At 45.6% G+C, this 122,214-nt stretch overlaps 4 protein-coding genes across 6 annotated transcripts; 3 read left to right on the top strand and 1 right to left on the bottom strand.

Annotated features, from left to right (window-relative positions):
- Positions 1-2,603: 2,603 nt before the first annotated feature.
- On the top strand, positions 2,604-12,132 carry TAF1C (TATA-box binding protein associated factor, RNA polymerase I subunit C). Of its 2 annotated transcripts, XM_081108264.1 has the most exons (15): positions 2,604-2,737; positions 5,183-5,377; positions 6,648-6,729; positions 6,948-7,045; positions 7,121-7,210; positions 7,308-7,381; positions 7,990-8,228; positions 8,371-8,487; positions 8,558-8,675; positions 8,759-8,830; positions 8,988-9,123; positions 9,295-9,438; positions 10,115-10,289; positions 10,376-10,513; positions 10,591-12,132. In XM_081108264.1, the coding sequence occupies exons 2-15, from the start codon at positions 5,240-5,242 to the stop codon at positions 11,577-11,579; spliced, it is 2,610 nt and encodes an 869-aa protein (XP_080964390.1). In that variant the 5' UTR covers positions 2,604-2,737; positions 5,183-5,239; the 3' UTR covers positions 11,580-12,132. The 2 variants fall into 2 exon arrangements, with proteins under 2 accessions (XP_080964390.1, XP_080964391.1); XM_081108265.1 differs by lacking the exon at positions 2,604-2,737 and having other exon boundaries at positions 7,308-7,392.
- A 471-nt stretch (positions 12,133-12,603) lies between these two features.
- Positions 12,604-36,621, bottom strand: DNAAF1 (dynein axonemal assembly factor 1). Of its 2 annotated transcripts, none has more exons than XM_081108263.1 (12): positions 36,374-36,621; positions 33,829-33,964; positions 32,951-33,042; positions 30,950-31,171; positions 30,630-30,796; positions 27,226-27,347; positions 23,584-23,750; positions 19,763-20,029; positions 16,930-17,039; positions 14,956-15,012; positions 13,653-14,013; positions 12,604-13,044 (listed from the first exon to the last, which is right to left on the bottom strand). In XM_081108263.1, the coding sequence occupies exons 1-12, from the start codon at positions 36,507-36,509 to the stop codon at positions 13,019-13,021; spliced, it is 1,863 nt and encodes a 620-aa protein (XP_080964389.1). In that variant the 5' UTR covers positions 36,510-36,621; the 3' UTR covers positions 12,604-13,018. The 2 variants fall into 2 exon arrangements, with proteins under 2 accessions (XP_080964389.1, XP_080964388.1); XM_081108262.1 differs by having other exon boundaries at positions 12,604-13,018; positions 36,374-36,615.
- Positions 36,622-36,760: 139 nt separating this feature from the next.
- On the top strand, positions 36,761-58,369 carry HSDL1 (hydroxysteroid dehydrogenase like 1). Its single transcript, XM_081107967.1, has 5 exons — positions 36,761-36,864; positions 47,642-47,867; positions 48,528-48,973; positions 49,189-49,416; positions 55,423-58,369. The coding sequence occupies exons 2-5, from the start codon at positions 47,648-47,650 to the stop codon at positions 55,519-55,521; spliced, it is 993 nt and encodes a 330-aa protein (XP_080964093.1). The 5' UTR covers positions 36,761-36,864; positions 47,642-47,647; the 3' UTR covers positions 55,522-58,369.
- Positions 58,370-59,903: 1,534 nt separating this feature from the next.
- Positions 59,904-115,801, top strand: MBTPS1 (membrane bound transcription factor peptidase, site 1). Its single transcript, XM_081108117.1, has 23 exons — positions 59,904-60,007; positions 73,184-73,668; positions 74,627-74,884; positions 77,852-78,055; positions 79,696-79,806; positions 80,289-80,398; positions 81,694-81,810; positions 82,283-82,350; positions 86,277-86,379; positions 88,073-88,224; positions 90,809-90,970; positions 94,027-94,171; positions 97,568-97,756; positions 98,270-98,442; positions 100,689-100,804; positions 101,332-101,488; positions 102,222-102,346; positions 103,036-103,113; positions 106,420-106,560; positions 108,466-108,597; positions 110,056-110,182; positions 113,456-113,586; positions 114,955-115,801. Exons 2-23 carry the CDS (start codon positions 73,500-73,502, stop codon positions 115,149-115,151), a joined length of 3,165 nt encoding a protein of 1,054 aa, XP_080964243.1. The 5' UTR covers positions 59,904-60,007; positions 73,184-73,499; the 3' UTR covers positions 115,152-115,801.
- The last annotated feature ends 6,413 nt before the right edge of the window (positions 115,802-122,214 follow it).

Here is a 122,214-nt window from a genome sequence, read left to right as displayed (position 1 = left end):
GAATGTCCTGAAACCAAAGCCATCACAGCAGCCCGTCCTGAGCCACTCAGCTGAGCCTGGAGGTCCTCGTCAGATAAATGAAGGTGTTCTCAACTGAAGCAGTCCTGGGGCATCTTTAGAATGTACATTTTTATTTTATGTTTATATATTTTTATTGATTTCAGAGAGGAAGGGAGAAGGAGAGAGACCAGCTGCCTCCCACAAGCCCCCCAATGGGGATCAAGCCCGGCCAACCGGGGCATGTGCCTTTGATGGCAATCAGACCCAGGACTCTTCAGTCCGAAGGCTGACGCTCTAGCCACTGAGCCAAACTGGCTAGAGCTAGGATCTACATTTTTAAACTGTGAACTGTACGCCTTCCTAAAGCCAACCGTACCCAAGTGTTCTCTGGCCAAAATTAAACATTTGGTACCTTACTCTTTTTTCCTGCAAAAGGGATTTTGAGTTGGCTCATAAAAATGCCATAGGCAGTAATCCTTTAAGATGAGGGATTAGGGGTGAAGGAGAAATAACAAAAATAAGGCGGAATTAGGCATGAAGACAATTTACATACGGCCTGCTATGTTGCAACACCATTGCTTGAAAGGAGCCAAAAATTTAACTGAGTCTTACAGGCCCCAGTGAATGGGAAAACAGTACCGATAACTGGGTTCACAGTCTGTAAGACGTGTCGCGTTGTTACTGTGGATTGCTACCTTTGGGACTGGCAGTGCTAACAGGATTGTGGACTGTGGCCGTGTGGCTACTGGGGTATATGAGAAACAGTTCCTGATGGAACCAGGAATGTATGACTTGGGGAGAGCAAGGGTGGGGGGCTGGGTAGATTCAACCTCCTAGTTCAGGGATTGGTACCAGGAAGAACAATTCTGGTTTTGGGATGGGTTTCAGAGTGAAGAATTAGGCCTAGGAGATAGGACACCAGCACAGCAGGTATTCAGAAATGGAATAATGGCTACCCAAAAAGATTTGAACAGTTTCCAAACCCAGAAACATCACCAATGGGAAATTGCATGAATGGCAATATATTCATACAATGGCAGTAATTAAAAAAAAAAAGAAGAAGAAACAAAATATCATTGTATGCCAGACTTGGGTAAATCCCATTGGCATGTTGAATGAAAATGAAAAAAAAAAGCCAGACTAAAAAAGAATAACTTCTGCATGATTGTATTTATATTAATTTCTTGAAACAAAATTAATCTATGGTGATAAAAGTCAGAGTCGAGGTCACTTCTTGAAGGGGCTGTTGACTGGGGCGTGGCCCCAGGGAATTTTCTGTAGTAGTGGAAATGCTCTCTATCTTGAGCTGGGTGGTGGTTACGTGGGTTTATTATGTATGTAAAAACTCAATGAGCTGTACACTTTTGCATGTTAAGTATATATAAGTAACAGAAGGAGAATAACAGCTTGTTTAGAGAAAGAAAAGAAGGAAGGGAAGAAATGGGTTGGGCCTCCCAGTGCAGAAGCTGGATGGGTATCTTATAAGAATGATAAGCAAAATACTGGTTCCTCAAAGATGTCCAGGGCCTGATCCCCACAACCTATAAACGTTATATTATATAGCAAGGGGGGATTAAGCTTGCAGATGGAATTAAGGTTTCTAATAGGCTGAGTTTAAGAGAAAGAAATTATTCAATTATCTGGGTAGGTCCAATGTAATCACCAGGGTCCTTAAATGGGGAGAAGGAGACATAAGAGTCCAAATCAGAGATGGCATCATGAAAAAGCCTCAGCTGGCCATTGCTGGCTTTGAAGATGCGGATGGGGGCTATGAACCAAGGAATGCAGGCAGCGGGCAGAAGCTGGAAAAGGCAAAAGAACAGATTCTACCCTGGAGCCTCCAGCAAGGAACACAGCCATGCTGACACCTTGATTTTAGCCCAGTGAGACCCATTTCAGGCTTCTGACCTCCAGAACTGTACAGTATTGTATTGTTTTAAGCCACTAAACTTGTGGTAATTTGTTACAGAAGCAGAAGGAAACTAATAAAAGTAGCCTTCAATATTTTTGTATACATACCTGCAAATTTTTGAAAAACTATATGTCAAAAAAATTTTTAGTCACAAGTTTAAATATCCTTCCACTACATTTTCACCAAAACCATGGAGATGCAGACTAAGCTTATTCCATTGACTCCAAATGACTTCCCTAAAGCCTGCTTCATAGGGTATAAGGACAATCATTAAGATTCCTACGGAGTAATCCAGTGCCTGGCTCATAGTAGGTGCTTAGTAAGTGTTTTTTGAGTGAACTAACTTAATACTCACAAGAGTCCTGAGGAATAGGAGGTCAGTTAAGCAGAGGTGGAATGGCCTTCACTATTGGGATTTAAGATTAGGTATTTCTACTGCCCAGGGCACTCCCGGCACGCCCATTCCCCCTCCGCCCGGGAGGTGGCGCTCTAGGGCGCTCGTGGGGCCAGGCTGGGAGGCGGGACTTTCTGCCTCGAAGGGAGCGCTTCCGGCCCGGCCCGGAAGACCATTCAGAGCTGCTGTGAGTCTCATCCAGAGAAGGTTGCCCGAGCAACGGTGCCGCTTTTGGGCTCCTTTGTGTCACGAGGCTCGGGCGAGCGTCACGTGGAAGCCCATTTCCCCGACGAGCACGGCGAGGTCTGGGCCACGTGAGTGCGCCGCCGCCGGGACGGCAGGGAGAGGGGGTCCGGAGACCTCAGTCCCCTCCGCCGGGTCCGCCGCCGGGAGCGGTGCGGCTTCGGGAAGAGTCAGCCGACTTCTGCAGGGTGGGTTATGAGCCTCCAGCTCTGCGCCCTACAGGTGGAAAGCGTGGCAGCAGCCGGTAGACAGCGCTGGCCTGGAGGAGGAGGAGGAGGAGGAGGAGGAGGAGGAGGAGGAGGAGAGGCGGGTGGGGAGGACCGGCCGAGTAGGGCTGTGAGAGGAGGGGCCGTCCGGATCCCCTCACCCATCCCCTGCGACGGGCTCCCTTTTTGCCGCCTCCCGCGGGGCAGCGATGCGGCCTTGGAGTCTGAAGGGACCTGCGAGCCGCGGTGCGGTGGGGAAGCGAGGCTGCCTCGTCCGGGGGCTTTTCTGAGTCGTGGGCTCCCCGACGCCCTCCGACCGCCTGGGCTTGTTGGAAGCGGTTGGGTCCCTTGCTCCTCTCGTTGGTTTATTCCTGGATTGATTCCCGCAGCTCACTTGTACTGATTGCTGCCAGGTAGCAGATGCCAAGGCGCTGGGGCTAAGTAGGTCCCTTTCCCATGGGGACTGTTGGAGCAGCTTTTAATCAAGCAGCCTCATCTTTAAGTGTGCAGTTGCCCATAGCCAGCGTGTTCCGGGGGGAGCATGCAGGGTTGCGGGAGGGGAGGGTTGGGGGAACCGGGAGAGGCTTCCTGACTTGAGACCTCAGGGTGAGTAGGGCTTTGTAGGTGGGTGGGAAGGGCCTGGCACTCATTCGGAGCAGAGAGAGAGTGTGCCCAGGCCCCGAGGTGAAAAGCCTGGTGAGGGAGAACCGAGAGGCGGGCGGTGTGACGAGCCCGGAACCAGAGACGAGCTAGAGGCTTGGTGTGTGTGCTGGATTGTCAGGGGTGCAGCCATCCCCCCGGAGGCTTGGTTGCTCCTTAACTTGCGGTTGGTACAGTCAGTCCTATGGAAGCCAGTGTTTTTTATTTTTACAAGGACTCACTGAGCACATCTTTGGTTCCTGCCACTTCACGCTCTGGGTTTGGAAAAGAGAATGACAGCAGCAGCCAGGCACCAGTAACTCAGGAATGAATCCGATACGGTTCTGGCCCTCAGAGAGCTTGCAGCCGAGTGGAAGAGATAAGAGGATACATATAAGCCACAATTAGAGTGAGGCTGACATGCCAGAGAGACATATTCATTCATTTGACAAGTATTTACTGTGACAGGTATTTTGCATGGTCATGAGGATACGTGGATACATGGTTGCACAGAGCTTACAGGATAAACTGATAAAATGCAGTGGCAGTTGCAAGGGGAAAGGTCTGTGCTTACTAAGACCCCATGGCTAGTGTTTGCTTTTGGATGCACCTGAGAGTAGTGGTGCAGAACCTGAACTTCGAATCGGTTGGGGGATCAAGCTGTTGGCCTCAGGCAAGTGGCTCTTTACTGAGCCTCAGTTTCCTGAACTCCAAAATAGGGCAAATAGAAGAATAAAATATGTAGTGCCATGTCTGGCAGATATTTGTAGTCAGTAAGGGAGCACTGCTATTATTTTTTACTAGAGGCCCGGTGCACGAAATTCGTGCATGGGGGAGGGGGGTCCCTCAGCCCGGCCTGCACCGTCTCCAATCTGGGACCCCTCGAGGGACATCCCTTTCACAATCCAGTACCGCTGGCCCCTAACTGCCCCCCTGCCGGCCTGGCCACCCCCTAACTGCCCCCCTGCCGGCCTGGTCGCCCCTAACCACCTCTGCCTCGGCCCCCACCACCATGGCTTTGTCCAGAAGGACGTCCAGAAGAAGACGTCTGGTCTAAGCATATTTCCCTTTTATTAATATAGATGTTAATTAAAAAAAGAGGGATGACGTGGCTACTTATACTTCTAGAGCATTTTGTATTTAAGCATAGCTCTTTGACTAAGTTTATTTTTATTCAACACATAGTACATTTTCTGGAAGGAACTGTGTTTGACAGAGAAATAAGTCTCAGTCCCTGGCTTTGGGGAACTTGAGTTAGTAGTAAGAGTATAGATTGAGTACGTATAGGGCATGAGTAGTCTACAAATATGTAATTATAAAACCTGACAGCAATGATAGAAGTTGACTCCTCACCGCCTGTCTGACTTCCTCCCCTACCACTCTTCTTGTTCATTCTATGGCCTCCTAGTTATTTCTCAAACACTTCCTGCCCCAGGACTTTTGCACTTGCTATTTATTCTGCCAGGAACCGTCTTCCTAGTTGAGGTTCTCTCCCTCATTTTGTGCAGGCTGTGCCAAATGCCACCCTCTCAACAAGGCTTTTCCTAGCTACCATGGCTAAAATCACACCCTTGGCCCATTGCCATCCCCTCCCTCATGGTTGGTTAGTTGGTTTTATTTTTTAAAGAATAGTTTATTGATTTTTAACGAGAGGAAGGGGGAGGGAGAGAAACATCGATAATGTGAGAGCTGCCTCCTGCATGCCCCCGACCAGGGATTAAACCCGCAACCCAGGCATGTGCCCTTGACCAGGAATCAAACTGGCAACCTTTTCACTCACTCTCCCAGGAACCCTGGAGGCCGTCGGTCAGATTCAGGCCTTTGAGAAGGCCAGTGTCTTCCAGGATGGACTTCCCCAGCTCCCTCCGCCCCACGTTGTTTATGACCGGCCCCCTTGGTCTGAGCGATGTGCCTGATACGTCCTTCATGTGCAGCTGGAGAGATGCCCTGACCCTGCCAGAGTCCCTGCCCCAGAACTCCAAGGTGAGGAGGCGGGAGAGCCCTGGTGGCTCCGGGGTGGGTACCTTCACTTGGCCTGTTTTCTAGCACTTACACCAGTTGGCAGGAGTATAGAGTGGTCAGCAAGACTCAGGCTGAGCCAGAGTCCCCTCCTCTGGGGTCCATGGGATGACCTGCCATCTGCAGAGGGTTTACTGAGCAGGAGCTGTCGGCTTGCTCTTTCCTACCTCTCTCCCCAGACTCTCCTTCCCCTCTTTGCTCAACAAATACTCATTGAACAGCCCCTACAATGTGCCAGATACCCCATTAGGCCCTGGGAATCCAACATGAATAAGTCGGATGTTCTCCCTGCCCCAGTGGAACTTAGGGTTGGATTGAGTGGGAAGAGACAAGTGAGCAGTCCACAGGACAAAGTCATTACAAAGTGTGATAATAGCTTTGAGCGAAACCAAAAATACACTGAGACAGCACAGTGGGGATGAGGCAGGGAGGGGAAGGGAGACCTTCTGGGACAGGAAGGACAGCAGCTCTTTCCCTGGAAGCCTAAACCACCTGGCTGCTACTTGGAGACAGGCTGGCCAAGGCTCACTCCAGGCAGAAGCAAGTGGGTATGAAAATTAAGGGATTGTGGGGGCCTAAGGCGGGTCCAGTGATACTTTCTCGATGAGGAAGGGCTTAAGTCAAATAATAGCACTTATTATCTGGTATCCTATTGCCAAATAATAAGTATTATATTAAAACCACTAGGCACCCTGACCAGTGTGGATCAGTTGGTTGGGCATCGTCCCGTGCACCTAAAGGTTGCTGGTTTGATTCCTGGTCAAGGCTTGTCAACTCTTCCATCCCCTGTGTATTTGAGCTGAGCCATCCCCAGCCCTGCGGTGGGGAATGGGGTGGCCTGCGGGTGTTCAAACTAAGTCCATGAGATGTCCTGAGTGGAAATGAGAACCAGATAGGATTCAGGTCAGCCAGTAATGGTGCAGGGAGCTCCTTTGAGAGCCAGTGCAGCCTGGAGGTCAAAGGCAGACTGTAGTCAGGCTTTCTGGGTTCACACCCAGCCCTTCTCTTTACTGGCTGTCAGGCTGTGCCAGATGCCACCCTCTCAGCAAGGCCTGGGACAAGCGACAGCCTCCCTGTGCCTCCATTTCTTCATCTGTAAAGCGATGATGACCATCGTACCAACTCAGCAGGCTCTTTATGAGGATTGGATGTGTTAATAAAAGACAAGTGCTGGCGACAGTGCCTGTCCTGGGAGTGCACTCACTGCTATGTTGTCATGGTCGCATTTCCGCAGAATGGGGTGCCACACTTGGCCAAGGGCCTGCTCTGGGAGCCGGACACCCCTGGACCCCTTCCTTTGCTGCCTCCTGGTCCAGGTAAGGATTTTGGTCCTTGGGGGCCCTCTCCCAGGCTGCTCCCCTGTTGCTTCTGTTCTCCATTCCTCCCTCCTCCCTGAGGCCTTCCCTCTCCCTGCTAATGCCCTCCACCTCCAGGGTCCTAGGGTATCTCCAGTCACCTGGGACATGTGGCCCCACTTCTGGGCTCTTCCCAGTCCCCAGGACTGACCCCTTCCCCAACCTTACTCTTCTCTCAGATCCCTGGGACCCTGGCCTGACTGCCCAGGACCTGCTTTTCCGGGGAGCTCCCAAGTTCCGGAGACAGCCCCAGGCTGTGCTGGACGTTACTGAACAGGTGAGTGGCCCCACAGTGGACAGTGCTGTGTGGCTGGAGCTGTGCTTAATGACCTGGTGTCCTCTCCTCCCTCAGTTCAGCCGGTTCCTGTGGGACCATGGTGACATAGCCTTTGCCTCCCTGGGGAAGCTGATGCTGGAGAATTTCAAACTGGAGGGAGCACGGGTGAGTAACCCTGGTCAGCCAGGAGAGGGGCTCCCATTTCACATCTCACATCAGGGGGAGCCCTAGGGTGCAAGCTTGACAAGGCCTTTCCATGCAGAGCTACTCTAAGAAGAAGACAGTGGTCAGTGTGAAGAGGATACTCGAGGACCTCGGTGGACACCAGCCCTGGGGGCAAGTGGCTAGTGGGAAAGGATGGGGTGGGTGGACCTGGCTGGTGGTGGGGATGTGGAAGGTACTAGACATGGATGGATCCACGTCTCCATCACAATTGCTCCCCAGCCTATGCAGTCATGAGCCATGATACTCATACAAAACTCCCAATTCCACCAGCCTTAGGGGATATGGGAATTTAAATTCATGGGCTGCAGGCATGGCTGCGTCCAAAGTTTTAAATAATGTTTGAAGCAGGGCTTTGTCTCTTTATTTTCTCATCCACTTGCCTCTGCCTGGCTTAATTCCTAGGCAGTTTCCAAGTGCAGCAAGATGGCTTATGATTCCAAGGAAAGAGCCAATGACTTCCTGAGGCACCATTAGATGTCCCAGGAAGGGTGTTGCTGGTTGGCTTGGCTGTCGTGCCCATCTGTGAGCCAATCACTATGGCCGGGGTGATGGAGTACTCGAGTGGCTGGGGCACGGTAATAGGGTGGGTTGGTTTCTACAGGAAGAAATTCTAGGTTAGATTAAAAATGTGTCTACTGTACCTGACTTCTCTGAGGATGGTACCCCGTCCTCCTCATCGCTGCTACAGCCTCATCCTCCTGCCATCCTCTTGTCCCCAGGTGTCCCTGGGCTTACTTCAGCCACCGACAGCGCCGGTTCTCCATCCTCGGGGACCCGATCCTGGGCAAGTCAGTGTCGAACCTCCTGGGAGAGCTGCTATATGAGGAGCTGGCGATGCGGTGGGAGCAGCTCCTCCTAGACGATGCTTTCACCGGAGGCGCATTGGCCTGGCTGCCCGGAAGGACGCCCCGGATCAGGCAGCTGGTCTACCCTGCAGGAGGTGCCTTGGACAAGCTGTGTATCCTTTCTTGCTGGGCAGGATCCCAGCCAGCTCCCTCTAGTGGAGGAGGCGCTCTTGACTTGGTCCAGGGGAAGGGCAAGGAGTTGGGGGGCCCTCAGTGACCCAAGCTCATAGCACTTATCCTTAGCGTGAGGTCCAGATTTCCAAGAGGTGCGTCTGACCCCAGGCAGTGACCCTCGGACCCTTGGGAACCCCGGCCACATTCAGCTCCGAGGACCTGTCCGGCAGGTGGTGACCTGCGCCGTGCAGGGAGAATGTAAGACCCTTAGCTACTTCCCTGCCCGCTGACCTGCTGCCTGACCCTGACCCTCTCCATCCCTCCTCAGCTCTGCTGGCTGTCCGTTCTGACTACCACTGTGCCCTGTGGAAGGTCAGCAGGCAGGGGCGGCCAGCCCCGCTCCAGGTGCTAAAGGTTGAGAAGGGGGCCACGGGGATCAACCTCAGGTAGGGGCTGAATTGGGCTGGTTGGCAAAGATAGACATGGGAGAAGGGGGTGGCATAGCACTAATCACACTTATGCCCTGTAGCCCTCACCTGCCCGGGGAGCTGGTTGTCTGCAGCCGTTCGGGAGCCGTCTGTCTGTGGACACCCCACGACGGGTAATGTCCCGTTCCCCAAAAACCTTCCACCCCACACACAGCTCCCCCTGAACTGCAGCCCATACTTCGCACACAATATGTCCTGTACCCAGGGCCAGGTTGCCCCGCATCTGCTCCCAACCCCATCTGCTCATCTCCCCACCCATGTCTCCCCAAGGCTTCAGCAAATCTACAAGGATCCTGAGACCCTTGTGTTTCGGGACCCGTCTCCTTGGCGTTGGGCAGACTTTACCGCCCACCCTCGGGTTCTGACTGTGGGTGACCGCACTGGAGTGAAAATTATCGACACTCAGGTGAGGGCTGGGGGATTGTCCCAGGCTCAGCAATGGGATAGGGCAGATCCATGGGGTGGGGGTTGGCATGGGGCCTCCCAGGGCATGAAAAGCAGCAGGGCCAGGGAATCCAATAGACTGGAGGTGCCCCAAACCTCGGACTGTGGGAGGGCTGACCTGGCTTTCTCCCAGGGCCCGCCAGGCTGTGGTTTGCTGCTTTTCCGTGTGGGTGCAGAAGCATCATGCCAGAAAGGGGAACGTGTCCTGCTAACCCAGTACCTGGGGGAGTGCGGCCCTAGTTCTCTGCAGCCCACACTCCATCTCATTTGTACCCAGGTGAGTGCCACTTTCCCCCTCCTGTCCCTTGTGCACTGTCTCAGCCAGCCCCTAGAGAGGGTCCTGGGACAGCTAACTGCAGGTGAAATAAGAATCACGAAACCCTAATGAGTCTCTGGCTGAAACATGCTAACTAGCGGGTGGGTACAACCTGCCGGGGTGACAACTGAGCAGGGCTTTGAGGTGCTGGTGGAGATGGGCCAGGTGAGGAGGAAAGGCATGGAGTGGAGAGCAGTCTTTGCAACGCTGGACACTTCCCCGTGTGCTCAGGAAAGGGAAGGAGGTCTGAGGGTCTGGCCCCCACCACACTACGTGCCCCCCCGCCCTCCTCCACACACACAGACACACAGGGCGTTAGTAGGTGTGTCAAGCATAGGTTCCAGGGTCTGGTGAGTCAGGAGAAGGCTGAGTGAAAGCTGGGTGGGTTTCTGTCCACACCTCTCCTGAGCTCCCTTCTCCCAGCTGTGCCATCAGGATGAAAGATGGTGCTGCCCACTTGGGAAATGCTCCTGTGTGGGTCTGGGCACATGAAGGTGGAGAGGTGGTCAGGGCCTGGCACAGTGCATGACCACTTGGGGGTTTGCACTCATCCTGAGAGCCACATGGGGCCACATCAGACCCTTTTCTCCATCTCAGTTCTATGTCCCTTCCGTCTCGTTTCTGCTCGGGCCTCCAGTTCTCACTCTACCTGATGGATGAACGCCTCCCGTTGGTGCCCGTGCTGAAGTGGGACCACAGCCTCCCCTCGGCTCCCCTGCTGGCCCAGCTGCTGCCTCCACCCCGCCCTGGCTGTGCGAGGCCGCTGCTCCTCGGAGGCCAGGGCGGGCAGCTGCAGCTGCTGCACATCACAGGTGAGGTCCAGTGAGGGCAGGAGGCACGTGGAAGATGGGCAGGGCTGGAGCCTGGACAGGACCTCAGCTGCCTGTCCTTCTTCCAGGGGAGGGGGCCTCCACACCCCGGCTGGCAGGGCACCCCCAGTCTCTCCCCTCCAGGAGCGACTCCCTCTCCGCATTCCCTCTGCTGGAGCCCAGGAGTCAGTGGCAGCTGCAGGAACGTCTACAAGCGCCAACCATAGGTGTGCTGGGCTGAGGGAGTGAGTTTGGGGGGCTGCACCCCTGCCAGCCTTGGACTCACTGTCATTTCTGTCTTCAGGTCTGGCCGCCACCATCCTATCTTCTTCCTCCACACCAGTCCTGTCGCTCTTCCAACTCTCAGCGGCTGGAGATGTTTTCCACCAGCGCCTCCACCTCCGGGAAGACCCCAGGCCTCCCACTGACCCCGGGCCCAACTGCCATGTCCCCACGGCTTCCTGGAGCCCCCAGGCCACTGCTTGCTGCCGCAGGTGGCTGAAGGCCCTACTGGAGGTGCCACCGGCTCCCCCTGTGTGGGCCGCACCCACCTTTTCCCACCGCCGTCTGCTGAGCTTCAAGGAGCAGAAGGTTGAAGGGAAAGTGCCAGAGAGTCTCCGGGCGGCCATGGCCCAAGGGCGGCTCCTGCAGCAGAGGGACCTGGGCTCGCTTCCCACAGCAGAGCCACCGCCGGGCCCCGAGCTGGGCCCCAAGGATGAACTCAGTGAGCGATTGGAGGCAGCCTGGGAAGGCCCGATGGCTGCCTGGTGGGAGCAGCAGCAGGACAGGACCTCGGGGCCCGGGAGGCAGCCGAAGCGGCACAAGCGGCGGATGCAGCTGTCCAATACCTTCTCCTCGCTCAGCGGCCACCTGGACCTCTCAGGTGCCACCAGCCCCCCTCACAGCCCAGACTGGACGTCCCCTGTGTCAAGGCCTCGGTCCCCAGTGACCTTGCCCTCCCAGGAGCTGACCCAGGATCTGTGGGCCCAGGGTATCCCCTCAGAGCGGCAGCAGACCCTTCGGGACTATATGGCCAAGCTACCTCTTCAAGGGAACACTCCAGAAAGTGCCTCCACGTCCCTCTCCCAGACCTCCAGTACCCGGGCCACCCCCTCCAGACAGCGGACCCTCCGGGACTGCACAGCTGAGCTGCCACCCCACAGGGACACCCCGGAAGGTGCCACTGCGTCCTCCTCCCAGACCTCCAGCATCTGGGCCACCCCCTCCAGGCAGCAGGTGCGCATCCTCTCTGGCTCTCAGCCACACCGGAAGAAGCCGCGCATGGGCTTCTGAGGGCCCGGGAAGCTGCTCCCCCACCTCTGGGGAGCCCCTGGTCCCGGACCAGCTGTGCCTTCTATGGCTGGAACTTAGGGAGTGGAGAAGGAACAGTCTCAGGGTACAGACCTGCTTCCTGAGGGCCACTGTGATGGGAGGCGTCCAAACGTGATTTGGAGCCAAGTAGGAGGAATAGGAACAACAAAACTAGTTTCTCCTTTTCCTGAAGATACTTCCAGAGGTGGGTTGGCAGCCCCAGCAGTCCTGTCCTGAGGGTCTGTCGTCAGGAGGCAGCACTGCGCTTGACGCGAGGACTCTAGTCAGGCCCTTGGCTCCACCTCATGCAGGCTGTGTCCTGTGTCCCCTAGTCAGCTCCTCGCCGTGGTCGGGACAGTGAAACGAGACACTGAGGAGCTGCTGGCACCTGGTGGTCGGTGGGTGTGGGCAGCTGCTGTGGGCTCGGTTGTGTGTGGTACAGTTTCTCCCAGGAGCTGATGTTTTAGAGGAGACACTTTGGACCCATCTTTAGGGATTGAATAAATTTGTTGCCTGAGCATGGTTTTGAATGATAGTTTCTAGGACTTGGAGGTATTCACTTACGTTGCTGTTTTAAAAATATATATATTTTATTGATTTTTTACAGAGAGGAAGGGAGAGGGATAGAGTTAGAAACATCAATCAGCTGCCTCCTGCACACCTCCTACTGGGGATGTGCCCACAACCAAGGTACAGGCCCTTGACCATGCCTCGAACCTGGGACCTTTCAATCCGCAGGCTGATGCTCTCTCCACTGAGCCAAACTGGTTAGGGCACTTATGTTGCTTTTGATGTCTAATGCATAAAGTTCATTTCCCCAAAGCTCTGTAGCTGGTGGGAGATGGTGCTGTCCGGTGAGGAAAACACCCACCTGAAACTGCACAGGACGCCGGATCTGCTCCAGATCAATCACACGTGGCGAGAGGAATGGCCTTATCTCAGGGTGTCTGATGAAATGGCTCACGTGACTCGCGCAGATATTAAATAATTTGACAACACATTACCTCACGGGAATACTCAAATGTTTATAACGTTCAAATGAGACATTGACGGTTATACAATTTATACCACAAGTAACGGGGGAGATGGGCTGTGCTTTGAGAATAAGGAACACGGTGCTGCCCGACACTGCAGGGGGAGAGCATGGGAGGGATGAGTCGTGCGACAGGACACGCCGCAGCCCAGGCCCCAGAGCACTTTCGGGAATTGGAGAAGGAAGGGAGCCCGGCCCAGGGGGTGACCTGCACCTCGCTGCTGGCTCCCTGTTAGTGCAAGGGCAGAGGGCCGCCTGGGGGTTCAGTCCAAGCCAAATTCAATGTCTTCCAGGTCTGCTCCCGCCTCGCGCACTGCGGGGTCCTCAGGCACTGTGGGCTCCTCAGGCTGCGTCTCAGACTGCACCTCCTCCTTTTCAATGCCGTTTCCTAAGAGGAAAGGCGGCTCAGTGTTTCTGGGAAAGGAATATGGCCACCCCCTCATTTTTCCCGCAGGCAGGCCTAGAGTCAGCCACGCAAGCAGGCGTCCCGAGAGAAACCTGGCCCTTGCGTGTGTTGAGGAAGAGCAGGAACTGCCTAGGTTTGTGTTCCCACTGCAGTTGGTGAATACATACCCACCAGTTTGCTGGTGATCAGTAAGCACTGGCCAGCACCCCCACAGCTGCATCTCCCTGGTCACAGGCTCGGGCCCCATCACCAGGCCAGGCTAATATGTCAGATTGTGGCTTCATCTGTCCCACCCAGCCAGCTGCTCACCACTGTCCCTGCCTGGACAACCTCCCCACCCAGCACTGTCTCACCCGTCCTGCCCGATTCTGGACCTTCACCGTGGAGGGGCCACAGGCCTGCATCCCCACACTCGCAGCTGTGGTGTCACCGGTCTCCCCCTTCCCTTAGAAGCCTTGGTCTGGAAAGGCTGAGGATTGGGATGGTGAGGAAAGGGGTGAAAGCAGGCTCCCCAGCCCCGTCTACACCTGCTGAACCTGACTGCCAAGACCTGCATGCCCAAGTAGCCGGGAGATGCCACCCGCCTGGGAATGCCTTGAGAGTAGGGCAGCATTACCTGGAGGAGAGGCCGAAGGTAGGCCATCGTACCCGTCACTGGAAGGGGGTGGTGGGGCGTCCCCTTTGCAGGTTGGGGGTGTCGGTGGTTGGTCCGAAGGCTCGTCGTCATCGAGCTCCTGAATCAGCGGGCGTGGGCACGTGGTGTCCCCGCTTTGGGTCTCCGAGTCCCTCTCGGCTGCTGCTTTAAATATGTGCGTATAGGGCGCCTCAGCCTTCCTGGCGGTGTCCTTGGAGATTGCGAATATGTTGGAAAGGGGGTGTGTGGACGTGCTCTCCAGCACCGCGAGGGAGGTGTCGTCCAGCTCAGGATCACTGTCATCACTCAAGCCTGAGATGGTTGTGATCTTTGGAAAGCACATCTGTTTTTTTTAAAAAAGATGCCTTTGAACATTTCTGCTGTCACTGGAATCACTCTGAAATGCACAGTGCTAATTCCACTTTTATCCAGCACAAAATATTCGGTTGCCACATACAGGAAAGGGCCACGGGAGCAGAGCCCTGCCCCTTGGAAAGTTGGGCCTCGGGATGGACACCCTTAGCCAGCTATTTTGAGCCCCCAAGTCATGGTGAGCTCTACAACCATGTCCACATTTCTTTCTCACCCTCTGGTGGGTCTCCACACTGCCCACTCTGTTCTGGCTACACCCACACCCTGCCGGGACCCTGAATGGGCTCATCTCTGAGTCTTGGCCTCTGACACACCTAACCCCACCACCCGGACTTAGCCCCCGGGAGGTCAGGCCCCATGGGAACTGTGGTCTCATGTCTGGTCCCTTCCTCAGTGACAAGGTCCTGCACAAATTCTGTCTTATCCTTCCTTTCCTCTCCTGTGGGCCCGGGCCTGGCACACACAGGCTCTCAGTAATGCTGGAGGGAGGAGGGTCAGGTCAGATTGGGAGATCGCCCCATTGTGCCTCACACACTCCTACCCCCCCCCCCCCGCCCCCCGCCCGCTTCTCCTTTCCTACTCTCTGTATTGCTGTAGTCGTGCTATATAAGACAGACATATAAGTACATCAGAAGAGCAGAAAAATGTCAGGGAGCACATAGTTATTAAAGATCAGTAATAAAATATGTTTAAGAAAACCCCAGTGGTTAATCATAAAACCTTAAAGAAGGGGAGTGAGGGGGGCAACGGCCAAGAGCTGCATTTCCTTTTGAAAGGTGAAAATATAGCAGGTGTGCAATGATTCAAGCACAAAAAGCATCTTACTTTCAAATTAAAGTGATATGCTTTGTACATGGCAAGACTGGAAGGGAAAGTGGGCTGATGCTGATTTGGGGAAAACCTGTGTTATAACCTTGTCCTTGTCTTCCAGAGTTTCGCCTGTATCAACATCTTCCAAGTCGGGTAGGTCCTGAAAGAGCAAATGAGCCCGTGTCACCAGGAGGGCACACACTCTGAACGCTGGTAGGTGAGGCAGGTGCAGCCACACAGCGCAGTGAGCCTGGGCAGGTGCAAGCAAAGCATGGAGGGGAAGTGGGGAATGGCCAACACTTCAGGCAGCCCCGTGCACGCTCACAAAACACACACGTGTGGCTACTTCAAGTATTTGGACCTGATCAACGAATGCGATTTGCAAGGTGTGGCATGTTTGAAGAATTTCCACATCTTTCTTCACTTGGCTTTGTCAGTAGAGATACAGCCAGGTCATCTGGGAGGACATGATGGAGCCCAAACCAAGTGCACCTTCTATGTACAAATTAGCCTCAGGGCTCTGTGCTGTAAAATGAGTATATTTTGGACCTCCCCCAAACTAGAAGGGCGTTTGTGTTTGCGGTGTCTTTATCTCTAGCAACCGCTCCAGCATGTGAGGCAGGCAGCACCGTGTGTTACATTCCTGAACTCTGGAGCCAGACTGCCTGGGTTGGTATTCTCCTCTACTGTTGCCTAGCTGTGTAGCCACGGGCAGGTTGCTTAACCTCTCTGTTCCTCAATTTCCTCATCTGAAAAATAGGGATGAGAATAGTACCTATCTCTCAGGGTTTTTGGAAGGGAAAAGCAATCAATACAAGATGTATTTAGAACAGTGCCAGATAAATGGGAAGAATAATAAGTGTTAGCTATTAGTTGCCTTGTATACAGTTGGTTCTCAAATGCTAGAGGTTAATCACCCAGTTTTGTTTCTTCGTATACATAGGCCCAGAAAACTAGAAACCCACTCAGTTTGTCTTATTGAGCCACATGCACCTGTGCAGTTAGAAATGAAACACAGTTTAGAAATGTATCAAGAGAATGGGCAGGGGGCAAAGTTGTGGCCAGGGGCTTAAAGCTCACTCATGGGCAGAGAAGCAGGCTGTCCTTCCGGGTGAGCAGAGTGAGCACCAGCTAGCTGCCCACTAAGTGTGAGGCTAAAGGCTCGAGAAATGCCTCCCCACTGCTTGCCCCACCACACTCCCGTTCCTGGGGGGTGTGACAAAATGTGGACGTTTTCATGGTGCTCATTCCTTGGGCCAAAGCATTTGAGACTTATCAAAGCAGAGCTTCAGGAAGGGGAGGGTTCATGAGGCTGAGATACTCAGAAGGTCAGGCTGCCCCTCACTGAACAGGCATCAGGGGATCGGACACTGGACAACCAGCCACATCAGGAAGCTGGAAGGGAAGATGGCATCAGCCACTTGCTGGGCAGCTGTCCAAGGAGCTTAGAGGCTCTGATGATAAATGTAACTTTCTCAGCCACTATGTATAAGGCTAGCTGGACTGAACGGCCTAGCAGTGTAACTTCTTTTGGGGGAAAAAAAAATCAAGAGTTTTGTAGATGTAGTTCCAGGGAAATCATTTGGGCCAGCGCTTCTCAGTCTTGAATGTGCAATGTGTGAACCTCCTGGGGGAGATCTTTTTTAAATGCAGATTCAGCCGAAACTGGTTTGGCTCAGTGGATGGAGCATCGGCCTGCGGATTGAAGGGTCCCAGGTTCGATTCCGGTCAGGGGCATGTATCTGGGTTGTGGGCACATCCCCAGTGGGAGATGTGCAGGAGGCAGCTGATCGATGTTTCTCTCTCATCGATGTTTCTAGCTCTCTCTCTCTCTCCCTTCCTCTCTGTAAAAAATCAATAAAATATATTTAAAAAAATAAAATAAAATGCAGATTCAAATCAGTAGATCTGGGTGGGGCCTGGGAGTCTGCATTCTAACCAGCTCCCAGGGGGTGCTAAGCCTGCCGGTCCAAGGACCACACTTAGGGGAGTGGGAATTTCGAAGGGTTTGTATCTGATCACCTGTTTTGCTGGCTGTAAAACAGATACTTATCTCCACAGGCAACTATTTACATACAGCGATGAAGAGCTTCTCCTCCGTCTTCAGCGTGATGGTTGCCAAATCTTCATGCCCAACAGGCTCTGTACCCAAAGCGTTCTCCGTGGCCACAATCTGGGGAGCTGATTCTAAGGAACAACAATACGCAGCAGTCAGAGCGACAAGGCCAAGCAAGGTCAAGGTGGATTCCAAGAGCAGAGGAAAGACAAAACCTTGGTCTGAAAGGCCAGCCCCTGTGACCGAAGCTGTGAGAATCCCCAGATTAGGAGAGGGTTATGTCTAGGAAAGAGAAGGGAAAGGGAGAGAGCTGCCCCCTGCTGGAGCCTGGAGATGACGCGATGACATGGAAGTGCCAGCCAGGAAGCAATGCAGAATACACACACAGGAACCTTGGAAAAGGCGTGATTGATGGGCAATGAGAAAGGCAATAGCATCAGAGGCCACCTGGGGAGCTAGAGAAGAGGCAAGCTGGAGAGGCAAGTTCCATAGCCCTGTCTGAAAGGGCTGAACCCACCACCCTCTTGGACTGCCTGTCCTTCAGGGCACACGCCCCGCCCACTGCACAAGGGTTAGGGAGACCTGTTCCATGGTCTCAAGATTGCCTGGGAATAAACATGGAATCCAGGTGGGGCTCCTCTTCCTCCTCCAGGGGCCAATTTTCAAGCTCCCTATGGCTATATTCTTGGGCCCTGCTCTCTGCTTTCTCATCAATCTCATGGCTTCAGTTATTACATTAAAGACTAATGGCCCGACTTTCTCATTACACACAGGTCCAAGGTGTCCACCTGAGCACTAGCTATGCCCAGCTTGATTCGAAGAGCCACTTTGGGACGCCAGGTTAGGATGAAATCAGGAAGCAGGCAGAGGGCTCCGTGGCGGCTGCCGTGGATGACCCAGGCCCACAACATGGCGCCACCATTTCCTGGCTTTGCAACTTGGAGCAAGTTACTTCACCTCTCTGAGCCTCAGTTTCCAGCTCCAACAAATGCAGGTATGATAACAGCACCTGGCTCCTCAGGTTGTTGAGAAGGCTAACCAAGCCGGCCTGTGAAGCTGTGGCCTGGACTGAGTGCCCATGCAGGCTGGATAAATATAGAACTGGCGTTTGTCTTAACAGCAGCTGTTAATTACAGATGCGGCAGTTAACCCACTGCTTTTGAAATGTATCCTTTGTTCATTGAGGCCAAGGCTGGCCTCGCTCTGCTGCTAGGCCAGGCACAGTTTCACTGTGAAAAATCACAGGCCAGGCCGTGATGAGACAGGAGCATGTGTATGACAACACCTAAATCTGCAGTTCTTCTACGCCTCTCCCAGACAGTGGGGGGCTTTGCTTTGGGGGAACTTCTATTCTGGGCCAGACCAGCTAAAGTCCCCAAACAGACCTCAAATACTGCACAGGCTGGGGACAGAATGACCCGTCCCCCAAGGCCCTGTGGACTGGACAAGTTCCAGGTCTGGCTAAACCTTACTGACACCACAGCGATAGGATGGCATCCCAGACAAGTCTTGGGTTTATTTGTTAGTTGGAAGGACCCGGGGATCTTGGCTAGAACCTGCCAGGGGTTCCTTTCCCTAGACGTGCATCACACACTATGTAGCCAGAGCATATGGCTACTGCGTGCTTGAAATGTGGCCGGTACTCCTGAGAAACTATTTTACATTTTATTTGTTTTTACTTTTAATTAAATTTAAAAGCTGGAGCAGTATAAAACAACTCCCTTCTTTTAGTAGGACTTCCTTTCACTTTAACTGTTGAAAAGTTCGCATTTGAATTACGATGTGCTGTGTCAGTGTCAAAAACATATTGGATTTGAAGACCTAGTGCTCCCCAAACGTAAGGTATCTCATAAATGATCTTATATTGGTTTAAATTACTGTATCTTAGATATAATGGGTTCAGTAAGCTATATTGTTAGTGTTTCGTCCATTTCTTTTTACTTTGTCTAATGTGACTTCTAGAAACTGTAGTCATGGCTCCTGTTATGTGTCTCTGAGCAGCACTGCTGTAGATAACGAGACAATGTGTGTACTTTATCTTATAGAAACAGCAGCCAGAGTGGAAACCTGCCCTGATCCCACAGATGCATGACTCAGAGGCTGCGATTCTGGGAGTGCTGCCCTGAGCTGGCATTTGGGTTGTTCTGGTCACATTGTAATGGGATAGCAAGAAGCTAGGAAAATTCCTGGACAAGTGGAACAGGGAAACTGAGGCAAGAAAATTAAACAAGGCCAAACAGTTTGGGCAGCTTGCAGCCAGCTTGCAGGAAGACCTTATCGTCCTCAACTAAGGACATGAGAATAAATGGTTAATACCTGTCCTCCCTAACCAGAGAAGACATAGCTTAAATCACTCTGGAACTGCTAAGGGCAGGGGCGGGGGTGGGGGGGGGGGGAGACACTTATCTCACTCACTGAACGAAGAAGTGAGCAGTCTCAGGACTTGCCAGGTGTTCTCATAAATTCTGGGAAAAGTCACAACAAAGTAAAAGGGGGACCTTGAAATCTAGTCTGTGCCCAAGATATCCAGCAGAGGAACCCTGAAACCTTTAGACACAAGGGTATAAAACCCCTGAACCCCCACCAAGTTTACACTCAGATTAGCTGAGTGCCCACCTGTGCTTTATGCCAGGTGTATTTTGATGAATTTTCTTGCCTTGTTTCTTTAATACATTTGCTTGCTTTGCTTCATTAATACATTAGCTTGCTTTACTACCGCGCTGCTATCTGTCACTCTCTTGAATTCTTTCTCATGAGCATGACAAGAATGGAGGAGGGGACAGCCCTCTCCCTTCGGCTCAGGGCCCTCTGATAACATCTTTTCTGGTGTTTCTGGTGCCTATAACAACATTACCTTCCCAGGGAGCTCCAAGGGTTGCTGGCTCGGGGGCCTCGGCTGGGAGCACCCCTTCTGGGTCCTGGTCTTCAATCTCTGTGTTGACATCTGCACGCAGCTCCTCTAACACATTCGCCTTTTCTGGGAAGAGCTCATCCTTGGCCTCAAAGCTTTCCTTGACAAACAGCTCCATTTTCTGCTGCCTTTCTCCATCCTCATGGGGCTCTTCCTTCCCCTTCTCATCGACATCCACGTTCTCATTCTTGTCTGGCACTGGCACCTCCCCTGGACAACAGAAGTCCAAAGGTGAACTGGGAAATGTGCTGGGAGGACAGGGTGTCTGCACGTCTCCTGGGGACATGCAGTGAACTGCTGAGAGTGAGCCCAGGGAACCGTCAGGGACCAGTAGAGAGCTGCCTGCAAGGGTGTTCATTCCTTTGTATGATTGCTGAATAGACAGGCTGGGTGTCTGTGAGAGACATCACTTAGCTCAGCCATCTAATGGAACAGGACACAGCCATTAAGGAGATAGTGCAGGAGGTTCTTAGGAGATGCACGTGGAAGTACGTGGATTTAAGGGCCACTTTGCTGCCTTTACTTTCAACTGGTTCGTCAGAACAGAAAAGTGTGTGTGTGTGTGTGTGTGTGTGTGTGTGTGTGTGTAAATGTTAAAAACCATCTGACCGAAAGATACAACATAGCTGTTCATTTTACTATTCTTTAAGCTTTTCTGAAAATAAAAATAAATCTAAATAAAAAGTTGAGAAAAGAAAAAAAAAACATACTGTAGGAGAAAATATATTTTATGGAAAATGTATTATGCTAATTCAAAAGAGTAGGCAGAAAGCAATATAATTATGCCATTTTCTATAAAACACATATGTTACATGCCTGGGGGAAAGCCAGGAACTACCCACACTAAGTACTGAGTGATTCTTGCTGAGATTCTGTTGTTCCTGTGCTTTTCTTCATGTAGCGTACTCACACTTTGTAATTACGTGAAAAACAATACATGCCATTTAGAAACATACATGGAGACTCTTGCTTTTCTACTGGGCATAGGACAAGGAAGGGGCTCTTACTCATTAAGGGGCTCTGAGCACCATCCCCAGGATCCCGCAGGCTTGAGCAGGGGCTGGGCCGGGACACACCCAGGACTCACTCACTCATTAAAAGCCTCCACCAAATGCTGGCCGGGGGCATTTGGTGTGAGCAGGGGGCTCTGAGTCCTGGACTAGGGGCAGTAGATTGGGTGGGACAGGGAGTGGGGTTCATTTATACCAAGCCTAGGAGTGGATAGAGTCTTAAAATGGGGGCGAGTGTAAAGGCAAGGCAGGGAGAGGATCCAACATCTTAGAAGAGAGTCTGTGGGGGCCAAGAACATTTCCCAGGCCTGCCCTGGCCCAGCCACGCCAGGAATAGGGTGGTCCTGAATCTTTCACGGGTCTAGCAGCTTTCATACAGTCATCCAGCACAGAGGGAAATGATCTGTGCCACAGGGAGGCAGTGCAGCCACCCTTCAAAACGGACAGAATTGAATGGTCAAGGTGAAGCCATAAGAAGGAACGTAGCACTGATCACGCCACACTGTGCAGGAACCTCAGAAGCATCCTGCTCAGTGAAAGGAGCCGGTGCAAACGGCTACCTACTCTATGGTTCCATGTACCGCGGGGCCTTGACTTACGAGTTTAATTCGTTCCGAGACCGAGCTCGTTAAGGAGCTCGTTAACTCAAATCACTCTGTCAACTCAAAGCAAAAAATCGGCCGAGCTGGTATCTCAAAAAACTCGTTAGTCGGGACACTCGTAAGTCAAGGCCCCACTGTATATGAAATGCCTGGAAAGATTGGTGGCTGTCAGGGGCTGGGGGAGGGGGAGTAGGAATCACTTCTAATGGGTCCAGGGTTTTATTCTGCGGTGAAGAAAATGTTCTCGAACTAGATAGAGGAGCTGTTTGTGCAACATCGTGAATGCACTAAATGCCATTTTTTAAATGGTTAATTTTGGCCCTGACTGGATTACTCAGTTGGTTAGAGTGTTGTCCTGACACGCCAAGGTTGCAGGTTCGATCTCCGGTCAGGGCACATACAAGAATCAACCAATGAATGCATAAATAAGTGGAACAATAAATTGATCTCTCTCTCTCTCTCCCTCTCTCTCTCTCTCTCTCTCACTCTCTCTCATCAATCAATAAAATTTTTTTAAATGGTTAATTTGATGTTATGTGAATTTCAACTCAGTTTTTAAAAAGGTGATTTGCACAGAAGGTCTCTGACCAACACTGGGGCTGCAGCTCTCTGCACTTATCCTACAACCCCCGCCACCAAGCTCACGCCCTAACAAGGCTTCCATGACAGACGTCTTCATAGCCCGTGACTTCCTGTCACCTGCCATGTTAAGGCTGGTTTTCAGGTCCTTCATGATAGGACCTTCCCCAGCCCAGCTAACCTTATGTGATTTCCCAATTTACAGTTTCCTTCCAGACCTGGGTGCTGGCACTCCTCTGTGCCCCCCAGGGAAACTGGAGGCTCCTTGGTGCAGGCAGAATCATATCCTCTCCCTCCACTGGGATCTGCACCCTGTCTGCGTGCTCATTCCACGCGTGCATGAGTGAGTGTGCCGCACCTGAGGTTGGTGTGCAGAAGCCTATTTATTTATAAATGCTCCCCCACCCAGTGGGCAGAGAGCCCTTTCTGTGTGCAGAAAAGTGTCGGACTCAAAGGGGCAATAGTAGCAATGGAAAATCTAATAACAATTAAAAAATCAAGATGACCATCACCCTCTGATTCAAACAAGGCATAAAGGGCACGACTGTGCCCCCGTATATATGCTGGCTGACTTTACTGCTGTTAATGACACGAGGTGGAGAAATTAAGCACAATACCATATTGTTTTGATATGAGGTCATATTATGCATGTATGACAGAGTAATAATGGCCCCACAAAGAGGTCCACGTCCTAATCCTAGAATCTGAGACTATGTGACCTCACAGGGAAAAAGGGACTTTGCAGATGTGATTAAGGGATGGGAGACCATCCTAGAGTTACCCAGGCGGGTCCAATGTCATCACGAGGAGCCTTAAAAGAGAGAGGCAGGCCCTAACCAGTTTGGCTCAGTGGATAGAGCATCGGCCTGCAGACTCAAGGGTCCCAGGTTCGATTCCGGTCAAGGGCATGTACCTTGGTTGCGGGCACATCCCCAGTGGTGAGTGTGCAGGAGGCAGCTGATCGATGTTTCTCTCTCATCGATGTTTCTAACTCTCTATCCCTCTCCCTTCCTCTCTGTAAAAAATCAATAAAATATATATTTTTTTTAAAAAAAAGAGGGAAGCGGGAATGTCAGAGCTAGAGAGACAAGAGGATGCTGAGCTGCTGGCTGTGAAGATGGAGCAAGGGGCCGTGAGCCAGCCCATGCCGGCAGCTCCAGGAGCTGGAAAAGACAAGGAAACAGAGCCGCCCTGCAGCCTCCAGCAGGGGCTCTGCCCTGCTGACACCTTGGTTTTTGCCCCGTGAGACCCATGTCGGACTTGAGACTTTCGGAACTCTGGTAAGATAATAAATCTGTGTTGGGTAGGGCCCTAAATTTGTGGTCATCCGTTATGGCAGTCACAGAAAACCAATACATCATTTCATTTGGAAAACGGGCTGGTTTAACAAACTGAGTTTTAGTCACTAAAAGGGGTTTGAAACTGCACATGAATGTTGGGGGTTTTCACCGCCCCAGGCAGGAGGGGGAGAGCAAGTGCAGATGGATCAGCAGGTCTGTGAGTAAATGGTCTAAGACTGCGAGCTGTGCAGCATGGATTTCCAACGTAAGCAGAGCTCTGTGTGGACGCATACCTCTCTCTGGGCTCTCCACCTGCCGCTTCCTCTCCTCAGCCCGCCGCTTGATCCTCGCCAAGGCTTCGATGCTGTCCGTGATCTTCTTCCGTTCCCGGTCCTCCCACTGCTGCCTCTCCTCTTTCTCGGCCGCGTACCCTCCCCTAGCCCAGGCCTCTGCGCAGGCTCTGTTTAGAGGATTTGAAAAGGAAGCGGAAATCAGTGAGGTGTGAATTTTCATAGGTTCAGGGCAAATTCAAAACACTGTTGCACCAAACTTGTTTATTTTCCCCAAAGTCAAACCAACGCCACGTAGGACATGTGACAGAAGTTAACATATGTGCACTTTAATCTTCAAAGTCGAATGGTTTGCCAGCCTTCTAGATGTGACACCAAAGCACAATGGACAAAAGAAAAAATAGAGAGGTTGGTCTCCATCAACATTAAAATGTTTGTCATGTAAAGAATATCACAAATAAAGTGAAACCACCACCCACGGAACATGAGAAGGTATTTGCAAATCATATACCGGATAGGGATTTGTAGCTAGAATATATAAAGAAACTTACAACTCATTAATACAAGGATAACACAATTTTAAAATGGGCAAATGTGCCTTGGTTGGTGTGGCTCAGTTGGTGGGAGCATTGCCCCATGCACCAAAAGGTTGTGGGTTCGATTCCCAATCAGGGCACATATGGGAGGCAACCAATTGATGTTTCTCTCTCACATTGATGTCTCTCTCTCTCTCTCTCTTTTTCTCTCTCCCCCCTCCCCCTCCCTCCCTTCCTGTCTCTGTAAAATCAATAAAAAAAACATAACCTTGGGCGAGGATTTAAATCAATCACTAAATAAATAACAATTGGCAAAGGTTAAAAGAATGAGAAGATAAAACACTGACTGGGAGAAAATATTTGCAAGAAATATAACGGAATAATGACTTGTGTCCAAAACATACAAAGAACTATTAAACTGTGAAACTTAAAAAAAGGGGGGGAGCGGGCCTAAAGATCTGGACACCTCGCCAAAAAAAGATATATAGATGACAAGTAAGCATATGAAAAGCTGTTCCATATCATATGAGATTAGAGAAATACAAATTGAAAGGAGATACCACCACACACCTATTACAATAGCTAAAACCCAAAACACTGTCAGCACCAAATGCTGGCGAGGGCGTGAGCAACAGCTGCCCTCATTCACTGCTGGTGGGAATGCAAGGTGGGGCAGCCCCGTGAGAAGCCAGTTTGGAAATCATGGTGCTACACACAGTTTACATATAACCCAGCACGTGTTTACTCAAATGAGTTGAAAACAAATGTCCGCACAATCCTGTACGCAAGAATTCATAGCAGCACTAGTCACAAGAGCCAAAAATTGGAAACGACCCACATGTCCATTGACTGATGGGTATGTACACGGTGGCACATCCACATAGAATGTTATCTTGCAATACTACTTTGGAATGAATGAATGACACCTGCTACATGTGGGTGAACCTTGAAAACGTTAGGCTATGTGAGAAAAGCCAATCAAAAAAGGCCACACAGTGTTTGATTCCATTTACAGGAAATGTCCAGAATAGGCAAGTCTACAGAGGTGGAAAGTAGATTCGTGATTGCCTAGAGCTGGGAGACAGGGAATGGGGAGTGACTGCTAATGAATAAGGGTCCTTTTTAGGGGCGTGAAAATATTCTAGAATCAATTGTGGTGGTGGTGGTGGTAACTGTGTGAATTTACTCAAAGCCACTGAATTGTACACTTTAAATGGGTGAACTGCTCTAGGGGTTGGGGTTACAGCAGTAACATAGGAGATGATACTGCTCTCTGTTAGAGCTGCCGTTGTATGGGGACAGACAGACCCTTAACAAGGGAACCAGCACGTTAAAGGCTGTTGCGTCCTAAGGAAAGAAACCAGGCTGAAGAGACACCCAGAGCAAATGTGCTATTAGACAGGGTGGTGGGTCATGGGAGATTTTAATAAGATCACAGGCCAGCAGGCACCTGCCAGCACCTGTGGTGCGTGTCCCAGGCAGAGAGAAGGGCAAGTGCCCAACAGGACCAGCTAGCGAGTGGTGGCCTTAGGACTCAAACGCAGGTGAGTCTGACTCCGGCACTGGAGTCGCACTGCACTGTACAGGGGATGGATCTCACTGTGAAGGTTTGTCTTGTATCCGGTTTTCACTTTCCGCTGGTCAGTGCTACTTCAGGGTGGGGCTCAGAATCCTCAGCCACAGCTGAGCCCATTGGTTCACTCCTGTATGCCCGGTACCTGCTCAAGTCCCATGTGTCACTCACAGGTACTCACGTGGACCCTGTGGTCGGTATCATCCCCGTGTTCCAGAGGAGGAACATGAGGCTCAGGATGTTAGTGAGCGCACCTAAGGGGACGTGACTCCTGGCTGCAGAGCTGGGCTTTCAAGTCTGCACGCGGGCTCCACTTGCTGCGCCCCCATCATCCCTAGGGCTGGGGGCCGGGGCACTGGGTACATCTCTGCCCAACTCCCCAGAAGCAGGTTCTCTTGCTTTCTCTTCTAATTGGAGTGGAGGCTCTCACTTCTACTTGACATATTTGTTGGTTTGACTTAAATTTGTGAGTTTAAAAACATTTCACCAGCTACATTTCTTTTAAAATGTTGAATCATTCAAAATTCAGATGGCACTTCCCTTCGAGCTGTCCATATGACTGAGGTTTTATTCTAAGTTAGAATGAATAGTGATCTCAGTTAAAAGCACAGATAACAGTGGTGATGAGCTACATGGCAGTCCTGAATTTATTATTCTTCATATAAAAAGAGCTCATATGAATCAATAAGAAAAATCCCTCCCAGAATAAAGGAAACTGGGAGGAAGCCATGAATGCAATACTCCTAGAGGAGGCAACATCAGTGTCTGACAAAGATGGTAAATGTAACCAACCTCATCAGTTATCTAAAAATACAAATTTAAAAGGAGACACCATCTTCACTCATCAATTCACCTGGCAAAGATTTCCTTTACATGGCAATAGCTGGTGATGCTATAAATTGTTACAAACTTTCTAGAAAACAATCTATATATATAAAAGGCTAATATGCAAAGTGTCCCCTTGGGAATTCGACAGGGCAACACAGAACATAGTGGGTGACCAGCAGTGGTGGTGGGGCACTAAGGGGGTGAGGGAAGGAGGAGGTGGGTAGGCGGGGGGAAGGGGCGGGGAACTGCATGGTGGTGGCATGTGGGTGGCAATGGAAGGAGGAAGCGAGGAGGCAGGGAACCTAATAGGCCCTGATCGCCTGCCAGGGATAGGGACCCTACCCGTGCACAAATTTCATGCACCGAGCCTCTAGTTAAAAATATAAGCACCTTTAAAAAGGCTCAGACCACATTCTTTGATCCAATAATACAACTCCTTGAATTCCAACCTGAGGAAATAATCAGCAATGAGGCCAGAGACTTATATGCAACTATATTTATCAAAGGATTATTTTTAAAAACACCTATGAATAAACGCTCAAGAATAGAGAATTTTCTATTATAAGTAATTATGTAACCACTAAACCTATTTCCAAGGAATTTAATGATGGGTGAAAATGCTCAAAAATCAGAATTTTTAAAAAGTTTAATAAGTGTGCATAACGATTACATATTCACATGTGATCACAAGGCTTTTCTCTTCCTTACCTGTCCTTTGGAAAAACTGGTCTGTCATCCAGGAATGTTAAGTGTTTTAGTCGAATAGTGACTGTCCTTCGATAGTTAGGGATGTTCTTAATAACTGGGTTTCCCATCAAATTCAGGACACGCTGTAAGCAAACACGCAGAACCAAATTAATTGCTAAAACATGGATGTGGTTTTAATATTGTATATGGGCCGTGCTCTAAGAATGAACAAAAAGGAAGTGCCAACATCATGTCCTGCTGACTGTATTAGCGAAGCCAGAGGGTGTCGTTGTTGTTGTGCCATCGGAACGGGCGGCCCTTTCTTTTCTCGAACCTCAGATCCTCAGTCTCGGTGTCCTTCCAGAACAATCCTATAAAACGTTTCCTGAGCCCCTTTCCAAGAGCGGTGATCACATTAGCTTTGCTTACACAATCTCTTCGATTGAAATTGATCTCAGTCTAATTGATTGTTTTTCTCCTTCCCAGCCAGGGCCCATTTTAAGAAAAGTGCACAGCGGCTAGACAGGTAAGGAGCAGTGAGTAAGGGGACCGGCTGGGAAGTGCCACTGATTGACCGCGAGGGCCTTGCTCGCCAGGCCTACAGGTCTCCTGGAGGTCATGCTGGGGCCGCGAAAGAGAAAGAAATGTGCGGTGACAGCATGCCGTCCCCATCCTTAAAGGCTGGCACCTCCTCTTCCGCCATGAAACTCAAAGAAGGCAAATAGGTAAGGAGACGTGTGAGTGAACATTTAAAATGGCTTAAACTGATGAAATATTTTTCACAGCTAAAGTGGGTTTTGTTGGAGAAAGCAAATACATTGCGGACTAGTTAGTTTAGCCTTTCCCCAACTTCATTCTCATACTGCCTTCATGTTCTTGTCATATTCCAAGGGACTTCTCCTGTGGGGCTGGGGTGGTGGGCGCCGTATGCTCCAGCTGCATGGGGTGCAGATATTCTAAACCAATCGTAACACACACTATAAGGCAGACTGCTTTTCTTATGGGCATCATATATTGAAGTCCTAACCCCCAGGACCTTAGAACGTGACTGTATTTGGAGATAGGGCCTTTCAAGAGGTCAATTAAGATAAAGAGACACCCAGAGCAAATGTGCTGTTAGATAGGGTGGTGGGTCATGGGAGATTTTAATAAGATCACAGGCCAGCAGGCACCTGCCAGCACCTGTGGTGCGTGTCCCAGGCAGAGAGAAGAGCAAGTGCCCAAGCTAGCGAGTGGTGGCCTTAGGACTCAAACGCAGGTGAGTCTGACTCCGGCACTGGAGTCGCACTGCACTGTACAGGGGATGGATCTCACTGTGAAGGTTTGTCTTGTATCCGGTTTTCACTTTCCGCTGGTCAGTGCTACTTCAGGGTGGGGCTCAGAATCCGCAGCCACAGCTGAGCCCATTGGTTCACAGACACACACAGAGGAGAGAAGGAGAGGAGACACCAAAGAGAGAGGCCTCAGAATGAAACTAACCCTGCTGACACCTTGATCTTGGACTTCCAACCTCTAAAATTATGAGAAAATAAATTTCAGTTGTTTAAGCCCCCAAGTCCACGATCATCTGTCATGGCAGCTAAGCGAGAAAAAGATATTATAATGTAATACCGCTTCATATTAACACCATGTGCTAGTGATTCTAAACTAGTTCTTTTTAACAGTCTCCTCTGTAATGATTCCTGAGCTATTTTTCTTTTAATTGACTCCCTTTTTCCAGACTTATCAATGCCCTCAGCAGTAAGCAGTGAGCTCGAGGCCTTCCTGTGCTATTTTAAATATTTCTCCTCGTACACATGGCAACACATACACCCCAAAAAGCAAGGAAGCCATCAAAGGCCACTGAGGTTGAGTCAAAAGGACACAGGTGCTACCTGGTCAGGTTGGCACGGGCCGGAAGATGGGACCATTTGAGCATCCAAAATGAAAATGATAGCCAGGGTTAAATCATATCAAATGCTGTATGTATAAGTTCCTGAGTTCATAAGGATACTGAAAAAGAAAAACCCTTCATTGTCACCATTAATGGTTGCCAGGTTCCTGACTCACTTCTCTGAAAATCAATCAATAAATAAAAAAGAAGCAGACACTTTCCCTGCTTTTCTGTATGAACTGTACAGTGTTAGGGAACCACTAGTTGATGAGGGAAGGTTCTTCTTTGTAGAAGCATTCCAGCTAATGATCAAGGCAGAAGGAATAAGTAGAAAATGGCCATCACGTGACTCCTGATGAAACAGAGCCTCCAGGCAATGGCCATCACGTGACTCCTGATGAAATAGAGCATCCAGGCAATGGCCATCACGTGACTCCTGATGAAATAGAGCCTCCAGGCAATGGCCATCACGTGACTCGTGATGAAACAGAGCCTCCAGGCAATGGCCATCACGTGACTCCTGATGAAACAGAGCCTCCAGGCAATGGCCATCAGTGGCAGCTAAGATAATCAGGAGAAAGAACAATGGGACTATCTAATGGCTCGGTCAGGCGGACAATACATGAACCCATTACTCAATATTAAAATTACAGAAAGAGAAGCCATCAGAAATTACATGCCCCATGATGCGATGCAACAGCACACCCAAAGTTCAATAGTGAATCTGGATATGATGACGCCTCTGGCTCCATTATCATTCTCCAAGAAATGCTGGGCACAGCAGTACATGTTAAACAACACCACGAGGATGCAATCAACCAAGTCCAGAATGTGGCCATGCCAGGGGAAGGACCTGGTTTCTTTGACAGAGTAATGGGGGTGGGGGTGGGGGAAACAGGGAAGGGAAACAGTGAGAAATCGGGAGATTTGAGAGACAAATAATCCAAACGTGATGCATAGTTCTGGTTTGGATTTGAACAACCCAATGGTCAAAGTGCATTCTTGAGACAAATGGGAAAAACTGAACATGCTCTGCATTTTAAATGTAGTTACTACATTATTTTAGATATAATAACAGTACCTTGTGCTGAAAAAAAAAAAAAGGTTCTTATCTGTTAGAGATACACACTAAAATATTTGTGGGTGAAATGACATAGCTTCTGGCGTTTAAGATACTCCGGCTAAAAACACAGAGAGGGAAAGAATGTGGCCCGACCAGCGTGGTTCAGTGTTTGAGGATCAACCTATGAACCAGGAGGTCTTGGCTCCATCCTGGGCACATGCCTTGGTTGTGGGCTCGATCCCCAGTGTGGGGCGTGCAGGAGGCAGCGGATCGATGATTTTCTCTCATCATTGATGTTTCTATCTCTTTCTCCCTCTCCCTTCCTCTCTGAAATCAATCAATAAAAATAGTAAAAAAAAAAAAAAAAAAAAAAAGGAATAGAGGGTGAAAGGAGAGAGAGAAGAAGGGGAGGGAGGGAGGGAAGGAGGGAGAGGAGAAGAGATTTAACATCTAAAGAACATGAACGTGTGCCAGGTTTGTGTGTTTTACCAAATCAGGCATGCTCTCCAGGATGCTCAGGATCTCTGGGTCACTCAGCCGATTGTGGGAAAGATCAAGGACGCAGAGCTTCAGGCACTCCTTCAGATGCCGGACGTCTTCCACCGTCTCCAGGTGATTGTGGGCTATCTGCAGCGTGTTCAGGGCTGGCAGACAGGCTGGAAGGCGAGGTCAGCAGAAGTAAACAACGGCGGCACGAAAAGGTTTCCTGCCCAGAGCAGACCATTTTAGAACCGCCCCCAGGGAACGCGGTGGACATAATGGCATTGAGAAAGGCCCCGCGTGGGGCGTGGGGCGTGGGGCGTGCTCACAGAGGTTTTCAATGGTCTTGATGTAATTGTTGCTGAGGTTCAGGGCATCCAGTTTCTGCAGGGGTTCGAGGTTCTCGATTTTATGAAGCAAGTTCACTTGCAAGAAGAGGCAACGCAGCTCGGTCTGGGCCTCCAGGTTCTCGATTTTCTGTATGCCGTTGGACTCCAGCCAGAGACAGCGCAGCCCCGTGTACTCTTCCAAGTTCTCGATGCGATCGAAACCTAGCGAGAAGGGGGTTTCGCCGTTAAGCTCCTCCATGCACACAAGAGACGCAGGAGTCGCCCTTGTTTGTGCCTCCCTGCCTAGCACCCACACCTCCTTCCTTTAGGGACAGTACTGCTCCTTTGCTTTGGGGAACGTCCCTCTTTGTCACCACCCCCTGGCTCTCAGAGCCGTGATGACTCATTCTGGGCCAGTCAAGCTTAGACACATGGGGCCAACACAGATGAATCCTGGGGAGTGTGGCTGGCTCCGTTGGGAAAAGGCAGTCTTTATGTTGGAGGGGGCCGGCTTGGCAAGGGGAGCCGAGCAGTGCAGCAGCCACCTTCATGGCTGGGAGTGGGTGCAGGTGAGGGATGACTTGCCCGAAATGAGTCAGTGGGAAGCAGGGCCAAGCAAAGGAGAGAGAGAACCTCGTGAAGATACACTGTGAGCACCAGGATGTGCTAAGGCTGAAGCTAGTGCCAACTGTGGGTCTTGTTTTAATTCATTTTTCAGTTTGATGAGCCAAACTGAAGATTAGCAAAACGAACTGTAGACAGCTGGAGTGTAACCTCCTGAGAGAGTGAGCCAGAACCGCCCGGCTAAGTCATTCCCAGATTCCTGGCCCCCGGAAGCATGTGAGATGAGGAATTGAAGTTGCTAAGTTTGGGGATAAGTTGTTAACCTGGGCACATCTCTCCCCAATTTCTATCTCTCTGACTCCTTCTACTTGGTCTAACCTACTGGGTCCCCTTCTTCTTCCTTCCTCTTTTTTTTATTTTTAAATATATTTTATTGATTTTTTACAGAGAGGAAGGGAGAGGGATAGAGAGTTAGAAACATCGATGAGAGAGAAACATCGACCAGCTGCCTCCTGCACATGTCCTATTGGGGATGTGCCCGCAACCCAGGTACATGCCCTTGACTGGAATCGAACCTGGGACCCTTCAGTCCGCAGGCCAACGCTCTATCCACTGAGCCAAACCGGTGCTGGCCCTTCCTCTTAAATATTGGTCCCCTGGGATCTGCCCCCCTAAGCAGAGAGTTTTGGGGCAGGAGGACAATGTGGAGGTGAGGAAACTAGCTGGGAGCTGTTCCAAACTGTGAAGGCATTTGTGCTGCACGGGCCTCCATCAACCTCCCTGGCCCAGCACTCCTCACAGTGGCTGCACCATCCCCCGGGACACCAAAGACACCTCTGCCTATCATCTCTGTGTGTCTCTAGAACTGAGCAACGCCAGGCCCACAGGAAGCCCTCAGCGCATTTACTTAATAACACGGAGGTCTGATGAGGCAGGTGGGCCATCCCCAATTCAGCCCTACCTGGGAGTTATCACTCTTGATCAATGCAAAGAATACCCCTGTCTCTGAACCCAAAGTTAAGTTTATATAAGATACTGGAACCAGCCCTGAGCCCTTGGGGATGCCTCTAGTTACACGTCTCCATTCTGAGAGGCACCCCCCGACCCTCACCCTTTGTTGTCTGTGCCAGTCTTCGATCCTGCACAACATATCTCTCCCAAACCCAAAGCATTTACAACTAGCTTCCAGCTTGAAAAATTATTAAGTCTTTGGAAAACTTAGAAGATATCCATGTGTTTCCTTTGTATCCATAGAACCAGTGGCCCCTTTATAAACGCTAAGGTAGGACTTTTTCTTCAAAGAAATATTATTGCTTTTCCCTAAATCTCCACTGAACTCTCTGAAATTTCTACTGAAATGTAATTTGAGAACCCCAGATGATCCCTGCAAGTAATTGTTATGCCACCAGCATCTCTCTGCCTCTCCCAGAGCCTCACCTTTAAAGTGTAAGTACAGCGTATCATTCAACGCTGGGGTGATATACAGCTTGTGTTGCTTGCAGAGTTTCTGCAGGAAGTGTTTAGTCATTCTGTTAAACGGGAAACACGAACAAGCAATTTATTTGCGTTTATCAGCTCTGAAATATATTCCAAAAATTGTTTATCACATCCATTCCTTCCCCCAAATCCACAACATCCTGAATGCCTGATAGCTATTTTATGTTCTTTGAGGTTTTCTTTTGTATAGCTTTCAAGGCCTCATCTAATATTACTTTCAGCAGTCTTAAAAGTTGAAACATGTGCTCTAATAAAAATACTTTTAATATCGTGTCATCCGTAACTACTGATGTTTCTCTCTCCAGGTCTGGCATTAAAGTTTGATAGATCGTGGTTAGTTGTACCACAGAGGCCGGCCATCCTGTCTCCACCACTACAGACATTGTGCTATTTAATCGCCACGAGTCTCATTTTCTTTCTTCTTTTTCTAATCCTCACCCAAGGATATTTTTTCCCATTGATTTTTTCTTTTTTTTTTAGAGAGAGTGGAAGGAAGGGAGGAAGGTAGGGAGTGAGGGAGGAAGAGAGTGAGAGCAGGAGCGACAGCGAGAGAGAAATCGCTGTGAGAGAGACACATCAATTGGTTACCTACCCGCATGCACCCCGCCCAGGGACCAGGGATCAAACCTGCAACCCAGGTACGTGCCCATGACCAGGAATCAAACCTGAGACCCTTCAGTGCACGGGCCAACGTTCTAACCACTGAGCAACATGGACCAGGGCTGAGCCTCATTTTCTTACCTGTACAATGGGGTGATTATACCATCTCTCTTACTTGGTAACTGTGTGCTGTAAGGGACAGCACCACGCCCACATACCTGGGGCCTTGATCTTCCTTGTCATTTCTTTGGTGTGCTAAGCAACCGTCCAACCTGCTGTCACCGCTTTGTTTCTGCTCACTTTTGTAGGATGTGTCAGAAGGACCCGCACATGTTTCCTTAGGATCATTGATTTCTGTAAAATTAAGAGATTGGGTCTATGGAGATCAAGAAATGTATTTAAAAGTTCTCCCAATTTCAACGTCAGTAATAACTGTCTGCTTATAGTATGGAACACTAGTACTCATTACATGTATAACAATCTTCAAGGGCTGTGGAATTTTCGCTTCTAGGTAGGTCCTCGGTAAAAGCTCTTGTACAGATGCACAGGGAGGCATGTACAAAGATATTCATTTCTGCATTATTTGTAACAGCCCCAAACTGTGAACAGTGCAAATGTCCATCCATAGGAACTAGTTAAAATAAAACAATGGATTACTATTCTGCCTTGCAAAGAATGCACTGGAGTTAGTTATATCACTAGTATGGCTTAATTCTCAGAAACATCTGTGGAATGAAAAAAAAACAAGTTTAATAATAAGCACAGAATACCACCTATATAAATTAAAAACACAAAACTAATGCTATACATTGAGAACATTACACACACACACACGCACACACACACACACAGTACAGGGAGGGAGGGAGGGGGAGAGCGAGAGAGCGAGAGAGAGAGAGAGAGAGAGATTAAATTAAGGAATCCATACAAAATTCTGGAGAAGGGGAGAAAGAAATGGGACTAGGATTAGGGGCTGGGGATGTCAATCTGAAATATATGGTGACAGAAGATGATTTGACTTTGGGTGGTGGGCACACAATGCAATGTATAGATCATGTATTATAGAATTGTTCACTTGAAGCCTATATGATCTTATTAAACAATGTCACCTCAATGGATTTAATGAAAATTGTCTGAGCCCAGCTGGGTGTGGCTCAGCAGTTGAGCATCGACCCAGGAACCAAGAGGTCACCGGTTCGATTCCCAGTCAGGGCATATACCTGGGTTGCGGGCTCAATCCCCAGTATGAGGCATGCAGGAGGCAGTCAATCAATGATTCTCTCTCATCATTGATGTTTCTATCTCTCTCTCTTCCTCTCCCGTCCTCTCTTAAATCAATAAAAATATATTTTTAAAAAGAAAACTATCGGAGATATTTTATTTTTTTAATTTAAAAAGACCAAGTGAATTGATAAAAATATTAATCATTTTCAGTTCTTAGTGGTAATACATGAGTGGTAATACCAATACAACAGAGTATTGGTATAATGTTCTCTGTTCTTTTTAAAAAGTTCTCAAAAGAAAAAACATAAAGAGTAACAAAAATAGTGGAAATGAGCACATTCAAATGGGCACTTAATATTTTTAAAGGCCCATCAAAATTGGCCCATTCAAATGCACTTAATCTTAAGGGTCGCTGTGTGTTTATGAAGTCTATTGAATGAGGATCTTCTCTCCATGCATGGGACTGGGTCTCACACTTCCCCATTTCCCACTGCATACAATGCTCAGCCACAATAAAACACCAGATAAAGGTTTGTGAAATAAAGAATACATAATTGCTTGATTATATTAATAACAAGAGCTATGACTTATTAATGGCCCACTGTATAACAGAAACTCTAATTATAATTATCCCTGTAATAATATCCCTGCTTGCAGATGAGGAGACTGCACCACAGAGAGATTAAGATCTGGGCCACGAGCCATAAAGCTGGCCAGTTGCAGAGCTGCAATCTGAACCGAGTGTGAGCGGCTTGCCATAGAGCAACATGGCTTTCCAACAGCTCCTTGTATAGGGCTTGCCTGGACAGTTGATGCTCAAGATATATTTGCTAACTGGGTTCAAAAAATGAAACAAGCTTTGTGCAGTGGCAGTATCGTAGCCAATGAGGTTTATCTGAGACGCGATTATTGCTAATTGAAAAAAAGAAACGTAAATCAAGTAGTCTCTTTATCTAGTCACTAACAGGTTTTCCTTAGGGCCCCAAGGCAAGAGAGAGCAGAGGCGGAAGCCTGTTTTCTATGCCCATTCTGGGAAACTGGCAAGGAGTCACCTGCTAACCCCAGAACCGTCAGCTCTTCGTTCACTCGTCCTATCATGAGTCAGGCACTGGCATGGACACTGTGAGTTCAATTAAGATGTCCTGCTCTGGCATCTTTTGATCTTAAATGGCGATAGCAAAGAAGGGATACATTCAAAACAAAAAAAGTTAGGTGGGGAGAGAATGGTGTGTTGGGTAAGGACTTGGGCTCTGGCGTCAGATTGTTGCCTGAGTCTATTCTGTTATTCTGGCTGAGGGTAATCGGTTTGAAGCAAGTTCTATAACCTCAGTTTTCCTCATCTGTATGAAATGGGGAGAGGAGTGCCTATCGCAGAGGGCGGGTGTATGGCTCAAATGCAGCGAACCCTTGGCGCGCATCCTTTAATAAGTGTGGGCCGCTATTATTATTATTATTGTTATTGCTGGCTGTGAAGATCAGGTATGTGGTGTTGGGCGCAGCCCGTCGCCCCCCTCGCCTCCCTGGGGCGGCGGTCAGCACCTTCCTTGCGGCTCCCTTGGCCTGCGTTCCCGTGGTCACCCGCAGACTCCTCCACGCCAGGCACCACACCCGGTTCCTGCGTGCAGTCCTGTTTCTCTTCCTCGTCCGCCGTGGGCTCCAAGACCTCGGGGTGCATGTCTATTCCGGAAACACCGAACACCCCGTAGCAATGGGCAGCCCCGTTTGGCCGGGTCGCTACGGCCCCAGCTGGACCAGAGAGGTCCGGCTTTCCTTCCCCACCTGCACTCGCGCCCGCGTCGTTGGCAGCCCAACGCTTCCTTGGTCTCCACGGCAACCGCTGCACATGCGCACACGGACAGACCCGCGCACCCGGACGCCTAGGGCGGACCTCCTGACGGCTCTGCCCCGCCCCTCCGGCGCCGGCGCGGGTCACGTGGGAGCGCGGCCCGCGGCAGCTGCGGCGGCTGTGACGGGGGCGGAGTTCACGCGGGTCTGGTGGGAGCGGCTCGGAGACTGCGCCACCTGTGCAGGTACCGCAACCCCCTCTACCCCCCCCCCCCCCACCGCGCTAGCGTCCGTACCCCAGATCCGCCTCGTGCCCCTGGACGCCTGCGGGGCCTTGGCCCTCTTCTCCCTCCGCGCCCCACCACGCCCCCCGGGACCCGTGCTCTTGCGCGTCGCCCGCACCTTGGGCCCCTTCGTCCCTCGCGGACCTTAAACCTTCGCCCCAGCACCTCTGCCTCCAGACCCGTGTCCTCAGCCCCACAGCGCCCTTCCCCAACTCCACGCCGGCGTTGCACCCCAGAGGTCCCTCTCTGCTGGGCCCGTCCTTTCCCACCTCCACCCCCACTCCCACCCCCCCCCCACGCAAATCTAGGGCCCCACCCACCTCAAGCGCTGGGCACCCCCTCTACCCCAGACCGTGACACGGTTGCTCCCCACGCAGCTCTGAAAAATCATCCCCTTTGTACGTGTTTCTTTATTCTCATTACCAAAGGACGTGGTTTGAGTGGGATTTGTGGTCTTTGTTCTGAGAAGTAATTCAAAATAAGGTAGCGCTCCAAGAAAGACCACCACCAGTTCCAAAGCGGTGGTCCTTTGCTCAGGCCTGCTGGACCCTGACTGCTGCTGGGGAGGGGGTTCTGGACACCAGTGAGGCTGCCCCTGCCCAAAGGAACGCACAGCCCAGCAAACCCTGCAGCCTGGTGATGCCAGCAGGATGCCCACCTGGGGGTCTCACAGTGGGGCCGCCAGCCAGCCAGGGTTCTGGACTTTCATAGACCTTGATCTGAATCCCCACCGCCCCATTCTTAGCTGAGAGCTCCTGGTATGTCTCGTTACCTCTGTAAGCTTCAGTTTTCCCATCTGTAAACTGGGGGTGATTATAACACTGCCTTATATGGTTGATGAGAGAAAAAGTGAGCCGACAGGAATAAAGCACTTAGTCTTTTTGCATAAAGCCAGCTCTCAGGTTTTTTTTATAATTTATTTTAATTGATTTCAGAGAGGAAGAGAGAGAGAGAGAAAGAAAGAAAGAAAGAGAAACATCAGTGATGAGAATCATTGATCGGCTGCCTCCTGCGCGCTCCTACTGAGAATCGAGCCTGCAACCTGGGCATGAGCCCTGACCAGGAATCCAGTCAGGACCTCCTGGTTCATAGGCCCATGCTCAACCACTGAGCCACACTGGCCAGGCCCCACTCTCAGTTTTAACCCAGAGCACCACAAATAGCCAATAGCTAACATTAAACACTTAATTATAGTGGCTAATCGCTAAAGCTTATTGATCACTTGTGTCTCCGTCACTGTTCTAAGTGGTGTATGTGTATGACCTTATTTAATTCTCGTTATAATATTAGGCAGGAACTATTATCCCATGTTTATAGGTGATGTCAGAAAAGCTCAGAGGTAAAGTAACTTCACCTTCACCCAAGACACCCAGCTTGGGAACCCCGATTCAAATCCAGAGAGTCTTCAGTTGTTTGTGGTTTTAATCTCTACAATAATGGTCTGGGGGGCATGGTATTGTTTTTTAATTGAGATAAAAGTTAATAGCGTAAGATTTACCATTTTAGCCATTTAAAAGTAAGTATACTTTTCATAGAAGCGTATTCAGTGTGCAACCATCACCACTATTTAATTCTAGAACATTCCCATCCCTCAAAGAAATTGCACCCTATTAGTGGGCACTCCCTATTTTCCATTTCACTGTCCCCTGGCAACGGTAAGCTTTCTGTCTCTGTGGATGTGCCTGTTCTGAACGTTTCATATAAATGGAATCGTCGTATTTGGCCTTTTCTGTCTGGCTTCTTCCACTCAGCATAATATTTGAAAGGTTTGTCCAGGTTGTAGCATGTGTCAGTCCTTCATTCTCTTATCCATTGTGTGTAAGACCACATTTCCTTTAGCCATTCATCTGTTGATGGACATTTGGGTTGTTTTCACTTTTTAGTTACAGTGAATGGTGCTGCTGTGAACGTGGCTCTGCAAGTTTTGTGTGAGCATAAGTTTTTAGTTATCTTCGGTACACACCTAGGAATAGCTGCTATCATTTTAATTCCTACTTCACAAGTGGAAACCTGACACTGAGGAGCATTGGATCTTGAATGAGCACTTAACCCAGCTTCTACTTAGCTTCCCATTAATTCAGTTTAGTGGTCTACTAAAAATTGGCAAAGGAAGGTAAGGAAATTCCAAAAAGTCATGATACGCCAACAATAACTTGTCACAGTGCTGACACAAAGTTTGAGAAACTTCTTAAGATTTTTTCTCCTCAAGAATGAAATTTGAGCTTTTAATGTAAGGCAGTATTTATTAAATATTGTATAATAGCACCATGCCAGGTCCTGAGGAGGAATATTAAAGATGGGTCTGACCCCAGCTTCACACCTTCACAAAGCTGCAGGAGGATTACAGACTTAAATCGGAAGAACAAAACTGTGAAAGCATTTAGAAAATAATATAGGAAAATATCTTTATAACCCGGGGCTAAGACAGGATTTCTGAAGTCAAACAGAAGCACAAACAGTACAGAAAAAAGACTGATACATTTGACTACATTAAAATTAAGACATTCCATTTATTGCATGCACTATAAAGAGACAAAACATACAGAGAACTGGTAACTAGAATATAGAAAGAATTCTTATAATTCTGAAACAAAAAGACAACATAATAGAAATAAGGCAAAAGCAAGGAATAGGCATTTCATAGATGAGAAAATAGCACATAAACACTAGAAGAACGCCAGTCAACCTTGTTAGTAATCAGGAAATGTAAATTAAAACCATATGAGATCTCATTTCACAACACCCTGTGGGCAGAAGGTGAACTGTTGGACATTGCAGCCTTTGAGGAAGAGGCGGTGTGAACTTGCTGTTGGTGGGTGTGCAGAACGTTCAGCCACTTGGGCAGTGTCTCCTTGAATACTGGATGGCTTATGGCCTAGCAATTTGACTCTTAGGCTTATCTCTTCGAGAAACTTACACATGTGCTCAGGAGATGTGCATAAACATGTCCATGGCACCTCTGCTTACAATTGTAAAGTAAAAACCAGCAAAACAACCCAAATGCCCAACAGCAATAGAATGGATAGATGAATAGAATGTGTTTGTACCATGAGATAGTGTGCGGCAGTGAAAGGGTAACCAACAACCCCAGGATGAATCTTGAAAACAATACTGAGTGAAAGAAACAAGTCTCCAAAGAATACATGCAGTGTGACTCCTTTATATAAAGTTCAAAACCAGGCAGAACTGAATACAATTATTTCAGAATCGAATCCATGCTGGGGTAATAGTACAACTATTAATAACAACAACTTGGCAATGATTATATCGGAATTTAGGCAAGTGGTCGGTCCCCCCACCCCCATCCCCACCCCCCCAGGATGGTGGGAGGGGATATATGATCAGGGCAGAAGCAGATGGGGCTTCTAAGACTGGCTTTATTTGTGAAGTAGGATGACTATATGGGAGTTTTGTTTTATTCTTTGAACTGTGCATAATATGTTTTACAACTTTTGTGTGTATTTTTCAATTTTTCTAAATTACAGAAAAGTTAATTTTAGTTAACATTTCCTGTTCTCCAAAGTCCTGTACTCTAGTTGGGGAACCAAGATAGAGACAAGTTAAGTAGAATGCAGAGCAGTGGGGTAAGTGCCGTGTGGGTGAGACAGACAGACACTCAGAGGTGGGGTTCCTGCGGGGAGCTAGGAAGGAAAGGAAAGACACGTGTGGGCCTCCGGTTTACCCTCAGGGCCTGGGGGGTCATCGGTGCTCGTCAGTGAGTGCTAGGATTCAACTGGGGAGAAGGAAGGGGACTTGAGCTGTTCTTAGAAGGACTGATAGAATTTGAGTGCTGAGAGCAAGGCAGATTCAGACTCTGTGTGAAGGAAGTAAGATTCCTATACAAAATGTTAATGAAAATAAAGTCCAAGCCCTGCAGCCTTACTGGAAAGTTTTACAGTACCGGCTGCTGATGAGCATGGCGAGGACCACCTCAGGTCTACCCTAGTCATTGAAGACCATAGGAATCTCCGAGGCTGCTTTCTGGTTCCTGAATACCCTTGAAGGTTTTGCGTTAAAGGGTATTGCAGGATTTTCAGCTTGTCTCTACTCTCCTAAAAATTAGACTGACCGTCCATCCGTCTTTTCGTCCATCCATCCATCCATCCATCCATCCATCGTATGGCACTGTGACAGATAACCACACACTTAGTGGCTTAGAACAACACAGATTTGTTCTCTTACAGTTCTGGAGTCAGAAGTCTGAAGTCACCTTGATGTGGCTAAAGTCAAGGTGTCAGCAGGGCTGCGTCACTTTGGATGCTCCAGGGGAGAATCATTTCCTTGCCTTTGCCAGGCTCTAGAGGTGCCTGCATTCCTTGACCTGTGACCCCTCTCTCCATCTTCAAATCCTGCAGCCAGCATCTTTAAATCAATCTTTCTCTCTCTGCCTCTCTGACTTCTGCTTTTGGTCACATCTCCTCTGACTCTAACCGTTCTTCCTCCTTTTAATAAGGATAAGTGTGATCACATTAGACCCACACAGATAATCCAGGATCATCTCCCCATCTCAAGATCCTTGACTTAATCACACCTGCAGAGTCCCCTTTGCTACATAAGGTGGCTTGTTTACGAGGTTTGAGCATTAGACTGGGCATCTTGAGGGCCATTATTCAGAGGACCACAACACCTTGCGGGTGCTGCTTTGTCTTCTTCCCATGATACTTGCTTTATTTTCTTTGAAATGTTTTGGCCAATCTGTCTTATGTTCTTTTACCATCCTCCCCAGGTGTCATTCCTTTGGATAGCCTGGTGATGTCTATGTCTCAGCCAGGTCACTTTTCCCAGAATTCTTGATTCCTGAAGGTTCTTATATAGGCATATGGTGGACCCAAACCCACAGTATCTCCAAGGTGTGCCTGTGGTGGATTCGATTGCCCTTTCATTGCTGAGTTGAGTCAGCTGAACTGTAGGTCAGGCTAATGTTACAGGCCACGGCAGTTGTGCTTTGAGGAGGTGACTTCACTCCTTGGAGTTTTGGCCATAATTTTCCCATGACACTTTTATAGTTGCAAAAGTGTAACGGAAAGACAGAGAAACATCCATATGAGAGAGACACATCGACCAGTTGCCTTTGGCACACACCTGGACGAGATCGAGCCTACAACTGAGGTACATGCCCCCAACCATAATCAAACCCCGGACCCTTCAGTCCATGGGCCGATGCTCCAACCATTGAGCCAAACAGGCTAGGGTGAGAATGCCACCTTTTTACCAAAGATAAACATCTACAATCAACATTATCACCCAAAGTCCATAGTTTACCTGGAGGCCCTTAAGTGTGTGATAAACTAACCCTGGTGAATATCGCCTTATCCAAGTAAAAAATGCCTGACAGCTAACAGAATTGCCCTTCTTTTCCTGTTTTGGGGCCGTTCTGAATTACTGTTTTCCTGCTCACTATTTTCCTTAATATTTTACAGTTTCTCACTTGATGTTTTAGTTTTCTGTAGAGATAAGAAAACAAAGCTTTATAATAACTTTTAAGGTAGGTTGTAAAGGGACCAGAAGTTTCCTGTGATTTAGTATTGCTTTCTAAGTAACAGATTTCTCAAAAGTTTTAGACTAAATACCTATCCACAGAGAAATTAACTAGTCAAACCCCCAAAGCAAGTTAAATGCAGCTGTACATTTCTTGATTGGCTTCTAGAATTAAATGTGTAATACACTCCTATAAAACTGTTTCCATGAGCTTTCCTGGAATTTAGTGGCTTTGGGGGAAGTCCTGATTTATTCTTTTATTAAAAAGACATTATTTTCCATCATGTACTTAAGGGTGGGGAAGAAGAGTGAGGGTATGAATATAAGGAATTTATAATTTCCTGTTATTTTCCATTTATGGTCTATCAAGGTGTGAACAAATGTAGGAAATGGTGTGTCTGAGGAGCCGCAAGGAGTCAGTCACAAAGGCACGTGCTCTCAATCCAGCCTTGCCTCATCCTCACTTCCTGCCCACACTACTGCAGCCACCTCCACTGCTGCCAGCAAACTCCACAGCACACCCAAGCAGCTCCTTCCTTTGGCCTAAGGGACTTACTCAAAGAGCAAGGCCAAACACTTCCATTTGGCGTAGAGGCATTTCACCATCTGGTCCCCCTCCCACCCCCCTTGCTAGTCCCAGGTGCACATCCTGTGCTGTAAGCACGTTGAACTTGTCACCGTTTCTTGGCCGGCTGGACCTTTCACAGTGCCGGGCCTTGCCTCCTCTCTGCCCGGGAGAGGCTTACACCTTCTTCAGCAGCACCCTCGCCACGTGTCAGTGTCATTGAATCACTTTGTGCATCTTTCAATGAATTCTGTGTACACAGGGCGGCAGGGACTCCTGGCTTACTTGGGCGGGTCCTCGGCACCCCACACGTAGTTTTCTTCACTGTTGTTCTGGTAGTTTGATTCCACATAGACTTTCCTATAGATCAGTGATTGTGTGTCTAGGCGTCTATCGTCTATTATTCATAAATACGTTGGTGTTTGAATTTATTGGTCTTCTCTGAATTTGGTTGGTGTGAGTCAGATCTTTCCAACTTGAGCTATGCTCTGGGGAATGATCAAGTTGCCTTCCTGTACCTCAGGACTGAAGACCAGACCTAGAATGCTGTCAGCCCTCTGATTCTCTGTGATTTTAGAAAAATACAACAATGATAATAGATGTTTAAGGTATTTGTCTATGGTGGAGCTATAATGCGAATAGGTAGAGTTGAGAAGCAGGGCCAACCTGGGGTTGAAGCCCCTTGACACTGCTGTTCTCAACTCACCCCTGATGCGGGTGCATCTCTCCTGCTGGACCTCAGCAGGGGGTCCCTGGTGGATTTTGCACATGAGGTTTTTCTTTCTGTAAAGGATCAGAGGAGTTTGTTTGGTGGTGCCCTCCACAGTTGGGGAACAAGATGGTGTGTGGAGACGGAGAGCCAGATGGAAAAGCAGCCGGGGAGCTGAGCGGAGGCTGGGTAGCAAAGTCTAATGCCATAAACATGTGTTGAGCTCCTGCTCTGGGCCAGGGGCTGTGGAAGGTGCTGGAGAAACAGAGGAGTAAGATTTGGCCTCCGCCTTAGAGGAACTCGGCCTCCTGGGTGTAGTTCAAAAACAGTACGGTTATAATGCAGTGTCTGGGGTGGAAGGAGAGGGGAAAGGTGTACCAGAGTTTCTTTTCATTTCCTCGTTCTCACAGCACCTGCCCCACTCACAGGCTAGAAGGGGCTCTTCCAGATACCACAGGACACGTCCTCCCTGCCACCTCTGCCAGCTGATTAGCCAAGCGCCGGATACCTGAGCTCAGGTGGGCCAGCCAGACTCTCTGCCAGGAATTTGAAATAGAGATGCCAGGTGGCTGCAGTCATGTGGAAGTTCAAGTGCTCTGCAGGTGGATCACAGGAAGGTGGTTTACAGAGAGAAAGACGAGGCCCAGGGGAAAGCCCAGGTGGACACCAGGGGGAGAGGGAGGGAGGATGGCCGTGTCTGTCTCCTTTCCTGGGCGGCTGGCCTCTTTCTGCATATTGTGTCCTGAGCTCCTGGTGTCTGTGCAGAGCGCCCTCTCTCTCTAAGCCAGTGGTTCTCAATCTTCCTAATGCCGCGACCCTTTAATACAGTTCCTCATGTTGTGGTGACCCCCAATTTCATTGTTACAAATTGAACAGAATTAAAGCATAGTGATTAATCACAAAAACAATATGTAATTATGTATGTGTTTTCCGATGGTCTTAAGCGATCCCTGTGAAAGAGTCGTTCGACCCCCAAAGGGGTCACGACCCACAGGTTGAGAACCACTGCAAGCTATTGAGCAGGTTTGTCCCATTAGGTGAATGTTCCTTAAGAAACACGGTGCGGGAGCTGGTTGCCATTCCAACCGAGCCTTTCATCAGACAGACGCTTTTGGCCTTCCTTATTCTTAGATGAGGAAATATTTTTCTGTATACACACACATGGATTCATGGCATAAGAATTTTTGCATTTCCTTAATTTTAAAAATCGTTGATATTAGTTTTATATAAAGTTTTCCCAGCTGAGCTATGAGGGCAAAAGAAAGGAATTTGTTTTGTGTTAGTTTTTGTTCGCAGATTGGCCTTCAGAAGAGACTGAGCCTTAAGAAGGCCCAGAACTAGAGGAGGAGGTAAGAGGAAAGTCGGAGTTGTTAATGAGTAGAGCATAAAAATTGGGAAACTTCTTTGTAGTCAGACATCTTTCAAATTCTTGAAAAAATAAATTGTATTTTGGGGGAAGAAATTCAGTTTCCCATTAGTATGAGGTCATTGCATGAGGTGTATCAGACCTCCTCCTTTTTAGTTAGAACCTTGTTATATACGCTTTGTACAATTACCTTTCCCACACGTATTGCTTTGGTTGTAACCCATTAGATCTTGATATGTGGTATTTAATTTTTCACTGGAAACATTGTTTTAACATCTTAGATATATGCCCACCTGTTATTTAGAAGAAAAGATTTAATATTCCAAGTATATAGTTTTTTGTCGTAGCTTTATTATTTCTAATTTTATTACATTTTGTTTGAAAAGTACTATTGTGTACAAGTGATTATTTTTTTTGCATTTAATTTTTGCAATTCATGGCCTAGTATTTGATTAGTTTTGACAAATAAATCTCTTTATTTGATAAGAGATTATATCCTTATTGTGGGCCATTTAAGAAACCCCTGCTTATCTATTTCTTCAGTTTTCTGTCATATTTCCTTTGTATATTCTATTGGTTTATAATTTGGACTAGAAATGTAAATATTCAACATGTGTTCTAAGGTATATTCAATAATTTTAAACTATTTTATGTGCCTTTTAATCACAATACAGTGTCATCCTATATAATAAAAGCCTGATATGCTTAGTGTCTGGTCGTCTGGTCAGCCATTCAACCAATCAAAGCGTAATATGCTAATGATATGCTAAGGATGCTCAACCCCTTGCTGTGACGTGCACTGACCACCAGGGGGCAGATGCTCCGACCTGTAGGTTAGCTTGCTGCTGGGGTCCGGCCAATCGGGGACTGAGCAAGATGGGCCAGACATGCCCTAGAGCTCTTCCTTGGTCCCTCCCTGGCTAGCCAACCTCCTGCATCCATCCCCGGCCCCTATCATGCACTGGTGGGGTCCCTTGTCCTGGCCTGCGCCCTCTTGCACTCCGGCTGAGGGGACCCCCCCCCCCACCAAGTGCACGAATTTCGTGCACTGGGCCTCTAGTTCTTATATAAACACATTCTATTTGTGGTTATTTTCTCCTGCTTAGTTGAGAACTTGGGTTGAGCTTACATTGTAATAAAAAGGGAGGGAATTCACTCATTCTTCCTTATACTTATGGCAAGTTGTGCTGCTATTTTTGGGTATTTTCTTAGTTTCAGGATTTGCTTTTTCTATTTCAATGGGATTTCTATAAAAGAGATTAAACTCAGATTAAACTGGCTTAAAATCAGTTTTCTTTTATATAATACTAGAGGCCCGATAGAGGAAATTTGTGCAAGAGTAGGCCTTCGCAGCCGCAGTGGCTACCTCGATCCCTCCCTCACAGCTGGGGCAGCTGCCTGGATCCCTTGGCTGCAGCCCTGGCTTCGCCCGGAAGGTTGTCTGGAAGGATGTCCAGACGACTGTTTGGTCAATTTGCATATTATGCTTTTATTATTATAGATATATTAATATATCTTGTATTAGTATATGCTGTATTCTTGTATTTGTGTATATCTGAGTTCTCTGTAATTTCATTGTAGTCTATTCTAGTCTGTTTGATATTTTGTCCCTCATTGATAGTGCAGTTGGATCAGTGGCTCCCCAGGTCGAGTATAGGATGAAGTTCATCAACCTTGGTCATGCCTGCCTTTGTCTACCTCTGCAGGTTGTCTCCAATTGCAGGCATATGTACACCAGTTCATACGGCATTTAAAACTGTTTTGTTAAATGTCTGTCTCTTCTCCTAGCTACAATTATTTAACTCATCTTTGAGTCCTTAGCATCTGTCACAGTACATGGAATATAGTAGGTGTGCTATAAATGTTTGCTATGTGGATACTTATAAGAGTTATATTGGACTTCTCTTTCCTCAAACATAAAGGGTCAAAGATAATGGTATACAAATTCACCTGGTATACAAGTTCACCTGGTAAGATGGAGTAAGCACTCCTCCATCCATTACAGCCATTTTCATTTGAGAAAACCACTTCTTTAAGTTTGGGGAGTATTTCTTTTCAAATATACATTTTTGGATATTATTTATGTAAAAGTTTATTAAAGCTTAGTTTTGCCTCACCTGGATTATAAACTTTTTGCAGCCAAGGCCATGTCTTAATTTTACTTCTATTTCTTTTTCTTCGTGTCTACATGGGCAGTAGGCTCTCTGCACCTGCTGATTATGAATAAAGCAAAGAAATAAATGTCCTTCTCATCTGTTATATGAGTTAAAGTCTGGGCATGTCATCATACTGAGCTTGAAGCTTTTTTAGGGTACAGAGCATATTGTGTTTATCTCTGTATCCACAACATGTAGCACAGTGCCTGAATTTTAGTAGGAATTTGGTAACTCTTAGTAGTTGTGTTGACTAATCTCCTTGGAAGAGAAGAAGCTTATAAACTACAAATGTTAATGAGATCATACCTTGCCTGGATCCATGGGCAACATGGATTTGAACTATTACTGTTATTTGAATGCAAAATTATTCAGTCCTGATGTCCTCAGCTCTTTTTCTTCACTCAGACTGTGCATGTTCCTTTAACTTACTAAGCACAGAACTCCTCTGTTTCCCTTCCCTGCAGGCTGCCATGGCTGCCGTTGACAGCTTCTACCTCTTGTATAGGGAAATCGCCAGGTCGTGTAATTGCTATGTGGAAGCTCTAGCCTTGGTGGGAGCCTGGTATACAGCCAGAAAAAGCATCACCGTCATCTGTGACTTCTACAGCCTGATCAGGCTGCACTTTGTCCCTCGCCTGGTGAGCAGAGCAGATCTGATCAAGCAATATGGAAGATGGGCGGTTGTGAGTGGTAAGAAATGGGATTTCAATCCTTGTCTAATCTAAAATCTCCTGTTTGTGTTTTAAGTTGGGTATATTATTCAAGGAGTTATTAAATTTTATGGGAACTTGCTGATTAAAAAAAACTTATTATTTTTTATTATGTTCACATTTTCTTACCGCCATCACCTTGGAAGAATCTTCCTTTGATTTTTGTCCTTATTCTGCTCTCTCTTATTCCCAGTGTTGCTCCAGCCCCACCTTCCTACTCCTTGCTTTCCTTTTTGCTCTGTTTTGAAATTGTCCTTACAAACTGTCACCACGTTCAGAAAAGCTTTCCTTGTTTTAAATATCATTGTAATTTATCATTTCTCTTGTTTTAACTATCATTGTAATTTATCATTTCCTGGCACTTATTCAAGCCCGATATATGTTTGAAACAGTTTCTTACTGTGTCTCATCAACTTGGTGAATGGAAAATAACTTTTCATCTAACTGTCAGGGTGTCTGGGAGAGTGTTTGATACATAATATGTATTTTCATATTATGACATTGTTCTTGACTGATCAATATTAGAACTTGCTTTACTTCTAGTGTGATTCTTTCTCTGAGTAAGCAGAAATGCTAAATGGGGTATTTTAAAGATCTAACCACGAAATGAGTATGCTCACTGTTCCTGGTTGTATTGTAGGTGCAACAGATGGGATTGGAAGAGCCTACGCAGAAGAGTTAGCAAGCCGTGGCCTCAATATTATCCTGATTAGTCGGAACCAAGAGAAGTTGCAGATGGTTGCTAAAGACATCGCTGACACCTACAAAGTGGAGACCCATATTATAGTGGCAGATTTCAGCAACGGCCGTGAGATCTACGACCCGATTCGAGAAGCCTTGAAAGACAAAGACATTGGCATCTTGGTAAATAATGTGGGCGTGTTTTATCCCTACCCTCAGTATTTTACTCAGGTCTCCGAGGACAAACTCTGGGACATCATAAATGTAAACATTGCTGCGGCTAGTTTGATGGTCCACATAGTGTTACCGGGGATGGTGGAGAGAAAGAAAGGCGCTGTTGTCACTATCTCTTCTGGCTCCTGCTGCAAACCAACTCCCCAGCTGGCTGCCTTTTCTGCTTCAAAGGTAATGTATTCCTGATTGGAAATGAGATCTCAATGCAATAGGACGTTCATTACAATGGTTTGGCCCAATCTGTTGAGCTCTTTGTCAGCAACTCATGTTTGCTAATGCTGTATTTTTTTTTTCCTGAAATGATTATAAGCAAGCCTCATTTTCTCCTGAATTTTCTTCCAAGTTCCAAAAAATTAAAAGTCTTTCCCTCTGCTCCTTTTTAACAGGCTTATTTAGACCACTTCAGCAGAGCATTACAGTATGAATATGCTTCTAAAGGAATCTTTGTGCAGAGTCTAATCCCATTCTGCGTGGCTACCCACATGACTGCCCCTGGCAGTTTTCTGCACAAGTGCCCATGGTTGGTGCCTTCACCCAAAGTATATGCACATCATGCCGTTTCTACCCTTGGCATTTCGAAAAGGACCACAGGATATTGGTCCCATTCTATCCAGGTAACAGTATGCCTTCACTTTTGTAATTAGGTTAATGCAATCCTAAACCTTCCTAAATGATACATGGGAATCTGACTGAAGCCTCCGGCTGGAAGATGAGAATTACTAATTCTGATTCTTAAACCTGACACTTTTTTCTTCCTCAGCAAAAAAAGTAAGGGTTTATTTTTAGGAAGTGGCCCACGCCTGAAGACAGTTGGCCTAATGCTCAAAGATCTGTCTCCAAACCTGATACTGTTAATGGTTCTGGTTAAGTCACTAGATTTTCTTTTGTGGGATTATTTAGAGCATTCAAAAGTTTAACCTACTTGACACCTAAGAGATGAAAGGTGCTCCTTTAATGTAAGTAGATGGTAGCCATATAAAATACTAAGAATTTAGATGAGAATTTAAAAATGCAAACATTCTAGTAATGCTTGAGTGGGTACCTCTAAGTCAACGATATGATCAAAAGACAAAGTCACAAAGGTCTATTTCATGTAACACAGTTGTCACATCTCAGTAATCTCAGTATATTCTTGGACTCATTTGTTTAAGAAGCATAGAATTATTATTTTTTTAGTTTATTCTTCAGGCATGACAAAGATTTGGGTCTTTAGTGTTTTAAAGAATAACTTTGTTAAATATTTGAAAATTTGATTCTAAGTATTAGAGAACTCATAATGATTTATTATAATAGACACCTATCTCTTTATCTGGCATAATAAGTAGATGTACCCTAGTTTAGAATTCTTTTTTCTTTAATATGTAGAATTTTCTTAAATTATCAGCAGATATTTGGGGAACTCTTTAATAAAGATGATCAACTTTACCAAGACCAAATAAATAGATAAGTAAATCAAGAGTAAATTTGTACTTTTCTCAAAAGTTTTGGCTATAAGTTTTTTTTAATAAGAAACAGTTTTATTTAAGTGGTTATTTCCAGGTCCTTAATTACTGGAGAAAAGCAGAGAAACCTAAAATAATTTTCCAAGCCACTGACCATGAAGTTTCCTGAGAAATGAAGATATAATAAAGAAGATGTTTAGATGCAGTAGATATTTTGACTGCATTTATAAAACACTCACATTTTAATTGCAATTATACTTTATTCACATTGATGGGCTTTTCTGGAGAATGTAGATATATTTTTCTGTCAAGAAATCCTATTAAGCTAATTTAATTCCTAGAATAGTTTTCTATAGAAAACTGTTAAAATTTTCCACTTTTTTCTATTTTCATTTTTATTTTACTCAAATTATTTTCAACATTATTACATTTTTTTTTTCAGTTTTACAACAAATATTTGATTCATTAGTAGCTGTTTTGTCCATAGCAGTTTTCTCTGGTAGCTTTTGTTGTCGTGACTTTTTCTTTTTTTTTTTTTTCTCTTAAAATATATTTTTATTGATTTCAGAGAGGAAGTGAGAGGAGAGAGAAACATCAGTGACGAGAGAGAATCATTGATCGGGTGCCTCCTGCACACCCCCTACTGGGGATCGAATCAGCAACCTGGGCATGTGACCTTGACCAGAATCGAAACCGGGACCCTTCAGTCCTCAGGTCAATGCTCTGTCCACTGAGCCAAACCGTCTAGAGTGTGACTTTGCTTTTATAATTATTTTCTCTGACTCCATTTTTCTCAGATTGCAAAGATCTAAATTTTGCCAAGGTTTCAATTTCTGTCTTTAGCTTATAAAAAATTTACTGTGTGAAGTTTGATATGCTAAACATACTGTGAAAAGTTTTGTTTTTTGCTGTTTATTCCAGTTAGTCTTATATGTTATTAATTAAATAAGAATGATGGGCTGACTGTATTTCTTGACAAGATAGGCGAGAGATTGAACATGAGGGGTTGAAGGAAAGGAAGAAACACATTCTCAGGTTTTTGGTTCCAGAACCTCAGTGGTGCCGCTTACTCAGGTAGCATGAGAGGAAGAGGTCAGGCTTTGGAGAAACAATACGAGTTTTACACATGCTGGATTTGGAGGGTCTGGGAAATAGTTAAGAGAAGTGGAGTTGGCAGCTGCATAGGTCGGGAGCTCAGGTGAGAGGTTTGTACGGAGTTATAGGCTTACTGGTCATCAGAGTTTAGCTGGATGATACGCTGTGGGGTTGGTGATATTATCCAAGGAGAGTGTGTAGAGGAGAAAAGATGGCCTGGTCAGAGAGTCAAGGAACTCCAGCATTCCAGGGAAGGTGGACAGAGAAGGGCAGCCAGCGAGGTCAGTAGGAGAGGAGGAGAGTGGAATATGGATGTGAGGGTTAGAGATAGTTTTCAGGTGGAAGGCATAGTCATCAGTGTCACATGGTGCCATCTGGCCCATAGCATAAGGACCAACATATGTCTGTTGGGTTTAGAACAGGGGTGGGCAAACTTTTTGACTCGAGGGCCACAATGGGTTCTTAAACTGGACCGGAGGGCCGGAACAAAAGCATGGATGGAGTGTTTGTGTGAACTAATATAAATTCAAAGTAAACATCATTACATAAAAGGGTACGGTCTTTTTTTTTTTTAGTTTTATTCATTTCAAACGGGCCGGATCCGGCCCGCGGGCCGTAGTTTGCCCATGACTGGTTTAGAATCTTGGAAATCCTCGATGAAAGCAGTTTTGGAGGCATTTTAGGGAGCAGCTGCATTACAGTGGGTAGGTGACTATAGAGAAGATGGGGATATGGAGACAGTGTGCTCAAGATTATAAGGCTGTAGCCTGGCTGGTGTGGCTCAGTGGTTGATCGTCAGCCTATGAACCAAGAGGTCACTGGATCAATTCCCAGTCAGAGCACATGCCCAGGTTGTGGGCTTGATCCCCAGTAGGGGGCGAATCAATGATTCTCATTATTGATATTTCTATCTCTCTAGCCCTCTCTCTAAAATCAATAAACATACATTTTTTTGGGGGGGGAGGGGAGGGGATATAAGGCTCTACAGACAGTGGATTGGGTCCAAAGGAAGGAATTCTGGTTGCTATTTAATCTATGCAAATCAGCAGTGACTTGACTGTAATTTAATGCTGGAGGAATGGGGTAAGTGGAGAAGAAAGAGCTTAGAGATGAGAAAGCTGTTGATTCCTGGAAGTGGGGGAGTAAGGCTGAAAGCACAAGTAGAGGGGAAGTGATGTGAACTTTGGAAACAACTAGAAAGTGAAGGAGGAGAGAGGAGAGGCTGGGAGTCCACTTAGAAGTTGAGAAACCCGATCTGATGGCTCCTGTGAGATGAGGGTGAGGTGGAGGGAGTGCGAGGCTGAGAGAGTGAGGTTTGAAATAGTAATTGTGAAGAAAGGGGAGTGAGGTGCCTGGGGACCCATCAGTGGATGGCTGAGCAGAGAGGAGGCCTGAGTGATGGCGGGCCTTAGAATCGATGGTGCCTTCAGCTATGCGGCTTTTCTCTAGCAGCACTCAGCACATTCACATGCATCTGTTACCCGCCTTGAAGCCACTTCAAAGAGGGCATCAAAGGTAATTTCACAGAGAACATTTCTGAGTTTGTGTGAACAGAGGTTATGTTTGACAGGCTTGCACAGAGGTTAGGGAGCAGGTTTTCTCACCCCTGACCCCTGCCTCAGCCTTCCTTACACATGTCTTCATTTCCTTACATGCCTGTGAAACAGCATTTCTGAACAGGAGCAGTTAGAACTGACTCACAACCATGACATCTTTGCTTTTTTTCATATAATGTAGCAATTGCATCTTATGTGTACTATGTTAGTTGTCTTAATAAAGATTTGCAAGCAAAAACTTAAAAAAAATGATTTGGACTTTAAAAACAGCTAGAAAGGAGTCAAATGTATTTGTTTTCATTGTTCACTAGTTATTAATGTTGGTTTGGGAGCATTTCTTATTTCCGGAAGTGGCATTAGGCAATATTCGATTGTCAACTTTGGAACACATAATAAGCCGGACAGAAAAAGGAGGGCCTTTCCTTTATAGCTTTCTGTTTGTGATCCTTGACATAAAGGCCAGAAACATGCTGGTATGTGTGTGGCTGAAAAAACAATTCATTTGACAACGTGAGCAATGAGTTTCTTGCCTATGAACATGGAGACTGTGTTCCAGGTGACAGGAAAGCGCCGGGGAAAGGGGAGTAGAGTGGGAGAATCTGAGCTCTCCGACTGGCTCATGGTCCTTTCTGAATTTCTACCTACTTTGGATGTATTTGTTCACACACACGCTGTGTGTTGCTGTTGGGAAGAGAACACGTGGCATGGAGGGGAGTGGTGGAGCTCCGTGGAAATGAGAAGCCCCTTGGGCTGCATATTGAGATGTGGGTGAGGGTCCAGGAGCCAGGCTGACAACTGTGTCAGAGGAGGACCAGCTCCACTCTTAGGCCTGGACAGAGTGGTCAGGAGTCCTGAGCATGCACAGAGCCTTACAGAACCGAAATCCACCCCTCCTCTCTCTTGTAGACACACTCACACTCGCCCCTCCTACTCTTCACTGTGGCCCTCCTCTGCAGTTTGGAGTGCCAGAGACTTGGCATTCTTTCCTGTGACCGTTGTTCTCGAAATAGGCGACGAGTCAGCCCCTTTAGTCTGTCTGTCAGTACCCAGGGGATGCAATTCTTCCCTTCTCTTCCATTAGCTCTCTCCACCAAGCTCTTTCCACCTGCTTCCCAGGAAGCTAAAAACCTCATTGGGATGAGCTAGACAAGATGAGCCAGTGACATCTCCAAGTGCAGCACCTTAGGAAACTGTGAAAAACACCTTGATGCTGGTCCCCTGCAATAGACAGTGGTCATGGATGGACATTGAAAACAAGCAGATTTTTAGATGCTGATTCTTTCTCCATTGAATAAAGATTGAAGAAAAATGTACTTTGAAGGGGGATCCAGTTATCTAGTCTGTCTCATGTGTCTGTGTGTTTGCGACACTACTTACTGGGTCCTCCTCCGGGACCAAAAGCTGACTTCTTTCATCTCCATGGATTCAGAATCTTTTACTTTAGGACAGCAGCTCCAAGGAGGAATATCCAAGCATTTCCCTCCATGAAATCCTAGCTGTTTAAAGAAGTCCAAAGAGACCTTAGTCCTTCCCCCAGAAAGTTACCCATGGCTCCAGGCCAAATACTGGGCTCCTGTCTCTGAGGTAGTGGTTTGGAGCTTCTGTGGAATCTGCTGTGAGCAGCTGTGGTTCCCGACTGTCCTCCTGCAGTTCACCACACTGGGACCCCCTCCTTATTTGGTGTGGTTCCCTGGAGCTGCAGAGTAACTTAGACTAGAATTTCAGCACTTGCTGGGGGTCTGCCCATTTCCCTTTCTTAATATGCAAAGTGTTAGAACTTTCACGCAGTATAACGTCTATACTGACAAATGTGCCACTATAGTGCAGGGTTTCTCCACCTCAGCACTATTGGCATTTGGGGTTGGATAATTGTTGTGGAGCTGTCCTATGCGTTATAGGATGTTCAGCCCATCCTTGACGTCTGCCCACTGGATGCCAGTAGCACCACCACTCCAGTTGTGACAACCAGTAATCTTATAACCTTGGGGGAGAGGGAGCAAAATGGGCCTGGTTGAGAACCTGGTAGCAGAACATCAGCTGGACTCCCTGGATCCCCAAACCATCGTCATCACATCTCACGACAGTGTACTAGGGTCCTAGTGTTTTTTATTTAGTTTTCTTATTTAACTTGGCTCCATTCTGCCTCTCAAACCTGTTTGCTCACATAGCACTAACGTTTATCTATTACAGCTGCTTTTCCTTCTGGAGTTTATAATTCTTAAGCAAATTAACACACTATTCTTATCAAGTAATGATGGAATCCTATTATTGCATGTAGGTGTGTCCCTCCTCATTAGAGAAAGGGGATGGATGGGTGGTGATCATGTTTCTATTCCCATAGGTCTAACATATGGACTTACGCTAAGAAGGTGCTAAGTACAGTAGCACCTGCACAGTAGTCTTTTTCCTTTTTAGTATTTAAAGTGATCAGTGATATTTGTTGGATTAAATAAAATGCTGATCTGTACATTTCAGTGTCAGTGGCTTTGGGTTCTAATCTTTTAACCTTTTTCTCTTCCATTTTTAGTTTCTTTTTGCACAGTACATGCCTGAATGGCTCTGGGTGTGGGGAGCAAATATTCTCAATCGTTCTTTACGTAAGGAGGCCTTATCCTGCAAACCCTGAAACTGGATGATGGTTTGGGACGCTTTGCCAAGTCATGGGAACCTACAGTATTCTGACATTTGGAAGAACACATTTAATTTATCTTCTGTATTTTCTTTTGTTACTGATGACTTAGCATATTGTTGGCTCATCATTTGCAAAGCAAACATAATACTTGTAGAGAATGTTGTGGAAACACTCAAGGGCCAAATGAATGGCACAGAGTAAATAATGACTGAGGTACAAGAACTGATTGAGGAAACTTAAATTTCAATGCTTTTCCCCTAAATTGTTCAAAAGTTGTGTGGTTTATGTTGTTCTAGGAGTTACAGCAATCTGGTACTGAAATATGAGTTATGACCTCTTAAAATTTCAGATGGTTTTTTTAAGGGAAATTATGTCAGTAGGTGAATTATAGTATTGGTTTTCAAATGTTCATCAGGAAAGACTATTTAAAAGTGTTATTTTATAAGATGGCTGGTATGATCAGCAGTAGAAATCTGTGTGTGTTAATATTGTGTAGCTCTAGTTGTCTATCTGTATATGAAAATGCTGCTTTTCAACTGATATTTCACTAGAGAACCATATGTTTATGGATGTGTGTATCTGGGTAACTTTATGGGTAAGTTACTAAAAATTTTTTGTTAAGCTGGTTTAATGTGGAACCTTACAGGGTATTAAAGTTCTAGATTATTTCTCTTTATACTAAACAATCTTACCCAATTTTGTGCTATTGGCTTGCCAAGTATAATATTACTTACACCATCTGTTTTTTTAACCTACCATGGAATTAATTCATTCCTAGATTTGGATGTGTAATGACTGTCAGTAATCTGTTGATTTATAATTATTGTGGATAAGTAGTGATTTCTTAGCCTATGACCCATTTTATAACTAAAATTTAGCCCTATTGAGCTTGTTATATCTGGTTTTCATACACTTTTCTATGTAATATTATTTAATTCCAGTAGTATTGGTGTAAACATCAAGTATTTATGAAATTAGTTAAAATATGGACAAATGTGTGTGATATGTATTGTATCTGTTGAAATAAGTTAGAAGCTCACTCTTGGTTCCTGTAATTACTTTATGCATTATAGTGATTAGTTTTATTGGTGTGAAGATAATTATGCATAGCCCCCCACAGTATGGGTTAGCATTGAAAGCTACTGTGAAATGTTTTTGGTTCAGGTCCTATAAAGCCAAACATTTTGAGGACCACATACGTAGTGCTTGACAGTTGTAAATCACTGTATGGATATGACAGTGTGTGCAAAGTAAAAATTTGGAGTTTAATATTGGGACACTGATGCAGAAGCTAGTAAATTTTTGAAATCAGGACTTTTATGGAATTGTTTCCTGAGATGATGTTCCATTATGAGTAGGTCTAAGCATGCTTTCATGTTATACTCAGTTTTGCCAGTGACATTGCTTCAGTATTTTCAGATGTGACTTGGACTCAGTTCAAAAGCTCTCCCACTTATAGATCATGCCTTTATCACATAAGAGGAAGACATTCAGATGTGAAAACATACACACTAATGGCACTACATAACTAAAGGTATTGATGGAGTTAGTTTAGAGCCTTTATTTGGTTACATTTGACATTTTCCCTCACCCAACAATTATGGTCATTAAGACTAGAAAAAATTTGATGTCCTGCCGCATTGACCTGAACTTTGACATGTAATAAGCAGCAGCAATGTAATGTAAAAAGTACCATATTTATACCTGTGTTATGTGGTACAGCAACGTCTTATATTTGTAGATTAGGTATTGAATCATTGTTATATGATGAGAATAAATAAACCATGTCAGTGATGTTTTAAAAATTCTTTGCTTGGCAGGACGTATGTAAATAAGCTTACTGGTGCAAAGTTAGTGAAAGATCAAAACCAAGAATCTTCCTTAGGTTTTATGTTTCATGAAACATTTTTTCCCAGAGCTCATTTTAGAGTAATAATTGGACCACTGTAGATGGGGTTTCTTTTTTTTCTTCTTCTTTTTTTAAAAATTTTTTTTATTTATTTCAGAGAGGAAGGGAGAGGGAGAGATAAAAACATCAATGATAAGAGAGAATCACTGATCAGCTGCCTCCTGCACCCCACACTGGGGGTTGAGCCCACCACCCAGGCATGTGTCCTGACCAGGAATTGAATCATGACCTCCTGGTTCCTAGGTCAGCACTCTACCACTGAGCCATACTGGCCGGACCTAGATGGATTTTCTTACTAAGAATGGGGGAAATAACCTTTGAAACAATCTGTGAGCTGAAAATTTAACAATGAAAGTGGTTGCTTCTTCCTTTGGAAGAGGTTTTGCTCCATATATTTGTGAATGGATTGTCTGGAATGAGGGATACATTTTTTCCCCATAGAAACAATTACTTAAAAATTGTAAAAACTTAATTTATGAACTTAATTTATGGATGCAATTCACTAAGAGCAGGTAATTAGGCAAGGAAATTGTACATATGCATGTCTTTTGAAAATATTAGGTTGGTTTCTTCATCTCATTCTTCTGATAAGGTAAGATGAAGGTTGGTTTTAATCACTGACTTTGGCAACATGGAGATCGATTGGTGGGGATGAAAGGGAGATTGTAGTGAGTTCAAGAAAGAGTGGGAGGACAGGAAGACAGCAAGGACAGACAGCTCTATTGAGGAGTGTTTTTGTTTTGTTTTAACCTCAAGTTACTTAAAATCTTGTCACATTTGGGAACCAGAGGGTTTAGGTGGTGTCCTCTGTCTTTGACATTGCGTGCCCTCCGAAACAAAGACCAGTCTCACCGTGTGTCTGTCTCAGTATTGGCTAAGCTGTTATTCTCTAAAATAACATTTAGTTTAAATAAAGATTTGCCTTCCACGGAATTTCGAGTGCTTTATTACACACATGAAGCATGGGTTTAGGACGTTAGAACCTGGAGTGGTGGAAAACCGGGAGACCAGGATGCTGTGGTTCTCCGCCTTTCTTGGTGGATTTCTCAGCCATCTGTCTCATGTCCGAGTCCCCTTCCGTTTGCAGGGTTCCAAGGAGCTGGCAGCATTCTTCACCTCCCTGTTTTTGGGCTTCACTGTCACATGACAAGGATGTTTGCAATGCACTAGCCTACCTTAGCCCCTGACACTTGGGCTATGCATTCAATGGTACAGTGACTTAAAGGGCCCTTAAAAGAACCCTGGCCAAAATCAATTTACCCCAAATTAGAAGAGTTAAGTTTAAGATCAAGTGCATTAATCATGGCAGCTGGGAGTTCTGCTTAACTTTGAGGATTTCAAAACGGGGGAATGGGGGGTGGGGACTGTTTCACCAGGTGTGGATTGGTCAGATGTAACCACCACTGTTTACTGGACATATTATGACTCCAGCTTTGTTTGTTTTATTTAGCCTTCCTATGAGGTAGGTATTAATATCTTTTTTGGGGGGTGGGGGGAGTAGGAAGGTGAGGTATAAAGAACAAGTACAACTTGCCCAAAATCACAAAGCTAGCAGGTGATTCTGTATCCCCTATATTAAACGAGTTTGTTAAAGGGAAGATGAAGTGCTGTGACATTTCTGGTCATCTTGGTCCTATGCAGCATTATCATGCTGCGGTGGGAAGTTCAAGCAAGACATAAGCAGTTTTATCTGACTACATAGCACATCATTTTTCATTAGCATCACCTAACCTATGTTTTCTGTTCCCCAATTGTGCCCAAGCAAAGTGTGGGCCACTTTAGCATTTCTACAGAAAACAGTCTGTGATCCCCAGTACTGAAATCACCCACGCATTTTGTGGGGGGAGGCAAACTTTTGATATTTGTTTCTTTGACGGGGGTAACACTTGGTATTATTGGTCCAGGCAGGGCGGAAAGGAGCCCGGAGTGGAGCAGACAAGATTTGGGGCAGGGGTTCCGCCTGTTCGGGGTGGGAGGGAGACAGGTAACTGACTCACGGGTGACCGCTCCGCCCGCTGCCATGTCGGTGAACGGGTGGGAGTTTGCGGAGTTGGTGCCGCCCGGGCCTGGCTCTGGACCCGGACACCTACAGGCCCCAGGAGAGCGCTGGATACAGCTTCAGGCGTTTATAGCAAATGCTGGCCACGGGGCCCGATCCGTCAGGTTTGACCACAGGACAAGGGCCAGCGTGGCTGCTTTCGTGCCTGTGCCTGTTCCCTAAGGTCCTGTCCCCAAAGCCCAGCGCATCCCAGCACAGGTGCCGCTACTAGGGCAGAGCAAGACCACGGCCTGCAGCCCCGCCCCTTTCCCCAGGGCCGCAAACGTCGCGAGACTGTCTTTCGTCTTCCGGCCCAGACCCTGCGGCCCTCGGCGTCCGGAGTGCGCACGCAGGCCTCACGCAGGGTACGCACAGCCGGCGGGGCGGGTGTTCTCTGCCGTCGGTCTCCCCGTCCCATGGCGTATTCTCGCGAGAGTTGAGAGTAAACAGCCCCGAATGGAGACTCGAGGTGTGTTCGCCGCGGAGGAGCCGTCATCCCGGGCCCTCCGGACCCGAGTGTGAGGCAGCAGCAGGTACGTGGGGAGGCCCGCTCCCCGAGTCACCGCATCTCCCGATCTGCGCGGCTGCCGGCGCGTGCTGAGGTGCTCCTCGCGCCCGAGGCCCCGAGGATGGGGGTCTGCACTGGCGGTGGCTGGGGCCTCCCTGCGACCCTGGACCCGCGGGGAGCGGACCCGGGTTGTGGGGCGCGGGCCTGGGGCGTGCGGTAAAGCCGGGCATTTAGACGCACCGGCTCCACAGCGTGCTTGGCGGTAGGAAATGAGCAGCCCCCTCCGCTCGCCAGACCCCGCCTGGACTTAAACGGCTATTGTCCCTGCCCGGCCTTTTCTGCGTGTTTACTCGGTGTGGTAGCTGGCCCAATTTCATTTTCTTTATGTGAAATAAGCTCTAACGGAGGGAAACAATATGCCGGGCTCTGACCCTCAGCCTCCGGACATCCCCGGAGCGCTAGGTATACTCCAGAGGGCTCCGCTGTCAGGTTTTCAGAGACCGCAGAGCTTTGCCGCGCGCTCTGTGCACCCTGCTCCGCTGATTTCCAGACGGGCAGTGTAAGCAGCTCTGGGCAGGGGGGCCCCCGAGGTTCGTGGGTTTATCAACATCATTTTTATTAAGGTGTTTACCCCTTGTTTTTGTTAGAGCCACTGAGAATCTTGGCCTGTTTGTGTATGCAAATTAGGTTCAGTACTTACATTTACCTTAAGAAACTTCCAAGTGAGATAGAGTGACATAAGATCCGAGCTGAACTCCGGAGCATTTAGTTTCCTCTGGTCCTTCAGTCTGAACTGTGCTAGTAAGTAGCTCTCTGACTTCAAGGTCTCATTCTGTAAATGTGTAAAAACGAGGGGCCTGGGGAACAGTGATTCTTCCAAACATTTTTTATCTTTTAATGTAAGAGTTTTGTTAAGGTAAAATTTACATGCTGCAAAATTCACCTGTTTTAAGGTACTGATTCATTGATATTTTTTTCATTGATTTTTTTTTAAAAAAATCAAATATTGAGTTGTGTAATCATAACCACAATCCATTTTTAGGACATTTCTATCACCCCAAAAAGATCACTACTCATTTCTAACTTGAGCCCCAGATCACCACTAATCTTTCTGTTTCTCTAGAGCAGCGGTTCTCAGCCTGTGGGTCGCGACCCCTTTGGGGGTTGAACGCTTAAGACCATCGGAAAACACATATATAATTACATATTGTTTTTGTGATTAATCACTATGCTTTAATTATGTTCAATTTGTAACAATGAAAATACATCCTGCATATCAGATATTTACATTACGATTCATAACAGTAGCAAAGTTACAGTTATGAAGTAGCATCGAAAATAATTTTATGGTTGGGGGGTCACCACAACATGAGGAACTGTATTAAAGGGTCGCGGCATTAGGAAGGTTGAGAACCACTGCTCTAGATTTTTCTTTTCCAAATATTTAATTGATTCAGGTGGTATCATACCTTGTGTCCGGCTTCTTTAATTTAGTATATTTTCAAGGTTCATCCATATTGTAGCTTGTGTCATCATTCCTTTTTATGGCACAGTAATATTCTTTTTTATGGATATAAAACATTTTGTTTATTCATTCATACAGAACACCTTTTGCAAATAAAACTTTATTTCATGTTCCCGTGTATGATGCACCTGGCCAGAGGCCTTCATTGGAAGGGGTGTGTGGGGATGGGGGTGGGGGTGCGTGACTCCTGCCTACTAGTTCTCTCCATTGCATTCCCCAAGCAGCTGTTATCTGATCAAGAGTTGCTTGTATCTATGAAAAAAATTCTAATTAAGTGCTTGAAGAGCTTTGAGGCACCTATGGGTTCTCTTCTAGTCAAGAGGTGTTTAGCATTCCCTTCAAATTCACATGTTTTTTATTCCATTTTCTATCATTCTGGTTGTAGGTCGTTCTTGCCTGCTGCCTCTTTATTTTTGTGGCACAAATAATTCAAGTAACAAGAACTAGGAGGGCTGAAGACTTAGGTGAAGTGCACATGACTCCCATTCGTGCTTTAAGCAGGGTTTGGGGTCGGGGGGATTTGCAGCTACCTCTTTGCACTAGGAGAGAGTTGAGACATTGGTTATATTTTGTTGGAAAGGCTTGACAACTCCAACTCTTGGTGACTTGAAATATTAAGAATGTGAAGCTAGAGCTAGACCTTTATTTGGTGTTTGGGTAGGGGACCTTGGTCTCTTACAGTGTTTTGCCTGAGGAGGTGGTTAAGAGCCACTTAAGTTGATTTTTTCTTCTCTGTTTTCCTCGTCAGTTTTGATGTGCTGCAGAAATCTGTTAGCTAGATTTATTAATCTTGACAATGTCTTTTTGTTTAAGGAAATGAGTTTAAAGTAAAATGAGGAAAGTACTGAGTTTGGGGGTGCCTCATATGCAGCTAGCCAGCACTAGAGGAATGAAGGATAAAGAGAATAGGACACGGGAGCAACATGTGTGAAAGACCAGGCAATAAAGACGGCGTAGACCAGGATTTTTAAACTCGGGCACTATTGACTCTGGGCTGAATTATGTGTTCTTCCCCCCTCCCCCTTACCAATGGACAGACTGTGCTAGGAGGAACCAGTTCAGCCAGGCGTAAAAACACCTTTTTAAAGACAGTATGGTCTGGCATCACTTAAATGCTAGCTTATTAAACAATGCTAATACAGCCAACTATACAGTTAGTTACAAAAGTGGTATTTTTCCAGCTACCTTTTAATTGAACTGAATGGTACCCTTTCGTGGCCTAAACATAATTCCATTTTCTCTGGAGTTATTTCAGTAAAGATTTATTAAAAAGCAAGGTATATCTGCATACTTAGATGACTATTGGGTGATACAAGTAATTTCCTCTCATCTGACTTGTTTTTTAATTATTTGTAAATAAATAATTTCAGATGTACTTTACCTATACCCAGAATTATAATCTTAGCCATATTCTTTTTTAATGCAGAGTAGAAGAATCTCAGAGTTTCATGCAATGCTAGCTGTCAGCAAGATCAATTGCTTGTCCAAGTAATGCATTTCCTCTACTTTGTCTCCCTTTTAAAATATATCATTAAGTCTCATTCTTGGCATGTATTATTTTAACTGGTTTGTTTGCATTCAGTGTTTGATGTCCAATATATTTTGATTATACCTGTATTAGAGGCATAATTATAACTTAATTATGGAAGCCCATGATTATGTAAATACCATCTTTTAGAGTTTACCTTTGCATGGAAAGGTAACCAAGTCTTCTATATAAAGAACTGATAGATATTAAATCCAATATACACTTGGTAGATCCAGTAACAGCCCTAATTAGACCCTACGAGTAAGTGATACTACAGATGGTAGGCCCGTTCAGAATGAACTAGCTAAAAGCTTAGCTTTCCTTTAAGAGGGAGACACAGCTTTTAGTAAACAATTCCTAGGAAATAGATCCCTTTTAAGCTTTACATATTACATACAAAATTAAAATGTAAATATTTTGAATCTTTGTGCCACTGTCTTACCAGAAAATACTTTTCTAGATAATATTTACCTTATAAACCTCTACTTTAAGAGGTTTATAAGGTATTTGCCAGTAAGTAATATATGTTTTATTTAATTATAAATGTGTAACATACTCTCTTTGTAAAAATTTGAATGAATAGAATTTAAGGAGAAAATAACTACCTGTATCATACCATTGAAATGTAGAACCTGTGTTACCACTTTGGTAGACCCTTTTCCATATTCTTTTTTCCTGTGCACATAGATACGTATATAAAAATTAAAGTGTGGCCAAAGCCGGTTTGGCTCAGCGGAAAGAGCGTCGGCCTGCGGACTGAAAGGTCCCAGGTTCGATTCCGGTCAAGGGCATGTACCTGGGTTGCAGGCACTTCCCCAGTGGGAGATGTGCAGGAGGCAGCTGATCGATGTTTCTCTCTCATCGATGTTTCTAACTCTCTATCTCTCTCCCTTCCTCTCTGTAAAAAACCAATAAAATATATTTTTTTAAAAAAAATTAAAGTGTGGATCACATTGTACATGAGCTGTTTTATTTAATGTTTCATGAGTATTTCCCTATATTCTTTGGAAAATATATTAGTTTCCTTTTGCTGCTATAACAAATTTCTACCGACTTAGTGTCTTGAAACAACGCAAATTTAGTATCTTACAGTTCTGGAGGTTAGTAGTTCGAAGTCAGTCTCACTGGGATAAAGTCAAGATGTCAGCAGGGCTTCATCCCTTTTTCAGTTTCTGGAGGCGCCTGCATTCCTTGGCTCCTAACTTCTTCCTCTGATTACTTCAGCCTCATTCATCATCACATCTACTGCCAGCTCAGAGCTCCTTCCTCCCTCTTATGAAGACTCTTGTAATTACATTGGACCCACCTGGATAATCCAGGTTCATCTCCCCATCTAAAGATTCTTTGTTTCATTATACCAGCAAACTCCCTTTGGTCATATAAAATAACATTTACAGGTCCTGGGGATGAAGATAAGGACATCTTTGGGGGATCATTATTCAGCTTTCCAAAGGAATATAATTAAGGAACATAATTGGGAATTGCTGCATAACATCCTATATAATAAAACCCTAATATGCAAATCGACCGAAGGGCAGAATGACTGGTCACTATGACGCACACTGACCACCATGGGGCAGACGCTTAATGCAGGAGCTGCCCCCTGGTAGTCAGTGCGCTCCCACAGGGGGAGAGCCGCTCAGCCAGAAGCTGGGCTCATGGCTGGCCAGCGCAGCTGCGTGGTGGGAGCCTCTCCGGCCTCCACTGTAGGTGGGTCGTAAGGAGCGAGGGGTCCTGGACTGCAAGAGGGATGTCTGACTGCCAGCTTAGGCTTGATTCCCAAGGGCAGTGGTCGGCAAACTGTGGCTCTTTGGCCCCTTGAGTGTGGCTCTTCCACAAAATACCAGCTTCTGCGCATGGGCTACAGAGTCAGTTGCACTGTACGTGCGCACCCCCACGTGGTATTTTGTGGAAGAGCCACACTCATGCACACTCGAAGAGCTGCATGTGGCTCACGAGCTGCAGTTTGCCAACCACGACCCAAGGGGATCGGGCCTAAGTTGGCAGGTGGACATCCCCCGAGGGGTCCCAGACTGCGAGAGGGCGCAGGCCGGGCTGAGGGAACCTTTCCCCCCCACACCCCTCTTCCTGTGCATGATTTTCGTGCACCAGACCTCTAGTTCTATAATATGGATGAACCATAATTATTTAGCTAATCCCCTGTTATACTTTTAGATGTCTCTAATTTCCCCCAGTTGTAATCCTTGGACATAAATCATTGTATGCTTTCAGATTCACACATACAGGGAATGAATTTCTAAGGGAGATTTTAGAAGAGCAGTGTAGCCTACCTCTTAAGGGTGTGGGCTCTGAAGCCAGATATTCCTAGTTCCAGCCCTGCTTTCCCACTCACTGGCCATGAGACTCTAGGCAAGGTTTTGAGCTACCTTCGGCCTCAGTTTTCTCATCTGGGAATGAGGGTAGTAGCAGGTGGTTGTGAGAATTAAATGAGTTAATACATGCAAGTTACTTAGAAAAGCTCAGTAAGTATTCCTTCTTATTGTTATTACTGGATTTATTAGACCAATATTTTTTACATTCGTCTTCAAGGCTTTTAAATACACATTGGCAAGATATTCTAAAAGTTGGTAAGAACTTTTTTTACATTCAGTAGCAACATATGAGAGTACTCATTTTATTGGGTTGAATTCTTAAACATGATTATATTTTATACTGAGTGTCTCAATTTATGTCTGTCAGAATGTTACTAGAGTTTTATAATGTAAACTAGAGGCCCAGTGCATGGATTTGTGCTCCTGTGGGGTCCCTCGGCCTGGCCTGTGAGCTCTCACAAGCCTCACATCCCTCAGGGCATGTTGGAGAGCCAGTTTCAGCACGATCCTCCGCAGGCCAGGCTGAGGGACCCCACCGGTGCACAATTGGGGTGGGGGAGGGACCATAGAAGGGCCCCAGGGCTCCTCTCGCCCAGTCCTGACCCGCTGGACCCCAGCAGCAAGCTAACCTACCAGTCGGAGCATCTGCCCCCTGGTGGTCAGTGCATGTCATAGTGACTGGTCAAATGGTCAAATGAACATTTGAACACTTAGCATATTAGGCTTTTATTATATAGGATTATAGAAACATTGAGGTTAACTTTAACAGAAATTTATAATGGATCTTTTCAGGAGTTCTCTCAATTCCTTATATTGAGAAATACTTTTAATTTCACTTTGACTAGCTCAATCCCATCTGTTAGGATATCATTCAGTGTAACGGTTGATGTGTGTGTGTTAATCTCTTTGACATGGTGTATGGTCTGGTTATGCACACAGTGAGTCTAACCAGAAATGTGGGGAGTGCACTTATAAGAAGTTTGTAAGTGTACTCCCCACATTTTAAAATTCGGTGCTTCCACCCTTCTCAGTGCATTTCCAGCACCTTGGACTAAATATAGAACTTACTTCTTTGCATATTTTGTAAACAATGTAAAGGTTCCAAGGACAGTATAAAAAAACACCTTTTCTCTTTGAACCATTTGAAAGTAAGTTGCAGGCCTGGTGCCCATTATCCCCACATATTTTAGTGGGCATTTCCTTCGATTGCTTGGACCTCCTTACATGATCATAACACAGCCTTCAAAATCAGGAAATTAGTCTTTTTTAAATGTTTTTATTCATTTAAGAGAGAGGGAAAGAGAGATAGAGACATCAGTGATAAGAGAGAATCATCCATCCACTGCCTCCTACTGGGGATCGAGTCTACAACCCAGTATGTGCCCTGACCAGTAATCTAACTGTGACCTTCTGGTTCATGGGTTGACGCTTAACCACTGAGCCAAGCCGACAGGGCAGGAAATTAGTCTTGATACCGCACTGCTATCCAGTCATAGGCAGGCCCCATTCAGATTTTGCCGTTTGTTCCAATACTGTCCATACAGCAAAGGGGCCCATTTCTGAGTCGAGTTGTAGTTAGGGGTCATGTTTCTTGAGTTTCCTTCAGTCTGGAGCCATCTCTAAGCCATTCCTTGGCTTTCATGACCTTGGTACTTATGAATATTCCAGGCCAGTTACTTTGAAGACTGTCCCTTGGTGTGGGTTCTGATTGAGGTTGTGCATATTTGGCCACAGGGCTCTTGAGCACATCTGCTCGGTGGCCCCTGTTCCTTGTGTCCCATTGCTGGTTAACTTGATGAAGTTTCTCCACATAAACTTACTCTTTTTTCCTTTGTAAATCAGTTTTGTTGGGAGGCATTCCGAGTTTATGTGAATATCTCATTCTTTAAATTTTCAATTTATTTTATTAATATATGTCATTGTGGACTCGGGTTTTCCTGTTTTACTCAGTGGGTTAGGATCTGTTACATTCATTATTTATTTTGATGCTCAGATTATCCCAAGCTGGCTTCTGTATCCTATTGACACATCCCCATAATTCTTTGAGCACTTTCTTCCTTTCTGCAAGAATAAAATGTTCCAGACTCATCCGTTCTTAACCCGCCTAGTCTGGTACTAGGTCCTCCTCCAGAGAGCCTGGTTTCTTTTAGTGAGGATGGTGTTTAGAAGACCAGTGCTGGGCACTAGGTGGGCTCTCTCCTATTGGGATGTCACTGCCCCAGTGTCCTTTCAGGAGACAAAGCTAGGAAATGTATGTGTGTGTACACACATTTGCATATATTTGTTTCTACATCTGTCTATATATTGAAGACCTTGAGTTCAGACCAGTGCTTCCAGTTTTAGTCTGATCCTGCATGGTTCATTCAAGTTTCACTCCTTTTCATATTTGTGACTTCATTCTTTGACAGAAAGCTGCCTCCCACTATCTGTAAAATATTTATTTGGTCAAATCAATTTCCTTTTGTTGTTGCCATCACCCCATTCAGGCTCTGACAACCCTTACCAGGTGCCTCTCCGCCACACGCACCTTTCTGATCCTCTTAGACTCCATTTTCCCACACCGGGCCACTGTGGCACTCCCACCAGTGCCAGCCTTCTTGTCCTCAGCTGAATTATTCAGAAAGGGAAGAAAAGGAAAAGTTAGAAGTCTTTTTTAAAGAGTGCCCCCCCCCATGTGTGTATATGTATGTGTCTCTGTTTATATACTCTGTGCTTAGCTTAATACTTGTTGCTCCTTATTTGGAGCCTGCCTTGGGGAGAGTGCTCACCAGGTTTGCATTATATACGAGAGCCAGGAAGGATCCATCATAGACACATGTGAATAGATGCTTTAGATATGGGAAAGTGCAGTCTGTGCTTTTAAAGGCCCAGTAGAGGAGTCAGCGGGGACTGGCCATCTTTAAAACAAACAGGCAAAGGCACAGATGTTGGTTGTAAGTGGCCTGTGTTGCAACCGTAGTGCCCGTGCCTCTAGCTCCCTGGTGGTGTTTTTTGTTTTCCTCAAAGCAAATTTAAATTTTGAAGCCCTCTTATTCTGGGATTGGGAGACCATAGAAACCTTGGTATCTGTCATAACTTATAATCTATAGCTCTTTGAAGAGAGTGTCTTCTTAAAACCCAGACTTTAATTCACCTTTAACATACATAAGCAGGTCAGCCAGATCCAAACAAAACAGGTGTATCTTTGTCCCTGTCATTCCCAATTATATCATTTATCCCATAAGGTTTTTCTACTTGAGGCTATCTTCCTTCCAGCCCGGTGGGTTTGGAGACTAGAGTAGGCTGGCCTTCACTAGTGTGGCCCTTTGGGGCAGTGACTAAACCAGTGGTCTCTTTCATTTGACCACTCTTCATATAGAAACTTTTTTTCACTGAATTTTTTTTACCTCCCTGTTCCCTTCTGTCCTGAGTCATGGCCTCACAACTCTAATGCTCCTAAAATTTCACATGTTTGGAACTCACCTCCTACTAGTGTTTCCCAAACCAGCTTTCCTGCAGCCTTCTCCATCTCAGGTTCAGTTAGGGGCAAGAGGCCTTGGTCTTGTCCTTAGCTCCTCACTTGCACACCTGCCACATCTGGTTGTCAGCAGATTCTGTCAACTTTGCTGTCACATCTGTAATGTGACCACCTTCATCACCTCTCCCGCCCCACCCTGGCCCAAGCAGCCATCTTTACAGGCGTCTGCCAGTTGGTTCCCTGCTCCTGCCTGTGTCACTTTCCTGCTCTGCTCATGTGTTCCCGTCCCATTCACGGTGAAAACTGCGGCCTTTCTCTGACCCACGAGGCCCTCCGTAGTCTGCCTGCCTGTCACCTCGTCTCATCCTGATTGCCCTTCCTTCACTGCTCCAGCCACACTGGCCTCTTTGCCTTTCTTTACGCAGGTTGGGCATGCTCCTTGCCCCCGGGCTTTGCACTTGCTTTCCCCGGTGCCTGCAGTTCTCTTTCTCCCAGGGCTTGATGAGCTTCCCGCTTCCATCAGTGGCTCAGAGGTTTCTGGAGCACTCTGTCTAAAAGTTCAGCCCCTCCCCTGACATGTCATACTGTCATAGCCCCTTCTTTCTTTTTTTCTCCTTTAAAATATAGTGCAGTATTTATCACTAGCTTAGTACTGTATGTTTTAATTATCTTGTATATTGCCCATCTCCCTACAATGGAAGGTCAGCTCTATGAGGTCAGATGTTTCTGTTTATTGTGTTTTCTGCTCTGTTCCTACTGTCTGGAACAGTTCCCGGCTCCTCAGAGTTGCTCAGTAAATGAGTTGGACGAGTGAACAAAATTGCTCAGCAGTCCCACCTGGCTCTCTTTATCTCTGCCAGTTCACCCCCTTTGGATGGAGAGGGTCTATATTTCCAGTTGTTTGCTGGATGTTCTGGCTCGGACTTCATACCTGCTTGAAGTCCTTGCCCCTCATCTTTCTGCTTCTCCAGACTGGCATCTCATTGCCTCCCCCCTCACACAGATGACCTGTTGATTCTGTGTGTGGCCTGTGTTTTCCTCTCCTGTGATGCAGCTCTGCTCAGGATGCCCCTTGCCCCTCCTTATTTCCCTACTTCCAGCCCTACCAACTCAGCTTCCATCCGAGCCAGCTGCCATCCACTTCATCAGCAGAAGCCTCCTCTACACCAGGAAGAACCTCAATCCAGTGTCCCTGGCACTCCCCATGTGCTTCAACTTTGACACTTGACTTTCCTATGCCATGTTTAGCTTGTGGTTATGGTTGGCCTATTTGCTGGGTCACACCTGGAGGACTGTGTCCTTCACTTACTAACAATACTTGTTTATTCTGCAATACCTGGCGGTGTCTTAAACTTGCTTAACACTCTATAAACTTGTATGATTGACTGAATACTAGTAAATTAAGGTAGAATGTCTTATGCTATTACAATGTCCTATTTTCCAAAAGCCTAAAAAGTTTTGTTTTCTATTTGGGAGAGAACTGATTGCCTTAGCCAGTGGTTCTCAACCTTCTGGCCCTTTAAATACAGTTCCTCATGTTGTGACCCAACCGTAAAATTATTTTCGTTGCTACTTCATAACTGTAATGCTGCTATTGTTATGAATGGTAATGTAAATATCTGATATGCAGGATGGTCTTAGGCAACCCCTGTGAAAGGGTCGTTCGACCGCCAAAGGGGTCACAACCCACAGGTTGAAAACCGCTGCCTTAGACATTTTTTAAAGTCAGGCTCCTGCCTCAGTTGTAAGAGAACATCAGCCATCTCTTCTGCATAAGGCTGCATTGAATTTGGGGGAAACATTTAATTACAGTGCATCTGACACAGTTAGGTCTAAGACTTGATTTTAGTATCACTAATTAATATTTGTGTTATATATAGCCCAAATATGTCATACATTCTTTAGCTTGAGGCAGAAGAGTTTTAACAGATTTGTTTATTTAAGTGAGAGATCCATTTAAATCTTTTAACTATAAGGTAATTTAATATGACATGAACACTCATCACCAATGATTATTAGCTTCAGTTTCTTTGACCAGTAATACTATAATTAGGTGAACCATATGCTCCATGTAGTTATATTCTGTGATACTCCATCGCTATATATATAAAAGGCTAAGTGACCGACCATCTGTCCTTCCGTCCAACTGGCCAGTACATATGACGCGCACTAGCAATTTAAAAATAAACGTTGACTTGCGCATGCACAATACATATAAAGCTCTCACTGACGCCAATCACACGCGTGTGTTTCGATCTGTCATTGTTGATTGTGAATTTGGTTGTTTTTGTTGACATTCTGAAGCTGAAAGAAAGTGGCGGCGTGGACAGAACATGTCTGAAGACCAACTAGGCACAACGTACATCGGAAGCCAAAAGAAACCGGTGTCCCCATCTGACACTGGCCTCCCATTTAACTTAATTCAAAGACAGTTTTCCGTGATGCTAGCATTTGCGATGACTATTAATAAATCACAAGGACAAACTCTAGACAGAGTAGGAATATTCCTACCTGAACCTGTTTTCGGACATGGTCAGTTATATGTTGCTTTCTCTCGAGTTCAAAGAGCATGTTAAAGTTGTAAGTACTTCATCAGAAGGGAAATTAGTCAAGCACTCTGAAAGTGTTTTTACTCTTAATGTGGTATACAGGGAGATATTAGAATAAGTTTAATCAATTTATCAGTCATTGTTTTTATCAAGGTTTTTATATGTTTTTGTGTTTATATCATGTCCTTGTTATATCATGTTGTTGTTTATTAATCAATTTATATATTATTTTCATATACATTTTACTACTTTCATCTCTGACACTTCTATTATAGAAAAAGGGCGAGTAGCGATATTAAAATATTTCTTCTAATTAATTTCCTTTCAGTGTGCATGAATCTGTGTACCAGGCCACTAGTCTAATATAAACAAAAACAGTTGGGGCTCAATCCCAAGCATATTACTATGAAACTTTTTAGAGTGGCTTTTGGTATCCCCTGTTTCTTTCTTTGGTCTTTCTATTCTTGTCTGTTTTTAATTTCTTTGTTCTCGTGGTTGGTATACTCGTTGTTCTAACTGTTGATATGGAAATAACTTTTAAAGTTTCATTTCTGTCTGATGAGCTCCTTGTCACCAAGCTTAGTCTTTAGTTTCAGAGATAGAACTTTTCAGGATCATTTGTTATTACAGCAATGAAAGTACTAATTATTGACCTTATCAAAATTCTTTAGACTCTTGCCCCTTGCTCAGTGTTTTCCTGTTTATAGAAGCACATATGGATAGTCCCAGAAACTACAAACTCCTTGTTACTCAATAGCACCAGTGTCTGATAGAAGATGGGTTAACAGCTTGACAGACCTCTCTTGAAAGGGGGCTAACTCCTTGTCCTAAGTCTTCAAGTGACAACAGAAGGCCTGTCTTGTCTCATTCATCTGTCTTCCCCTTGCTGGGTTATTTATGTTTCTGGTGTGATCGATGCAACTGATTTTTCTGGGCATGCCACAGCCAGCATTGTTTTTTACTGCTGCTCTTTTTTTCATTGTGAAGAATGATCTTTTTTTTAACCATTCAGATATTTTGAAAGGTATATGTAATTTAACACTCACATAACATTTTCTTTGGCAACAGCCTACTTCACAAACTGTCCTCTCATATTACTTCTCATGAATAGATAATCTGGTTTTATAACATATTTAGCAGGTTAAATTTCTTTAATTTGAGGCATTAGGTAAAATAAATTAAATGATAGTAAAAACCCTTCGATCCTCCTTTCATAGAATTAGCAGAAAAATATTTCAAAATTTGAAGAAGTGTAACTTGAATACTTTTAAAGCACAGTGTCTCAAAGAAGGTGTGAAGTACATGACTTGAATGAAAATTAGTTTGTTCTTAGATATTAATTTTACACTAGAAAGTAAGGGTGTATACCAAGTTTTTGCCTGAGAAATTACTGAAATTTATGGCGAATTTAAAGTGTTGATTGGGAAAATGCCTGAAGAGTTGCAAATGATAGGAAAATACAGAATCTTAAAAAGAAGCAAAATAAAAATGATAAGCAAAGTATTGTGATTCCGCTTCTCTTTGGTTGCCAGGATGATCAGGGCCAATATGCCTAATATTCCTGTTGTTATTTCTTATCCTTAATTTTCTTCATTTTCCTCACTTATTTTATCCTTTCTTATTTTGAAATTGAAAGAGATGAGAAGTAACTAAAAGTGAAATAATGTGTTTTGTGATTGTGTCATACATTTATCTTGCCTTATAATGGGGATATCTTTCTGACCCTCTTATCTAAATTGCACCTGTAACTAAATCCTAACTAGTCTGTCAGTGTGCTACTAATGTCTCTATGCTTGTTTTGTTTTGTAGATTGGCTCACAGAGTGATTGCTCATCCCCTTGGACTTTGGTTCTGTGGTGCCAATGGAGTGTAGGACTCAGTTGTCTGGGCTAGAATGACAGAAGCCTAATGTCCAAGATGGAGAAGAAACGAAGAAAGAAATGAAAGCCTCTTTTCAGGCCAAATCACAAAAGGCCATGAAATTTAACTTTTATTTACATTGGACAAGACTGTAAAATGGCTGATCAGTAATGTTTCAGCTTTTAGCTGAAACAAAAATTAACTTATAATCAAGGAAGAAAAAAGTGTGATTTGAATTTATGCGATTTTATGACCATATTCACTTATGACCATGAAGCTTGTCAACATCTGGCTGCTTCTGCTAGTGGTTTTGCTCTGTGGGAAGAAACATCTGGGTGACAGACTGGAAAAGAGATCTTTTGAAAAGGCCCCATGTCCTGGCTGTTCCCACCTGACGTTGAAGGTGGAATTCTCCTCAACAGTTGTGGAATCTGGTAATAATATTCTTTTTAATATTTTTTTATTGATTTCAGAGAGGAGAGGAGAGGGAGAGAGAGAGAGATACATCAATAATGAGAGAGAATCATTGATCAGCTGCCTCCACGCCCCACACTGGGCATCGAGCCCGCAGCCTGGGCATGTGCCCCGACTAGGAATCACACCATGAGCTCCTGGTTCATAGGTTGTCGCTAAACCACTGAGCCACGCCAGCTAGGCATGCTATTCTTTTAAATGTTAGGGACTCCTTCTATGCTTTTTGTTTCAAACTTACTTTAAACATTAGCTTTTATGAAAAAAAAAAAATCCCACTCTTTGCACAATAAAGTTCAGGTGGGGTGAGTGCATAGCACTTGGGTATTATGTTCACTCTGCTGAAGTTTCTTTCCCCAATGTAGTTAGTTTATATGAAGCAAGGAAATTGACGTTCTGAATTCTTTTCCTAAACCTTGATTCCATGGAACAGATGCCATTGTAGCTGGTGAGGGTTGGGAATTTGGAGGTGCCAAATGTTTAATGTACTGAAGTACAAGTGAGCAGATGTGATAACTAGCAAATAGTCTTGTATAATCTCCAAATTTTGTTACTGTTTTCAGTAAAATAAAATTGAACCTTCACTTCTCTGGGTTCCTTTTGCTTGTTTGAAAAACTTACATGTATTTCTTTGCTGTATATTCAAACTTCTGTTAGTATTTGCTTTTTAAAAAAATAGCACAGGTATCTGATCTTGAGTAATGTAGTCTGTGATCAGAGGATTCATACACATTATTTTAATATAAAGTTCTGGAAACTGCTGTCCAGAACATTTAAGCCAGTCTTTTTGTTTACTGCTCTTTTCACTGTGGGTTTTAAAATATATAAGTTTTCTTTTACCAGGGACATTTTAGATTAGATATAATCTTATGTTATATGTGTACATAAATTCTTATTTTTATTTGTGGTCATTGATTTCAGAATATATTGTGGCTTTCAATGGATACTTTACAGCCAAAGCTAGAAATTCATTTATTTCAAGTGCCCTGAAGAGCAGTGAAATAAACAATTGGAGAATTATTCCTCGAAATAATCCATCCAGTGACTACCCTAGTGATTTTGAGGTGATTCAGATAAAAGAAAAACAGAGAGCGGGGCTGTTAACACTTGAAGATCATCCAAACATCAAACGGGTAACACCCCAACGGAAAGTCTTTCGTTCCCTCAAGTATGCAGAGCGTGAGTACTGAGATCCAGGCTAATGTGTATCGATTTCTGTTTCACTTGGATTTAGAGAGAGAATGTGCATATTCGCCCATGTTGTGCTCCACCTCCCTCATACCCCACCCTTGAATTTATTTTGAAAACTGAACTGGTAGAATAGTTGAAAAATAGTACAGTGCACACCCATGTCATCTTATCTAGTTTCCTCAATTGTGAACATTTTCTTGGCAGGAATTTAAAAAACAAAAAAGAGGCTTTCATGTTGTTCTGGTAGGAAAAAAAATCAGTTTACAATAGAGGATGATAGTGATTTTTGTTTCTGTTGGGAGTGATTTTCACCTAGGTTTTGTCTCAGCCTTCACACGTTGAGGCCGAGATGTCCCTTCACACTCTGAAATGAAAGTTGGTGCTTTTGAGCAGGGGTCCTCAAACTTTTTAAACAGGGGGCCAGTTCACTGTCCCTCAGACCGTTGGAGGGCCGGACTATAGTTTAAAAAAAAACTATGAACAAATTCCTATGCACACTGCACATATCTTATTTTGAAGTAAAAAAAACAAAACGGGAACAAATACAATATTTGTATTTGCATGTGGCCCGCGGGCCGTAGTTTGAGGACCCCTGCCTTTGAGTCTCCTCCTTGCTTGCATGTTGCTTCTGTCAGTATGTTTTCATTTCTTTCATAGTATCTCGCAAAATTTTCCTTGGTTTCATTTGTTTTTCTCAGAGCCTCCTGACCATGCACGATCCTGCCTCAGCTGGGTTATTTCAGTCCTAGGTTGTGCAGGTGTGAAGATGGAAATAATTCAGTTATTTCCTTTTCAGTTTGAGGGCTTATTCTTCCCTACACCTTTACAACTTGGGCTTGTCAAGATAGAGTTTATCCTCAAAAATTAATTGCCTGTTTATTACATAATATTTTTGAAAGTGTGTGTATTAGCAAAGGAAAGGTGTGTGTTTTTCCTAAGTGTTATAAACTGAAGTAACAAATGTCTACTTCTATATTATTTCTTTCATTGGGAGGAAAAATAAATGAAACTTCGCTTTTGTTCCTTTGTCATATAATAGGCCTGAGAACCTCTGAGTTTTAAAAAAATGCACAGGGGAGAGCAGGCTAACTCATTTGCATAGTCTGACCAGCCACAGCCCCGTCTCAGGTGTCTGACTTCCTCAGGGCTCTTTCTATTAGTCCAGATGTTTGTGGTGCTTTTTCTCTTTAAAAAGCAATAGCCTCAAAACAATCCAGGGAGATAAAAACAAATCAAACCTTGTACAATTAGCTAAATATTATATGTTGTTTCTTTTTTATCTTGAAATGCTTCGGAATATTTTAGGAAGCATGGGAATGCCTACTTTTAGCACAGTAATCATAGAATGTGTTGGTTAGGCTTCTTTATAGCCTCTCCACCGTGGCTGTCTATTACTGTTCTTGACTATCCTTGACTTAGGAGAAAATTTACTTCCCCATGGGCCCACTCTCTTAGTGCTATGCGTGACTTTGTGCAGTGACCAGTTTTTCTTTAAGTTTCAACTTTTCTCATCCTAAAAGTAGGACATAATACTACCTACCTCATAGGGTTCTTATGAAGATGAAATGCAATAGTGGATGTGAACAGACCTCAGCAGGTTTTAGGGTATTGTAAGGATACATTAAATGTTAATTATTCCGGTGGCTCTGTTGTTAGAAGGCTTTGCTTTATTTTAGGCTGACACCTGTCTTACTCTGGATCTCATCCCTGCTCTATCCCATGAGCCCTAAGACAGAGCTAACCTGTTTTCCACCAGATAGAACTTAAAAGATGTATTTTAAAGAGATTCATGGTATCTCCTCTTGAGAATTGCCTCTCTCCAGGATAATATCTCCAGTTCCTTCAACACTTACTCATATGACATGATTTCAAGTCCCTCATCGTTTGAATTGCTTTCCTTTGAATATTTTTCAGTTTTTCTAAATTGTTCTCAAAGAGTAAAGCCAGACTGAATTCAGTACTTAACATAAAACAGAACAGGCCCCTCCCTTGTTCTAAATATTATTCTTCAGTGAGTACCTCCAGTTTTGTCCTGTGCTGTTGATTTAAAGAACAGAATCAACATAGGAAGTTTAGTACCGGATAATTGCAGTTGGACTGTGCAAATAATTACTTAGTGAGATTGACATAACTATATATTTTTCCAGTTCCCCTATACTTTCTTGGGTGTAGCCTGGTAAGACCAGGATAAAAATTATAGTAATTTGCTTTAGAAACAGAACTTCAGGAGTATTATAGATTTGCTCTTCTTAAGACTGAGTTGAAGTACATTTTTTTCTTCATTATAGCATTAAAAAATTAAGTATTTACAGATAATGAAGTCCCTGCTTTTTAGTTAACAATTTGGCAAGTTTTGATGATGGTGTACAGTCAGGTACCAGCAACAAAATCAAGATATGATTTAGTTCCATCACCCTCAGAAATGCGCCTGACTCCTTCATAGTTCTTTGCTTTTCGAAAGGTGGCATTCTAGTAGGTAAGCATTCTGACAATATCGAGAAATATACAGATGGAAGAAGTTCCTATTGATGTTCGGCCAGAGATGGGTGTAATGAGGTAACATGGCTTTTTCCTGTCCCAGAAATCAAATGCTGTAAAACTTCACAGTTGAGTAGTGGCCGTTCTCTTCAACTTTCCCCCTTTTTCTGGTTCAGCGAGAACAAGTTGCTGTTGAAAAATCTTCAGTTTTAGTATCACAATTAACTTTATTGCTTAAAAATTGATTGTTTTATCAATCTTTCTGCCTTACACTGGTTAGAAAATTTTAGGTAAAAAAATTATTTGGGAACCCAATGATGGCCAATAAGAGGCTATAAATATAACTGCATTGAGAAAATCCTTCTAGCAAAGGGAGAGAATCCCATTTTCCTTCAAAGAGGATTTCAGAAGGTAATCATTGCTGTTTAGAGTGATTGTTCTCTCTGACAAGTATGTCATTTCCTTTCTTGGCTCTAGCTGACCCCACAGTGCCCTGTAATGAAACCCGATGGAGCCAGAAGTGGCAGTCGTCCCGTCCCCTGCGAAGAGCCAGTCTCTCCCTGGGCTCTGGGTTCTGGCATGCTACTGGAAGACATTCAAGTCGACGGTTGCTGAGAGCCATCCCACGCCAGGTTGCCCAGACACTGCAGGCAGACGTGCTTTGGCAGATGGGATATACAGGTGTGTGCCATGAACCTGGAAGCAGGGTAGGGTCTGGTGTTCAGGAGGCCCCCCTCTTGAGTGCCTAGCGCAGAATCCAGGTGGCCTCATGCACCTATGCATCTCATTATTTGTTGAGCTGCCCCTCATCTTTGACTCCTGTTGTGCTGGGCACCTGTTGCTGTTACTTTTATAATTGTTTGATTCTATTCACTTTGTGTGTCTTATTTTTCTGTACCATTTCTGAGGTTAGATGGAGTAGATTGCGAAGCATTTCTTTTCTCATGATAGATCCGTGAACAAACACAACACTGCCCACTGTTCAGCTAAGTTCTATAATCTCTCAGGGAAAGAGATGAGATTTAAGATAGTTACCTTTCATGATTTGTACAATTTCATGAAAATGAATTTATCACTCCAGTGTGGTGCCCTGTGTGCAGAATGGCTAAGTAATTGGCGGTTGCACTTGATCATTTATTTCAGAACAGGAAACAATAATGACCATATCCTATGAAAGAAACTCACATCCTTTATGTCCAACAAGATTTTTTTTTCTTACTCATCATGGCAGAAAATTTCTATTTCAACTAATGTGAAGGTTTGGACCCTAACTTTTAAATGTAAGCCCATTTCCCTAGCCCCCAGCACATCACAGTTTGCCTAGGTGTCTTTCCCCATATCTCCTAGACTTGGAGACCCTTACCTCTCCTCTGATTTCCTCAGCCTCCTGCCTTTCAGAATGCCTGAGACACTTAAACTTTTAATACCTGGTGGACTGACATTTTATTAAAATGATTATATTTGCTTGATTTTATCTTTTGAAGGTGAAAACTCCTTCACAAGACAAATTCTCTAATCTTCAGAAACACATTTTTTATTCCCCAAACCAAATGGTTTCCAATTTTATGTGTGCCATTTTTAAAAGTAATGCATTTTGATGGTTATCTCACTATAACTGATTATTTAAGGTAGTATTGATACATAAACACAACTTTCATTCCAGAAAGACATTGCTTTCATTACAGCTGTTAGCAGTTAAACAATAGAATTACCTTTTTTTTTCCTACATGTTTTCTAGAATTTCTTGATTTGATAGCATCTATTATTTCACATTGGTGCAGATGGCTTTTGGCTAGTATCTGAAATAGACTCATTATTATAAAAACGTGTTTTTTTCTTGAAATAGGATTACCCCTGCGTGTTCACAGCTCCTCTCTGCAGAGTTTGTTCTCATGAATGAGCAGCAGTGAATAAGACACTGTCCTTGTCAAGAGTCAGGCTAGTTCCCCTGCTCCTAGAGGTGTGTGCTTTGTGAGTGCCTCTCTAGAGAGACGAGGGGATGCAGACTTGGAGGGAATTACCGCAAGGGGAAATCCATCATCGGAGGAGGAGTGGGAGAGGTGGTTCATTCCTGAGCACTGGTGACAGTTGCGTGTCCAGCGAGATTTTTTTGTTTATCCTCAAATCTTGTTTAGCAGCAGATGGTGGTGTTCCCCAGCCAGGACCCCTGGTGCATCTACCCTACCTTGTGCACTCTAGGCCAACTTTGGCCCTTCATGCCATGCTCTCCATGGGTCACAAGGAGGGATGTGTGTTATAGACAGAAATTCAAAACGGTGGTTTCTCAAACCTGATTGTGCTTGCTTTCTTTTTGGGATAAGGTGCTAACGTAAGGGTTGCTGTTTTTGACACTGGCCTAAGTGAGAAGCATCCCCACTTCAAAAATGTGAAGGAGAGAACCAACTGGACCAACGAGCGAACGCTGGACGATGGTAGGTGGCCACACAGTGGTGAGAGCATGCGTGAGGCTTTTTCTGGTCACGTGGGCTTCCTGCAGGACTCCCACCCCCCATTTTAGCAGTTAAGTATTTTGTCTGAGTGTCAATGATTAAAGAGTTTGTGTGCAGTAGTTATTCAGACAAACTCAAGTTGTTACTGTCTTTTAGTGGGAACTTATCTAAATGTCTTAGGATGTTGGGAGTTGATATTTGAGGAGAGAGAGGGGTGCCTGGTGGCGGAGAAGCTTTCTGTTGGGGAGAGAGCGGGACTGTCTAGATCCAGAAGTGAGACAGGTACGGTGCAGCCTCTGAGTGGAAGACAGTACCGAGAGACAGAGGTTCTACACAAGGACTTGGAGAATGAGCCTGTTTGAATTGGTTTGAAATGTTGCATGTTGGCACACGTTACCAGCAATTTTATGACTTTTTTCCCTTTTTTCTTTTTTATCTGACTTTTCTTTTTTTATGGGCAACAGGGCTGGGCCACGGCACTTTTGTGGCAGGTGTGATAGCCAGCATGAGGGAATGCCAGGGATTTGCTCCAGATGCCGAACTTCATATTTTCAGGGTCTTTACCAACAACCAGGTAGGTGTTGAGGACCCCTGAAATGTAAAGAATTGATATTAAAAGGTAAAAAATTAAAACTATAGAAAATCCATGCTGGTTTAAATGTACACACATCAGCGAGCTGAGCTGCTGCAGATGTTCCACATGAACCATGCTGTCTTTCTACTGTCCCTTTGGTATGGCTTTGCCCTTCTGCACCACCCCTTCATGGCCTCACTGGAACCCTGAAGACCCTGCTTCGGGGTACCTGTGCATAGGGATTCCTTGACTGTCCGTTTCTTCCTCTCCTTTGGGCCTGCCTACGGCTCCTGTGCCACCGCATCTTGGGCACATTTCTAGTACTTTCTGCATGAGAGAATAATCACATTTATATGTTTTCACTTCTACTGGTTGTGACCCTGAGGGTCACCTGTGTAGCCCAGCATTTGGCATCATGTTGAGCAGTGTGGACTTAGGAGCCTTTTCCCTTACTCTTCATTTGGAAACGATTTCTAGGAAAGGGAGAGGGTTCTAGTATTTATTTTTAACGTTTAATTCCTGTTGGTGATACATAGTTTTATATATTTGTGTAAAAGGCAATGCAGGGTAGTTCTCCCCACCCTGTCCCCGTCCGGCAGGTGCCCCTTACTTCCCCATCTCTCATGTGAGGGTTTCTTAGTTTCTTATACCCCTCCTCCTAGAATTTCTTTTGCATATTCAAGCAAATACAGATATGTAGTCTGATTTTTAAAAGCCTTTAGAAAACATGATACTTAATTATCACACTCATTTTATTATAAGTTTAATTTTGTATTTTATAGGAATACCTAAATGGTGATACACAAAGTAATTTAACTCCTGTCAGGGAACTAGGAGGAATTGAACATCAGATAAATAGTTCTATGAAATAACTTCTATTGATGCCATTTATCCTTCAACCTATTTAGCAATAAAGATTATTAGACAAATACATTAAATTATTCAGTTTAATAAACTTGACTTAATACAAGTGTCTTAGGATCAATCGTTTTGTAAGAGGGGCAGTTAGAAGTTTGGGATTTTGCCTCAGGAGGTATACTTGAAGGTAAGAAGCTGTACCTTAGACCTGGAGAGGTAGGTGCCCTCAGAACATGCTCTCTTGATGAAGTCTTAGAGTTTCTGGATGTAGAAGTCTACATTGCGGAACATTATTTATTCTTGGGGTTTATTTCTGCAATTTAAGTTAATACTTCATGCTGCTAAGAGTTTATACTTTACCCTTAAAATTGAAAACTCTGTTGTGCACTTTGACACTTTCACTGAAACACCTGAAAGACTGTCTTAACATTGTCCAGGTGTCCTACACATCCTGGTTCCTGGATGCCTTCAACTACGCCATCTTAAAGAAGATCGACGTGCTCAACCTCAGCATCGGCGGCCCTGACTTCATGGACCATCCCTTTGTCGACAAGGTTGGTCATATCACTGCACTTGGTGATGGCTCCCTTCACAAGCCCAACTCTGAATGCTTCATCCCTCCTGTGCTGCTGGTTTGCCACTCACAAGGTGCCTGCCTAGTAAGGACAGATGGGTGATGACGTGAGGGTTAGTGACTTGCATTAGATAGTAGGACATGGTGTCTTGTTGACTCCTTCTCATGTACTTGTAAACACATAACTCATGTTTTCTGAACATGCCTGGAAAGCCAGTGTCTGCTCCATGTGCTGCATAGCCCTATGTCCTGGCTTTTATTCTTGCTAACATACCAGTTATCAAACACATTCATGCCTATAAGGGTCTAGTCACTAGTACCATGTAGTGGTACATTTTCAGTGGTACATTTCTTAGGACTAATTTTCAAAGTTGTGGTTATTTTTTGATAGTTATCCATTGATTGTTTAAAAGCGGTGTTCTTTTGTAAATAAATGCTTGCTAATTTTGTAGGTGTGGGAATTAACAGCTAACAACGTAATCATGGTTTCTGCTATCGGCAATGATGGGCCTCTTTATGGGTAAGTATCTCCAATAGGGATGAATTTAGAGGTGGCCTCCCTCTCCCCCCAAAATAACTGAAAAACTGTTGTCTGTCTGTTTTTGTATTTATACCTGTTTATAACTGTCTAAAACTGCATATGGAAAATTTCAGCATACCAAAAAAGTAGGCTGCATAATGACCCTCAGGTTCCTACCACTTGCTTCAGTAGTTATCAACTCAAGGCCAGTCTTGTTTCTGTTTAATTTCTCTTTTACTTTGTTATAAATAGAAACTTGGAGGCCTAATGTTTTATTTTATTTTTTTCTTCAAAATCAGGAAAGTCAATCTGTTAGAAAATGAAAGGATTTTGCAGTATTTATGGAGACCCACTCTGTAGGAGGCACAGGGGTGAGGAGGTAGATAGATGAGAGGCCTGCCTCTCTAGAAAAGATAAGGAGTAAACAAAACTAACATGGGAGAAAACAGCATAATAAACACAGATGGTGGTGCTCTTGAGGTTGACAAGAGGGATCAGATGGGGAAAGCAGAGAGAACAGTATCACAGAAACGTCCCTTTGTGCTGTGCTGGCGTGGTGAACCGAAGCAGCATGAGACACAGAACATTAGTCACTGAATCACAAGCAGAAAACTTTGGTTTAGAGATCCCAGTCTTATTTTTTTTTAATTAAATATATTTTATTGAGTTTTTACAGAGAGGAAAGGAGAGAGACAGAGAGTCAGAAACATCAATGAGAGAGAAACATCGACCAGCTGCCTCCTGCACACTCCCCACCGGGGATGTGCCCGCAACCAAGGTACATGCCCTTGACCAGAATCGAACCTGGGACCCCTCAGTCCGCAGGCCGATGCTCTATCCACTGAGCCAAACCGGTCTTGGCTCCCAGTCTTATTTTTATCTGCTGCTCCAATATTTATTCTCTCAGTAATGTATATAAATAATTTCTTGTGCTGAAATTCTTTTGCAGTAGGATTTGTCACCCTCTTTTATTGGGTACTAAGATATGTGTGGTTCCGTGCAGTGACAAAGAGTGTGAGGTCACCACAAAGGGCAAAGAAAATGCAGTGTCTGCCCTTAGTGTGTCTAACCTGGTAGAAGTAGAGACGAATGAATGTGTTCCCTCCCGAATGCGTGTGTGTCTGTGGTGCACACAGTGAGGATGTGTGCCTGGACCTCAGAAACACTCACTCACTGCCTCGCGGCCACATCCCTGGGAGAGCTGCTGGGAGAGCAGGTGGCTTTGAGGACTGGCTGAGCTTATGCAAGGGGTTCAGGGCATAGGGTTAGGCTGAATATGTGAAATTAATGTTTTTATAGGCCAAAAACCATGCATATTGGCAGTCATATTTCTGACTCAATAGTTCTTTAGTCAGTGATCTTCTTGTAAAGGGTCCAGGATATTGGATTTTTCTGTGTCATCAGCAATATTTAAATCATAGGTGGCATAACTATAGTTCTACCATGGAAAATACTGATTTCTAAGTAATCTCATCAAGTTTTCTTTTTTCCTTTCAAATGTTTCTCAACTTTGCTCCTCCTCCCATTTCTGATGTCTCCCCCCAAGGCCAGCCCTTACCAGTTCAGCATCATCAGTTATGAAGTGGGGTTGTAGCCGGTCTTCCTGCCTTTCAGCCTCTTCCCACCCCAGCTTTTGCTGCATGGGTGACGTGGGTTGTGGGAAGAGTGCAGGTGTGAGCCAGACTAGTCCCACCTGCCCCTCGTAGGCTATGGGACCTTCAGTCTTTGAGCCTCAGACTCCTCACCTGTCACAGGAGGGCATGACACCCGCCCATGTAGGTGGTATGGAGGATGAAATTAGATGGGGAAAGTACCACAAATGCTGGGCCTCTGTACGTAGTGGCTCTTCTTTTTCTTCCTTTTTTGTGTGTTTCTACTGTTAAAATTCATGGCAGTTTTCTTTTTCCAGATTTTTCAGTGGATTATTGCCTAATCAAATCAGAATTTTTCTTCTTGATTTTCAAGGTCCTCAGTATTCTAGGCTGCAGTCGCCAAACTTTTTCTGTAAAGGATCAGATAATCAATACTTAGGCTTTGTTGGCATGTGGTGTGGCCCTTGTAGTGTGAAGGCAGCCTTGGAATGTGTAAATGAAAGGTTGTGGTTGTGTTCCAGTAAAACTTTACTTACAAGAACAGGTGGTGGGCCTGTTGTGGCTCTCTGCCATAGTTCGCCATTGTCACCTGAAGTTGTGGGCTCAGCTTTATTTTCCATTACTGTGTGTACACCTTCCTCAGCTCCAGTCTCCTCCTGGGTCTCCCTAGAGACCATGTTTTTTCCAGTCTCCATCACCTGTTCCTGCTGCCGCCCTTCCTAGCTTGCCTTCCTTCTGTTCACACCTGTGGGCTCCCAGCTCCTCCACATGCCATTCTGACTGCTTCGCCATACACGAATCGCTCTTCTGAAATCCTGTGGCTTCTCTGGGCAGTCACACGCACTCAGTAGCTTGTAATCAAAGAGTTGTTCGTTTCCAGGGTATTAGAGAAGAACCCTGGAGAGGAGGGCCCTGTGCCGTTCTTTGTGTCTGCCCGTAGAGCTGCACAGATCCGGACCTGCCAGCTGCTTTGCAGTGATGGGAATGGCATGTAAGCAGGATGGCACAGCTTGTGCGGTTCTGGCTTACTGCTTGGGCATCGGGTAGTTCGATGACGGTATTGTACGCAAATTGCTGGGTCACTTATTGCAGGCATTGAGCTGCCAGTCACTGCAAATGATGCTCGCATCTCCAGGTCCCCTTGCTGTGAGCTCTCTCAGGGTCCTGCACCCTTGACACTTAAACTTCACGGTGCAGGGGTCTGCAGCTGCAGCTTCCCCTTCTTTAAAGCACACTAAGTATTATAGGGATTGACAGGTAGAGGGAGGGTCAGAGGGTGGCTTTTTTTTGCATCAACTACAGTGGGAAGTTTTGTCAGTGACTTCTAAGCTCTGCTCCTTGTTTTCATAGAAATTTATAAATTTTTAGCATCAGACAGTAAAATATCACTGTTGGTGCCTCTGAACAACCACTTGGTAGCATGTCATTGGCCAGTGGGCTAAAAGCCAGTGCCAGGGTTGATTCAGTGTGGTTTAAATAACTGGTCAAAAGCACACGCTCTAAAACCTTGCTACTAGTTTCAGTGAAGCCACTGGAATCAGTTTGGGTTATTGAATTGTCAGAGTTTGTTTTTTTGGTAGCGAACTACCAAATAGATAAAGCTCGGAAATGCATTTTCATAAATGGTTGTTTTATATTTTCAAATAGTTTAGCTGCATCCTGATTTATATCTTGATTTTATAGTTTAAACATTTTTGTCGTTATCAATTTCACTATAATTTCTTTGCAGATCTCGTACACTTGAGGTATGGAAAAGAATTACATGGTTTTTTCTCTGCCTCTTTCCTTTGAGGAGCTCAAGATTATGGAGTAATGGTTATCATTTCCACAATTCCCAGTGAGGAAAGGGGAATACCCTGCAAACGATCAGTTGAAAACTAACTTCCTGACCGTGACAGATGCAAATGTGTGATTACAGCTCCTTCCCAGAGGAATGTGGGATCTAACTGGGGAGGCAGGATAAATGCCCTTGGAACAATTTGAAAGGGATGTGAGAATGTATAAGTAGGTGATGAATTATCATAGTGTTAAATCTTGTGAAGTTAGAGAAGGGGGATTCCTTCAAGCCAGAGGTAGTGAAGGAAGAAGAAAGTCTTGGACCGAAGTATGATACGTTGACAGGGAGGAAAAGGAAGAAAGGGTGGTCATTGTGAGGGTGGCAGTGAGCCTGGCCTTCTACAGGACAGCTGTAAGTAGCTGCAGTCCATCCCAGCAGCGTGTCTTGACACAGAAGAGCCTCATACCGTCTTAGATTTTTCTGGGAGGGTTTGCCTTTATTTGAATTATTCACTTAAAATTATTTTTCTTTCCTTGTGTTTTTGTGCCTCCATTTAGCACTCTGAATAACCCTGCTGATCAAATGGATGTGATTGGAGTAGGTGGCATTGACTTTGAGGATAACATCGCCCGCTTCTCTTCAAGGGGAATGACTACCTGGGTAGGCTTTTTTTCATGTGCCTAAAGGAACCGTTTGTCTCAGAGCCTTTGGGTGTATTTGTAAGTGCACAGATAGAAAAGCTTGTCAGCCCAACCCTCACGTGCATGGATGGCATAGCCAGGTCTGTGGGTACTTGCCGGCTGTGAGGACAAGATATCTGGCCCTGTTGATCTGGCCTGCCACTTGACTATAGTGAGCAGGCAGGGACAGGTTCTGAGTGGTGTTTCCTGGTTCCCCTTCAGTTTTACTTATTTCTGAGTGACTCACTTTGTAGGTCAACTGGACTCATGCCCACTTGTCCTAAGTAGTAGGAAGGTGAGCAGTCTTCCTTGGTGCTAGGTGAGATGATTTTTTTGGCCTTAAGAAGCAAGAGAAGCCAGTAAGAAGAATTTAATATCAACTCTGCTAACGCAGAAGTAATTGTATTTAGCTGGACAAAATGGAAATAACTCCAACAAGTTAATTAATTCATTTACTCTGGGTTTAATCATGCATCTAATTTGTCCTCCTTTACCCATCAGAACAGCGGTGGAGTCAATGTTAGATGCTCCCTCAGGCAGCAATAGGCACTCTTGCCTGCCCCGCAGGGTCTTCAGGGTCACATCACTCTGGGTGCTCTAACTCAAGGGTGCCAAGCTTTGAGGTCTTGGGAAGTCCCAGAAAAGACTCGCAGCCTCCTGAGAACATAGTGGCCTTGTCCGCACTGGCGCCACTCTATGGGATAGCCTTCTCCCTCTATAACATCGCCTCTCCTGGCACCATTTTCAGTTGGCCCCTCAGTGGGTCCATGCCATGTGCACTTGGATGCCTCCTTGATGATGTTCAGTTGTCACCAGTTGGGTAGAGCCCACCCTGAGAAAGTCAGTCCCAGGGATATGTTTCATATTCATTCACCTATACTACCTCAGCACTTTCTTTGTATGGCTAAATACTTGGAAACAACACCTCCACCAATTGATGTCTCTCTGGCTCCCTCGGAAGTGCTTTCATGGAATTATAATGCATTGCCATGCCCTTAGAAATGTTCCTGAGACACTTACTTACAGGGCTGTAGTTGAAGGTGTCTTTACACAGGGTCCCATAGCTGGATGCAAGTCCATTTATGTTTGACCGCCCTGAAAGGTATTTTCACTTCAGTTGGATTGCTTCTTTCTACAGAATATAAGATCCTATTGTAATTCTCATTTTGCCTCAATTTCCATGAAATTTCAGGGTATTCTGTTAAAAACTTATCTGTTACTCGTACAGTTACATTTATCATTCTGAATGGTTGTTTCTTTCCCCTCTGGTGGAAGATTAAAATCTTCAGTTATATTATGTACATTTTTCTTACAAAGAAAAATTTTCTTTTCTTCATTTTTAGTATTAATTGTCTGATTTTTCTAAGATATTTCTAATTTTTAAGTTATTTAGCGATAAATCAGTTTTCAGTTTCCAGTTTTGCATGCTAACAAAATTTTAAAAATTCACTTTGTAATTGCTCTATGACATTCCTATTACCCTGGTTATTATAAAATACTCCAAAAATAATTGTATTTTCTATATTATCATTTAAGCTTGTTTTCTGTATTGCAGTGAATTTCATTCTAAAACCAGTATCTTACTGAGGTTACACTCCATTTAAGTAACCCTGTTTCTGTTCTGTGTGCCAGTGTGTGTGCTATGGTAGAAATCAACCCCCTTTTATTTCTAGGAGCTACCAGGAGGCTATGGCCGTGTGAAACCTGATATTGTCACCTATGGTGCTGGAGTGAGGGGCTCCGGTATGAAAGGGGGCTGTCGGGCCCTTTCCGGGACCAGCGTGGCTTCTCCGGTGGTTGCCGGCGCCGTCACCTTGCTAGTAAGGTGAGTGTTGCCTAGCAAAGAGAAGGTGGTGCCAGCAGACCAGCTGAGTCTTGCTTGCCACCAACTTAGAATTTTAGAGCATATCATGTGACCTTGCTCCATCTGTTTCTTCATCTCCACAAAAGAGGTCAGGATTTATTCTTTGAGGGAGGATTCTTATGAGTTAGTGGACATATATGTAGGAACACTCTGTAAATGCTAAACCGTAAAGCAATACATAAGGACATAATACCTGTTACTTTTTTATGTTTGAGGTCTGGTTTTGTTTTTGTTTTTTGAAGACTTTTTTTTAAGAGCAGTTTTAGGTTCACGGCAAAATTGAGAGGAAAGTACAGTGTCCCCATTTTGTTTGCTTTTATACCATTTTTGTGCTACATCTGTACTTGTTGTATCCAAACAAGTGTGTATATCAGGCAAGGATCAAAAAGTAAAGTATTTTCGTGCCATATCCTCCATTTCCTGGGGGATTCACTTTTTAATGTTCTCTGTTAGCTAAGGAGCTGTCAAACCAGGCAGTGGGACTGGCAGTCACCACTCCTTTGGGAGAGACAAGATTCTCTGTGTAATTGACCTATTCTCTTTGTCTTGTTGAATCCCATCTATGGTTGGAATGAGCTTAATGATCGACCCTTCATTTTGTAGTTAATGAAACTGGAAGTTCTCAAAGATAATTGACTAGAATTGATGCTCACGTGCTCTGACTTAGTCGGATATGCTTACTCTCAAAATTATAAGAAGATGTCTTAGGAGCTAGTACTTATTTTGTATTTTACCTCCCCACCTTCACCCCCGCCCCCTCCAAAGAAACAACTTTATCTAGGTGAGGTTTTAGTTGAGCTTTTGTGTTGCAATAACACAACACTCTACAGTTTTCAAAGTTATACTCTGTTAATTTTAAAATTAAATTAAAACAGGCAAATGATAGTAAATGTTTTTATATTTAAAATTCTCTTTAAAAGCAAGTAAATTTATGTTGATTTTAGCTCCTAATGCTAGAGATGTGTTTTATTAATAACCTTCATAAAAGTAGGTCTTTATCTCTTTCTTCCTTTTCCCATCCTTCCCTTAGAGTTCAGAGCCAAATTCTTGAGATTGTTGACATTGGTGAGAGTAGTCTTGGAAAGTAACCACATGCCTGTTGGAAATGTTCTCTTTCTCTTCTAGTTGTTTTTCTCACCCTCATGTTACATACAGTGAAAGAAGAGGGAAGGGCATGCCAACTGTGGAGTTACCTGGCTCCCTTGGGCTTCTGGACTCGCTAGCTAGGGCTCTTGTTTCTACTCTTGTTGATTATGAAACAAAAAGTATTAGCGTACGGCTCCCACTTGCCATGATGGTTAACAGGAACGTGGTTCTGAGCTCCACTGTTCAGTCTGTCAAATCCCCCTCCTGTCAAATGAGTGGGGAGATGAGGAGGATGTGTTTTCCATTTCCAGTGGCATCTCTGAGTGCAGATATTTTCAGCGTCAAGGAAGGCTTTCACTTCCCTCATCTCCCTGCAGCAGATGAAAATGCCACTGTGACAGTTCAGGAATATTTTTTATGGCCTGACTAATAGTTCAGAACAGATACTGAGCAACAAGGAAGCGCTTCCTCAGCTTCCGGCCTCCTGGTGCTCCGGCCTCCGGTGCTCCGTGAAGAACGAGAGCCTAACCTTTGGTCTTGCTCTATCAGCAGGAAGAGGGGAAGGTTGTTGACCTGTAGCTTAGCTGTTAACAGTTCTTTTATTGTTGTTGAGAATCGGTCCTACTTTATGTCCTCTTCTCATTATGTCAGATTTCCTCTCTAAACCCATTAGAAAAACCTGCTTACACTCCAAAACCAACCACCATATAAAAAGATTTAGGAACTAGAGTAAGTTTTTCTTTTTTGCTTACCTACACTTAGAAGTTAAAATTCACGTGTGATATAATACATAGGTGTACAACAATGACTGTCTTAGTGCCAGCATTCTTAAGAGGGTGATGCTTCTTAGGTGTCACTAAGTTTCTAGCCTATAGAGCTGAGTTCAGTGTGTCCAGATGCTTCCTGATGATGAAACTCTCAAGGTGGTCTCCGGTCTGCATGTTCCTATCAGGTGTTATCCTCCAGAGTGATGCATCACATAGTGGCTTCCAAAACAAAAAGGCAGGGTCTCGCCGTGGAGGCAGTGGGCTTCCCTCAGTTGCTGCGCTTCTTGCCCATCCGGCATTAACTTCCCTTTCTAGGACCTGTATATTTTCCTTTCATTTTCCCAGCTTTCCTCTTCCTCCTGGCTTCCCCTGAGGAGCCACTACCTCTTACCTAGTCTTGCCTTCTATAATTTGTAAGGTTGACTTAGTAGGAAAAATATGTTTTTCTGATCCATTTAGTATAAACAGGTACTAGCCCTATGAGTCACTGCTCTCACAGGCCATGTGGAAGACTAATAATTGGTCACTCCCAAGTCTGTTGCAGATACGATCACACAGTATCCTCAGCTTAGCATGGGTCCTACCAAAGAAACTTTCATTATAGACAGAACAAGATTGGAGGTCACATTTGCAAATTAGAAGTAATCAGATTTTCACTCTTTTATGAGAAAATACATGATTTTCCCCCTCAGCACAGTCCAGAAACGTGAACTGGTGAATCCAGCCAGTATGAAGCAGGCCCTGATTGCATCAGCCCGGAGACTTCCTGGGGTCAATATGTTTGAGCAAGGCCATGGCAAGCTGGATCTCCTCAGAGCTTATCAAATCCTCAACAGTTACAAACCACAGGCAAGGTCAGTATGTTTAATTTTCGAATAGGCCTTTCTTCTCACTAGGTCCTGAGGGTGTTTTCCCCTCTACACTAAATACTAGCCTCCAAACTGGAACCACGTACAACACTTAGAGCCCATGGAGAGCTTCACTCGGACCCTTCTACTCGGTGTCAGCTGGCAGAACTTGAACTGCTGTCCACTTCCTGATGTTCTTTTTATTTATTTTATTTATTTACTTATTTATTTATTGTGTGTATATGTATACATATACATATATATGTATTTGATGTATGAGGATTTTTTTTTTTCAGAGAATGTGGCAGGGAGAGAGGGACGGGGAGAGAGAGAGACATTGAAGGAACATTGATGTGAGAGAGACACATTGATTGGTTGCCTCCTGCATGCACCCTGACGAGGGTTGGGGAGCAAACCTGCAGCCCTTCTCGGTGCGTGGGCCAACACTCTAACCACTGTAACACCAGCCAGGGCTGTTCTGTTATTTTTAATATGAATGATTTGAAATAATGGTTTTCTATTAAAACTTTCTTTTGAAATAATCATAGGTTTATAGAAATTTGCAAAAATAATATACAGAGTTCTCATATACTATTTGCTCAGCTTCCTCTAATGCCAACATCTTAGATGACCATAATTTAACTAGTAAAACTAACAAATGAGCACTGATCCTGTCTGGTCATTAACCTGCAGGCTTTGTTCACAGTTCACTGGTTTTCTCTTGTGTTCTTTGTACCCCACATTGCATTTAGTGGTCGTGTCTCCTTGGTTTCCTCTGGCCTCTAACAGTTTGGTCATTCATGACTCTGACTCCTTTGGGAGTGCAGTTACTTATTTTATAGACAGTCTCTTAATGTGAGTTTATCTGATACTTTTTCATGATTAGCTTGAGGTTATGTGTTATTGGTAAAGAAATGTTACTTTTTATTTTAAGATGATTTTAGATTTACAACAAAGTTCCAAAAATAGTATACGAGGATCCATAAATCCTTCACCCAACTCTCCCTAATGTTAACATCTATGCTAATAAAAGGGTAATATGCTAATTAGACCAGATAGACCAGATGTCTTCTGGACAAAGCCACAGTGGCGGGGGGCGAGGCAGAGGTGGTTAGGGGTGATCAGGCCAGCAGGGGAGAGCAGTTAGGAGTGATCAGGCTGGCAGGGGAGAGCAGTTTGGGGTGATCAGGCTGGCAGGGGAGAGCAGTTAGGGGCAATCAGGCAGGCAGGCAGAGGCGGTTAGGGGCATTAGGCAGGCAGGCAGAGGGGTTAGAGGCAGGCAGGCAGAGGGGTTAGGGGCAATCAGGCAGGCAGGCAGAGAGGTTAGGCGTGGGCAGGCAGGCAGAGGGGTTAGGGGTGATCAGGCAGGCAGGCAAAGGGGTTAGGGGCATTCAGGCAGGCAGGCAGAGGGGTTAGGGGTGATCAGGCAGGCAGACAGAGGGGTTAGGGGCAATTAAGCAGGCAGGCAGAGGGGTTAAGGGTGATCAGGCCGGCATGCAGAGGCAGTGAGGGGAGATCAGGCCAAAAGTGGGGGCAGTTAGGGGCAACCAAGCCAACAGTCAGGTGAGCAATTAGGAGCCAGCGGTCCAGGATTGTGAGAGGGATGTCCCCTGAGGGGTCCCGGATTATAGAGGGTGCAGACTGGGCTGAGGGGACAACTCCCACCCCCAACCCCATGCACGAATTTCATGCACTGGGCCTCTAGTTAATAAATAATGTAGGAATAGACTGTTTTGCACACTCACAACTATAAACCTACTTTTTCCCACCCTTTCTTACAGGAAGGAGAGCATTACTACAAATATTCTTTTGCACTTTGTTTTTGTCGCTTAACAGCGCCTGGAAATCGCTCTGTATTAATTTATAGAGATTGTCTTTTTACAGCTGCACAGTGTGGATATACCATTGTTTATTCACCCACTTATTTATATGTGGGCATTTAAATTGTTCCCAGTATTTTGCAGTTACAAATTATTGCTTTGAATTACCTTGTGTCTAGTATTTTAGCTTTGTTGAAGGTTGTGTTTTCGGAGAAAATGCCTGCAAGTGGGATTGCTGGGTCAAGGAGCTTTGTGAGGTGTCACTCATTCCCCTCCAGAGGGTTGTGTCTGTGTGTATTCCACAGCGAGGCATGAGCGCCTGTTTCCCCAGAGCCTCTGCAGCACATGTTGTGTCATGCTGGTTACTTTCTGCCAACCTGATCAGTGAGAAATGATCTCTCAATATTGTTGTAATTTCCATGTCTTCTCTAATTATGAGTGAATTTGAACTCTTTTGTCTATAGTTAACAGCCATATTTATATTTTTCTTGTTAAGTATGTGTTCACTTTCCCCCTTTTTTTGGGAGGTTTTATCCCTCAGTTGTTATGGGGTTTTTATACATTAAGGTTAGTAACCATTTGTTGGTGATATATATTTGCAGATGTTTTACAGTTTGTCGATTGTCTTTTGATTTTGTGTGAAGTGTTTTGCCAGGCAGTTTTATTTTTTTAAATAGCCAACTTTATTAGTCTGTTGTTGTTGTCCTTGGATTTTGAGTCACAGGAAGCCTTTTTCTGCACTGGGATGAAAGAGAATTCACCCAGGTTTTCTTTTAATACTTGTTTGCTTTCTTTTATTTACTTGAGACTCCCTGATCCATTGTGTGTGGTGTGATCCATTGGTGTTTATTCTTGCGTGTGGTGTGAGGTATGAATCTAATTTTATCTTTTGCCAAGTGACCACCCATTTGTCACAGCTGCATTTATTTAAAAGTTCATCTTTGCCCCAGTGATGTGAGAATCTGAGTCCAACGCATTCACCGGGGCTGCCAACCACAGCCACTGCCACTGAAGTTCCAGACTTGCAGAAGGAAGAAAGTGTTCTGCTCCATCCGTTGTTTGTGCAGACAGTCTGGGCAAGCTGGCCCAGAGGCCTGCTCAGTGCAGGGAGCATTTCAAAGCCAAGTTCCCAGATGCCTGCTGAGGCCTTTCTAAGGGCCTTGTCGCCTCTTCCTACACAGTGTGTCGCTTCAGTGTTGTTTTCTAACATGCCCTACTCTAATACCGTATTCTTTGTTTCAGCTTGAGCCCCAGCTACATTGATCTCACTGAGTGTCCCTACATGTGGCCCTACTGCTCCCAGCCCATCTACTATGGAGGAATGCCGACCATCGTCAATGTCACGATCCTCAATGGCATGGGTGTCACAGGAAGAATTGTAGACAAGGTGAAATTGCTCTCTGGCTTGTAGTGAGCTTGGACCTGGCCCAGACCTTTGTGCTTTAGCGTTTTCTCCTGAAAATAAAACAGGAAAGGTTCTCTCCTCCTGTCGAGGGCCAGGGCATTGGAAGCAGTAATTTATTTCCCCTAAGTCTTCTATACACAAGTCAGGGATAAATTAGTAAAACCCATTCGCTATTTTTTTACTTTGGCATCTTAAGTTTAGCTTCTGAATCGACATATGATCCTTTATCTTTATTATTTCCCACCTATAATTAAAGGCTCACTTGTGAGAATGAGCACGAATGGGCCTTAATTAAGGTCTAGAAAGTATGGTCTTTTTTGAATTTTGTTTTTATCATTTTTTATACTTACTGCATAAACATTATCACAACAGTAAAGGATAGGGAAAGAGAACAGATAAATAACTTTCAGCCCCAGCACAGTAACATAGGCATTTTTAAAAATATTTCATACCAGCTGGTTTATTTGTTTTTCAATTACCATTTACATTCAGTATTATTTTGTATTAGTTTCAGGTGCACAGCGTAGTGGTCATAGCCACTATTTTTTTTTTTTTTAATACTCTTTTCCAGCTCTTATCTGAAATACATATTTTTTGTTATCATTGTGCACTTGGCAAAAATTTAGTCCTTTTTTTTCAGTTTTCATTATGTTGAAAACATTAAAAAATGCATATAGGTACCCATGTACTTTATAGTGGCTGTTTAATACTACATAGAACTATGAAGTCATAATTTGCTTACTATTTCCCCTTGCATGAACAAAAAAATAGGTGGTTTTCCAATATAAGCATTTCATTGAATGTCTTTGTATATGTGATTTCCCTTTCTTCTGAATTATTTCCTTAATGTAAACTCCCTGGGCATGGGCGTTATTATGGCTCTTGGTACATACTACCGAATTCTTTCCAAGAGGAGTTACATCATCTCAGACTGTAGAGGGCGCTGTCTCCACCATGTCCACACTGGGTGGTACTTTTTTTTTTTTTTTTAATATATTTTATTGATTTCTTACAGAAAGGAAGGGAGAGAGATAGTCAGAAACATCGATGAGAGAGAAATATCAATCAGCTGCCTCCTGCACACCCCCTACTGGAGATGTGCCCACAACCAAGGTACATGCCCTTGACCAGAATCGAACCTGGGACCCTTTCAGTCCACAGGCCGACGCTCTATCCACTGAGCCAAACCAGTCAGAGCGGGTGGTACTTTTTTTAAATTCCATGAGATTTTTTTTAAATGAGATAAAATTTGCATAGTATAAAATTTACCCTTTTAAATTGCGCAATTCAGTTTTTAGTGTATTCACAAGTAGTAATGCAGTTATCACTACTATATAATTCTAAAACATTTCATCACCCCAAAAAGAAACATCTATTTACAGTAACTCCCCATTCTCCTTCCCTCTGGCCCCTGGCAACCACTAATACCCTTTCTGTCTCTTTGGGTTTACCTATTCTAGATAGTTTATTTAAATGGCATCTGACAGTATGTGGTCTTTTGTGACTGGTCTTTCACCTGGCATGATGCCTTTAAGGTTCATTGGTGTGGCAGCATGTATCAATGCATCACTCCTTTTTATGGCTGAATAATAGTCCATTGTATGGATGGATCTCATTTTGTTTAATGGACATTTGGTTTGTTTCTAGGTGGTTCATCTTTTAACTTTAAATTTGTGAGGTGAATATCTCCAGGTAATAAACCTGGAAAATGCTAATTCTATTTTTTCTTGTGCGAATTAGCTTTTTTATTGCTTTGGCCCATTTTTGTACTGGAATTTAGGTTTTCCCTATCCATTTGAGCAAGAAGACCTTCATATCATAGAGAAATTAACCACTGTTGTATTTTATGCAAAAAGTTACACGAATTATTGTTTAAATTTTCTTTTTAATGTGAGTGGTGGTTTTTATTTTGGGATGAAAGTTTTGTAAATGTTTCACATTTCCATGCAGTTGAATTTTGATCTTTTGTTATTTTGTTTCAAACATTAGAAACATGTCTCCACAGATATAATTAAAAATTTTAATTTTGTTTTCTACTGACTTTAATGCTTGTTAAATGTGTAGCTTTTATTTTTTTATTATTTTTTTAATATATTTTATTGATTTTTTACAGAGAGGAAGGGAGAGGGATAGAGAGTTAGAAACATCAATGAGAGAGAAACATCGATCAGCGACCTCCTGCACACTCCCCACTGGGGATGTGCTCGCAACCAAGGTACATGCCCTTGACCGGAACCGAACCTGGGACCCTTCAGTCCACAGGCCGATGCTCTGTCCACTGAGCCAAACCGGTTAGGGCAAATATGTAGCTTTTAAATCTGTGTTAATTTGATATGTGATAGAAGAGGTAGATGAAAATTAAATATTTTCTCAATTGCTAACCAGTCATCTCAAAAGCATTTATTAAAAATTCCTTTCCTTCCTCACTATTTGCATGCTGTACCCTATAAATATTTTTCTCCTTTTTCAGATCTTTTTTTTAATATGCTGACTCATTTGGGGAGTATTGTTACTATCTGGCTTGTGAGGGAAGTGAGTAATTTAGGTTAGTTTGAAATTTTGAAATATTAGAATGTTAGAGCTCATTTATCTTTCTTCCAGATGGTCTCTATCATGCTTCCCTTTTCACTTTCCTCATACCTGGAAAAGACTAAAGGGGCAGACATTCTGACAGCAAGCCAGCTCTTCCTCTGGGTGTCCCATAAACTTCCACTTCCCCAATCATTGGCTTCAGAATTTGGGGACAGTTTGCATCTATGTCATTTTATTATTTGGTTCCTTTAATGTGATTCTTTTTTAAAAATACGTGTTTTTTTTATTGATTTCAGAGAGGAAGGGAGAGGGAGAGAAAGAAACATCAATGATGAGAGAGAATCATTGATTGGCTGTCTCCTGCCCATCCCCTACTGGGGATCAAGTCTGCTACCCGGGCATGTGCCCTTGACCGGAATTGAACCCGGGACCCTTCAGTCCGGAGGCTGACGCTCTATCCACTGAGCTAAACCAGCTAGGGCTGATGTGATTCTTTAAGCATACAACTAATGAGGGTCTAACCTCCAACCTGAGAGTTTTAATTTATTTAAATTCACTACATCTGTACGTCAACTTTTATCTAATAGAAATATGTGTCCCTTATTTTTTTTAAGGTTGGGGGAAAATTCTCTTTAAAATTGGAGGCTGTCAGAAATAATGGGTTCTATTCATGTCTCGTGGACGATGTTCTAGGCAGCCCATGGGCGACTTCGGTACACGTTGCTTAGTGTCTGTACACAAATGTCATTTGCCTTATTTAAAATATGAAGCATTTCTCAAAAACTGCTGTAGATAACTTAGGAATTGAGCACTTCACCTTAGCCTTGACTTGTTTTTCTCCTGCAGCCTGACTGGCAGCCCTATTTACCACAGAATGGAGACAACATCGAAGTGGCTTTCTCTTACTCTTCGGTGTTATGGCCTTGGTCAGGCTACCTGGCTATTTCCATTTCTGTCACCAAGAAAGCGGCGTCCTGGGAAGGCATTGCGCAGGGGCACGTCATGATCACCGTAGCTTCCCCAGCAGAGGTGGAAGTAAGTGCGTGCAGAGAGGGGCTTGTGTTTCTTAACCTTTCACCTTCGCCTGCCAGGAAGGGGGCGCAGGCTCAGTGCCGATGGGCTCAGATTGGAAGCACAGTTGGTGTGATTAGGCTTGAAGGCCATGATCAGTGATTCCAGGGCCTGTACCGCAGTGCTCAATAATGAGTGATGGTGCCTTCAGTTCTGTTGCTGGGCAACAGCAGATAGGACTATTTCATGCCAAATTTCAAGCTCAGAATGATTATAGAAAATGTGTGTTCTCTGAAAGGGAATGTAGGGTTAATCCTGTGTAGCTTCAGAAACAAGGTGATTTAAATTTTAAGTCTCAAACTCAAGGTCTTGAATTAATTGTGATACATGAAGGTTCCTTTCTACATTTGTTATTGGAAATTCTTGTATTCAAATTGTTAGGGTTAAAATGATAAATAGAATCTACTTGTTAAATAAACCCCCAAACCTGAAAGTTTCTTCTGAGCAAAAGGGGCACTTTAAATTTATTTTTTTCAGTCAAAAAATGGTGCAGAACAGACTTCAACAGTGAAGCTCCCAATTAAGGTGAAGATAATTCCTGCTCCTCCTCGAAGCAAGAGAGTTCTCTGGGACCAGTACCACAACCTCCGCTATCCACCCGGCTACTTCCCCAGGGATAATCTGAGAATGAAGAATGACCCTTTGGACTGGTAAGCAGCCACCAGACGCGACCCTCATCACCCCCCAGCCCTTCCCCAGCAGGACTAGAGGTCGCTGTCCCTGCAGGAAGCAGACGTCACTCCTCTGAGCCTGACTTCCTTGACCCTCAGACTTTAGAGCATCCTGTGAATCTCCCTTCAGACCTGCACAGCTGTGCAGTAAAAAACCTTGAACTCATCCTTAATTGCTCTCTTCCCCTTCTGTTGAATCATTCAGCAAATCCTGTTAGTCCTCTTTCCAGACATGCCCTGGCTCCTGCCCTGTCTGGCCGCCACCTCTGCTCCCACTCTTGTTCAGGCCATCGTCTCGCCTGGACAGCATCCATCACCTCCTGAGGAGTGACTGCTACCATTCTTGCTCCCTTAAATCCCACTCAGCAGCCCTGGTCACCTAAAAACATAAATTTATCACGGTTTGCTTAAAACTCCCATAGCTGCCTATTCATACTTCTTCAGGTGCCAGACTTCCTGATGTGTCCTCCTCAGGCCTCCAGGCCGTGCTCCCTCACAGCCCCTCCGGGATAGCTGGGCTGACCCTGAAAATGGTGAGCAACAATGATTGAAAGATTTGAGGAAGACACTTACAAGGTATCAGAGCATAGCCAGAGCCCTGCACGAGCTCCGAGTGACTTTGAGTTCCATGTATTCTTCTAAATTCTTCCCAACTATGCCAGGCTGGTTCTTCCTTGAACCCTGCCCACTGTGCTAACTGTTGGGAACTTAGTTCAAGTTCCTTCTTTACCTCTGCTTGCCAAGTGTCAGAGAGACAGGTCAAGTCCCAGTGTGGGGCATACAGAGAAGCCCTGAGAAGTTGTGAGTGTATAAGAATGAGTCTTTATTGCAGGAGCCAATGGCCACATAGCCATCAGACAAGACAGTCCTCATAGCAAAGTCTATGCAAAAGGCAGCCGGACACCGGCTGATTGATACATATCTTTTCTATAAAGTAGCATCACTCTCTGTACCCACAGCTAGCATCTGAGCAGCCGCATGATGCCCTAGACTCCACTGCCTTGCATCGTAGCGGTACCTAAGCTCTCTGGCTCAGCAGCTTCCGTCTCCCCTGCCCAGCTGCTCTCTGTAGCAGACTTCTTCACATACTTCAGCCAACTAGCTGGTCGGTAACCTACTTTTACACTATTTAGACAAAGAAGGCTTCATGCAAATAGTTACATTAATCATATGGCTACTGAAGGGCACAGTGTACCATGTGTCCTTGCACCTGCTCGTGGTATCTTGGCCTGATTAGGATTCTCAGGCTCAGAGCCCTTCAACATCCCAGTTAGGCACTCGCCCAGAGCAGCCTTTGGCCATTCTGGTGTACTGAGAACAGGCCTCTGCTCCCATTGGCCTGACAATCCGGGGACCGGTCATGGTTCCCACATAAGGTCAGTGCTGCTCTTTATAAAGATGTCTCTGGAAGGTAGATTGGAGGGGCTCAGACCAGAGGCAAGTAGAAAGAAATGAGGAGAAGTTGACAGACCAGGGCAGTGGCCATGGGCCTGGAGAGGAACGCATGGGTTCCGCCCTGCTGAGGAGGCAGACTCAGGCTGTGCGGTGGGAGGGTGGGAGGTAGAATGACCCTGGGTGTTTCTTGGGGCATCTGGGTAGGCGGCTGACGGAGTACACAGTAGGAAAATGAGCACATCGAGGAGGATGAAGGATGGAAAGGTAAGCAGTAGTAGTGATGTAAGATTAACTGTTTGTCACCGTCTTAGTTCATTTGCCCTGTGTGGCGTGGCCCAGCATGTCTGCGTTCCCATGCCGAATTTGTCAAATGCTGGTGGTTGCTGACCATTCACATGTATGCCACAGCTAAAGTGATACCTCAGTGCATTTCTTTTTAAATATACTTTTATTGATTTTAGAGAGGAAGGGAGAGGGAGAGAGAGTTGGGAACATCAATGATGAGAGAGAAACGTCATCAATCGGCTGCCTCCTACACATCCTCCAGAGGGGATCAAGCCCCCAACCTGGGCACGTGCCCTGACTGGGAATCAAACCAGCAGCCTCTTGGTTCCTGGGTTGATGCTCAACCTCTGCGCTACGCCAGCTGGGCAGTGCATTTCTTCTTGTTGTTTAATCCCTTTATGCCTGTGCCTTGAGCACGATTTCCTATTCTGCTGGGGATGGAGCTGTGCTCCTGCAGAGGCAGTGGGGTTCAGGAGTTAACCTGTGGCTACCTTTATGACAAGGAGAGAGTGATCATTTTAGTGCTGGGGCTTGCTGTTTTTCAGGAATGGCGACCACATCCACACCAATTTCAGGGACATGTACCAACACTTGAGAAGCATGGGCTACTTTGTTGAAGTCCTCGGCTCCCCCTTCACGTGCTTTGACGCTAACCAATATGGTGAGCAACAACGGGGTGCTTAGCCAGGTGTTCTTTCCTCTCTGTGGGGTGTTTGTGAAACGTTTGAAAGGCAAATTATGGTTTCAATGAGAGGCCAGCAAAGGGAGCATGTGTGGGGTCTCCTGGTCCCAGTGGAGGCACCAAGCAGAGCGGTGCACATTCCTACTTAGTGGTGATGGTGGTCACGTTCAGCTAAAATGTGATGCTGTCAGAATGTACTTTTATTATTTTATTTATTTTTTAATTAAAAGAAGCTCTAGCACTGTATTTGGCTTCCTCTGCAGTAAGGGAAATACCTTTGTGTTGGACGTCACAGATGAAACAGGCCACTGCTAGCTGGTGTCTGTGTACCGCAGGGCCGCGATCCTTTCTTTTTCGCCCTCTTCCAAAGTGGTTCGGGGCTGCAAACCAAAACGTTAGAAGCCAGTAACTTGCGGCATGGATGCCAGTAAACTACTGTTTCTGAAACAGTGACATCCTGTCGTCCAGAGGTGAAATTTCTCAGAGCTTGGCATTTTGTCCCTCAGGAACTTTGCTCATGGTGGACAGTGAAGAGGAGTACTTCCCCGAGGAGGTTGCCAAACTGCGGCGGGACGTGGACAATGGCCTTTCGATCATTGTCTTCAGTGATTGGTACAACACGTCTGTTATGAGAAAAGTCAAGTTTTATGATGAAAACACGAGGTACTGATATGAGTTCTATTTGGATAAGAAATTTTACTTTTGGGGAATTAAGTTCTACTTAGCAAATACTTAAAGTGCCTTTTGGCCCATTCGTGGTCTTTTCAGATGTCAGAGGCAGGTTCAGACAGTTGGTTAGAGAAAAGCTTTCTCTTCACATAGTAGCGATGTTCCTGAAAGCTGCTTGTAAAGTCAGTAAAATGCTCATTGATTCCAGGTACTAATTTAAAGGCTTCGTTGTTCCTTGTTGATCGTAGATACTTGAGCTTTAAATTTCTGTTTAGTTCTTTTTCATTCTTCTATTGCTCTGGTACTGAATCTGTACGAATTTAAATGCACCAAAGCACCTATTATTTTAAAACACCTTGTAAGTTAGTTATTAATCAAAGATTCCCAAAGTATTATGAATATGTCATTCCTGTAATAAAGTTTGAATTTTTTCTTCAGTCTGTGATGAACTTAATAAGCTTCTCATCTCTTTTCCTTCACAAACCCCTCAAGGTCTGGGCTTTATGTGCAGTGCCTTTATGTCATGTGGACTGCATTTTATGAAGTAAATGTCCTCTGCACACTGGCTGGAGCATTTATGTAATAGTATTGCTCACACCCAGCATAGTTTCAGCTGCAGCCTCATGGGGCTGGGCTGGATCTGGCAAGTTCAGTTTTGTTGTGAGGAGAGTAAGTGTGTACAGTGTTTCAGTTCCTTCCTTCTTGGCGCCTCCTTGTCCTTTCACAGGCAGTGGTGGATGCCGGACACTGGGGGAGCCAACATCCCAGCTCTGAATGAACTTCTGTCTGTCTGGAATATGGGGTTCAGCGATGGCCTGTACGAAGGGGATTTTACCCTGGCGAGCCATGACAGTAAGGTTCTGTGTTTGTGTTTTCATAGGGCACATTATTCCAGGAGAGCCTACGTTTTAGAGAGGTGGTGTGGTTCCTGAAGCAGGGAGGCTGTGTGGAGAGAATGCTTCAGTGTCTTCCCAGAGGACATCTGGAAAGCAGGGTGTTAGCTACTCTAGTTCTGCCCAAATGTTCAACATGAAAATATTTTATGCAAGCATCTCTAGTTTTAGTGCCGCCTGTAAGATGCTCTATATCCTGTATTTTCCCAAATAGGGAATACCTCATAGGTTCCTGATTATTTATACGATTCTGTTTATGACATAACTTTGCAAATCTCATTTTCAAAGACATTTCCCCATAGATTAGTTTTGGGAGCTAGTTTCTAGAACATTATCTTTTCTTTTTTTTAAGTTTTTTATTTATTTCAGAGAGAAGAAGGGAGAAGGAGAGATAGCCTATGACAACTCTGACTTCTGAAATCTATTCAGAAACTTTATATTAATAGTATTTTGTTTTTCAGTTCAATTTTAAGGTCATTCCTTTTAGTTTAAATATGACCAGGCAATAATAGCAGCTCCTCTCCTAAGATTAAAAACAATTTTAGAAAACATATAATGTCTAAAGAATGCATTTTAGGTAAATGAATAGCTGTTGATAAAATGTTCCATGTTTCTGTGTTCTCATAACTTTGAACAACTGTTTTCTAGTGTATTATGCATCAGGGTGCAGCATCGCTAAATTTCCAGAAGATGGCATAGTGATAACACACACTTTTAAAGACCAAGGTAAGGAATGCTGTTCACATGCTCTTTTGTTTCCTTCTTTCTCTTTTTATTTTAATTAACAGTTTTATTGCATATAACTTAACCCTTTTAAAGTGTGCAGTCCAGTGATTTTTAGTGTATTCACACAGTTGTGCATTCATCACCACTATCTACTTCCAGAATATTTTCATCACCCCGAAAAGAAATCCACATACCCATTAGCAGTTTTGTTTTGTTTTTATAATTTATCATTTTGTGTGGTAACTACTTCTGGGTAGTGGCTCTGGGAGATGCAAAGATATGATAAGATAGCCTCTTGCTGATTATTTGGATATATGTGTATACTGACCACTACAAAATAAATTGAATTTCCCATAGGAGAGGGGCTGTTGAATATTTGTAGATATTCTTTAAAACTACCTTTAAAGTTGCTTAAAATTTGTGTTACAATTTATAAAGTGTTCTGTTCCCATGATTGCCAGATTACTGAAATTTAGAAAAATGTTGACGATGTTTTGATGTTTTTAACTGTGTGAAGGTAAAGAATATTAATTACAGGGTCTTCTCTTACAATTCCCTTAAGAATTTGAAGGAGAAAAAGGTCTTCCTTTTCAGTTTTATTTGTTTGTTTGTTTGTTTGTTTGTTTCCTGAATCCAGAAAAAGATAAATGCTCATGTATATTAGCTACACTGTGCCAGGCCCCATTTTATGTGCTTCTCATGTTTTATTTTTTTCCAACAACTCATATGCACTATCATTAAAACTCACTTTTCAGGCGAGAACAGACGGTAAATGCATCTAAGGCCACAGTGAGAGTTAAATGGCAGAGACTCAGGATGTGAACACATTCTGGCTCCTGAGAATACATGATTCACAGTAACTGCCCTCTGAAATAATTCCAATATTACCATACTAGACCCCCACCCAATTTTCTGAACACCAATTGTGACCCATTTATTATTCTCATAGCATCCAGTTTTATGTGTAGAATGACATATGTTCATGTCCACAAAAGCTATTAGGTGATATCTTCACTCTTAATGGAGTTGTGTTAGAATTACCGATATACTGTTATCTAGAAGTTACTAGAATAATCACAACATCTCCACAAACTTTAAAACTACATCCCCCTCCTAAGTCTCAGTTAATATAAATAAGTTCTTATTATGATACCAGTGTTTCTGATCTTTTCCCTTCCAAGACCTAGGAATTATAATTTTATGTGCCTTAGGCATAAAACAGCTCTGGCCACCGACACAAACATCAAGCAAGGATGAACTAAGGACTGTACGTCTGCTTTGCCCCTGATTGATGTAAGAGCAACACCATCAATAGGTGTCTCCTTGCCCATTGCCGAGGGGTTGGGGGTGTGTGTTCAGTTTTGTTTCTTTAATTGTAGCCAGGCATCACTGCAGAAGGCAGATGCTGCAGTTCCCTCACTGTAGTATCTGAGACACTGTGTTAGTGTCCTGAGCATACCTGCGGAGCAGAGAGGAGCCAGAGCAGCCTGGACTGCCTTCATCTCCCCAAAGGTGGGAAGCCATCCACTTGCCCTGGTGTGGGGCAGCCTTCCTACAGCCCCACACTCCCGTCTCTCTCACCTCGGCCAAGAGTTTGAGACTCTTCTGTGCCCAACAGGACAGGCTTCTGGAAATTTACAGGAAGGATTCATTTTCTTATGCAAGTTGATATTTTTTTAAATTCCAGAATGGAAAACCCCTTCATTGTCAAGTTTGCCATTTTTTGTAATTGTAAGTTAGGAACAGTTTCATTAGTTGAAAATGATGAGAAGGCAGGAAGTATTTCTCACTCATCTTATTTGCAACTGCAAGGTAAAGTTCATTTTTGTATTACCTGGAAGGGCTTTTTCCCTTCATCCAGGCAAGATCAATCAATAGGTCTGTGTTCATAGGGTTATATTTTAACTTTAAGCACATAAATAATCATGTCTCCCAGTCACTTGGCACAATTTATCATGGGTTAGTGATTCTTTCTGAAATCAGCTTCTCACAGAGCCATGCCATTTCTGGTAGGGGTCAAACAGGGGTGACAGCAGTGGTCTTTTGGCCGCTGCTAGTGCCTTGTTTTGTTGGGAGAGGAGTCATTCATTTTGGGGTTCTGGTGGCCTGAAAATAAAAATTACCTTGAAATTCTTTTTAAGGGGATTTTTATCTTCACACAGGCTTTAAGTTGAATGATCTTTTGGACACAAAAGAAATTTGAATATCTGGGTTATGCTGGATCACAAAGGACCTTATTGTGAGAAACAAACTGTGTGAAAACCAGAGGCCACACAGTATGCACCCCCCGTCTCATCTGTTGTACTGTGCTGTCTCCCTCTCCACCAAGAACACCTTGCTGTCTCCCACTCAGTTCCTAGGGGAATTACACATAGAGCAGGAAATGCTGCGCTTTTATAGCCACAGACATTTTCAATGTTACCAACATGGTAAATACTGGCTTTTGATGAAGATGTGCGTCATCTAGTGCTAGGGAACGTGTTTGCTTCAGGGCTAGAGATTCCTAGATTATGCGATGATGTCACTGGCAGTTGCTGCCTGTGGCATTTTATGCATTTTTGACTTTTTGATTCATTAAACATTGTAAATTGTGCCATCTGTTTGGCACAAACAGAGATAAGAAGGCTCTCTGCTTTAGAACATTTGTATTTATGGATTAATATAACAAATATCTTAAATCTAAATTTAAAATATTGTGGGCATATATTTTTTAATTAGTTATGTTTGTCCTAGCTTTCAATAGTAAGACATGAAACTGGATATCAGTATCTGACAATGTCTGTAGATGTATCTATAACCGCCTGGCCAGCTGCCCCGAGTGGATGTGGTCCAAGGACATAAGCCTTTCGGCATGATAAGACAGGACGAAAGTTTGTACTTTTAATATAGAAAGGGAAAAGTGAAACCTTTCAAATTGCAAATACTATTACCACCATTTCAAGTGAAAATGAAAGAGGATGGATATGGATATATAGGGTGTCCCCAAAAATGTATACACACTTTGAATAATTATTAATTCCAATGTTTGTTTCTTTTCAGATTTAGCTCATTGGAATTAATAATTATTCAAAATGTGTATACATTTTTGGGGACATCCTGCATATATACCCATATAAGTGAATTTTGCTAAAACCCAAATTAGTAGCACTTGAGGCCTTGTTTTTCTATGCTGTAAGTTCGCACTGCTGTGATTGAAGAGTGGGTTTTGCAGTGATTTCTTTGTCACATGTCAAGTTAAATGGCAACTGGAAAACAATTTATTCCTCAATACATTTTTTCATTGCTGTTTTTGTTGTGTTGTTGCAGGATTGGAGGTTTTAAAACAGGAAACAGCAGTTGTTGAAAACGTCCCCATTTTGGGGCTTTATCAGATTCCAGTTGAGGGCGGAGGCCGGATTGTCTTGTACGGAGACTCCAATTGCTTAGATGACAGTCACCGACAGAAGGGTGAGAATTGGTGGTGTGGCTGAAAAGTGGATTGTGCTTCATGACTTTGACATTCAAATCCTTTCTCCCCCTTGTCCCTGGAAAAGCACGGATGAGATGCTGCTAAATTAACAGAAACCTACTCATGAGAGCCGGGTGCGGTTGGGGGAATTCCTGCTGCTTTGATTGCTTGGACTATTTTAATAAGTATATAAGTCTGGGTGCATTTAATAAGCAAAATGACATTCATTTACTGCCTCCACTGCCTTCCCCTCCATGTCCATTGTCCTGGGTCCAGCAGGTGCCAAGACCACTGAGTTCAGTGGAGAGACCCTTTGTTGGCTTACTTGGTCTGCCCTGCCGGCTCCCCCTCTGGGCTCTGTACGTTAATGGCACTGCCATGCAGGTGCCCCTCTCCGATCGGACCCACTTTTCCTGGAGGGCCAGCACTTGGTTCTCCTCGAGACCAGGTCATTTTGGCTGTTATGCGTCTTCACCAGTGAGGAGCATTGGGTTCATTAGTGGGGATGGGGTTTGAGGGCAGAGAGGCAGGGAGTAATCCTTAGTGACCCTCCTCTTTTTCAGCATCTCTCTATGCATCCTCCAAATTTGGGGGTTTTGAGCTTGAACACAGTTTATTTTTCTCTTTTTGTAAAGGAGAATGTGAAATGGTGAATATGTTATATCTTTTTGCCTGGTGGGATGGTGACAAAACCAGGGTTAAAGCCTAATCTTCTAACTGAAGAACTGGGCGGAGGGGCGGGCGAGGAGTTACACTGTCACACTGGTGAGCGGTGAGCAGGCTTAGCCGGGAGGAATGAGGCCGCGAGGGCATGAAGGTGGAGTTGTACGGTGCACTTCTACTCTGACTTAAAATTGAAGTTGACTAAATTCTTAGCATTTTATGTAAATCCTTAGAATCAGATTGGTCTTGTTAAAATCAAAAGTGAAGATTAGAGTCACAGTTAAAAGAAGATTAATGTTTTATTTCCACAGAGATCTTTTCTAAGACCTGAAATCTCCTGGTATGACTCTTTATTAAAATTTTCAATGCCTGGGAGAACTGTCCTGGTCTTTAAACTTCAGAAGGGAGCGTAGAGGGCCCTCGGGGCTTTGCGCACTCCACCAGAAGCGCTGGCAGTGGGAGAAGGGCTTCCTGGGTGGGTCATCTCAGGAGTCTCGTCTGGTCAGGCTGGTGTTGATGGGATTTGGAGTGGTCGCTGTGGGGAGTTCGGTGTGGAAGTGGTGATCCCAGGAATAGCAACAGCGGTATCTCAGTCTCCGGATAGAAAGAGGCCATCCACATGGCTCTGGGATGGAAGTATGGGTCACAGCCCAGCACCTAGACTCCCTGTGGTATCTCCCAGGATCACTGAGCATTTTCTGCTTTTAAACTTGGTGGTTTGGGCCCACTGACTCAGAGTGCAGTCTCTAAACCCACGTCCCTGTGGTCCCGGCTCTGCCCTCACAATCAGGGTCCTTCCCCAGGACAGCCTTCAGGCATTGACAGAAGTTTCAGCACCTTACTCCCCTCTCTTCTTGCCTGGAGCCCAAACTCTGGGTGGTTCTTCTCTCAGTGGGTGTCAGGTGGTCTCGCCATCCCTGAGTGAGCTGTGTTCTGCCTGGTCGTGAGGGCCCGGAGCCCAGTGGTGCTCTAACAGTTTGTCCAGCCAGTGCCCATTGTTGCTGCCCTGCCTGAGCCCTGGGGCAGGCTTCATGAAGCCCACGGCCAGGTCGTGTTTCTTGCTGTCCCCTGCGGCTGGCGCTGACCATGGAGAATGCACGTTTCTCAAGTATAGGGTTTATTCTGATCTAATCTTCTCCCCTCTCGTTCCCTACCCCTTTATTTTGAGGGCTTTTATTTTCCTGTAGAAATTCATTTTTAAAAAAACTAATTCATAAGCAGCATGCTTGTTGAACCCACAGACTGCTTTTGGCTCCTGGATGCGCTCCTTCAGTACACATCGTATGGGGTGACACCTCCCAGCCTCAGTCATTCTGGGAACCGGCAGCGCCCTCCCAGCGGGGCGGGCTCGATCCCTCCAGAGAGGATGGAAGGTGAGTGGGCTGACAGGTGCTCAGTGTGGGGGGATTGGGTGAAGCTTGGCTCAGGCTGTTTCAGGAAATAGTCATGCCTGCCAGAAAATGGAGCCAGTTAGGGGTGCCTCTGGTTGTTTTTCTTAACAACTGTGGACAGAATAGGGGCCAGTGGCTCTAACCTGGGGACAGGGTCATTTTCCTGTGAACTGAATGGCCATGGACTGAGGGCCTCAGGTGCCATGTGCTTTCCCATGCTCACTCCTGGGTCCTCACAGTGCTCCAAGTGGATGTTTATCTCCCACTCTTGCAGACCAAGATCCTGGCTCCTCCCCAGGGAGGAACAGCCAACATTTTGTTGTTGTTGTTGTTTTGTTTTTTATTGATTTCAGAGAGGAAGGGAGGGGAGAGAGAGAGAGAGAGAATCCAGTGATGAGAGAGAATCATTGATCGGCTGCCTCCTACACGCCCCACACTGGGGATCGAGCCCGCAACCCAGGCCTGTGTCCTAACCAGGAATCAAACTGTGACCTCCTGGTTCGTAGGTTGACGGTCAACCACTGAGCCACGCCAGTCGGGCTACAGCCAGTGTTTTTGAGCTCTCACCAGGTAGCAGGCACCAGGCCTGGGGTGCTTTACAGATTCCCTCACTGGGTCCTCTCAGAACCCTGTGAAAATAGATAGTATTCTTTCCAGTTCACCAATGAAGAAACAGGAGCTGAGGGAATTCAAGTAACTGCTCGAGGCCACCAGTGGTTATGCAGTGGAGCCTGAAGAGAAGGTTCTGTGGGACCTGCGGCCTCGCCCGCGTGGTGTACAGCAGGCAGGGCTGATCTGCATGCTCTCGTGGCCCGAATGTTGTGATCCTCGCAGCGCTGTCCACAGAAGTGCAGTGTGAGCCACAGGCGTAATTCTGAATTTCCCAGTGGCCACATTAAAAAGGTAAAAGGAAACAGGTGAAATTCACTTTAATAAAATACTTAAGTCTAGTACACCACAGTATTATGTAAATATGTAACATCCCATTTCAGTTGCTCAATAGCCATATATAGCCAGTAGCTACAATATTGGACAGCACAGATAAAAGTAGTTTTGAACTTTGAAGATGCAGATTTTTTTGGCCTGAAAATTAAATACTTCAAAAGGGAAAGAATTTCCTATGAAGAGTATCTGTAAGTTAGATTCCTCAAGTTCGCCTGGTACATGTAATTACAGTCAGTAAGGTTGCTCAGCCACTGCAAGCCTACCGCGTGGCCACTTTAAAGGGAACAGCTGTTCTGTTTACTCCCCTTCAGCAATGAGCACACATCACTGGGTGGCCCAGTCAGGTCTTACTTCTGAAGCACCTGGAAGACAGGTTAACAGAGCACACAGTGGGCACGTTGGCAGGAAAGCAGACAGATAAGTAATGAAGCTTCATTTTTCCCCTGGCACTTTCATAACATCGATCGGTTCCTGCTGTCGGTTGACGCTGCCCAGGGAACCACCTGCACCGGTATTCCAAGGTCCTGGAGGCCCGTTTGGGGGGCCCGGAGCCTCGGGCTCTGCCCGCCTGCCCACACCTGTCGTGGGCCAAGCCACAGCCTTTAAATGAGACGGCTCCCAGGTTAGTGTCTTCCTGTGCTTTTCCACCCCTTCTGCAGCGTTTGTGATTCATTACCTTTATTAAAATAAGAGAATGGAATTTTACTGGCATTTTTGTCAAATCTTCTAGCTTGTTGCTTTGTGGTGGTTATTTAAATTAGTGACCTTTAGAATTGTGCTCTCTGGTGGTATTCTGCATAAAGAAGTACTTTGGGTAATTAGCATTTCCTTAGGTTTGGTCGATTCTTGCTCTAAAAGCTGTGATCCAATAGTGATTTTTTTTTTTAAATATATTTTATTGATTTTTTACAGAGAGGAAGGTAGAGGAATAGAGAGTTAGAAACATCGATGAGAGAGAAACATCGATCAGCTGCCTCCTGCACATCTCCTACTGGGGATGTGCCCGCAACCCAGGTACATGCCCTTGACCGGAATCGAACCTGGGACCTTTCAGTCTGCAAGCCGACGCTCTATCCACTGAGCCAAACCGGTTTTGGCAATCCAATAGTGATTTAACTTGAACAGAAGCTCTGGGTTTGGGATCCAGGGGTTGAGTCCTTCCTGTTTGCAATGTTGATTCTGAAATACAGATGGGTCCTTTCTTTTGTCATGCCCAAGGGGCTGGGACTGCTTGGGGTAGATCCGGTCTTTGGTTGTAGCTTGGCTGAATGTGCGTCTGTGCCATTCTCCTGTGCCTGGTACAGGTGACCTCCTACCACAACAGGGTCATGTGGGTACACTTCTGTGTGTGATGCACAGACATTGATCTGCCTGCTTCTCTATCTTACTATCGAACTTGACCTTCTAATTTGCGTCATTTCTTTTCGGAAGCCAGTTTGAGTTATCCATGGACAGTATCCTGCTCTGTCAAGGAGAACGGGGATTTTCCTGACTGAGGATCCTGGCACAGTGAAAAGGGGGCCCATGTCCCGGGCACAGGACATGGGGTAGTCTCCCCCTCCCTCTCCTTTGAGTGGTGCTGTGAGAAACCGCCTTCCCCTGACAGGCAGCACACCGCACGCACATTGGCGGCTGGAGCTCCCCTACAGCCTTCAGGCAGCTTCTCCCTCTAGGAAGGCTTCTGCCTTCTCTCACCCACCAGGCTGCCCACTTTGCTTGGGTCTCAGTGTATACAGATGTCAGTGTGGCTAGGGGGCATGTGGCAGGGGACAGAGGACCACCATCTGTGCTCCAAGCTACCAAAAGGAGGAGGCCTGCACAAGGCCTCGGAGCCGCCTCTGCTCTCCTGCTGTCAGGAGCAGCAGCACTGGGTTCAGCACTCACTGACCATCTGTCCTTGTTAAACATGCTCCATAGAAAGCAGTGGCATGATAGCATCATCATCTTGTGTTCCCATCAGCAGTTTTCCTTCTGAAGCTGTAATTACTGAGTACTTTTCCATTTTAGTTAGCACCCCGTCATTTAAAATATTCTGAAAAGATTCCATTTTTACATGTCATCTATTTATAACGCACCATCATCTAGCTTTCTGACCAGACTTTAATTCCAGCTGTGATCAGCAGTTCGTCTTCATTGGACAGTCGTCGTCGGCTAAAGTTCCCAGCACCCACTTATTCTTCATGATGCTGGGCAGGGCTCAGAAACGGTTAACAGCACCCTTGGTCTCTGCCCGTCCATCAGCGCCAACCTGGCCCACCAAGGGTGCCGGTAATGTGCAGCTCCTAGAATGTGGTTTTCACCGTCGCGCTCAGGAATTCCTTCCACACACACTCATAAGGCTTCACCTTTAGCTCACATTTCACGTCTTGTTGAATATTAGTCTCAGTCCTCAGAGACCTAGACCTGCATTGAGTCTCTGAAGAGAGTTGGATAATGTCAGACAGCTGCCCAGAGCCCTGGGAAGGCCCAGGGTCCATCGTCAGTGCCGAGTGCCCGTTTCAGGTCCATCTCTGAAACATATGCTCTTTTTCTCAGTGTCTTTGCTGAGCATAGGGGTTCTTAGAGCAGTGACATGAGTGTCACACCCACTGGGAGCTCCCTGCATCAGAACGCTGTAAAATTCTCAATGGTACCGTCATGTACTGTTACCACAGTTGCATAACTATAAAGTGCCATCACCAGATAATTAAATTCCAGAACAGGATGTCACCTATGAGAATTAAAATACAGTCCCATATATATTCAGCTACAGAGTCATAAAGCTTAAATGTCATTGATTCTATAATTTAACACTGTCAGTTTAATTTTCAGACTGATAGAGCCTGAAGTGAAAAGTTAAATCACACAACGTAGAAAGGTTGTAATACTCATTGGCATTTTCCAGGCAGCCGCCCAGGTGGAAGTACACGATAGTAGTTTATCTCTTTCCTATACAGAAATCCTCTCCACAGACCTAGTGTCTGCAGCTTCCTGCTGACCTCACCTTGATTGCTGATAGAACTGAACATCTTTGCTTTTACTTGGCCGAAGTAAGGGAATGAATAAGAAGCAGAAAAGCAGGAATTCATAATTCGCGAACATATTTAATTCTGTCCCTCACATTGGCCAGAACAGTCTTCACATTTTTTTGTTTGCACTCTCTGCTCTTATATCTGGGTGTCCTCCCCAGCTCTCCACTGCTCTTGGCAGCATGTCGGCCTCTCTGTTCTTCAGGTCTAAGTTGTATTGGCCTGAACACGTCCTTCTGATCTCAGAATTAATAGTAGCGCTGCGGTAACGAATCCAACACATTTCACAGCCCGTGTTTCCTTCCCTCACTGTTCTCCAGGGGCCAGGCAGGTGCTCTCCTCATTCGCCTCTCTCAACTCCTGGGTTCCTGTGTCTGCCTTATTCTCCCTCCTGATGATAGTGCCCTTGAAAGGAGAGACAGAGTCTGGCTCCAGCACCAGTGTAGCCACCTTTGCTGTTGGTTTGCATTCACTTGAAAATAGCTCCCGCCTCCAGTGTCTCTGGCAGAGACCCCCAGGTGCCTGTAGTCCTGCCTGTGGCCACAAAGCCCTGGTTGAGCTCTTGCCGCCTGCGAGCACCTTTCAGAGGTTAACATGGTGCTTCCCCTCCCAGTGCTCTGAATTCCCCAGGCTGCAGTGTTATAAACCCAGCAGAAATGCTCCCTGCTCAGATATGAAAACCTCATGGGTGTGGACTTGATCTTGACATTTCTGTCTCAACCTGGAAGTTGTCACTACAGCTGTTATGCAGTTGCATTGAGGTTGATGTAGATGGACATCATTTCAAATTTCTCTTTAAATAATTTTCTGTTTCTTAGGTATTGGGTAAGCTTCCTGGGGTAGTACAGTTGCTTATTTTTATTTTGTTTTAATCCATTTTCCTGAAGTAATCTTTGGAAACATCAGAAGCTACTCTCCATTGACCTGGACAAAGTGGTATTACCCAACTTTCGATCGAATCGCCCTCAAGTGAGGCCCTTGTCTCCCGGAGAAAGTGGTGCCTGGGACATTCCTGGAGGTCAGTTCTCAGGTGCTTCCTTACTGTGCTAAGTCACACTGCAATGGTTCAAAGGCTCTTCCTCCCCGCGGTGGGCTGGATGGCTCCCATCTTTGCCTTCTTGAAAGCTCTGGTGGTATGAATCAGGAAGGCCATAAGCAGGCCTAAGAGCAGCACACTGTCCTCTCTCTCGGAAAACTCGACCATGGATTTTCGGATTTGAATTTCTTTTATTACACTTCTTTTAATACACTTCAGTATTACACTTTAAATTTTCCCAACAGAGTAACTTGCAGATTCTTATTTAAGTTCTACAAACAAAATATACCGCAGGAGATGCCTGTCATCAGCTGGTTTTTTGTCTAAGCCAGCAGCTATAGCCACCCTGGCCCCTGAGCCCTCAGCCCAGAGGTCTCCACCAATTCTCTGCCCTACCCCACCTGGGTCAGACCTCACTGGGTCTGATCTGATTTTGTCCCCTCACCCTAAGTGACATCTAGTGTACCCACTACAGAGAATGGCTTTGGCCTGACTGGTCTGTCTGGGACAGGTTCTCCCTTACCTGGGACAGTTGGTACCAAGTCACTCAGCAGTGAGCAGGCGGCACTCTCACTCTGGAAAGGGTTTACATCTCCCAAGCGGGGTTTCTTCTGGTTCCATAATTGGCCAGAAATTCTGGGGATCTGAAAGGGGCACCACAGCCCATTCATTTCAACCCTGGGAGCTTTGTGTGGTGATGCCAAGCCTCCGAGGGCCTTGCCTGCAGGTCCTGGGATGCACAGAAGACAGTCATTTGGAACCCCAGCATTCCTGAGTTACGGAGTCATTTTGACTGTAAAGCAAGGGTTCTCCAGTGGCCACTGTTAGTTTCTGACCACGTGTCACATCTGTGCAAGGCTTTCCCAGGAGGCTGGGGCACAGCCAGCCATTCTTAACTTCCTGCCTGGCCTCCTCTCTCTTCCTTCCACTCAGCTAGGAAGGAAGCACCCTCTCTCCTCCCCAGCATCCATACTTATCCATCTTCTGTTGTTTTTGAACAAAAAGCAGCTCTGGGCAGCCCTACTGTAGGGTGCCTGTGACCGGAGAAAGGCCAGTCCTGGTCTTTGTCTGAGGTGAGCACAGACCTCACCGTACCCGCCCCCCCAGACATAGGCATGCACACGCACACCCACACCCACACTTAGAAGCTGCCAATCTGAGAACGCACCTGCAGGTTGCTTTGATTCATTCTCTGTTAATGCCCTGGGTTACTTTAGCTAAGGTTTAAAAATTATGTTTGCCCTGCAAGCCCAGCTAATGAAATTAGTTAGCATTTGTTCCTGATGAGCCTGCCTCTCGTGGGAGAAGAGGCTGTGGTGTTACTGATCATTCACTGCTGTCCCCTTGCAGGGATCATGCCTGGCCGCTACAACCAGGAGGTGGGTCAGACCATTCCCGTCTTTGCCTTCCTGGGAGCCATGGTGGTCCTGGCTTTCTTTGTGGTACAAATCAACAAGGCCAAAAGCAGGCCGAAGCGGAGGAAACCCAGGGTGAAGCGCCCACAGCTCATGCAGCAGGTTCACCCACCAAAGACCCCGTCTGTGTGATGACGTCAGACTACTGACTGTGAGAGCCAGAGAGAGCCTTTCCTGGCAGTCTTGGTGGGCAGGCGGAGCTGGGACGTTTCTCGAGGGGCTGCCTGCTTACAGGGCCTTAGTCTTGGCTGCAAGCGTCCTAGAGGCTCTTCTACACAGGCTTCCCCTTGTGATGCCGGAGGCTCGTGTACCTCTCCGTGTGTCCCAGGCCAGGGTCCCTCAGGACGGGGACTTCATCCAGCCGCTGCACCAAAGACTTGGAAGACATCAAAGGCGGGCCGGGGTCTCCAGCCCGAGAGGGAGGATATGCTGTTAGACAACGACACAACTCTGACCAAGCTAAGATATGCGCATTATGGCTATTTTCTATATTTATTGTTGGGAAAAGTCACTTTAAAGACTTGTGCTATTTGGAAACAAAGCTATTTTTTTTGCCAATGGAATGCAGTTTTTTACTATTCCATCATGAGGAATAACAGATTCCATGAGCTCCTTTTTGATGAAAGGACAGACTGAGATTTGAAGGCAATTGCACAGATCTGTGAAACATAGACCTTCGCTTTATTTTTATAAGTCTCAACTGCCATCATGTTTTGTAATTTGGGGTCTTGATTTCACCATTGTCGGTGAAGAAAATTTTCAATAAATATGCATTACCTGTATGAAGCTGAAAGGGATTGTGTCACGGGCTCTGTTTTCTCCTGTCCCATTTCTCTTGGGTGATAGCCTGGAATGGGTTCTGTATTAGCCTGTTAATTTTTGTTGAATAACTCATGTACTATAAAAGTCTCCTTTTTAAAGGAGTTTTTACAGTTCAGTAGTTTTTAGTATATCCACAAGATCATGCAACCATCACCCCCACTATTCTAGAACATTTTCATCACTCCCAAAAGAAACCCTGTTAGCAGTCAACCTCTATTCCCTCCCCCAAAGCCCATGGCAACCACTAATTTGCTGTCTATGGACTTGCCTGTTCTGAACATTGCATATAAATGGAACCATACAACATATAGCTTTTGTGACTGGCTTCTTTCACTTAGCATGTTTTCAAGACTCATGAGAGCAAGTCAATACATTGTTCCTTTTTATGGCAGAATAATATTCCATTGAATGGATAGACCTTGTTTTGTTTATCCATTTCTCAGCTGATGGACATTTGAGTTGTTTCCACTTTTTGGCTATTGTGAGTAACACTTTCTCTGAGCATTTGTGTACAAGTTTTTGTGTGCACGTAAGTTTTCATTTTTGTTAGGTAGATGGAGTAAAATCATGTAGCTCCTATGTCTGTGTTTCTGAGGAATTGCCGAACTCTCTGTTTCCAAAGTGGCTGCCTCTTTTTACATTTTCACCAGAGTGGGTGAAGGTTCCAGTTTCTCCACATCCTCACCAACACTTGTCACTGTCCATCTTTTTTATTCTAGCCATCCTGGTGTGTGAGGTGGTATCTCATTGTGGTTTTGATTGGCATTTTTCTAAAGACTAATGATATTGAGCATCTTTTCATGTGCTTCCTGGCCATTTGCATATCTTCTTTGGAGAAACGTCTATTCAGAGCCTTTGCCCATTCTTTTATTGGGCTGCTCTTTTATTAGTGACTTGTAAGAGTTCTGTATATTTTCTAGATACAAGTCTCTTACCAAAGACACATGACTGCAGATCTTTTCTCTCATTCTGTCTGTTTTGTTCACTTTCCTGATGGTATCATTTGAGGCATAAAATTTTTTTCATTTTGATAAAGTCCATTTTATCAACTAGGTGTCATTTCTAAGAAACCAGTCTAAGGCAACCTGTTTTTAATCCCTGCCTGACCAGTCTGTATGTCGACTGGCTGAACATCAGCCTTCCCATCACAGGTGGGGACAGACGGACTGGAAAGGAGGTGGTAGAGGCCATGTGGGATCAGGGTGCTGATGAGATTCTGGGGGAAAAAGGCCCAGGGATGAGGGAGCAACCATTCCGGCTCGGCTCCTGTGATGGGTTCTCCTTAGCAGGTCATGTTGGTGACCTTGCACTTTTAAGTGCACTCTGTGGCTGCTGTTGGTTTGAGGCTTTGGAGAAATTGCCAAGGGCCCCACAAAGCTTTCCCATCCCAAGCACCCTGAAGACTACAGCGTGCTGCCCTTAGAGATGGGCTGCGGATCTGAGTGTCACTCCCACATGTCAAAACAAGGGCTTGCACACTATTTGCTACGGAGCCTCTGGTCCCCCTGCCTACCCTCCACAGCCAAGGTCACAGCCCTTCCTTGTCCCACAGGGGAGTGAGGACATGGCCCCAGTGTAAAGCAGCAGGTTGCAGGGCTGGTACAGGCTGGAGCGCCAGGCCCTGTCTCAGGGACAGCACATCTTGAGTTTCCTGGAGAAGCCTGAAATCTGTGAAACCTCCCGTTTTAATGTTGGCAAATGATAAATTAGAGAAAGTTTTGTGTAGACTAGGCAAAGCTTCTCCATCTCTGTTGTACAGTTATCCAAACACCAGAGCGGGGTGACTGTGGACTGAAGTTCTAGTGCCCATGCAGCACTGAGTTCGTAGTCCCTGCTGGCTGCAGCCTCCGGCTCACCAGTCTCTCTCGAACTTGGATGCCTCACCTCCAAATGATGGTGCTTGGACCCGGGGTGCCCCCTGTTCCTGCCCGAGGTGTATGTCTACATGTGTCACTTGCCTTCGGGACTGGCTCTCCTGCCTCCCCCCTTCCCTGAGCCGAGGCCGCTCACTGCCCTACTTGCTCACAGCAGAGACGGGTCCTGCTCTTTAGATGAGGTGGCCCTGTCAACCCCAGGAGTGAGCACACTCATGGCGTATTTGTCTCGGTGCATATTTGTAGGGCCATGTAGTTGGGACAGGTGAGGACAGGTCAGGACAACCACAGACTCCCAGGCGGTAAGGCTAAGTCAAGAACAGAAGAGAGTTGTTACGATACCAAGATTTTTAGGGGCCTGTGGTTACTGCAGCTCCAAGAAGGGAACCTGCACGAGGGATAATCTCACAGGGTGAAGTTCAGTAGCAACACGTAAAGGCTGGTTGGTCTTTGAGAAAAGAGCAGCTCTGTGCAGTCCTGAAACCCTGGGGCAAAGGAAGGGGTGCCTGGGACGGGCAGCAGTGTGATGTGTAACAGAAAACGAAGGTGGCTCCTTCCCTGTCCAGCACTGCTAGGAGCTGGGAGCCAGACTCACTGCGCTGCGTGCAGTACACGTATGCCAACACGGGCGAGGAGGCATCACTGGCGCCATTCACAGAGGAAGCGACAGCTGGTATGAGTACCTTCCAGAATCCACAGTGAGCAGTGCAGGCAGGATTGGCACAGAGCCTGAGTGCCCACCTCTGTCCCTCCGGCTGGCATCTGCATGACGTCCGTGTCTGCCTCATTTTAGGGACAGTGACATTGGGAGGATGGCTGGACAGGGGTCTTGGGACAGAGTAGAGTCATGGGAGCACTGCCCAAGGAGACAGGCCTTGTCAGGAGGTTGCCATGGGATACCTGGCCCACCTGAGAGGAGTGTTCTAGGGAGGATGTTACCGTGCGGGGCACAGGTGTTGACTGCGGCTCTGGCCCTGGGTCCAGTTCCAGCCCGGCCACTTCCTGCTCGTGGGCCTTCACTGATCAGGCCCTGTGCCACTCTACAGCCACGTGCTGGCACACCAGCGCCCAGTTATGTCAGCCCCTGTCAATGGTAGATCTTGGTGACAGATGTACTTGAAGGCTGTGGGCCTGGGCCAAGCCACCTCTCTGCTTCAGGGAACCTTTCCTTCTGGCGTGTACTCTCACTGTCCTAGTGGACAATTATATCTTAAACACACAAAACGAAACGACCAACCCATAGCGATCATAGATAGGCCGTGGGGGCCCTGGGCACCAAGAGGGGCCAGGTGTGAGGTTGGGCCCCAGGACTCACCACTAACCACTCTCTCCCTGGAAAGTTAGGAGGGGCTCTGACTGCAGGAGCTTGAAGGTGCTGCACTCCCTCAGCCCCACCCAGTGCCGGGGACACGCAGGTCTGAGACCTTCCCTGTACGTGCACTTGTCCATCTTGTGCTCTTACAGGAACAAGCCCTGTGCACGAGGAGCCTGAGGGGGCGGGAATGGTCCCTGCCATGGGTGAACCTGCCCAGCAACCATTTGCACTGTGTCTGCTCACCTGTCAGATGGACCAGTTTAAAAACATTATGCTAAGTCCAAGGAGCCAGACACAAAAGACCACACAGTGTGTGAGCCCATCTATGAGGACAGGCATACCTGTGGTTGCTTAGGGCTTGGGGAGGGGGTGACGAGGAGAATAGCTACGGGTATGGGGTTTCCTCTGGGAGAGATGAAGATCTTTTGTAAGTGGATAGTGGTGGTGGTTGCACAGCATTGCAAATGTACTGAATGCTACTGAATGTCCATTTTAAAATGGTGAATTTTATGTTCCACGGATTTTGCCACCAAGTTTTCCCAGGGGATTCTGTGAACCAGCAAGATGGAAGCCCCGGGCTTGGAGACCTGGAGAGGCTCCCTGGGGGTCAGGACCCAGGTGATGCCCCTGCAGGGGCACTGCGCCCAGAGCTGGCCCTCCTCCAGGCCTGTGACTCCACCTCTCTCCGGCCGCTGAAACCTCCGTGGCGTGTCCCCAGGATGCGGTGAGCAGGAGGAAGGCCAGCAACGCAACGTTGAAGACACCGCCTTATCCTTCCAGGTGCAAGTCCCTCCTTCACCCAGAGCAGGACTCAGGTCATAGCTCTGGCACCAGCCCCTCTTTACAGGGGGAGGTGGCAGCAGGACTTGGCAAGGCCTGTGCCCTGGGCCGTGTCTCACCTGGGCTCTGCAGAAGAGACCCCTGCTGTGGAGGCCCGGGGTGGGGAGCTCAGGGTGCTGGTGTGTCAGTTTCCAGTTGCTCCTGAGATAGATCACCACAGATTCGTGGCATAAAACGACACACAGATTCCCCTACAGTTCTAGAGGTGGGAAGTCCAAAAATTCTCCCTGGGCTAAAATCAGGTGCCCCCGGGATGCTCCCTCCGCAGGCTCCAACGGAGACCCGCTCTCCTGCCCTTTCCAGCTTCTATAGGCTTCCCAAATGCCTTGGCTTGTAAGCCCTTTCTTTATTATCACTCCAACCTCTGCTTTTGTCTTCACTTCGCCCTCTCCCCTCTGACCTCTGACCTCTCTCCTCCATTTCTGTTTTAAGGACCACTTGGATCATCCAGGACACTCGCCCCATCTCAGGACCCTTAACTTGCTCTCATTTACCAAGTCCCATTTGCCGTGCCATTCAGCCGAGGACATCTTCAGGGGCCGTTGTTAGCTGACCACGCTGGGTTTCCCTGTCCCTTCGCTGTCGCATGTCTCTCGCAGGAGGACTTGGGTCCCTCCTGGTTAACGGCCACAGATCGAGCTGCCTTTTTCAAAGTCCACGGTTCCTGTCATCTGGAAACCTTGAGGCTTTACTCCTTTAGTGTCTGGTTTATTCCCACATTTTATTAAGCTGCCTTCAGTGGGCCAGGCCCAACAGAAAGCTGCAGGGAAGAGGGGACTGCGAGCTCAGGGACGGGTCAGACAGGCCCCCTGCCTGCTCAGAACTGTGGTGCTCCACAGCACGCTAGCGTGTCCCGGGAGCTTCACAGGAACTCGAAGCCCACCTGCCCAACCAACTTCACCTGCAGCCCTGATGGTGGGTCCGGCATTGGCAGTTGAAGAGCTCCTTGAGCATTCTGGTGTGGCCAGGGGTCAGAACGCTGTTCTCGAAGCTCAGAATCAGGCAGAGGGAAAACACATAAGTGTCAGAAATGGAATGTGATGTGTCCTTGCTTCAACAATAGCTAATAGGCATGCCTACTTCCGGGTCATGAGCGTTCTCACTGAACCCTCCCACAGCTTTGCAGGGTAGCACTGTTATCACCCCATTTCACAGGTGACCAGCGAGACCCCGGTCACAGTCAGGGAGTGACAAGGTCACCCTTCAGCCTCAGGCACTCTGGCTCCTGAGACCTGTCTCCACGCTTGGGAAACAAGCTGCGGTCACTTTCTCCTGGAACTTTCTACCTGTCTCCGACCCATCGTACTCTGAGGAGTAGGAAAGGAGGGACAGAGGGAACAACCCTTGATGACAGTTGCTCCCCTGGTGGGGTGACAGAGCAGAAGGAAGATGGCTCCTGAGTGTGGGCAGGCGCTGGGCTAGGACACCACCTGCCTCATCCTCCAGGGCACCCGTGTGCCCTCTCACTGCCTTCCTGTGCACGGGAACGCCTGCCGCCCACACAGATGGGCCCCGCAGGGCGCTTCTCTGCTGCTATGAAAGGTCACCCAGCCCTGGGATGCTGGCAGAGAGAGCATATCAAAGCCCCTCAGAATTAAGAGGTTTTCCCATTGAGTGGAATTTCACAGCCCAGTGGCCAATTTCTAAGTCATGCACATTAATGGGCAGCTAATGAGGGACCCAGGCAGGGACAGGGAGGGGAGGCAGCTGAGATTAAGGAGTACGAAGCCACAGCCGCTGCTCTCTCCCTGCTTTGGGGTCAGCTTTGGGAGAGAAGGTAGAAGGTGGGTCTGCCTGGGAAGGCCTGGGAGAGCCTGTACCAGCCTTGCTGCTGCAGACCTCCACCTGCTGCCACAGCTTCTCCCTCCCCACCATGCCCACGCCCGCCTCAGGCCCTGGTGCAGTAAGAAAGCCCTTTCCCAGGTGCTTTAACCTGGGTCTCCACCCAAGGAACCCGACCCCAGAACACCTTGGCCTTCCTGGGAGCATCGGTTCGTTCCCGGGGCTGAGCCTTCGAACAGGCACTCACCTCTCCCCGCCTCAGAGTCTTCCCTCCTCTAAGAAGCTCCTCCCAATTTCCCTCCCTCCTGGAGTCTCATGGTCCACTCCCCACTCCGCTCCTCTGAATCCCCGGGGCCGGGCATGCAGTAGGTGCTCAATCAATCAATCAATCCGTGTTTGTCAAATTACTGTCTGACTGACTGGTTGAGAGCACAGTCAGACCCCAGGACTGTGGGGTATGGTGTGCTGAATGGTGACCCTAAAAGACATGTTCGTGCCCCAGAGCCTGTGAATGTGATCTTATTTATTTATTTTTAATATATTTGTATTGATTTCAGAGAGG

This window comes from Myotis nattereri, assembly GCF_964212035.1.
Source record: "Myotis nattereri genome assembly, chromosome: 15".
Lineage (NCBI taxonomy): Eukaryota > Metazoa > Chordata > Mammalia > Chiroptera > Vespertilionidae > Myotis > Myotis nattereri.
This window is presented reverse-complemented; position numbering and strand designations above follow the sequence as displayed.

Bases quoted from the DNA above. Each gene is read 5' to 3' on its own strand.
- TAF1C (XM_081108264.1), top strand. From the start codon at position 5,240: ATGGACTTCCCCAGCTCCCTCCGCCCCACGTTGTTTATGACCGGCCCC. The intron at 7,211-7,307 runs GTGAGTAACCCT...CTTTCCATGCAG, and splicing joins TCAAACTGGAGGGAGCACGG to AGCTACTCTAAGAAGAAGAC. The intron at 10,514-10,590 runs GTGTGCTGGGCT...TTCTGTCTTCAG, and splicing joins TCTACAAGCGCCAACCATAG to GTCTGGCCGCCACCATCCTA.
- DNAAF1 (XM_081108262.1), bottom strand. From the start codon at position 36,509: ATGCACCCCGAGGTCTTGGAGCCCACGGCGGACGAGGAAGAGAAACAG. The intron at 23,751-27,225 runs GTAAGGAAGAGA...TCCTCTAAACAG, and splicing joins CCAGTTTTTCCAAAGGACAG to AGCCTGCGCAGAGGCCTGGG. The intron at 13,019-13,652 runs GTAATGCTGCCC...CTTTCCTCTTAG, and splicing joins ACCTTCGGCCTCTCCTCCAG to GAAACGGCATTGAAAAGGAG.
- HSDL1 (XM_081107967.1), top strand. From the start codon at position 47,648: ATGGCTGCCGTTGACAGCTTCTACCTCTTGTATAGGGAAATCGCCAGG. The intron at 47,868-48,527 runs GTAAGAAATGGG...GTTGTATTGTAG, and splicing joins AAGATGGGCGGTTGTGAGTG to GTGCAACAGATGGGATTGGA. The intron at 49,417-55,422 runs GTAACAGTATGC...TTCCATTTTTAG, and splicing joins ATTGGTCCCATTCTATCCAG to TTTCTTTTTGCACAGTACAT.
- MBTPS1 (XM_081108117.1), top strand. From the start codon at position 73,500: ATGACCATGAAGCTTGTCAACATCTGGCTGCTTCTGCTAGTGGTTTTG. The intron at 94,172-97,567 runs GTGAAATTGCTC...TTTCTCCTGCAG, and splicing joins CAGGAAGAATTGTAGACAAG to CCTGACTGGCAGCCCTATTT. The intron at 98,443-100,688 runs GTAAGCAGCCAC...GCTGTTTTTCAG, and splicing joins AAGAATGACCCTTTGGACTG to GAATGGCGACCACATCCACA.